This window comes from Bubalus kerabau, chromosome 1, assembly GCF_029407905.1.
Source record: "Bubalus kerabau isolate K-KA32 ecotype Philippines breed swamp buffalo chromosome 1, PCC_UOA_SB_1v2, whole genome shotgun sequence".
Lineage (NCBI taxonomy): Eukaryota > Metazoa > Chordata > Mammalia > Artiodactyla > Bovidae > Bubalus > Bubalus kerabau.
In genome coordinates, this window is record NC_073624.1 from 228,441,991 (window position 1) to 228,586,169 (window position 144,179).

General features: G+C 38.2%; 5 protein-coding genes and 1 long non-coding RNA gene across 12 annotated transcripts; 4 read left to right on the forward strand and 2 right to left on the reverse strand.

Annotated features, from left to right (window-relative positions):
* Window positions 1–13,814: 13,814 nt before the first annotated feature.
* Window positions 13,815–17,677, forward strand: LOC129642241 (sperm-associated acrosin inhibitor-like). Of its 2 annotated transcripts, XM_055566794.1 has the most exons (4): window positions 13,822–13,888; window positions 14,822–14,859; window positions 15,814–15,929; window positions 17,370–17,677. In XM_055566794.1, the coding sequence occupies exons 1-4, from the start codon at window positions 13,822–13,824 to the stop codon at window positions 17,416–17,418; spliced, it is 270 nt and encodes an 89-aa protein (XP_055422769.1). In that variant the 3' UTR covers window positions 17,419–17,677. The 2 variants fall into 2 exon arrangements, 1 of the variants encoding a protein (XP_055422769.1); XR_008709570.1 differs by lacking the exons at window positions 14,822–14,859; window positions 15,814–15,929 and having other exon boundaries at window positions 13,815–13,888.
* An 8,823-nt stretch (window positions 17,678–26,500) lies between these two features.
* LOC129642242 (sperm-associated acrosin inhibitor-like) lies at window positions 26,501–29,813 on the forward strand. 2 transcript variants are annotated; one of them, XR_008709571.1, is made up of 4 exons: window positions 26,501–26,553; window positions 27,878–27,912; window positions 28,206–28,321; window positions 29,333–29,779. XR_008709571.1 is itself a non-coding variant. In XM_055566795.1 (4 exons), the coding sequence occupies exons 1-4, from the start codon at window positions 26,831–26,833 to the stop codon at window positions 29,376–29,378; spliced, it is 264 nt and encodes an 87-aa protein (XP_055422770.1). In that variant the 5' UTR covers window positions 26,781–26,830; the 3' UTR covers window positions 29,379–29,813. The 2 variants fall into 2 exon arrangements, 1 of the variants encoding a protein (XP_055422770.1); XM_055566795.1 differs by lacking the exon at window positions 26,501–26,553 and adding an exon at window positions 26,781–26,897 and having other exon boundaries at window positions 29,333–29,813.
* Window positions 26,518–60,344, reverse strand: LOC129642243 (uncharacterized). Its single transcript, XR_008709572.1, has 3 exons — window positions 60,265–60,344; window positions 59,667–59,755; window positions 26,518–26,638 (listed from the first exon to the last, which is right to left on the reverse strand). It is a non-coding gene; the product is annotated as an uncharacterized LOC129642243 (long non-coding RNA).
* A 14,924-nt stretch (window positions 60,345–75,268) lies between these two features.
* On the reverse strand, window positions 75,269–79,110 carry LOC129642244 (sperm-associated acrosin inhibitor-like). Of its 5 annotated transcripts, none has more exons than XM_055566800.1 (5): window positions 79,034–79,110; window positions 78,545–78,621; window positions 77,571–77,617; window positions 76,475–76,590; window positions 75,269–75,547 (listed from the first exon to the last, which is right to left on the reverse strand). In XM_055566800.1, exons 2-5 carry the CDS (start codon window positions 78,609–78,611, stop codon window positions 75,505–75,507), a joined length of 273 nt encoding a protein of 90 aa, XP_055422775.1. In that variant the 5' UTR covers window positions 78,612–78,621; window positions 79,034–79,110; the 3' UTR covers window positions 75,269–75,504. The 5 variants fall into 5 exon arrangements, with proteins under 5 accessions (XP_055422775.1, XP_055422773.1, XP_055422774.1 ...); XM_055566798.1 differs by lacking the exon at window positions 79,034–79,110 and adding an exon at window positions 78,970–79,031; XM_055566799.1 differs by lacking the exon at window positions 79,034–79,110 and adding an exon at window positions 78,718–78,868.
* A 33,422-nt stretch (window positions 79,111–112,532) lies between these two features.
* Window positions 112,533–126,378, forward strand: SPINK13 (serine peptidase inhibitor Kazal type 13). Its single transcript, XM_055566802.1, has 4 exons — window positions 112,533–112,752; window positions 114,796–114,833; window positions 115,682–115,809; window positions 126,145–126,378. The coding sequence occupies exons 1-4, from the start codon at window positions 112,683–112,685 to the stop codon at window positions 126,191–126,193; spliced, it is 285 nt and encodes a 94-aa protein (XP_055422777.1). The 5' UTR covers window positions 112,533–112,682; the 3' UTR covers window positions 126,194–126,378.
* Window positions 126,379–133,341: 6,963 nt separating this feature from the next.
* On the forward strand, window positions 133,342–137,499 carry SPINK7 (serine peptidase inhibitor Kazal type 7). Its single transcript, XM_055566803.1, has 4 exons — window positions 133,342–133,495; window positions 134,867–134,892; window positions 135,667–135,791; window positions 137,248–137,499. The coding sequence occupies exons 1-4, from the start codon at window positions 133,375–133,377 to the stop codon at window positions 137,291–137,293; spliced, it is 318 nt and encodes a 105-aa protein (XP_055422778.1). The 5' UTR covers window positions 133,342–133,374; the 3' UTR covers window positions 137,294–137,499.
* The last annotated feature ends 6,680 nt before the right edge of the window (window positions 137,500–144,179 follow it).

Below are 144,179 nucleotides of genomic sequence, written 5' to 3' on the forward strand. Positions count from 1 at the left end.
CAACAGTGCCCCTTTTTTTCCACACCCTCTCCAGCATTTATTATTTGTAGACATTTTGATGATTGCCATTCTGACTGCTGTGAAGTGGTACCTCATTGTAGTTTTGATTCACATTTCTCTAATAATTATTGATGTTGAGTAACTTTTCATTTCCTGTTGGCCATCTGTATGGCTTCTCTGGAGAAATTTCTAGCTGGGGCATCTGCCAATTTTTTGATTGAGTTGTTTTTGATATTAAGCTGCAAGAGCTATTTATATATTTTGGAAATTAATCGCCTCTTGGTCACGTGGTTTGCAATATTTTCTGTCATTCTGTAGGTTTTATGTTTTATTTATGGTTTCCTTTGCTGTGCAAAGTCTTTGAAGTTTAATTAGGTTCCATTTGTTTATTTTTGTTTTTATTTCCATTACTCTATAAGATGGATCCAAAAAGATACTTTCGGGATTTACATTGAAGAGTGTTCTGCCTACTTTTCCTTCTAGGAGTTTTATAGTATCCTATCTTACATGAAAAGATGCTTACTCCTTGGAAGGAAAGTTATGACCAACCTAGACAGCATATTCAAAAGCAGAGACATTACTTTGCCAACAGAGGTCCTTCTAGTCAAGGCTATGGTTTTTCCAGTGGTCATGTAAGGATGTGAGAGTTGGACTGTGAAGAAAGCTGAGCGCCAAAGAATTGATGCTTTTGAACTGTGGTGTTGGAGAAGACTCTTGAGAGTCCCTTGGACTGCAAGGAGATCCAACCAGTCCATCCTAAAGGAGATCAGTCCTGGGTGTTCATTGGAAGGACTGATGTTGAAGCTGAAACGCCAATACTTTGGCCACCTCATGCGAAGAGTTGACTCATTGGAAAAGACCCTGATGCTGGGAGGGATTGGGGGCAGGAGGAGAAGGGGACGACAGAGGACGGGATGGCTGGATGGCATCACGGACTCAATGGACATGAATTTGGGTAAACTCCAGGTGTTGGTGATGGACAGGGAGGCCTGGCAGGCTGCGATTCATGGGGTCACAAAGAGTCAGACATGACTGAGTGACTGAACTGAACTGATCTTACAATTAGGTCTTTAATCCATTTTGATTTTAGTTTTGTATATGGAGTTAGAGAATGTTCTTATTTTATTCTTTTACATGTTGCTGTCCAGTTTTCCAAGAATCACTTATAGAAGAGACTGTCTTTTCTCCATTGTATGATCTTGCCTCCTTTGTTATAGATTAATTAACCATAGGTGTGTGGATTTATTTCTGGGATTCTATCCTGTTTCATTGAGCTGTATTTCTGTTTTTGTTCTAGTACCAGACTGTTTTGATTACCATAGCTTTGTAGTATAGTCTGAAGTCAGGAAGTCTGATTCTTCCAGCTCTATTTTTCTTTCTCACTATTGCTTTGGCTATTCAGGACTTCAAAGGAAAATGCTCCGGAGATTTCTTCTACCAATGTCAGACCCCCATCTAGGAAATCTGCAGTGGGGCTCAGAACTTTCTCTCTGTAGAAGAACTGTGATATAATACTTCTCCACTTTGTAGGTGGCCTACTGCTGGGTATGAGATTTGATTATACCATGAGTGTGCTCCTTCTACCACCTAGTGGTGGTTTCTTCTTTATGTCTTTGGATGTAGAGTATCTGCAGATATTTGTATCTCCTCCTGCAGGTGTATACTTGGGAAAATGAAACTCTGCAAATCATCTAAGTATGTGTGTGTTTTTTTGTCCTAAAAGGCATAGCTGGCGTGTTTGTTCTTGGAGCTCCAAGGCATTTGGGGGGCACAGGGGAGGAACTAAAACAGATTTAGTCAACCTTCTGCAGCAGCTTCCCTCTCGTTTCAGACACTGGGCTCTTTTTACTTGAGAGCAGAAAACGATGATGACTCAGCTTTCTTTGACTTCTTCTTCTTCTTCTTCTTTTTTTTTTTTTTATAATTGCAGAGTCTTTTGGACTACACTTTTGTCCAAGATCAAGGGAAGTGTTTTATCTATAAAGTGAAAAGACACAGGCCACCCTGTGTTCACCCAAAGTAAATGCAGCACTATTTACAACAGCCATGGAAGCAACTAAATGTCCATTGAAAGATGAATGGATAAAGAAGATGTAGTATATATCTAGAGCTTCCCTGGTAGCTCAGATGGTGGAGAGTTTGCCTGCAAGGTGGGAGATCTGGGTGCAATCCCTGGGTTGGGAAGAACCCCTGGAGAAGGAAAAGTACTCTTCAGTACTCTTGCCTGAAAAATCCCATGGGCAGAGGAACCTGGCAGGCTATAGTCTATGGGGTTACAAAGAGTTGGATGATTGAGTGACTAACACTGATGCTATCTGTTTTGGTAGGTTCCAGTCTTTTTTACTGATGGTTGTTCAACAGTTAGTTGTGATTTCAGTGTGCCTATGACAGGGATTGCACTCAAGGTTCCACTCTACCATCTTGCCTCCCATTTCCCTATAAGTATTGTAATTATTTTTTTTCTTTTTGCTTTTATTCAATATATTATTAACAAGAAACCCTACTATGTGTCATGCCCTGTATAATGATGGGGAAAAGGTGGTAAGCAAAAGCAAATAATGTAACTGTTCTCTAGGAAGGTTTAGTGTATTGATGGAAATTAGTATCCATAAGTGAATGGAAATTCTACCAGATTGCATGACTGTTTTCCACACAAGCTTTGTGAATCAGCTTCTCACATTCCACATCATATGGAGGTCTTCAAAGATCATGTTGGATAGACATCAGATCCATAGTTAATCCATAATGTAAGTAAGACACTAGAAATTTAACAATATCTAAAATCTAACATTTGGTAAAGAAAACAGAGCTTTTGAAATTGAGATAAAATTCATAAAATTTTAACTGTCCCATTTTAAAGTAAATTATATGTTTTCTAAATATATGTTTATTCACAATTCTGTGCAACTATCACCACTATATGATTACAGAACATTTCCATCATCTCACTCATTCCAAGTAAAAACAAACAAATCAACTGAGGAAATTTCCCAACACCCCATCTATAATTCCTGGCAACCACTAATCTACATCTGGTCTCTCTGTCTATTTTGAACATTACATATCAATGGAATCACACAACATGTGTGATTTTCATATAAATGGAATGTATAGGTCTATATCTATATAGCAATACCTTATTTTATTGCATTTTGCTTTATTGTGCTTCACGGATACTGTTTTTAACAGATTGAAGGTCTGTGGCAACCCCGTGTGAACAAGTATATCAGTGCCATTTTTCCAACAGCTTTGCTCACTTTATGTCCCTGTGTCACATTTCGGTAATTCTTGCAATGATTCACACTTTTTCATTATTGTTATATTTGCTATACTGATCTGCGATAAGTGGTCTTTGATGTTACTATGATGACTCTTTGAAGAATCAGATGATAGCTAGCATTTTTAAGCAATAAAGAATTTGTAAATTAAGGAATGTACATTTTTTAAGACACGATGCTATTCCACATTTAGCAACATTACAATGTAACATAACTTTTATATGAACTGGGAAAGCAAAAAATTAATGTCAGTCACTTTATTGAAATATTTTTTTCATTGGTGGTCTGGAATCAAACCAACAATATCTTCAAAATATGCCAGTATATCTATACATATATAAGGTAGATTGTCTTTTGTGAATACATCCTTTCAATTAGCATAAGATTTTCAAGGTTCATCCATGTTGTAGCATGCTATCACATTTCTTTGATTTTTATGACTAAATATTCCATCTTGCAGATACATCAAATTTACTTTATCCACTTATCTGTGGATTGTATCTCCTTGTTGACTATAATGAAGAATGCAGCTATTAACATTCTTATACAAGTATTGGTGTGATCATATGTTTTCACATCTCTATACATACACAAGAGTAGAATTTCATATAATAACTCAATCTTTAATGTTTTTGGAGGAAATGGTCAAAATTTTGCATACTGAATGCATCATTTACATTCCCACTAGGGCTGTATGAGGGTTCAATTTCTCCATACTCTCACACAAATTCACAAATATGCTTTAGTTTTTATAAATTACATTTATCCTAGTAGTATGTTAGCTGCTCAGTCGTGTCTGACTCTTTGCAACCCCATGGACTGGGGCCTGCCAGGCTCCTCTGTCCATGGAATTATCTAGGCAAGAATACTGGAGTGGGTTGCCATTTCCTTCTCCAGGAGATCTTCCTGACCCAGGGATCAAACCCAGATCTCTCATGTTGCCAGCAGATTCTTTACCATTTGAGCTACCAGGGAAGCCCTACGTCTATCCTAGTGGGTGTAAACTAGTATTTCATTGTGGCTTGATTTACATTTCCCTTATGAGTAACTATTAACATTTTTTTCAGGTCCTTAGTAACCATAAGGACCTAGTCACCTAGGTCCTTTGTTGTTGTTCTTTAGTCTCTAAGTCATGTCCAACTCTTTGAGACCCCATGGATTGCAGCATGCCAGGCTTCCCTGTCCTTCACTGTCTCCCAGAGTTTGCTCAAACTCACATCCATTGAGTTGGTGATGCCATCCAACCATCTCATCCTCTGTTTTCCCCTTCTCCTCTTGCTCTCAGTCTTTCCCAATGTCAAGGTGCTTTCCAATGAGTCATCTGTTCACATCAGGTGGCCAAAGTATAGCTTCAGCATCAGTCCTTCCAATGATATTCAGGGTTGATTTCCTGAGGATTGACTGGTATTTGATCCCCTGCTGTCCAAGGAACTCTCAAGAGTCTTATCCAGCACCACAGTTCAAAAACATCAATTCTTTGGAGCTCACCCTTCTTTATGGTCCAACTCTCACATCCATACTGGAAAAACCATAGCTTTGACTTTACAGACCTTTGTAGGCAAAGTGATTTCTCTGCTTTTGAATATGCTCTCTAGGTTTGTCATAGCTTTTCTTCCAAGCATCAAGTGTCTTTTAATTTCCTGGCTTTAGTCATCATCTGAAGTGATTTTGGAGCCCAAGAAAATCAAATCTGTAACTGTTTCTACTTTTTCCCCTTCTATTTGCTGTGAAGTGATGTCATGATCTTAGTTTTTTAGATATTTAACTTGCAAATATTTTCTTCCATGATTGGGTTGTCTTTTGTTCTTTATAGCATCCTTTGATGCAATTTTTAAAAAACTTTAGTGATTTTCAATTTGCTTCTTTTGTTTCTGTTGCTACCTGTGTTTTTCATATTATACATAAGAAATTACTTCCTAATCCAAGATTATGAAGATTTATCCTACATTTTCTTCTAAGAGTATCGTAGTATTAGTATCTACACTTATATCTTTGATCCATTCTAAGTTAATTTTTGTATATGCTGAGAATTATGGGCACAATGTTCTACTTTTGCATGTGACAATCCAGCTGTCACAGGACAATAAGTTGAAAAGAATACTGCTTTGCATTTTAATTTTCTGAGAAAAAAATTAGTCAGAAATCAGGAAAAAAAATCTGTCAAAAATCAATTGATTAATCAAGAGAGTGCAGTACTAGAAAAGAAATAGAGAAATGAAACATAATGGAGAGCCCAGAAATAGCCCTCCATAAATAAAGTTGACTGGTCTTGGCCAGAGAAGCAAAGGCCATGCAATAGGGCAAAGATAGGTCTCTCAACAAATGGTGCTGGAACAACTGAACGTCTACGTGCAAAAACATTAATCTAGACACAGACCTTACACCCTTTCAAAAAATGAACTCAAAATGGATCACAGATCTAAGTGTAAAATGTAAAACTGTAAAACTTCTAAAAAATAACATAAGAAAAAACAATAATGACCCTGGGTATGGTGATGGCTTTTTAGATAAAATACCAAAGACTTGACCCATGAAAGAAATAACTGACAAATTGGACTTCATTAAAAGTTCAATTCTGTGAAAGATAATATCAAGAGAATGAAAACACAAGCCATAGACTTGGAGAAAGATTTGCAAAAGATCCATCTGATAAAGGACTGTTATCCAAGATATACAAAGAACATTTAAATCTCAGTGATAAGAAAACAAACAACCCTAAAGCAGCCATACTACCCAAAACAATCTACATAGTTAATGTAATCCCTATCAAATTACCCATGACTTTTTTCACAGAACTAGCACAAATCATCCAAAAATTTATATGGAACCATAAAAGAAAGAGAATTGCTAAAGTAATTCTGAGGAAAAAGACTAAAGATGAAAGCATAACCCTCCCAGACTTCAGACAATACTACAAAGTTCGAGTAATCAAAACAGCATGGTATTGGCACAAGCACAGACATGTAGATCAGTGGAGCAGAATAGAGAGCCCAGGAGTAAACTCAAACACTTATGGTCTTCCCTGGTGGCTCAGAGGGTAAAGCATCTGCCCGCAATACAGGAGACCTGGGTTCGATCCCTGGGTCAGGAAAATCCCCTGGAGAAGGAAATGGCAACCCACTCCAGTATTCTTGCCTGGAAAATCCCATGGAAAGAGAAACCTGGTAGGCTACAGTCCATGGGGTCGCAAAGAGTCGGACACGACTGAGCGACTTCACTTTCTTTCACTTCATGACAAAAGAGGCAAGAATAGACAATGGAAAGAAGACAGTCTCTTCCCCAAGTGGTCCTAGGAAAGCAGGATGGCCATATATCAATCAATGAATTAGAACACTCCCTCACACCAGATGGAAAAATAAACTCAAAATGCTTTAAAGACTAAATCTAGGACATGCCACCGTAAAACTCCTAGAAGAGAACATAGGCAAAACATTCTATGATGCAAATCAGCAAAACCCATGTGCCGTGTGTATGAAATGGAAAGTCAAGAGTGAAAGTCGCTCACCTGTGTCTGACTCTTTGTGACCCCATGAAATTCTCCAGGCCAGAATACTGGAGTGGGATCTTCTCCAGGGGATCTTCCCAACCCAGGGATCAAACCCAGGTATCCCACACTGCAGGCAAATTCTTTACCAGCTGAGCCCACAGGAAGCCCAAGAATACTGGAGTGGGTAGCCTATCCCTACTCAAGCGGATTTTCCCGGCCCAGGAGTCAAACTGGGGTCTCCTGCATTGCAGGTGGATTCTTTACCAACTGAGCTATCAGGGAAGGGGGAAGATATTTGTAAATGATGTAAATGATAAGGGCTTATTTTCCAAAATATGCAAACAGTGTATATAACTCAATATTTAAAAAAAGAAAAAGAAAAACCTAATCAAAAGTAGGTAGAAGACTTGAATAGACATTTATCCAAAGAAGACATACAGATGGCTAACAGGCACATGAAAAGATGCTTCACATCACTAATTATTAGAGAAATGCAATTCAAAGCCCCTGGTATCATATCATACTGGAAAGAATGGCCATCGTCAAAAATTCTGCAATAATAAAAGTTAGAGTGGGTATGGAGAATAAGGAAACTTCATACACTGTTGGTAGGTGTGTAAACTGGTGCAGGCTTTATGGAAAAAAGTATGTAGGTTCCTTCTAAAAATACAGCTACCATATGATCCAGGAATCCCACTCTTGGGCATAAATTTGGAAAATATGAAAAGTCTAACCTGAAAAGATGCACGCACCCCAGTGTTGACAGTAGTGCTGTTGACAACAGCCAAAACATGCAAGCAACCTAAGGGTCTATCAACAAATGAATGAACGTAGGCAAGTATACACACATGCGTGCATATATACATATATACATACACACAAATATACAAACAGAATACCAAACATAAAAAAGAATGAAATACCGCCATTTGCAGCAACATGGATGGACCTGGGGTTATTATACTGAGTTCACTCAGACAGAAATAAATACTATATGACATCATTTATATGTGAAATAAAATAATAATAATAATTAACTTATTTACAATACAGAAACAGGCTTACAGACATAGAAATCGGACTTATGGTTACCAAAGAGGAAAGGAGTGGGGAGGGATAAACTAGAAGACTGGGGTTGACAGATACACATTACTATATATAAAATAGATAAGCAACAAGCATTTACTCTATAACACAGAGAGAACTATTTTAGTACCTTGTGATAACCTATAATGGAATACTCTGAAAAAGAAAATATATATATATGTATCTGAATCATTTTGCTATACACCTAAAACTAATAGTGGAAATCAATTATACTTCAATAAAAAAGAAAACGAACAATCTGATTGAAAAATGGGCCAAAGGCCTTAACACTTCATCAAAGAGGAGATACAGATGGCAAGTAAGCACATGAAAAGATGCTTTACATCATATATGTCATCAGAGAAATTCAAATTAAAAAAAAATAAAGAATGAGATACCACTGCACAGCTAAGACAATGGCTAAGATCTGGAACATAGAGAACACTAAATGCTGTCCAGGATGTGTAATATTTGGAAAGGCTCCAAAATGTGTAGCACTATTTTGGAAGACAGTTTGGTAGTTTCTTACAAAACTAAACCTATGCATACCATATGATCCAACAATTGTGATCCTTGGTATTTAATAAGGCATTGAAAATTCATGACCAGATAAAAACCTTTATTAGTTCAGTCACTTTGTTCATAATTGTTGTCACCTACAAACTGGCATTTGCCATCTGCCTATATAATGATCAAACTATGAGCTGCTGTAGCTGCTGACCTTCTAACACTCTCTGAAAGGAATTCAGGGTGGAGATCAGGAATGAAGCAATCGGTGCTCTGGGAAAAACTAGCAGAACAGGTTTTCAGATAGAAATTTTCAGGAGGTGATTTTATGAGCCTGATTCTTGCATCTCCTCATACCTAGAAAAGTATTAAAATTCTTCATGGGAAGTCTTCTCCTCATGACTAGCAGTAACCTTCATGAGGACAGCAGAAACCCTCTGTAAAAAAATGTGCTTGACTGCATGTACTCCCCTTTCACCCAAATCACATATATACTGACTTTCTCTCCTACCTCTCTGGAGCAATTTCTCAGAGCTATCTGAAATGCTGTCTCCTGGTCTATAGTTCTCATTTTTCCTCAAATAAAACTTAACTCATAACTCTCACCTTGTGCATTTTTCTTTTTTCAGTTAACACTGTCAAAACTTGAAAACAACCCAGATATCTCTCAGTACATGGTTGGATAAATGAACTTCTGTACATACAAACAAAGGAATACTATTCAACAATAAAAATAATAAGCTATTAAGCCATGACAACATAGAGGAAATATAAACGCATATTACTAAGTGAAAGAAGCCAATCTGAATAACCTATATATTGTAGGATTCTAACGACATGGCCTTCCAGAAAAGGCAAAACTACTTATACAATAAAAATATCAGTGGTTGCCAGAGTCTGAGTTGGAGCAAAGGGAGAGACATGAATAGACAGAACACAGGGATTTTTAGGGTGGTCAAATTACTTTGTATAATACTATAATGGTGGATCAGTTCAGTTCAGTTGTTCAGTCATGGCCGACTCTTTGCAACCCCATGGACTACAGCATGCCAGGCCTCCCTGTCCATCACCAACTCCTGGAGTTTACTCAAACTCATGTCCATTGAGTTGGTGATGCCATCCAATCATCTCATCCTCCGTCGTCCCCTTCTCCTACTGCCCTCAATCTTTCCCAGCATCAGTGTCTTTTCAAATGAGTCAGCTCTTAGCATCAGGTGACCAAAGTATCGGAGTTTCAGCTTCAACATCAGTCCTTCCACTGAACACCCAGGACTGATCTCCTTTAGGATGGACTGGTTGGATCTCCTTGCAGTCCAAGGGACTCTCAAGAGCCTTCTCCAACACCACAATTCAAAAGCATCAATTCTTTGGCACTCAGCTTTCTTTATAGTCCACTTCTCACATCCATATGTGACTACTGGAAAAACCATAGCCTTGACAAGATGGTGGATATATTTCATTAAATTTTTGTACATAGACATAGAATGTACAACACCAAGAATGACCCCTAAAGTAAACTATGAACTTTGGGTGAGTCAGTGTAAGTTTGTCCTTGATTAAAAAAAAAGAAAGAAAAGATAACATCTGGTGAATGATGTTAGTAAGTAGGAAGCTTTGCATGTATGGAGCAGGGAGTATGTGGGAAATCTCTATACTTCCCCCTCAATTTTAAGGTAAACCTATAATTGCTGTAAAAAACAGTTTTAAAAATCAATGCAGTATGCATGTATGACTTATTTTAAGTCACTATTCTGTACCATTTTTCTATGTTTGTTCTTATGTTTTTAGCACAGTTTTCTTGTTTTTTGCCTAATCAGTACAACTTTATAGTAGGCGTCAAATCTGCATATGTGGATCCCCAACCTTTCTCAAGATTTTTTTGGCTACACAAGGTCCCTTGAATGCCAACATGAATTTTAGTATCAGGTTGTCAATTTCAGCAAAAAGGGCAGTGGGAACTCTTGTTTCCAGTGAATTTTAAGGTTCTTTCTTCCTCGTGAAGAAATCTGGAGATGACACAGGGAGATTAAGAAAGTGGGAATTTATTTAAACAAGAATACACTCTCAGAGGGAGAGCAGGCAGGCAGGTGAGACGCTGCTGCCCTGGGTTTCTTTAGCAAGCCAGTTATGAGAGGCATACAAATGAACGGGTGGAACATTAACTTGGGAAGGAGGAGTTTGGGAGTCTTGGTCCCTGACTTTGATCCCAGCTCCATTTCCATTTCCCTCAGGGAATAGGCTTTTTGTCCTTTTATAGCTTAGATCATAAGTGTCATAGTGTTGGTGCATGATGAGTCTGTCTTGTCTGTAAGGCTAATTTTATTGAAATGAGAGCACAATGAGCAACAGGTTACATTCTCAAGCAGGAGATGCCTACCTTTCTTAGTCTGCTTTCAGGACACGTCCACCTAAAATGTGTGATTTTCTGTCAATGTGAAGGTTCCTTCTTTTCTTTGTCTGCCCATGAACCCCTTCTGTTTATAAGATGCAAAATTTCCTGCTATGCTGTCCCTGCCCACACTTCTCTGGTCATACCTAGCTACCTGCCTGCTGTAACACCCAACATTTTTGCAGTGAATATACAGATTGCTTTAGCCATTACTGCTCTCTGAAAAATGGTAAGTTTTCCAAACTATGAACATGGGCTTTGTTTACATTACTTTAGGTCTTCTGTAATTTCTTTCAGCAATATTTTTGGATACATTGGACAGGTGTTTCATTTCCTTGTTTTTTCCTTGTGAAGCAATACTAAATAATTTAGCCATCTAACATTACCTTCACTGATTAAAAACACTTGAAGCCTGTTGAGATTCCTAGGCAGTCTCTCCTGCTCTTAATCTTTGCCAACAAATATACATTAAATGGGTATAAAGAGCTACCCCACGACTTTACCTCTAGGCTTCAAGCAGCAAAATGTCCTGTCCTGGAAGCACAGGTCTGCCACAGGCTTCACTGATGGTATCTTTGTGCAGAATTCAAAGAGGAAGTATAAGCACAATATCCATTTCACTATAGTAAAGGAACACTTTCTGTACATGTCAAATGTGGGCTTTTCACATTGAAACGGAGAAGGCAATGGAGCCTGGTGGGCTGCCGTCTATGGGGTCGCACAGAGTCGGACACGACTGAAGTGACTTAGCAGTCACATTGAAAAATAAAATATCCCCTACCATATCAGTAAGCAAAGGAAGTCACAGTCATTGGTGATTACAGCCACCACTGATGGTGAGCTGGTGAGCCCTGAGGAAACTCAGGAAGGAAACAAAGAATATCTGCCATCTAGCAGCCATTAGACCACAGCCACTCCCATGCGTGAGTCCTGAAGAACTCTGTGGAAGCACAGGATACTGGCCCCAGACTGCTGGCATGTATACCAAAGGAATGATTTCAGTGAGCCCAGACTCTGCATCTTCCCATACATAGAAAAGTGTTAAATTCCTTACACTGAGATATCTAAATTTCTTTTATTAACAGAACACTTTTGTTCCTATTAACTTCCCTTGGTTGCAAAACTCTTACATATTCTAGCTCCCCCTGCACCTCGTTGGAGCTGTTTTCTCATTGCTACTTGAGATGCTGCCTCCTGGGCTTGAAGTCATCAGTACATCCATCGAATAAAACATAACCCTCAACTTTTACATTGTGCATAATTTTTAATTCAACAAATTGAACTGGCATGAAAATTACCTGTCTCAAAATTTCTTTTTAAAAACCCTAGATTTCTTCACTGCAAAAGTAGCGGATTCATTTTGATATTTGGCAAAACTAATACAGTTATGTAAAGTTTAAAAATAAAATAAAATTTAAGAAAAAAAAAAAGTAGCAGGAAGAATTCAGGTGGTAATAACCACCCAATGCAAAACAAGTGCAGAGGGTTTAAATGTTTTATCCTCATTTATCACAAATATATAAGATAGATACTATAATTCTCATATTTACAATAAGAAAACTGTAGATTATGCAGTTTGAATATTGAGTGTAGGTGACTCTCTGATAGATGGGGTTTGTACTTGGATCCTTCTACTGCCAATGCTCTTTCTACTAAGTCAGACTATAGGAGCTGATAAAGAAACATAACAATGAAAAATTCTCTGCATAAAAAACAACAACAACAACAACAAAGCCTCCAATACCTCAAAAATATCCCCAAACATCTCTGATGTAAAATCAATTTTTACCATGCAATTTAAAGCATTGTTTCCTTTAGTCTCAACTTCACTCCCCACCTTTCACTGTCTTCTGCTCCAAAAAGTAAGTTCTGTACATCTAATGCACAGTGTAGTGATTATAGTCAGCAGTACTCTGTTATGAACTTCATTGCTCTTACTACAAAGAAAAAAATAGAATTAATTACCATGACAAAGGTATTATGTAAGACTACACTGGTAATCATAACAAAATAGATTATCAAATCAACACACTGTACATTCTAAATTTATGCCATGTTGTATGTCAGTTATCTCAATTTAAAATACTGTTCCACTATCCAGGTATACTCTTCTAGTAATTGATTCACAATTCTGATTGCAAGATGGTGAATGCATTATTTTTACCATTTCCTAGGTAACTGTAATATGCCAACAGTTTTGAAAACTTTTGAGAGCTTATGCCCTTAATTATCTAATTACCATCCCCAGATTCTTCTTTCCTGCTTGATTCTGTTTACTTTGTTCAACTCATGCTTGGAAAGCTTTTGCCTCTCTTCTCTATCTTAAGATCTCTAACCCTTCCCATATTTCTGGGTACATGAGATCAAGTTGTTCCCAAGCCTCCTACTGAGGGAAGATTAATGGAGGGTTACTTGTGAAGCATCTCTCCTGACCTACTTTACAGCTTCCACTGAGGACACAGAATAGCTCTGTGTCTTATCTGTCCTGGGCCATCAATCTTACCCCATCAAACTCCTCACCAGAGGAACAATAAAAGAGAATGAGCTGGAAGGAGATGGCTGAGGAGGCAGGTGAGCAAGACAGCCACAGTCTCCAGAGCCGCTGACATCAGTCCCCATTATCTCACTGTCAGGTAGGCCAGGTGGGGACTCTAGGAAGATGTGGGTACCCTGGCATGTACCCCAGGAGGACTGCTCCAGGTTAGTCTTTCCAGAAATAACTGTTTCTATTTCCTGAGGAAAAGAACTGAGACCCAAATGTGCATTGGTACTACAGGCAACCAGGCTGGCTGACAGAAAAGCTGAGAGAGTACTCAGTTCTTTCCACTTTGTCAACAGTGTTATTTTCCTGGGCTCTCTTAAACGTCTCTGGGGGACGCCTTCCAACAATGACACTTTATTTTATTGAATTGTAGGTTCGAGGGAAAGGTAAAATAAAAAGTTATCTAGGAGGTGGGAGTCATTGCTTTAGAAACAAGAAGCTTTCTAGAACCTGGTTCTGGAGTCTATCTACCTATGTGTCATGTACCATTGTTGCAAATACTCTTTAAGGTATCTTCCACAGACTTGATAACATGTCCTTCTTCTCATCATGGATCAAAGCTATTTTAATCATTGGCTTGGCATTTCCTCTTTATTGTGGTGAGTAAATTTTTCAATCCTAGATGAATCCATTCACACATCATAGAAAATGCAGGAAACAACTACCATCATTTAGGAAGGGAGGCGCTTGATGTCCTGGGTGTGTAATACTTAAACTGGCAAAATGAAATGGGATATGTTACAAATATCTTTTTAAAAATTACATCAGATTGGTTTTGATTTCCCACTTTAGAAAGGTGGAGACAGAGAGGGTGTTTAGAATGAGCAGTAGAATTTAGTGGTTTGTTCATTTAAGACTAAAGATATCTATCTAATTTCCCCTCTTTTGGAAGTCAGATTTCATGGTTGCTAAACGCAGAGTGTGGGGAGTAATACTGTCCTCTAGACCCAGTATCCCTCGACAATCCAACTCCTTGTTTGCCGGCTCCAAGTGTATTAAGGACAAGGTTTTGTGTAAGGAGAGAACTAATTGATCCCTCTGCTGACAACTTATCTTTCTTAAAGCAAAGACAGCCCATCAATTTCAGAGTAGAGTAGCTTAAAGTTATTAAAGTGATCCATGAACCTCAAGCTGAGTACAAAGGAATTGAATAGTCATTTACTTCTTCATATTAAGTGACTTCATAGAAGCATATTACATGGCACTAAGCAAGATGTTGTTTTCTCTGACTAGAATGTCTCACATATAAATACAGGGCAAAAGGGATCTCCACAGAAGGGTTTGGTGATTATTAAGCCATACTTCATTTTTCACAGAGTGAGATGAATTTAGAATTGTTTCCAGACTTCAAGTTATTTTGTGAAATTATTTTGATATTGCCACAAAAGCCTCACTTCATTATGGGAGGGGTTTGGAGTAGGCAACTTGCATAGTATTTTGCTATTAAAAGATGTGGGTACTTCCCAACAAAGACAGTGTTTTTCTCCCTTCATCTTCTTCTTTTTAATTTTCTTTTTTTGTGTTGGTTGCAGAAACTGCTTTTGTACCTTCTGGAGAAATTCGCAAAAGGGCAAGTTCATAGTACTTTAATTTGGAAATTGAAATTTTTTAAATTATTTTTATATTTTAAACTTTAACAGAAAATTTCACCAGAAAAAGTAAAACATAACCCTTCAAAAAGTAACATAAAGTGTCATTATTACACTAAGTTCAAAAAACAGAACCTTACCAGACATATTAAACCATTTGTTTTTTTACAAGGTAAAATTACCACATCATTCAACATTTTATTATTAGGCAGACAGGCATCTGAAAAGGACGTTTAAAGTAAGAATTTTTTCCCTCACAAATAAGAAGCTTAAGAAAAATAATTTCACTGAAAGGAATGTAAACTAATCATTTTTACACAGAGTCAAATATTACGTAGAGGTGAAGAAAATCAATTATACTTCTAAACATCTAAATAAATAAAGGTAATTAAAGATGTTAAAAGAGCATGTCATCTAAGAATACACACATTATTGCTTAATTATGTATACTGACTACAGAGTCATCACTCACCAAATTACATATATACATATATGGTTAAACACACATATACAAACAGTCATATATATCAATACATACATATATGGTGACAATCTGAAACTATAAAATGATCTAGTAATGAAACTATTGAGAAAAACAGTAGACTCACAATACATTCACTTTTATCATTTCTTGTGCTATGAGATAATGAGGAAAATCTCACTCAGGTATGAGAAGAAATAGGGGCAGAGTGGCTAAATTATTAAAATGTATCCAGCTATTTGAATGTTTTTAAAACATAACACTGGGGTTGTAAAAACATATCAGTATATTTTTATGTCTAAATTGGTTGTTGATACTTCATGTTTATACTTAATCTCAATATAGAAAACATTTATTCTATTTTGATGCATACAATGTTGTATGAAGAATAAGGAATATTTTATTCAAAAAGTTCATTATCTGAAAAATTTGATGTTGTCTCTTTGTTTATCAGCCAGAATGTAACGTGTATAAGGATCAATTACACTTTTGCACAAAAGAAAAAGATCCAATCTGTGCAACGAATGGCCAAACATACTCCAATAAATGCTATTTCTGCAGTAAAAAGCTGTAAGAACACATGACTAAATATTGGTTCTCCCAACATAATGAAGAAACAACCAGAAAATAATAGGAACATCCATGTTTCTGCTAGCCAAGGCTCAGTCTACACGGAAAGTAACTGTTTTTTCTCTGTGAAAGCCATAGAAACATGCCGGTACCTTTCCCTGAAGTCATATTCCTAAAAGTAGTTTTATTTGACCTCAAAGTATATCCCTGCTGGATATTACCCACATGCATAAATCATTACATTAACTGGATTTTATTGCTATGACTTACTACTGGCAATCTGCTTACCAATACAATGTAATTCTTAACTCGAGAGGCTGAATGATAACCTCATAATGTAGCTCCAAACTACAGGGAGCATAACTGAGCAAGAAACTCTACTGACTTCATCAGTTCTAATGAGGTGGATGAACCTAGAACCGATTATACAGAGTGAAGTGAATCAGAAAGAGAAGATAAATACTGTATTCTAACACAAATATACAGAATCTAGAAAAACGGTACTGAAGAATTTATTTACAGGGCAACAGTGGAGAAACAGACATATAGAATAGACTTATGGACATGGGGAGAGGGGAGGAGAGGGTGAGATGTATGGAAAGAATAATATGGAAACTTACATTACCATATGCAAAATAGATAACCAACGGGGAATTTGCTGTATGGCTCAGGAAACTCAAGCAGGGGCTCTGTATCAACCAGGAGGGGTGGGGTGGGGAGGGAGATGGGAGGTAGTTCCTAAAGGGAGGGCATATATGTGTATCTATGGCTGATTCATGTTGAGGTTTGACAGAAAACAGCAAAATTCTGTAAAGCAATTATCCTTCAATAAAAAATAAATAGATTAAAAAAAAAAGAAAGAAACTCTACTGACTTCAGAAATTTGAATCCATCACAATTTATGTCAGAAAGGAATTCTCATTATGTCAGAAAGAACCATCCAGGGGATGGTCCATTTTGTCCCCTGAACTCCATGACAGGACTCCAAATTTTCTTCAGAGAGCAGGGCAGTCTAGGACACTTCCACCCAATGTCACTTCCTGCCTCCTTCCCCCTGATGGAGTTTTCAGTCTGAGGGTTCAGCCAGCCTTCCTACCTCCTGCCTTATTTTCTCTTACTGGTGTTTCCTCTCACTGAATCCCCAGGTGGGCTTCTACTTTTAGAGAACCAGGAAAACAATCTCTACTCCTCCTCCTGAGGTCTGGGAGGGTTCCCAAGTTGAGTCAGGAGGGAGCATGTAGGAAGAGTCAAGTTGCCCCAGGGGATCAGGAGGACCTGTGCAGGGTAGGGGCGGTGGGAGGGGCCCCACTGCTTGTGGAAGGGAGCATAGCCCTCCTGGCTCTCTCACAGTCAAAAATCCTCATGGAGAAGCATTTAGTGCAATACTCAGACAATTTTAAATACTTAAATTTTTTTTTTCCTCTTTTTCTTTCTTTACAGAGAAAACAGAGGAAAATTTGATTTCAGTCATTGGGGTCGTTGTTGCTGACTCTGCCTCAACCGCACATTCCTATGGCTTTTATTGCAATCCTATTTTGCCATGGATTCTACAACCAATCAGTCATCTCAATCAGGGCTTTAAATTCCTAGACGAGCAGACTAACCCTTCAGTAGTACACAAGATGTAGTACAGATTGTTGGAGAATTTTTCAACTCTAAGAGCCTGCCAGTGAAAGATTTCTGTTTTCTATTTTCGATTATACAATGATGGTTGAAAAACCTATCTTATTTGTGTGTTCAATAATAGAAAACCTAATGCAATTTGTAATCATGAATATTCCAGTCAATAAAATGTTAAATACTATTATCTCTATTAAAATACCCTTTCTTTTTTGTGGTTGGATTGGATTCAGTTCAGTTCAGTCACTCAGTCGTGTCTGACTCTGCGACTCCATGGACTGCAGCACTCCAGGCCTCTCTGTCCATCACCAACTGCCGGAGTCCATCCCAAACTCATGTCCACTTAGTCGGTGATGCCATCCAACCATCTCATCCTCTGTCGTCCCCTTCTCCTCCTGCCCTCAATCTTTCCAAGCCTCAGGGTCTTTTCAAATGAGTCAGCTCTTCGCATCAGGTAGCCAAAGTATTGGAATTTCAGCTTCAACATCAGTCCTTCCAATGAACACCCAGGACTGATCTCCTTTAGGATGGACTGGTTGGATCTCCTTGCAGTCCAAGGGACTCTCACGAGTCTTCTCCAACATCACAGTTCAAAAGCATCAATTCTTTGGCACTCAGCTTTCTTCACAGTCCAACTCTCACACCAATACATGACTACTGGAAAAACCATAGCCTTGACTAGATGGACCTTTGTGGACAAAGTAATGTCTCTGCTTTTTAATATGCTGTTTAGGTTGGTCATAACTTTCCTTCCAAGGAGTAAGCGTCTTTTAATTTCATGGCTGTAATCATCATCTGCAGTGATTTTGGACCCCCCCAAAAATAAAGTCAGCCACTGTTTCCCCATCTATTTCCCATGAAGGGATGGGACTAGATGCCATGATCTTAGTTTTCTGAATGTTGAGCTTTAAGCCAACTTTCTCACTCTCCTCTTTCACTTTCATCAAGAGGCTCTTTAGTTCTTCTTCACTTTCTGCCATAAGGGTGGTGTCATCTGCATATCTGAGGTTATTGATATTTCTCCCAGCAATCTTGATTCCAGCTTGTGCTTCATCCAGACACACAAATATTTCTGGTAACTATAATTATAGAAATAGTCTCAAAGGTCAATAAATAATCCATTACTTGAAAGTTTATTAAAAAGTACAGACAACTGCACTTCTCTCTATCGTAAAGCTTCAAAAGCTCTAGAATAAGAATCTGAGAACTTGAATTCTCACAAATACTCCATGTCAATTTTCTGATCAAAAATGTTAGCCAAGACAGACTTAAATTCTAAGACATAGGACATACCTGAAACTTAATGAATTGCAGAGACTATTCAAAATATTGCATGATTTCTGAAGTTTGGGAGAAAAAAAATTATGTTATTTTCTCTCTCATAAAGCATCAAGAGACAGTTCAGTGATCCTGGCAGTCCAGACAACTCTGCTTTTACCGATATAGGATATTCATTTGTAGTCCAAGTCTGATGCTCCATTTCTCTTTACCTCTGAGGCAACAAGAAATGGAATGAAATTTGATTGGTCAAAAACTCATTTAAAGTTTGGTTTTAATGGCAGAAATGCAGACTGCTGGAAAGCAAGAGCTGCTACATATGTGATATCAGATCTGCTCTTCCTTTCAGTAAATATTTTCACCTCTAAGAGATAATCTATATGGGAGTTACTTTCATTTACTTTCCTTAGTATTAATTCTTAATGAAAGTATCCATTAAAATGTACAAATATGGAGCCATATTATAAAAATGAATTCAACTACTTCCATGGTTTTTTTTTCATTACAGAATACATATATAAAAACATTATTCAGTGAATGCTGGTAAATTCATGTATGTATTCTTTTACTTGGACATGGGGTATCTCCATAAGCTGGTCCAGCGAAGTGCAGCTACCGCTCCTGACCTTGGACATGGGGTATCTCTTCAGGGCTGCTCCAGTGAAGCACAGGCACTGCTGTGACCTTGGACGTGGGGTATCTCCTCTCAGCAGGTTGCTGCTCCAGCGCCGTGTGGCCACCACTCCAAGGTCAGAAAAACCCGCGTAAGACGGTAGGCACTGGAGCGGCTGTGAGGAGATACCCCACGTCCAAGGGCAAAGGAGAAGCCCCAGCAAAACAGTAGGAGCAGCGAATTCACATTTAGAATCAAACCCTGTTCCTGCCAGAGATGCTCAGAGGGCTCAAACAAACTGTGTGTGCATCAGGACCCAGGGACCACACGGAGACTGAGAAAGAACTGTGTTGGAGTGTTTCCCGTGGAGGTACAGATCAGCAGTGGTCTGCCACAGGGATAGGGGCTCTGGGTGTGGGTATGACAGAAGTCCTCTTGGAGGATGTCACCATTAACCCCACAATAGAGCTGCCAGAACTTACCTAGGACTGAGAAATAGACTCTTGGAGGGCACAACAGAACCTGTGCACCAGGACCCAGGAAAAGGAACAATGACCCTACAGGAGACTTTCCTGTGGGTGTCCGGGAGTCTCCTGTGAAGGAGTGGGTCAGTGCTGGCCTGCTGCAGGGTTGGGGGCATGGACTGTAGCAGTACATGCCTGGGATCTTTTGAGGGAGGTTACTATTATCTTCATTACCTCCACCACAGTGTGGCCCCTGGAAAATAGCAGGGAGGGAACACAGCTCCACCCATCAAGAGAAAATCGGATTCAAGATTTACTGAGCATGGCCCCGCCCATCAGAACAAGACCCAGTATCCCCCTTAGTCAGCCTATCCCATCAGGAAGCTTTCATAAGCCTCTTATCCTTTTCCATCAGAGGGAAGACAGACTGAAAACCACAATCACAGAAAACTAACCAATCTGACCACATGGACCACAGCCTTATCTAACTCAATGAAACTATGACACATGCTGTGTAGGGCCACCCAAGACGGACGGGTCACGGTGGAGAGTTCTGACAAAATGTGGTCCACTAAAAAAGGCAATGGCAAACCACTTCAGTATTCCTGCCTTGAGAAGCCCTGAACACTATGAAAAGGCAAGAAGATAGGACACTGAAAGATGAACTCTCCAGGTCAGTAGGTGCCCAATATGCTACTGGAGATCAGTGGAGAAATAACTCCAGAAAGAAAGAAGAGATGGAGCCAAAGCAAAAACAACACCCAGTTGTGGATGCTACTGGTGATGGAAGCAAGGTCTGATGCTGTAATGAGCAATATTGCATAGGAACCTGGAATGTTAGGTCCATGAATCAAGGCAAATTGGAAGTGCTCAAACAGGAGATGGTATGACTGAATGTCGACATTTTAGGAAACAGTGAACTAAAATGGACTGGAATGGGTGAATTTAACTCAGATGACCATTATATCTACTACTGTGGGAAAGATTCCCTGAGAAGAAATGGAGTAGCCATCATAGTCAACAAAAGAGTCTGAAATGCAGTACTTGGATGCAATCTCAAAAATGACAGAATGATCTCTGTTCATTTCCAAGGCAAACCATTCAGTATCACAGTAATCCAAGTCACATCCCAACCAGTAACACTGAAGAAGCTGAAGTTGAACGGTTCTATGAAGATCTACAAGAATTTTTGGAAATAACAACCAAAAAAGATGCCTATTATAGGAGACTGGATTGCAAATGTAGAAAGTTAAGAAACACCTGGAGTAATAGGCAAATTTGGCCTTGGAGTACAGAATGAAGCAGGGCAAAGGCTAATAGAGTTCTGCCAAGATAATGTACTGGTCATAGCAAACACCCTCTTCCAACAACACAAGAGAAGACTCTACACATGGACATAACCAAATGGTCAATACTGAAATCAGATTGATTATGGATCAATCAGATGGACAAGCTCTATACAATCAGCAAAAACAAGACTGGGAGCTGACTGTGGCTCAGATCATAAACTCCTTATTGCCAAATTCAGACTTAAATTGAAGAAAGTAGGGAAAACCATTATACCATGCAGGTATGACCTAAATCAAATCCCTAACAATTATACAGTGGAAGTGAGAAATAGATTTAACGGACTAGATCTGATAGATAGAGTGCCTGATGAACTATGGACAGAGGTTCATTACATTGTGCAGGAGACAGTGAGCAAGATCATTCCCCAAGAAAAAGAAATGCAAAACAGCAAAATGGCTGTCTGAGGAGGCCTTACAAATAGTTTTGAAAAGAAGAGAAGCAAAAAGCAAAGGAGAAAAGGAAAGATATACCCATTTGAATGCAGAGTTCCAAAGAATAGCAAGGAGAGATAAGAAAGCCTTCCTCAGTGATCAATGCAGAGAAATAGAGGAAAACAATAGAGTGGGAAAGACCAGAGATCTCTTGAAGAAAATTAGAGATACCGAGGGAACATTTCATGCAAAGATGGGCTCGATAACGGACAGAAATGGTATGGACCTAACAGAAGCAGAAGATATTAAGAAGAGGTGGCAAGAATACACAGAAGAACTGTACAAGAAAGATCTTCAAGACCAAGATAATCACAAAGGTGTGATCACTCACCGAGAGCCATACATCCTGGAATGTGAAGTCAAGTGGGCCTTAGGAAGTATTACTACAATGTAAGCTAGTGGAGGTGATGGAATTCCAGTTGAGCTATTTCAAATCCTGAAAGATGCTGTGAAAGTGCTGCACTCAATATGCCAGAAAACTTGGAAAATTCAGCCATGGCCATAGGACTGGAAAAGGTCAGTTTTCATTCCAATCCCAAAGAAAGGCAATGCCAAAGAATGCTCAAACTACCATACAATTGCAGTCATCTCACACATTAGCAAAGTAATGCTCAAAATTCTCCAAGCCAGGCTTCAGCAATATGTGAACCATGAACTTCCAGATGTTCAAGTTGGTTTTAGAAAAGGCAGAGGAACCAGAGATCAAATTGCCAACATCTGTTGGATCATCAAAAAAGCAAGAGAGTTCCAGAAAAACATCTATTTCTGCTTTATTCACTATGCCAAAGCCTTTGACTGTGTGGATCACAACAAACTGTGGAAAATTCTGAAAGAGATGGGAATACCAGACCACCTGACCAGCCTCTTGAGAAATCTGTATGCAGGTCAGGAAGCAACAGTTATAACAGGACATGGAACAACGGACTGGTTCTAAATAGGAAAAGGAGTACTTCAAGGCTGTATATTGTTACCCTGCTTATTTAACTTATATGTAGAGTACATCATGAGGAACACTGGGCTGGAGGAAGCACAAGCTGGAATCAAGATTTCTGGGAGAAATATCAATAACCTAAGATATGCAGATGACACCACCCTTATGGCAGAAAGTGAAGAGGAACTAAAAAGCCTCTTGATGAAAGTGAAAGAGGAGAGTGAAAAGTTGGCTTAAAACTCAACATTCAGAAAACTAAGATCATGGCATCTAGTCCCATCACTTCATGGCAAATAGATGAGGAAACAGTGGCTGACTTTATTTTCTTGGGCTCCAAAATCACTGCAGATGGTGACTGCAGTCATGAAATTAAAAGACTCTTACTCCTTGGAAGGAAAGTTATGACCAACCTAGATAGCATATTAAAAAGCAGAGACATTACTTTGTCCACAAAGGTCCATCTAGTCAAGGCTATGGTTTTTCCAGTGGTCATGTATGGATGTGAGAGTTGGACTGTGAAGAAAGCTGAGCGCCGAAGAATTGATGCTTTTGAACTGTGGTGTTGGAGAAGACTCTTGAGAGTCCCTTGGACTGCACGGAGATCCAACCAGTCCATCCTAAAGGAGATCAGTCCTGGGTGTTCATTGGAAGGACTGATGTTGAATCTGAAATTCCAATACTTCGGCCACTTGATGCGGAGAGCTGACTCATTTGAAAAGACCCTGATGCTAGGAAAGACTGAGGGCAGGAGGAGAAGGGGACGACAGAGGATGAGATGGTTGGATGGCATCACTGACTCAATGGACATGGGTTTGGGTGGACTCCGGCAGTTGGTGATGGACAAGGAGGCCTGACATGCAGTGTTCATGGCATTGCAGAGTCGGGTACGGCTGAGCAACTGAACTGAACTGAACTGAGTATAGTTCCCTGTGCTATATGGTAGGACCTTGTTGTTTATCTATAGTAGTGTGCATGCATTACAATAACCCATAATGGAAAAAAATCTGAAAAAGTATATATTAATATATACACACACATATATGTGTTTGTATAACAATCACTTTGCTGTACACCTGAGACTGACACAACATTGTAAATCAACAATATTTCAATAAACATTTTTTAAAAAGCATCACTCTCTAACCTCCAAACACATGTTTCATGAAGAACTGCCCATTTCCAATCCAACTCTTTTGTCTACTGGTCTTAACTGTTATCAAATCCCTTTGGGCTCTGAGATATGAAGCTCATTAGAAGAATCCAATCACTTTTGAACATTTAGTATATATGCCTTGAATAATTCAGTTTTTAAATGTATGTGGTCTCAAAAAAAAAAAAAAACAAAAGCAAAAAACAAACCTGTACTATACAGTTACCTGGAGGAGGGTCCAGTATTAGGCAAAGCTAGTGTTTTACATATGTAAATTAAATCCATGTAGCTCATCTCTAGTATTGCCTAGAGTGGTGAGTTTCTTTGCCTCCTATTTACAGTAATAATGACTTGGGAAAGATGGAAATTGCTCTATGTTCCTATTCTCTCTCTCTTAAAATATCTATCTTCTCAACTCAAGTGTTTTCTTTCTCACCACCATCCCTGCCACAATTTGAAGAAAATGTACATTTTTTTGTTGTTGTTGTTGTGAAGTTAATATTAAAAAATCCTCAAGTCTAACATTTCCTTTTCTGGTGAATTTCAAAATTTTATAGCCTGCTGTGAGTCCCACATTGTCTCTCCTCCTCTTAATCTCTGTTGATAAATAAATTGAAGTGCCTGGTATATAAAGAGTTTCTCTATAACTTCCCCTTTAAGTTTCAGTTTACTTTTCCCTAAAATATCCTGCAGTATATGATTTGGTCCATCATAGGCATCTCTGACAGAAAAGGCAATGGCACTCCACTCCAGTACTTTTGCCTGGGAAATCCCATGGACAGAGGAGCCTGGTAGGCTAAGTCCATGGGATCTCGAAGAGTCGGACGCAACTGAGCGACTTCACTTTGACTTTTCACTTTCCTGCATTGGAGAAGGAAATGGCAACCCACTCCAGTGTTCTTGCCTGGAGAATCCCAGGGACGGGGGAGCCTGGTGGGCTGCCGTCTATGGGGTCGCACGGAGTCAGACACGACTGACGTGACTTTGCAGCAGCAGGCATCTCTGATGGTGTCTAAATAATTAAATCCAAGAGCTACTCTAAGCATAATAGACTTTACTATATGTGCGTCCTTCAATTAAGTTGGCCTAATAAATTAATAATCTTAAATGTTTCTTTCTAAACCCTGGGTCTCTTCACTCTGAAAAGGCACAGTAAGAGAATGACAAATATCTCCCAAATACACAACTTAAATGAAAATAGTTTAAGTATTTTACATGTAACATTTAAGACGAACAAAGGCATGTGGATGTATTACTCTCACATTTAAAATAAGAAAAGTTGCACTGCTGCTGCTGCTGCTGCTAAGTCGCTTCAGTCGTGTCTGACTCTGTGCGACCCCATAGTCGGCAGCCCACCAGGCTCCCCCGTCTCTGGGATTCTCCAGGCAAGAACACTGGAGTGGGTTGCCATTTCCTTCTCCAATGCATGAAAGTGAAAAAATAAAGTGAAGTCACTCAGTCGTGTCTGACTCCTAGCGACCCCATGGACTGCAGCCCACCAGGCCCCTCCGTTCATGGGATTTTCCAGGCAAGAGTACTGGAGTGGGTTGCCATTGCCTTCTCCAAAATAAGAAAAGTTGCACTAGAAAGTCTAAATACTGAGTCAAAGTTAATCAAGTATAGACTGAATTTGTACCCTGATCTTTGAACTGCCAAAGCCCTTTCCAATGACTCAGACTATGAGGCAGATTAGTTAATAAGGAAAAGATAAGTCTGATCAAATCTCTCATTTACTTGAAATGCCTTCAGTGTCTTTCATTACCTATGCTGTGAAGATGAAATTATTGAACAAAAATTCAGGGCATCGCTTCATGTGTTCTCAGCTTAACTTCCCAGCCTTCTCTCTCTTCTATCCCAGAAATTCACATCCTGTGCCCTGACCCAGGCTTGCCCAAAGCTGGCTGGTCCTGAGAGGTATCTGAGAACCTTAAAAATAGACCATTGCCAAGGCCTCGCCTACACACACTTGTTCCACATTCTTGGTCGTGGACTCCTAAAAAGGTTTCTAGCTAACGTCAAGTACTAGTTGTAAAATTGCATAATAGTTTTACATGATGTAACCATTAGGGGAAACTGGTCAAACTGGATTTCTCTTATTATTTCTCACAATTGTAAATCTACAATTATCTCAAAGTAAAAAATAAAAAATAAAATAAAATAAAAAATATTTTCCAATTGAGTATAATTCAATTCTGTTATTGAAAGATATGAAGGGTCAAAGGGATATATGTAATTATAGTTCACAAAACTCTTCTTGCTTAAATCCTCTTGTTCCTCTCCAGCTCAACTGCTTAGAAACCTTTCACATATCCTCTCTATCTTAAAATCTATAATATATATATTTATATTTTTACTGGCTCTCTTCCCCATATATCTGGATTCATCAGATCAAGTTGTCCCCACGCCTCCTGCTGAGGGAAGATCTGTTGAGGGGTGTTTGTGAAGCATCTCTTAAGAACGACTTGACAGCCCCTGTGAAGGCAAAGAATATCTCTGTGTTTTATCTGTCCTGGGGCTTCTTTTTCCCACTGAGCTCCTTTCTGCATCAAGAAGAACAACTTAGCTGGGGAGACTAAGGAGAGACTTGAGGAGAAAAGGTGAAGAAGGTAGTTTCAAAGGCTGCTGGCCTCACTGTGCATGATCTGTCCGTGCCGGGCAGTTCAGGCGCGGAACCACGGGCCGTTAGCCCTGGTGCGCTTCGCTGCTGGGAGGGCGGCTGCAAGCGCGCATGTTTCCCTACATGTAGCCAGGTTCCTCATGAGCGGACGTACAGAGCTGGGAAGGAAGGTAAGCGGCCCCTTTTCCATGCAAACAAGACTTTGTCCCATGCTTTTCTCAGGTATCTATGCAGCCTGCAGGTTATGTCTTGAATCTGAAGGTTGGAAGAAGAAAAAAGGAAATGGTTCACCTAAATTAGTAATCTAGGGGACTGGAATGGTTCCTTTACCAAAGATTATATGTGTGGACTATAGATTCTGTTTATCTATTTATAGGAAAAATCAGGATTTTTCTCTGTTCATGAGCTATCAACCATTATAAAGTTTTCATCTACTGACTTGATAAAATGTCTTTCTTCTCGTCATGGATCAAAGCTATTTTCATCATTTTCTTTGCATTTCTTCTTTGCTCTGGTGAGTAAATTTTCCAGCCCTGAGTTAAACAGACCCTAGAAAATTCAGTAAACAACTGCTATAAACCAATTTTATTGAGTTTGTAATACTTAAACTGGTAAAGTGAAACTGAACATGTGACAAATGTCTTATTTTAAACTGCAGCAATGGCTGCTTTTCTTCATTTCCCACATTAGACAAGTGAATACAGAGTAGTGGGTTTGAATGAACAGTAGGTTTTATATTTTTGTTCATTTGTAACTCAAGAACTTTAAAGTCTTCCTTTCAGGGGTCAATTCCATTGTTGTTATATGCAAAGTTATATGCAAAGTGTGAGGAGAAACGATTTCTTCTAGATCTGGTATTTCTTGACAATCGGATTTGCTGTTTGCCAGCTGATTCCTCTTTTTCAAGGCCTTGTGTAAGAAGGGAACTCATTGTTGACCTGGTCACTGTGTTACCTTCCTTAAAGCTTATGGTGGCTAAATAAATTTCAGAATTTATACAGTAAGGTTACCTTAGAACAAATAACTGATTAATGAAGTACTGATTAATTTCTTCATAATTAAGTGACTTCAAAAGCATTGTTTTCTTTGATGAGGATCTCAACTACAAAGATGAAAAGACAATGGTATCTCTAAAGCAAGGTGATGGGAAGAGTTAAAATAATACAGGAAATTCCCTGGCAGTCCAGTGGTTAGGACTCCCATGATCCCACTGCACGGAGGGATGAGTTCAGTCACTGGTTGGAGAACTAAGATTCTATATTCCTCAAGGCATGGCAAAAAAAAGAAAAAGGACATTACTTTTCACACTGTGCGATTAATCTGGGAATTAAAAAGTGTTTTTTGATTTTGTTCTGTTTTCTGAACTTGCTGTTTTGCTGTCAGATTTGCATTGTTAGTATAGGCAATTTTCGTTTCTGCTACTAAGATGTGTCACTTACTACCAGAGACTATGCCTGTTTTCATCCTGTATCATTTTTCTCTCTTTTTTCCCAGAAGCTTTCCTCCGATATAAAGTAAAAATGGATAAGGTAAGATAACACTTAAATCTTTAGGAAGTTAAAAATGATAAATTAATAACATTTTTAATGTTGTAAATTTTAACAACAAAATTGTGTGGTCTTTTTGTAAAGTATAATAAACATAAAAAATATTGACAATATTTTACATTTTAAGTGGGTAGTGGTTCTATTGAGGTTTGTTCTTAAACGTATATACAGAATATATTTATCCCATTTATATGTGTGGCATTTCATATTAGACTTGAACATTTTTTACTCTGTGTTATTTGATAAGTTTCATGTTTTTGTTTAATATTTTGCAGACAAACTGTATGTCATTCATGCTTTCAGCATATACTTGTACTGGAGAACATGAGCCAGTCTGTGCAACCAATGGTCATACTTACCGTAATATATGCACTCTCTGCAGTGAAAAGATGTAAGAATATGACAGTAAATATTTTCTCTTCAAAAGTAATCAGGAAGTCATTTCAACAGAATAGGAAAATTCATAGTGCCAATAACCTAAACACAGCATATGCACAAAATAACTGTCATAACCATACATAAAAGATGTCCTTTACACACCTGTACTTTTCCTTAAAGTTCTAATTTCTAAAAAGGAGTACTGCTTTAGAGCTCTCTACATAACCATGCAGAATTTTCTGAAAATCAATTATTATCTACTGCTGCTGCTGCTAAGTCACTTCAGTCGTGTCCGACTCTGTGCGACCCCATAGACGGCAGCCCACCAGGCTCCCCCGTCCCTGGGATTCTCCAGGCAAGAACACTGGAGTGGGTTGCCACTTACTTCTCCAATACATAAAAGTGAAAAGTGAAAGTGAAGTCGCTCAGTCGTGTCCGACTCTTCATGACCCCATGGACTGCAGCCTACCAGACTCCTCCATCTACTAACAGCAGACTAATGTATGGTAATTCAGAAGCCCTGAGGCTGCACAGTAAATATCGGTATTGCCATGACCAGATCTTCAGCGTCAGCAACTATTAACTGACACAGGACCCTATGGGTGTAGTCTGAAATTAATCACAATGCACCATTCCTTCTAGAAAGGGATTCTTCTGATGGTCCCCTAAACCCCCAAGACAACCTTTCAAACCTTTCTCAGACTGCAGGGTAGTATATGACACTTCTACCAAACTTTGTCGTCTCCTTCTCAAGGACCACAAACACATTCCCTAATCCTCCACTTTCTTGGGTACAGCAGATTCAAAGTATGAGCCAGAACCAGCATGCAGGAGTTTCTATAACAGCAGAAACTCAGGGTCAGGAACCAGATGCAGCCCAGTTCCTTACAGAACAGGAGCACAGCCACTCCATCCTGTCCCAAGTTCAGACTCCTTCTCATTAGGAAACCCTTGATACACTTATCATGAAGTTTAAAATACTATCTTGCTAATTTGTTTTTCTTTCTCTTTCTTTTCTCTATAGGCGTCTTCGTAAAAATTTTGAAGTTGCTCATTTTGGTGTTTGTTGAATTTTGATGAAGATATACACCCTTATAGCTCTAATGTGATCTAATTTTGCAGTCAGTTCTACAATTAGAATTTGATTTCTCTCAACTGGGTCCTTAAATTCACAGATGATCAGATAAATCCTCTTATGGAACATGAGATGGAAAATAGAATTTCAAAGTTATTGCCAGTTCAAAGATTTTTTATTTCAGGACTTTGATTCTCCATGTTTGGTTATTTAGTGACAGTTTGAAAAATATCTTAAATATATGTTTGATATCATAAAACCTAATACAACTTAAAATCTTAAATATTTCATTCAAAAAAGTTAATGATTTAGTCTTTTTAAAAATCTTTCTTCTTTATAATAAAGGGAATATTGCTCATTAGAATATAGAAATACATTCACTTAGTTGTACAATTTTTTTTTTTACAGATGCTTCTAAAATAATTCTTCAGTAAACATGGTATATTGATACATGTGTTCTTTAATTTTTATTCAATAAATTAAATAAAAGCCTACTGAGAGCTTACAGTGAACGATGTCAGTTTGGATTCATGATCTCTGAAGAAGACGATTTAGCTTTGGAACCAGGGACCAAGCTTGTTCACTCAAGAGCTTTTGGGTGGCAGAGTTTTATTAAAGTATCGAAAGGGACAGAGAAACCTTCTGACATAGACATCAGAAGAGGGTCAGAGAGTGCCCCCTACTCACAAGTCTTATCAAGGTCTTATATGCTTTTACCAGACCCACTCCCACAACAGACATCTTAAATTAACAAGATTCAGTTCCGTTGCTCAGTCGTGTCTGACTCTTTGCTACCCCATGAACTGCAGCAACAGGTCTCCCTGTCCATCACCAACTCCCGGAGTTTACTCAAACTCATGTCCATCGAGTCGGTGATGCCATCCAGCCATCTCATCCTCTGTCATCCCCTTCTCCTCCTGCCCCCAATCCCTCCCAGCATCAGAGTCTTTTCCAATGAGTCAACTCTTCGCATGAGGTGGCCAAAGTACTGGAGTTTCAGCTTTAGCATCATTCCTTCCAAAGAACACCCAGGACTGATCTCCTTTAAAATGGACTGGTTGGTTCTCCTTGCAGTCCAAGGAACTCTCAAGAGTCTTCTCCAGCACCACAGTTCAAAAGCATCAATTCTTTGATGCTCAGTTTTCTTCACAGTCCAACTCTCACATCCATACATGACTACTGGAAAAACCATAGCCTTGAGTAGATGGACCTTTGTTGGCAAAGTAATGTCTCTGCTTTTGAATATGCTATCTAGGTTGGTCATAACTTTCCTTCCAAGGAATAAGTGTCTATTAATTTCATGGCTGCAATCACCATCTGCAGTGATTTTGGAGCCCCCCAAAAATAAAGTCTGACAATGTTTCCACTGTTTCCCCATCTATTTCCCATGAAGTGATGGGACCAGATGCCATGATCTTCATTCTCTGAATGTTGAGTTTTAAGCCAACTTTTTCACTCTCCTCTTTCATCAAGAGGCTTTTTAGTTCCTCTTCACTTTCTGCCATAAGGGTGGTGTCATCTGCATATCTGAGGTTATTGATATTTCTCCCAGCAATCTTGATTCCAGCTTGTGCTTCTTCCAGTCCAGCGTTTCTCATGATGTACTCTGCATAAAAGTTAAATAAGCAGGGTGATAATATACAGCCTTGACGTACTCCTTTTCCTATTTGGAACCAGTCTGTTGCTCCATGTCCAATTCTAACTGTTGCTTCCTGACCTGCATACAGGTTTCTCAAGAGGCAGGTCAGGTGCTCTGGTATTCCCATCTCTTTCAGAATTTTCCACAGTTTGTTGTGATCCACACAGTCAAAGGCTTTGGCATAGTCAATAAAGCAGAAATCAATGTTTTTCTGGAACTCTCTTGCTTTTTTGATGATCCAGTGGATGTTGGCAATTTGATCTCTGGTTCCTCTGCCTTTTCTAAAACCAGCTTGGACATCAGGAAGTTCATGGTTGACATATTGCTGAAGCCTGGCTTGGAGAATTTTGAGCATTACTTTACTAGCATGTGAGATGAATGCAATTGTGTGGTAGTTTGAGCATTCTTTGGCATTGCCTTTCTTTGGGATTGGAATGAAAACTGACCTTTTCCAGTCCTGTGGTCACTGCTGAGTTTTCCAAATTGGCTGACATACTGAGTGCAGCACTTTCACAGCATCATCTATTGGGATTTGAAATAGCTCAACTGGAATGCCATCACCTCCACTAGCTTTGTTCATAGTGATTCTTTCTAAGGCCCACTTGACTTCACATTCCAGGATGTCTGGCTCTAGGTGAATGATCACACCATCATGATTATCTTGATCATGAAGATTTTTTTGTACAGTTCTTCCGTGTATTCTTGCCACCTCTTCTTAATATCTTCTGCTTCTGTTAGGTCCATACCATTTCTGTTCTTTATCAACCCATCTTTTTATGAAATGTTCCCTTGGTATCTCTAATTTTCTTGAAGAGATCTCTAGTCTTTCCCATTATGTTGTTTTCCTCTATTTCTTTGCATTGATTGCTGAGGAAGGCTTTCTTATCTCTTCTTGCTATTCTTTGGAACTCTGCATTCAGATGCTTATATCTTTCCTTTTCTCCTGTGCTTTTCACTTCTCTTCTTTTCACAGCTATTTGTAAGGCCTCCCCAGACAGCCATTTTGCTTTTTTGCATTTCTTTTCCATGGGGATGGTCTTGATCCCTGTCTCCTGTACAATGTCACGAACCTCAGTCCATAGTTCATCAGGCATTCTGTCTATCAGATCTAGTCCCTTAAATCTATTTCTCACTTCCACTGTATAATCATAAGGGATTTGATTTAGGTTATACCTGAATGGTCGAGTGGTTTTTCCTTCTTTCTTCAATTTAAGTCTGAATTTGGCAATAAGGAGTTCATGATCTGAGCCACAGTCAGGTCCCGGTCTTGTTTTTGCTGACTGTATAGAGCTTCTCCATATTTGGCTGCAAAGAATATAATTAATCTGATTTCGGTGTTGACCATCTGGTGATGTCCATGTGGCTGCACGGGCGCAGGAGGGCCGAGAGGAGCCACTCCACGTTCAAGGTCAGGAGGGGTTGCGGTGAGGATATACCCCTCATCCAAGGTAAGGAGCAGTGGCTGTGCTTTGCTGGAGCAGCCTTGAAGAAATACCCCACGTCCAAGGTAAGAGAAACCCAAGTAAGACGGCAAGTGTTGCGAGAGGGCATCAGAGGGCAGACACACTGAAAACATAATCACAGAAAACTAGTCAATCTAATCACAGGGATCACAGCCTTGTCTAACTCAATGAAACTAAGCCATGCCCTGTGGGGCCACCCAAGATGGGCGGGTCATGGTGGAGAGGTCTGACAGAATGTGGTCCACTGGAGAAGGGAATGGCAAACCACTTCAGTATTCTTGCTGTGAGAACCCCAGGAACAGTATGAAAAGGCAAAATGATAGGATACTGAAAGAGGAACTCCCCAGGTACAAGTATTTGTGTGGACAAATGTTTTTCTGTTTCTTTTTCTCTTGAGTGAATACCAGGAATGAAATGGATGATTCATATGTTAGGTATGCTGAATTTTTAAGAACCACTTTGTAAGAACCTGTTATCTAAAGTGTGTGCAAACGTGCTCAGTTGCTTCAGTCGTGTCCGACTCTATGTAACCGCATGGACTGTAGCCCACCAGGCTCCTCTGTCCAGGGGATTCTCCAGGCAAGAATACTGGAGTGGGTTGCTATGCCCTTCTCCAGGGGATCTTCCTGACCCAAGGACTGAATCCACATCTCCTGTGTCTTCTGCATTGCAGGTGGATTCTTTACCGCTGAGCCACCAGGGAGGCCCATTATCCAAAGTGGCTTCTTATAGTTCCACCAACAATGCATGACGTTACAGTTTCACCACATCCTTATGAACACTGTTTATTATTTTTCTGTTTTGATTATATTCATTGTGGCATTTATCATTTGTATAATTGTAAAACCACGTGGTGGTGGTTTAGTTGCTAAGTTGTTTACAACTCTTGCAACCCCATGGACTGTAGCCTACCAGGCTCCTCTGTCCAAGGAATTTCCCAGGCAGTAACACTGAAGTGGGTGGCCATTTCCTCCTGGGGTGGGTGGAGGATGGATCTTCCTGATCCAGGGATCAAAACCTGGTCTTCTGCATCGCAGGTAGATTCTTTACCAACTGAGCTACCAGGGAAACCCCATGTAGTAAACGACAAATTAAAGCAACGTTGAAAATCAACTCTACCTCAGTTAAAAAAAAATAAAATTAATCAGTTATTTAATTAAAACCATTTAAATCAGTTTATGAAATCTGTATATATACTATGTCATCATCATTAAGAAATAAAGGTCAAGTCTTAATAGAAAATAACATACCAAATACTAAACTCGGTTGTTTCTTAGCGATAGTTTCTTTCTTCACCCCTTCCTTTATTTAGTAATGAAGATATATTTACTGGGCTTCCCTGATGGCTCAGATGGTAAAGAATCCACTTGCAATGTAGGAGACTTGGGGTTCTATCCTGGGTTGCGAAGATCTCCTGGAGAAGGCAGGGCAACCCACTCTAGTATTCTTGCCTGGAAAATTCCATGGACAGAAGAGCCTGGCAGGGTACAGTCCTCGTGGTCACAAAGAGTCAGACACAACTGAGCGACTAACACACTTTCACACTATATATTTCTTATCATCGGGGAAAACAACTTCAAAAAGCCAAAAAAGTATGTCCATGTGTTTTACTGCTAATATGACCAAAGTTTACCCAACTTAACGTTCCCCAATAGTTATATTAGATACTGAAGTTTCTCCTCCAGTTTCCATAATAACAAGCAAGTAACCATTCATTTAATTAGGCTCCAGGGAAGAACTGGGCCTCCCTGATACCTCAGTTGGTAAAAAATCCACCTGCAATGCAGGAGACCCTGGTTCAATTCCTAGGTTGGAAAAATCTGTTGGAGAAGGGATAGGCAACCCTCTCCAGTATTCTTGGGCTTCCCTGGTGGCTCAGCTGGTAAAGAATCCACCTGCAATGTGGGAGACCTTGGTCCAATCCTTGGGTTGGGAAAATCCCTTGGAGAAGGGAAAGGCTACCCACTCCAGTATTCTGGCCTGGAGAATTCCATGGACTGTATTGTCCATGGGCTCGCAAAGAGTTGGATACGACTGAGCACATTTCACTTTCAGGGAAGAACTAAAGACAATCTTGGGAACCCTCTTAAACCAGCAGGATATCAGGACACACAACCATTAATGCCATCTGCTATGGACTGAATGTCTGTGTCCTCCCCAAAAGGTATACTTTGAAATTCTAACTCTCAAGATGATGTTACAGTGAGGAGGGTATTTGAGAAGATGATTAGGGCATTAGAGGGCAGAGCCCTCATGACTAGAATTGGTGCTTCTTTATAAAAGAGACTCCAGAGAGCTCGCTTGCCCCTTCTGCCATGTAAGTTTAAAATAAAAATGCTTTCAACCAAAACCAAATGTGCAATCATCTTGATCTTTGACTTCTCAGCCTCCAGAATTGTGAAAAATAAATGCTTGTTGTTTACAGACTACTCTATTCATGGTATTTATGTGTTATGTGACTTTCTTAATAATTATCTTTACATTCTAGAAATAAACTTCACTCAGCCATTTTAAAAATATATTATTCTAATATTTAATAAAATATTTGATTACTATGCCAAAGTCATTAGTTCTGTAATATTAGTATTATGTTTAAGCTTAAGTGTTATAGTTGTTTCAGAAAAATAGGAAGATTTCCTTCATTATTCTCTGTCTGGAACTATTTTTATATCATTGGGCTTTTCTGATTTTGTCAATTTAGTAGAATTCTTTTTTGAAACAATTTGAGCTGAGTAATTTCATCGGCTCAATTGACATGAGTTTGATGAAACTCTGGGAGATAGTGAAGGACAGGGAAGCCTGGTGTGCTGCAGTCCATGGGGTCACAAAGAGTTGGACACAACTTAATGACTTAACAACAACTATTTTTTTTCATGGGATTTCTTCATTAATGTTTATATCTTTTAATGGTCTCTTTAAGCTTTTCCTTACTCATCTGTTTTCCTAAAATATGAATATACTTCTTTAAATGCAAATTTATTTGAAAAGTGGTATGCAATGTGGTCTTTATAATTTATACTAATTTCTTCTCTTTCAGTGGTTCTTCCCCCCTTGTATTTTCATATATTATCCACATTTGCTGTGTTTCTATTCTGTTTTTATTTTTCTTATTATCTTCCTAATATTAAAGGTTGAATTGGTTTTTGTTCTTTTGCTAGCTTTATACATTGAAGGTTTAATTCATTTTTTCATTTTCATAAACAGTATTATTCTTTGTCCACCTGACTAGTCATATACTGAGAGTGATGCCATATATGTTCCCATTATTAAGTTTCTATTCTTTTTTTCCTGTCCTCTCCATTGTTTCTCTTGAGCATACGTGCTTTCTCAGTTACTTATAACATTTAATGATATCTGGCTTTAACTCTGCTTTGTCACAAGAGGCAATACAGTCAATGCTTTCTAAGTACTTTTTTAATTCCTATATATCTTTGCTTTTCTCTCTATTATCAGATGATGAATCACTTTGTTTATGTAAGTATCTCCTAGATGCAGCATATGGTTGAATCTTACTTTGAAAGCCATATTAAATTTTTATTTAAAAATTTTAATTATTGAGTTAAAAGTCTATTTCCATAAATCAATATGACTAATACTAGTCTCAAAATGCAGTAAATTTTTGGTTAAAATTATTTTTATTATATTTCCTACTCATCTTTTTATTCATAATTTATTTTGCTTTTACGCTTAAAAATATTTTTAACATTTAAGATATATCTTTTCTTCTAACAACTACCTTTATATTATACTTTCTTAGAAAATTTTCTGTTCCTTGATTTCTTATTTAACTGATTAGTATCTGATCTGTAAGATTTTCATGCTATCATTTGATTCTCACTTTTTTCTAATGAACTCACTGTACTCTTCTCTTTCCTTTCTCTTTATGAAATTTACTATCTTTTTGTCGTAGCATGTAACATAACATTTTTACATAAAATTTTCACTTTATGTCAACATTTTAGTATAAAATGTTTTAAAATACATTAAATGCTCATAATCAGCCCCTTACCAAACTTCTCCATTAGTCACTTGGTTGAATCAAGTCCATCCATTAGAAAACTGCTCGAGAAGGGCCCACAAATACAAGTAAAGCTTAAGTTATTTTGCACTTAAAGACCCTTTTTCTCTTGGCTTTGCCCTAGAATAATATCTGACTAGATACCAAATTCTGGATTCCCTTATATTTCTTTGAGATTTTTGACAATGCTTTCTATATTTATCTTGCTTTGCATGTTCCTATTGAGCTATTTGAAACAGACAAGTATCTGTTTCCTGTCTTGTTAATTATTTGGAGTTTTTGCCAGAAGGTCTTGAAAATTTTTCTTTATGGCACTTGGAAATTTATCTTTCATCTGATAAGATGACTTGCTTTAAGGCAAGTATAGCCTTGTGCCTAGTTGAAATGACAAAATACTGCTTACAATATAAATGAATCTGATTTTCAGATATGTATTCAGATTTGCAATTTAGATAATGTCATATATCTTCCAACATGAGATGTTCTAAGCATGTCTGTCTTTGACTTCTTTAGGGACAGGATCCATTTGTTGGCCCACATTCTTCCACTTATACACAGGAAATATGATAACAAGCCTACATCCAGTTTTGGCTTCTTTGATTTTCCAGATCATTGAAATCACCTGCCTACACTGAATAACATGGTCAGTTTTTATGCTTTTATTGTCCCCCATAAATTTGACTCTTTGTCTTCAATTTCTAAAACACTTTCCTAAGCATCACAGATTTCAGAGTATTGGAGATGCTATCTTAATGATCATTTACTCCACTGTTTTCAAGCCAGCATTTAGAGACTTCTATATTGAAGTAATAGGCTGGGTGTGAAAGGTTCCCTCTTCACCTCTTGAAACAAGCTCTTTCATCTTCTGTCTCTCTTCCTTGATTCCACATAATATTAAACTTGAAAAGGTAGGTTTTATGTTACCACATTTTATAAATCACCTTTTACTCCAAAGTTTTCATTTTGCAGAAGTCTTATGAATTAATTTAATAAGACAGCAATAACTTCTTCATATTGAGAACTTGAAAGAACTAGAGAGATACACTATATTTTTAGATGGAAAAACTTAAAAGCACAAAAGACAGAAAATGTGCATCTATTAACTTGTTTGAGCAACTGTATTTTGACTAGTAATGGATAAATCTTATAACTAAACAAAATTGCTCTAAGGTGACATAAAAAATATGACAATTTCCTAGAGTTTTGATCATAGAAACAGCATGATTCTATGTAGGATTTACATTATTATAGAGTACAAATCTATAAACACTTTAAAAACTTCATTTAAATAGATAATTATCTGATAAAATAAGGTTAAAATGTAAAAGCCAAATAATAGTCTGATGTGCTTCTAGTACAGACAACTTCCAAGGCGTCATGCCTGTATTTAATTATCACTACCCAAATGCTTCCTTTTCTTGCTTTAATTTTCTCACTCCTTTCTAGGCCACTTGCTTACAAAACTTGTTCATCTTAAAATCTGTAGCCACACATTACCTTTTCCCCTCCCCATATTTCTTGGTGTATTAGACCAAATTGTCCTCAAACTGTCTCCAACCTCGCATGAATGACTTTAAAACCTTTAGGTGGAACACAGAATGACTTTGTGTCTTATTTGCCCTAGGCCATCTGTTTTACCCGCATCAAATTTCTCACTCATAAATTAAAAAATGCAGTCTGATCTATGTGACCAAGGAGAAAAGTCAAACAAGATAATCAATCTCCAGTGCTGTTAATCTTTGTCTTCTCTACTTCCTTTGTGTAAGGTAGGTCATGTGGGAAATCTAGGGAGGTAGCCCTGGTGCATAGTATTCTTTCCAGAAATAATAGTCCCTATTTTCCTGAGGAAAACATTGAGATTCAAAAGTATGTTTTCTTTAAATGTAGCAACACTTTTTGTAGGCTTACCAAAGCACTGGAAGAGTAAGCAGCTCCTTTTAATGTGTGGACAAGGGACGTTATACCTGTACTTTCTCTCACATATTTAAGCCTTCTGTTCATATGCTGTGTTTTATTGATTTTAGGGTTGGGTAAGAAAAAGAGATTTGTTGGCCTTAATTACAATTCTAGGTGGTTGAAACAGTACTTCTGCAAGTAGTGAACTTTAGAAAAGTGGATCCAGATTCTGTCCACTGAAAATACATAGTACATTCACATCTATTTCCCTGCTCTGTCAGCTGAAAGACTCTAGAAACAATGATACTCCTATAACAAAGAGCATACCTAACACTTAGATTTTGGTTTCTAATCATATTCTCTAATAAGAGGAAGTAGAAGTCCTTGGAGAAATGACTGATTTTAGGAGCAGGGCAGTGAATAAACAAGTTGAGCCTAGGGTATCTTGTGGTGCCAGAAAGTAAGGAAGTGCTTAGATAACAAAACAATGATGCTATGTCAGAGACCTTGTTGCCAAATGAAAGAGATCCCAGTAGCCAAAGCTGGGGGGGGGGGGGAAGTGTGCTTATGAGGAAAAACATACATTTTAGGATAGAGACAGTGTCCAAATAAACAATATGAGTTCAAATAGACTTTTTGGAATAATATCTATGGAATGAGTGCAAGTTGCCTTAGGCAAATGATCTTATCTGCTTTGCCTACCATTCTATCCTTACTGTTTTTATCACCTAGGCCGATATATAATAGGCATTTAATTGTATACACTGAATTTTTAAAAAGAGATTTAATGCAGACATTAACAAATATTAGTTCTTGCCCATATACACCTAAAGCAAAAAAAAAAAAAAAAATACTGCACAGCTTAATGGTAGAATTTTTAGAAGCACTGGAAACATTTTGGTCACACTGTTTTGAACTGCCTACCTTAAGGACAGGGTAGATGAATAGAAGGATGCCAATACGTCTTTGTTTCATTTATGTATACATTCATTGAACAACCTCAATAACTAATCTTGCTAATAACTGTCTTCCCAATACCAGATGTCTCACAGAATATCTATTTAGATACCACACTTAATCCAATAAAAACACACATACTATGTTCTGAAGTTCCCTGATCATGAGGTTTATGCAGTAGGTTTGTTAAGCCACTGTAATTTAGTGACCCTTTCCTGGAAATTCTAACCTACTTTAATGGTGTGATCCCAGGAATCTATTATGTAAAAGCACCCATATTATTCTTGTGACTGTGCATATTTGAAATACACTTCCATATGTGAAATCTTTTTTTGTGTTAAGCATCTTCCTGGCTTCCATTTCAAAACTGAAAACTAAGAACATTCTCTAATACCATACAGAAAAATAAACTCAAAATGGATCAAAGATCTAAACATAAGGTCAGACACTTTTAAACTCTTAGAGGAAAACATAGGCAGAACACTCTGACATAAATCACAACAATATCTTTTTGGATCCATCTCCTAGTGTAATGAAAACAAAGACAAAATAAACAAATGAAGCCTAATTAAACTTAAAAGTTTCTGCACAGCAAAGGAAACCATAAACAAAATGAAAAGACAACCCACAGAATAAGAGAAAATATCCGCAAACAAAGCAACCAACAAGGGATTAATCTCCAAAATAAACAAATAGCTCATGCAGCTCTATGTAAACAAATAAGTCCAATCAAAAAACAGGCAGAAGATCTAAACAGACATTTCTCCAAAGAAGACATACAGAAGGCCAAAAAGCACATGAAAAAGATGCTCAATATCACTGATGGTCAGAGAAATGCAAATCAAAACTACAATGAGGTATCACCTCACACTGGTCAGAATGGCTATCATCAAGAAATTTAAAGACAATAAATGCTGGAGAGGGTGTGGAGAAAAAGGAATGCTCCTACACTGTTGGTGGGAATATAAATTGGTACAACCACTATGGAGAACAGTATGGAGGGTCCCTAAAAAACTCAACATAGAACTACCATATGATTGAGCAATCCCTCTCCTGGGAATATATCTGGAGAAAACCACAATTTGAAAAGCTATATGTACCCCAATGTTTACTGCAGCACTGCTGACAACAGCCAAGACATGGAGGCAACCTAAATACCCACTGACAGAGAATGGTATAGACGAGGTGCTGTTTATACATGTAACATGGAATATTAGTCACAGAAAAGAATGAAATAACACCATTTGCAGCAACATGGACAAACCAAGACATTATCATACTAAGTGAAGCCAGAGAACGACAAATATCATATCATTCATATATGAAACATAACTTTAAAAAATGATACAAGTTAAGTTATTTACAACCCATACAATATTGTAAAGTAATTAGCCTCTAATTAAAATAGATAAATTTAATCTAAAATAAAAACAAAATAGAAAGAGACTTACAAATATTGAAAACAGTATAATGAGCAAATCTAAGTAGACCCTCCACTTTCTCTAAAGAGAAAACTTTGCATTCAGCTTTAACACACTGGTTTTTATCAAAACAAACTCTTTCTCTGAAAATTAGACTTAAAAATACATATTATCAGATCAGATCAGATCAGTCACTCAGTCGTGTCCGACTCTCTGTGACCCCATGAATCGCAGCACGCCAGGCCTCCCTGTCCATCACCAACTCCCGGAGTTCACTGAGACTCACGTCCATCGAGTCAGCGATGCCATCCAGCCATCTCATCCTCTGTCGTCCCCTTCTCCTCCTGCCCCCAATCCCTCCCAGCATCAGAGTCTTTTCCAGTGAGTCAACTCTTCGCATGATGTGGCCAAAGTACTGGAGTTTCAGCTTTAGCATCATTACTACATAAAATTATATAATATACACACACATATGTGTGTGTGTGTGTATGTATATTTTCTGATATTATCTGAAAATGACCAAAGAAGCCAGAATCCTAGATAACGGAGGAATATATTGAAATCACTCCGGCATTCTATGTGACTTTCATCCTCGAGATACTAGCCTGTATGTAACAGGCAAGGGGTCTAGAGACTGAGAAGATAAGTGGGAATTTGACAACTTCAGAGAAAGGGGAATTAAATAATAACAAAAAATAATTCAAAGTTACAAAGGGATGATGAAAGATATGAATTACTTTTATCCTATTGTAAGTTAAGTCTACCTGCCACAGTTTCTCTTTCAAAACCAGTAAGAGCTAAAATTCTGAAATACCCTACAGTGATATACATGATATGACCACCAACGGCCATTCTAACTTCTACTACTATTCTCAGTTCACTCCAGTTCAGTCGCTCAGTCGTGTCTGACTCTTTAGGACCCCATGGACTGCAGCATGCCAGGCCTCCCTGTCCATCACCAACTCCCGGAGTTTACCCAAACTAATGTCCATTGAGTCGGTGATGCCATCCAACCATCTCATTCTCTGTCATCCCCTTCTCCTCCTGCATTCAATGTTTCCCAGTATCGGGTCTTTTCAAATGAATAAGTTCTTTTCATCAGGTGGCCAAAGTACTGGAGTTTCAGCTTCAACATCACCCTTCCAATGAATATTCAGGACTGATCTCCTTTAGGATGGACTGGTTGGATCTCCTTGCAGTGCAAGGGACTCTTAAGAGTCTTCTTCAATACCACGGTTCAAAAGCATCAATTCTTCAGCACTCACCTTTCTTTATAGTCCAACTCTCACATCCACACATGACTACTGGAAAAACAATAGCCTTGACTAGATGGACCTTTCTGGCAAAGTAATGTCTCTGCTTTTTAACATGCTATCTAGGTTGGTCAGAACTTTTCTTCCAAGAAGCAACTGTCTTTTACTTTCATGGCTGCAGTCACCATCTGCAGTGATTCTGGAGCCCAAGAAAATAAAGTCTGTTACTATTTCCACTGTTTCCCCATTTATTTGCCATGAAGTGATGGGACCAGATGCCATGATCTTAGTTTTCTGAATGGTGAGCTTTAAGCCAACTTCTTCACTCTCCTCTTTTACTTTCATCAAGAAGCTCTGTAGTTCTTCTTCACTTTCTGCCATAAGGGTGGTGTCATCTGCATATCTGAGGTTATTGATATTTCTCCCGGCAATCTTGATTCCAGCTTGTGTTTCATCCAGCCCAGTGTTTTCATGATGTACTCTGCATATAAGTGAAATATGCAGGATGACAATATACAGCCTTGATGTACTCCTTTCCCTATTTGGAACCAATCTGTTGTTCCATGTCCAGTTCTAACTGTTGCTTCCTAATCTGCATACAGATTTCTCAAAAGGCAGGTCAGGTGGTCTGGTATTCCCACCTCTTTCAGAATTGTCCATAGTTTACTGTGATCCACACAGTCAAAGGCTTTGGCATAGTCAATAAAAAGCAGAAGTAGATGTTTTTCTGGAACTCTCTTGCTTTTTCAATAATCCAACAAATGTGGGCAATTTGATCTCTGGTTCCTCTGCCTTTTCTAATTCCAACTTGAACATCTGGAAGTTCACAGTTCATGTACTGCTGAAGCCTGACTTGGAGAATTTTGAGCATTACTTTACTAGTGTGGGAGATGACTGCAATTGTGCAATAGTTTGAGCATTCTTTGACACTGCCTTTTTTGGGGACTGGAATGAGAACTGATCTTTTCCAGTCCTGTGGCCACTGCTGAGTTTTCCAAATTTGCTGGTATATTGAGTACAGCACTTTCGCAGCATCATCTTTTAAGATTTGAAATAGCCCAACTGGGATTCCATCACCTCCACTAGCTTTGTTTGTAGTGATGCTTCCTAAGGCCCATGTGACTTTGCATTCCAGGATGTCTGGCTCTAAGTGAGTGATCATACCATCATGATTATTTGGGTCATGAAGAACTTTTTTTGTATAGATCTTCTGTGTATTCTTGCACCTCTTCTCAATTATCTTCTGCGTCTGTTAGGTCCATGCCCTTTCTGTCCTTTATTGTATCCATCTTTGCATGAAATGTTCCTTTGGTATCTCTTATTTTCTTCAAGAGATCTCTAGTCTTTCCCATTCTATTGTTTTCCTCTATTTCTTTGCACTGGTCACTTAGGAAGGCTTTCTTATCTCTCCTTGCTATTCTTTGGAACTCTGCATTCAAATGGATATATCTTTCCTTCTCTCCTTTGCCTTTCACTTCTTTTCACAGCTGTTTGTAAGGCCTCCTCAGACAGCCATTTTGATTTTTTTTGCATTTCTTTTTCTTGTAGATGGTCTTGATCCCTGTCTTCTGTACAGTGTCACAGATCTCAGCCCATAGTTTTTCAGGCACTCTATCAGATCTAATCCCTTGAATCTATTTCTCACTTCCACTGTATAATTGTAAGGGATTTTATTTAGGTCATACCTGAATGGTCTAGTGATTTTCCTTACTTTCTTCAATTTAAGTCTAAATTTTCATAAGGAATTCATGATCTGATCCACAGTCAGCTCCCGGTCTTATTTTTGCTGACTGTATAGATCTTGTCCATCTTTGGCTGCAAAGAATACAAACAATCTGACTCTGGTATTGACCATCTGGTGATGTCCATGTGTAGAGTCTTCTCTTGTGTTATTGGAAGAGGGTGTTTGCTATGACCAGTGTGTTCTCTTGGCAAAACTCTATTAGCCTTTGCCCTGCTTCATTCTGTACTCTGAGGCCAAATTTTCCTGTTACTCCAGGTGTTTCTTGACTTCCTACTTTTACATTCCAGTCCCCTATAATGAAAAGGACATTTTTGGGGGGTGTTAGTTCTAGAAGGTCTTGTAGGTCTTCGTAGAACCGTTCAACTTCAGTTCCTTCAGTATTACTGGTCGGGTCATAGATTTGGATTACTGTGATATTGAATGGTTTGCCTTGGAAATGAACAGAGATCATTCTGTCATTTTTGAGATTGCATCCAAGTACTGCATTTCAGACTCCTTTGTTAACCATGATGGCTACTCCATTTCTTCTAAAGGATTCTTGCCCTCAGTAGTAGATATAATGATCATCTGAGCTAAATTCAACCATCCCAGTCCATTTTAGTTTGCTTCTTCCTAAAATGTCGATGTTCATTCTTGCCATCTCTTGTTTGACCACTTCCAATTTGCCTTGATTCATGGACCTAACAGTCCATGTTCTTATGCAACATTGTTCTTTCCAGCATTGGACTTTGCTTCTATCATCAGTCATATCCACAACTGGGTATCGTTTTTGCTTTGGCTCCATCTCTTCCTTCTTTCTGAAGTTATTTCTCCACTGATCTCCAGTAGCATATTGGGTACCTACTGACCTGGGGTCATCTTTCAGTGTTCTATATTTTTGCCTTTTCATACTCTTCATGGGGTTCTCAGGGCAAGAATACTGAAGTGGTTTGCCATTCCCTTCTCCAGTGGACCACATTCTGTCAGAACTCTCATCCATGACCCATCCATCTTGGGTGGCCCTACATGGCATGGCTCATAGTTTCACTGAGTTATACAAGGCTGTGGTCCATATGATCAGATTAGTTAGATTTCTGTGATTGTGGTTTTCAGTCTGTCTGCTCTCTAATGCAGAAGGATAAGAGGTTTATGGAAATTCTAGAATGGAGAAACTGAACAAGGGAGCAACTGGGTCTTGTTCTGATGGGCGGGGCTATGCTCAGTAAATCTTTAATACAATTTTCTATTGATGGGTGGAGCTTTGTTCCCTCCTTGTTATTTGAACGTGAATGTGAAGTTGCTCAGTCGTGTCCGACTCCGTGAGACCCCAATAGATGGCCTCCTACCAGGTTCCTCTGTCCATGGGATTTTCCAGGCAATAGTACTGGAGTGGATTGCCATTTCCTTCTCCAAGGGATCTTCCCAACCCAGGGATCGATTCCGGGTCTCCTGCATCATAGACAGATGCTTTACCGTCTGAGCCACCAGGTAAGTGTATTGTTATTTACCAGGGGCCAAACTATGGCGGAGGTAATGAAGATAATGGCAACCTCCTTCAAAAGGTCCCATGTATGCATAGCTACACTCAGAGTTCCCAATTGAGAGAGTCAGTTCCTAGGCAGATTGATAAGAAGTCCATGGTCCCCAAGGACAGAAAGGTTTGGGGCTCTCAAAGTGGAGATGCTGCTACTGCTGCTAAATCGCTTTAGTCGTGTCCGACTCTGTGCGACCCCATAGACGGCAGCCCACCAGGCTTCCCCGTCCCTGGGATTCTCCAGGCAAGAACACTGGAGTGGGTTGCCATTTCCTTCTCCAATGTGCGAAAGTGAAAAGTGAAAGTGAAGTCGCTCAGTCATGTCCGACTCCTAGCGACCCCATGGACTGCAGCCTACCAGGCTCCTCCGTCCATGGGATTTTCCAGGCAAAAGTACTGGAGTGGGTTGCCATTGCCTTCTCCGCAAAGTGGAGATAGGAGTATGGAATTCTCAAGGAGGAGAAAAGGACAAACATTTTTATTTTCCTCTACGTTCCTTAGTCTTAGTCAATTACACAACTCAGTTTAAACTCTGTACTAGTGATTATACAAGAACAATGTATCCTGCTGGAGAACAGTTTCTCCTTCCTGAAAACCTGACTAATCCTGATATCTTAGAATGTATATTATGGGAGTAGGTCTGGTAGGATCTTTCTATTGTTAAATTCTAAACTTGTTATCCTAAAATGTAAATTGTGGGAGTGGGTCTGGTAAAATTTTCACAAACTTGAGACATTCTTTTGATTCATTGTAATAACTAATTAAAAGGTATATAACTCCATTGCTAACACCAGTAAGGGGGTACTCTTTCTCCCCCCTTCTGATGTCTATGTCAGAAGCTTTCTCTATCTCTTTTATACTTTAATAAAACTCTATTGCACAAAAGCTCTGAGCAATCAAGCCTCGTCTTTGGACCTGGATTTAATTCTTCTCCTGCGGAGGTCAAGAATCCTGGTGTCTTTTGTGGCTCTGGGCTGACGTCTATGGGGTTGCACAGAGTTGGACATGACTGAAGTGACTTAGCAGCAGCAGCAGCATCCTTTCACAACCCTGCAGCAGGCCACCACTGACCCATGCCTCCACCACAGACTCCTGGACAGTCCTGGGCAAGTCTGGGTCAGTCTCTTGTGGGGTTACTGATCCTTTCTTCTGGGTCCTGGTGTACACAAGGTTATGTTTGTGTCCTCCAAGAGTCTATTTCCCCAGTCCTGTGTAAGTTCTGGCAGCTCTATGGTGGGGTTAATGGCGACCTCCTCCAAGAGGGCTTATGCCATCCACAAGTCTGCTGCACCCAGCCATACCCAAATCTGCTGCACCCAGAGCCCCTGCCCCTGTGGTAGTCTACTGCTCACCCGTACCTCCACAGGAGACACTCAGACATAGTTCTATCTCAGTCTCTGTGGGGTCTCTGGGTCCCGGTGCACACAAGGTTTGTTTCAGCCCTCTGAGCATCTCTGGTAGGAATAGGGTTTGAGTCTAAACATGAATTCGCCCCTTCTACAGTTCTGCTGGGGCTTCTCCTTTGCCCTTGGACGTGGGCTATCTCCTCAAAGTCGCTCCAGCTCCACGCAGCTGCTGCTCAAGTGCCTACCGTCCTGCTGGGGCTTCTCTGTCCTTGGACGTGGGGCATCTCCTCACAGCCCCTCCAGAACCGCACAGCTGCCTCTCCTTCAGCCAATCTAATACGCAAGTCTCTTTGCTGTTACTTAATCACGCCATGCACTAGATCCCAGCCTAAGGACTTTTACTCTAGCTCTTCCCTTTGCTTAGAATCCTCTTCTAGCAGGTAAATGTCTGGCTAAATCCCTTATCTCTTTTAGGTCTTTGTTCAAATGCAAGGTCCTCAGATTATCCTGATTATCTTATTTGTTACTACACACATTCCTGTTTCAACACTCCATTTAAGCTTACTTTTTTAGAAATTATTATTTTCTAATATTCTATTAAATTTACTTCCTTATTAGGCCTTTACCTACTATGTGTTTCTTCTAGTGACATGTAAGTTTTACAAGGACAGGGATCATTGCTTAAATATAGATTATAGTCCCCTTGAATAGGGTTAAATGCATAAGTAGGCATTTAAAGTATTGCTGAGTAAACTGCATTATGTCAATTTATGTGCAGAGTGGAGAAATTACTTGCTCAAGACACAAATATTTTGAACATAAAAAACAGGAAATAAATTCATAACTTCTTGATCCAATTCCCCTTCTCTTTGCACTATTACATATTTGATTTCTGTTAACAATCATGGACAATGATTTGGGTTTCCCTGGTGGTTCAGATGTGAAGAATCCACCTGCAATGCAGGGCACCTGGGTTCGATCCCTGGGTTGGGAAGATCCCCTGGAGAAGGCAACAGCTACTCACTCCAGCATTCTGGCCTGGAGAATTCCATGGACTGTATAGTTCATGGGCTCACAAAGAGTCGGACACGACTGAGCAACTTTCAGGTTGTTTGTCACTAGGGACATCAGAGTTGCACTGAGGTTTTTCTAACATAGTCTTTCCTGGACTGGAGTTGGTTTGCATTAGAGAGTCAATGATGACCAGAACTGAGGAGATCAAAGAGTTCAGCTTTACCACATGAAACCCAATTCTGAAAAGGAACACAGGCACATTCTGTCTGGATAAAAGACATGCATCCTTTTCATACTTTTCACATATTCACAACAGAGAGAAGATTGGATTTCATTTTATCGGTCAACTTCTTCAAGGAGCCTGCAATGAAGCTGTCAATTTACCTCAAACTCTCTCCTTCCACCCCACAAATACTCAAGAAAAATAAAACATTGATGGAAATAAAGAAATAAAACCTTCTCTCATAATTACTAGAAGAGAAACTGGAACATGACATTTGTATTCGCTTTTTAAGGTGTAATCACCTTCCTAGATACACAGTCACTCCTGATGGACTGTGGATTGACTTACTGCCTTACACACCACATGTCCTCTGCTCTGTCTTATCACAAAAGCACATTTTTTTAAAGACTGGAAAGTAATAACCCATGAAATATCACCTTAGAAGAAGGTGAGCATAGAGAAATAATAAATCTCCAAGTGGAGGCACTTTTCTAAGTGCACTTTGTGAGAAGGATTGGTGCAGTGTGACCCTGGAAAATGAATCACACTGACTCCATCAAAGCAAATTCCACAGGCAACAGAGCAAAGGGAAAACACAGCCCCTGAGGGCAGAGATGGGGAACACTGTGTCCAAGAAAGAGGACAGTGGGAAGAACATTAAAAGCGGGGAAATCATAGGAAGGATACATGGTGATCTGCCAGGTTGTTCCTGGAGCTTTTAGAATACTGAATATTGTGTTTCTGTTTTTTTCATAGTGTCCTGGTACAACAACTTAGCATTTAGAAGGTTTATGGCAGTTGAACTTCTTGAATGAGTAGTAAAATTGCAGCCTAGCACAATTACATATCTAGCAGACATGTACATAGAACAATGATAGGCTCTGAACATATCATTCTATCTGAACATAGAACAATGTGGCGTATACTTCTCCCCCATCAGGAGAGGGAGATTTTTATAAAGCAATAAAGAAATGAGAATCAATCACAGCCTACTTAGACAATAAATATCCCTTAGATTTTATGGGACAAGAATCATTTAGGTAAAACATAAAGGTTTTTTTAAGTCTGTATCAGTCAGGTGTACTAGCGCATAGAAAAGTGCTAAGTCTCTCACACACAATTCCCTTTATTAGAGAGAAGGGAGAGTTTGGCAGGCTTAAGAATTCTATAGTGCTTATATAAATACAAAGAAAGTATGTTTCCACCAATGATTTCATAATGAGCAAATTTTTCATAGCATTTTAAATATTGTACTTTGTTTTGTAACCAGAGGTCCCCAGAAAATGTAGGCCATGGAAAATCAGAGATTACAGAATAAAATCAGTTGATTTATATAGCTACTGACATAAAAGCTGTGGAGCAAATACGAATCACTTCAACGAGTACTCCACTAATGATCAACAGGGTAGTATCATGTCCTATGTATTTCTTTAAATTGAGGTATGACTGACATATTAGTTCCAGAGGTACAACATAAAGACTCAATATTTATACATATTGAGAAATGATTACTACAATAAGTCTAGTTAACATCAGACACCATACATAATTATTTTATTTTCATGTGATGAGCATTTTAAGATCCATTCTTTTAGTAAATTTCAAATATGCAATACAGCATTATCAACTACAGTCACCATGCTGTACATTACATTTTATTTTATTCATAAATCAAAGTTTATACCTTTTGACCCTTTCACCCATTTTTCCCACCCCCAGCTGAACTCTTTTTGTTTGTTTTTAGATTCCATATATAAATGATATCATAAAGTATTTGTTATTCTGAGTCTGACATTTCACATAGTGTCATGCCATCAAAGTCCATCCATGTTGCATCAAACAATAGGAGTTCCTTCTTTTTTATAGCTAAATAACATTCCACTTATATAAACATCTTCTTTACCCATTCACCCATTGATGAGTACTTACACTGTTTCCAAATCTCGGCTACTGTGAATAATTCCACAATGAACAAGGGAATGCAGAGGTCTTCAAGATATTGCTCTCATTTCTTTTAGATACATACAGAAATGGGACTGCTGGATCCTATGGTAGTTATATTTTTAAAGATACCTCCATTATATTTTCCATAGTGGCTGTGACAATTCACCACCAGCAGTGCACAAGAGTTCCCATTTCTCCACTTCTTGACCAACACTTGTTAGTTTTTGCCTTCCTATTGATAGCCATTGTAACAAGTGTGAGGTGACTGTGAGGTGGCATCTCACTGTGGTTTTGATTTGCAGTTCCCTGATGATTAATGATGTTGAGCACCTTCTCAAGTACCTATTGGTCATTTTATGTCTTCTTTGGAAAAAACATCTATTCAGATGCTCTGTCCATTTTTTAATTGGATTGTTTGTTATTTCTGTTGTGAAGCTGAATGAGTATACAAATATACATACACAGGATATTAACTCCTAATCAGATACATGATTTGCAAACATTTCCTCCCCTTCTATAAGCTGCCCTTTCATTTGTTGGTTTCCTTTGCTATGCAGAAACTAGTTTGATGTAATCTCATTTATTTTTCCTTTTGTTGCTTTCGCTTTTGATGTCAAATCCAAAAAAGTCATCACCAACAGTTTAATTCTAGCAGTTTTATAGTTTCAGTTCTTATGTTCAACTCTTTAATCAATTTTGACTTAATGATGTCCTTAATGATGTTTTTATATTTGAGCACTTCCAAACCCATACCACATCCTATATTTAAAATTATTTTTAATAATTTGGAATACTTATTGAGGTGTCTTGAATTAATATTTATTTTAAATCAGCAAATGCCCATTTAGTTTTCTTACCTTACATTATAGTGACTGGTTTTTATTCTTCAAATACTTTAAATAATTTTTCAGGGCAGGAATGTTTAGAACTCTGTATTATCTTACTGTTTCTGATAAACGTAAGTGCTTGATTGGGGGGAAAGTTGAATTATTTTATGATGTTTGATGAAAATTTCTATGTTTGATAAAACATAATGATGGTTCAAAGAATGATAGGTTTTATGCACAACCAATTTTTTTCTCTATGTTTTTGTCTCTTTGAGCAAGTACATTTGAAAGAATCCTTGTGTCCGTATAATAGCTATTTGTAGGAGTCCAAACAAATAAACATTCTTCATATTACATTTAGAAGAGACCCACTTTGGGGAAACAAAAATGTGTAGATCGTTTTGTGATATTTTGAAAAATATAGTAATGTTTGAGCCTTAGGGCAAATCAATCCAGATGTATATTGACTCTTAAAGTTAAAAACTAATAAATCTAGACTATTTGGCTATAGTCAGTTCAGTTCAGACCTCAGTTGCATCTAACTCTTTGTGACCCCATGGACTTCAGCACACCAGGCTTCCCTGTCCATCACCAACTCCCAGAGCTTGCTCAAACTCATATCCATTGAGTCAGGGATGCCATCCAAGCATCTCATCCTCTGTCATTCCTTTTTCCTCCTGCCTTCAATCTTTCACAGCACCAGGGTCTTTTCCAATGAGTCAGTTCTTCACATCAGGTGGCCAAAGTATTAGACTTTCAGCTTCAGCATCAGTCCTTCCAGTGAATATTCAGGACTGATTTCCTTTAAGATGGACTGGTTGGATCTCCATGATGTCCAAGGGACTCTCAAGAGTCTTCAACACCACAGTTCAACAGCATCAATTCTTCAGTGCTCAGCTACCTTATGGTCCAACTCTCACATCCATACATAACAACTGGAAATACCATAGCTTTGACTAGATGGAACGTTGTTGGCAAAGTAATGTCTCTGCTTGATAATATGCTATCTAGATTGATCATAGCTTTTCTTTCAAGGAGCATCTTTTAATTTCATGGCTGCATTCACAATCTGCAGCGATTTTAGAGCCCCCCAAAATAAAGTTTATCACTGTTTCCCCATCTATTTGCCATGAAGTGATGGGACCAGATGCCATGATCTTAGTTTGTTGAATGTCGAGTTTTAAGCCAGCTTTTTCACTCTCCTCTTACTTTCATCAAAAGGCTCTTCAGTTCCTCTTCGCTTTTTGCCATAAGGGTGGTGTCATCTGCATATCTGAGGTTATTGATATTTCTCCCAGCAATCTTGATTCCAGGTTGTGCTTCATCCAACCTGGGATTTCGCATGATGTACTCTGCATATAAGTTAAATAAGCAAGATGAAAATATACAGCCTTGACATACTCCTTTCTCCATTTGGAACCATTCTCTTGTTCCATGTCCGGTTCTAACTGTTGCTTCTTGATCTGCATACAGATTTCTCAGGAAGCAGGTAAGGTGGTCTGGTATTCCCCTCTCTTTAAGAATTTTCCACAGTTTGTTGTTTTCCACATAGTCAAAGGCTTTAGTATAGTCAATAAAGCACAAATAAATGTTTTTCTGGAACTCTCTTGCTTTCTCTATGATCCTAAGATGTTGGCAATTTGGTCTCTGGTTATTCTGCCTTTTCTAAATCCATATTAAACATCTGGAAGTTCTCGGTTCATGTACTGGGGAAGCCTAGCTTGGAGAATTTTCAGCATTACTTTGCTAAGATATGAGATGACTGCAATTGTGTGGTAGTTTGAACACTCTTTGTCATTGCCTTTCTTTGTGACTGGAATGAAAACTGACCTTTTCCAGACCTGTGGCCATTGCAGAGATTTCCAAATTTGCTGGCATACTGAGTGCAGAACTTTTACAGCATTATCTTTTAGGATATGAAATAGCTCAACTGGAATTCCATCACCTTCACTAACTTTGTTCGTAGTGATGCTTCCTAAGGTCCATTTGACTTCACACTCCAGGATGTCTGGCTCTAGGTGAGTGATCACACTCTCATGGTTATCTGGGTCATTAAGATTTTTTTGGTATAGTTCTTCTATGTATTCTTGCCACAGCTTCTTAATATCTTCTGCTTCTGTTAGGTCCATACCATTTCTGTAATTTACTGTGTCCATCTTTGCATGAAATGTTCCCTTGGCATCTCTAATTTTCTTCAAGAGATCTCTAGTCTTTCCCATTCTATTGTTTTCCTCTATTTCTTTTTTTTTTTTTTTTCCTTTTTTTTTTTTTTTTTTAATTTTATTTTAGGAAGGCTTTCTTAACTCTCCTTGCTATTCTTTGGAACTCTGCATTCAGATAGTATATCTTTCTGCTTCTCCTTTGCCTTGCTTCTCTTCTTTTCTCAGCTATTTGTAAGGCCTCCTCAGACAACCATTTTGCCTTTTTGCATTTCTTCTTCTTGGGGATGGTTTTGATCACCATCTCTTGTACAACGTTACAAACCTCTGTCCATAGTTCTTCAGGCACTCTACCAGATCTAATCCCTTGAATCTATTTGTCATTTCCATTGTATAATTGTAAGGCATTTGATTTAGGTCATATCTGAATTGCCTAGTGGTTTTCCCTTCTTTCTCCAATTTAACTCTGAATTTGGCAATAAGAAGTTCATGATTTGAGCCACAGTCAGCTCCCAGTCTTGTTTTTGCTGACTTTATAGAGCTTCTCCGTCTACGGCTGCAAAGAATATAATCAATCTGATTTCAGTATTGACCATCTGGTGATGTCCATGTGTAGAGTCGTCTTTTGTGTTGTTGGGAGAGGGTGTTTGCAATGACCAGTGCATTCTCTTGGCAAAACTCTATTAGCCTTTGCCCTGCTTCATTCCATACTCCAAGGCCAAACTTGCCTATTATTTCAGGTATCTCTTGACTTCCTACTTTTGCATTCCAGTCCCCTATAATGAAAATGACATCTTCTTTTGATGTTAGTTCTAGAAGGTCTTGTAGGTCTTCATAGAACCGTTAAACTTCAGCTTTTTCAGCATTAGTGGTTGGGGCATAGATTTGGGTTACTGTGATAACTCAATGCTTTGCCTTGGTAATGAACAGAGATCATTCTGACATTTTGGAGATTGCACCCAACTACTGCATTTCAGACTCTTTTATTGACTCTGAGGTTAAGGGATTCTTGCCCACATTAGATAGAATGGTCATCTGAATTAAATTTGCCTGTTCCTATATTAGTCATCCAAAATGAGACAGAGCAGAGTTTCACTTCTGTGTAAGGGAACTTTCTGAAATATTTGAGGCTGGTCTGGTGGCAGGATTAGAAACAAAAGGGAAGACATATATTACAAATGTACTAATTTCCCTTAGATTCTGATTGAGTCAGTCCATACATATGGCTATATGACTGGGCCTTTAAATTGCCTAAAGAAAATACAAAAAGCTTGAACTTAGTTTATAGATGTCAGGGAAAGTTGGAAGTGAAAGACAGCTGCATTACAGCCATACTAAGATGCAGCCGTAAAAATGTTCAGTGGACAGAATCTACTGTCAGCCTTGTATGAAAGAAGTAGCTTATAATGAGAAGCAAAAAAGTATAAGTATATGTGCAGACCTTGGAAAAGAATGGAAAGACTGGAGTAGAGGCATACGGATGAACACAATGGAGTATGCATGAGTATGAAGATCTTTAAATCACATATTAATGTCAAACAGAAAGTATCCATCATGAAAGAGGCAGTGAATAATACATACATGTGACAGACACTGACCAAATGTCTTATCCATTTGATGTCTGCTTTGCCTTCAGACACAGCAGTGCAGATACAATAGGATCATTAATAAAGTAGCCTCTGTGGCAGCGATGGGGGCTATGCATGGGTCTCAACATGAGTCTCATTTACTAAAGACTATCTAGTGACTTCTATCTCCAAATGTCCATCCAGTCAGAAATAAAGATCTGTAACATGTCCTGGATAGGCATGTGGTGTGGTTTAGTCACAAAGTTGTGTCCAACTCTTGTGACCCGATGGACCATAGCCCACCAGGCTTCTCTGTCCATGGGATTTCCCAGGCAAGAATATTGGAGTGGGTTGCCATTTCCTTCTCCAAGAAAGTGAAAGTGAAAGCCACTCAGTTGTGTCCAACTCTTTGTGACCCCAAGGACTTCTCCATGGAATTCTCCAGGCCAGAATACTGGAGTGGGTAGCTGTTCCCTTCTTCAAGGGATCTTCCTAACCCAGGGATCAAACCCACATCTTCCGCATTGCAGGCAGATTCTTTACCAGCTGAGCCACAAGGGAAACCCTGAATAGGCATATTGAGATCCAGTTATCAACCAATTGTCAACTTGATGACAATTTGACTACATTAAATTTCTTCTAGTCCCCCACTCTTGAGAGGTTAGTGGTTAATTCTCACAGAAATAGATATTTACTTCAGATGTGGTTTTATAATTACAGCTTGCAAAACCTCAATCAAAACTACTATCCAGGAGCTTACAGGGTACCAGGTTCACAATCTTGGGACTCTACACAACATATTAGCCACTCACATTCACAGCAAATGTGTCACTGGAATGGGTTCATGACTATGGGTTACAATTGCAGTATCACAAACAGTACCAACCAGAAGCTGCTGACCTTCTTGAGCACTAGAATAACCTGCTGAAAGCACAGCCTAAGCACCAGGTTGTAGGCAATGGATCCTTCAGAATATAGCATATGCTGAATTAAGAGACCACTATACATTACTGCATCCTCAATAAAAAGAATACATCAATCTTCTGATAGTTGTCCCACAAATCATCTCTCCCAATGAACCACTGGGGACTTTATACTTCTCAGTCCTTGTAACTCTGGACCCTGTCCTTACAAGAGGTACTGGCCTACAAACAAAGCACATTCTCACAGAGTCCCATTGAACAAAAAACTAAAATTATCACTTGAAACAAAGGACTCTGTGTGTCCAAGAAACAGTAATCAATAAGAACAGTCATTTATTTTGGTTGCAGTAATTGACCCTAATCAACTGGAAGATGTGTACATTTACAAAAAACAGGGACAAGAAATATGTATGAATCTCAGTTAATTCACATGGATGTCACTTGCTACTACCTCTCCCAATTGTGACTGTAAGTGGTAAGTTTGAATCTCCAGCTTGGAAAATCTATGTTTACCAGAAGCTCCAATACCTTAGGAATAATGGCTTGACTTATGCCAGCAAATAAGCCATTGAGACCATCAAAACTGGTCATAGCATAGCTGAGATAAGTGGAATTAATATGGATTATAAAAAAAGGTGACACTGACCTATGTAACAGAAACAGGGAATCATGACAGCCAAAGTTGTATACACAATTTGGATCTTCCTTTAAGAGAGAACTTGGATCAGCTGAGGAGTGCCCATACTTGGCGGTAATCAGATTCAATGACTTTCAGATCCACCACAGGGGCTGGTTTGAAACAATGCTCTTCCATGTTTCACTGAGGCTTTCTTAGAGGTGCACTGAAGTCTAGGGTCTCTTTACCCTATATTTCTCACTTTGCCATCTCCTTTCATATATGTCAGATGTCCATCAGAGCATAGCATCTTTCCTTAGCTACTTGTACTCACTCTTCATTTTATCTTTCAAGGCTGCCCACCAGCAAATAACTTGCACTTTTAATCTCTGTCTTGATGCCTGCTTCTCTAAGTACCCAACCCATACATTAATTATTAAGTTACAAGATCAACATATATAGAAAATTCAACTTATCTTTATAGGGAAAAAAACTAATACATAAAAATAAAAATCTAATATGAAACCATATCCAACAACACAATAAACAAAAATATTTACAAATAAGTTTCTCAAAACATAGGAAATATTTCTCTATTGAAAGCTATAAAATGGTTTTAAACAAAATTAAAGAAAATCTAAATAAAGATCAGGAATATTCCAAATTCATGATTGGAAGACACTGTTATGAAGACATTAGTTCTCTTCAAATAGATCTATGAACTGAATGCAATCCCAATCAAAATCTCTGGAATTTCTTTTCTTGGGTGTTTATAATGGATTCTAAATTTTATATAGAAATTTGAAGGACTTATAAAGTGAGAACTTTACAACAGTGTATTTTTATTCCCCCAACCCCAGTCATTCTTTGTGCTCTTGTCAGAAACCTTACTTGCATGTATTATAAGAATTATTGATAAAGTGTTAAGGTGCATACATGCGAGGGGAGAAACAAAAAAATACAGTGTCACATGGTACTGGATGAGAGCTGGTGATATTAGCAGATATTCAAGTTTTATATATATATATATAGAGAGAGAGAGAGAAAGAGAGAGACAGACAGAGACAGAGAGACAGGAAGACAGAGAGAGAGTGTTCTATCCTCACAAAAACTTATAATCCCATGTAATTAGAAAAACACTGCTGTTGCTGCTGCTAAGTCGCTTCAGTCGTGTCCGACTCTGTACGACCCCATAGATGGCAGCCCACCAGGCTTCCCCGTCCCTGGGATTCGCCAGGCAAGAACACTGGAGTGGGTTGCCATTTCCTTCTCCAATGCATGAAAGTGAAGTTGCTTAGTCGTGTCCGACTCTTAGCGACCCCATGGACTGCAGCCTACCAGGCTCCTTCGTCCATGGGAGACATATCCAAATTGAAGAGATGAAATATAAGATGGTCATCTCAATAGATGCAGAAAAAGCATATGACAAAATTCAACATTCATTCCTAATTAAAATGCTCAAAAAACTGGGTACCGAGGTACTTTATTACTTACTTCCACATAATAAAGGCCATATACGACAAGCCCACAGCTAATATCATGCTCAATGGTGAAACTGAACATTTTTTCTTTAATACTGGTAACAAAGTTACATACTTTTACCACTTTTACTCAAAACAGTATTGGCAGTCCTAGCCAGAGCAATTAGGCCAGAAAAAGAAATAAAAATCATCCAAACCAGAAAGGAAGAAGTAGAACTGTTTCTATTTGCAGATGGCATGTTTTTATATATTGAAAAACTTAAAGAACACACCAAAACAAAAACTGTTAAAATTAATAAATTTATTTAGTAAAATTTCAGGAAAAACTATGAATATACAAAAATCAGTTGCATTTCTATACTCTTAACAACAAACTATCAGAATGAGAAATTAAAAAAAAAGAAATCCCAATACAATTGCATAAAAAGAAAAAATCTAGGAATAAATGTAACCAAGGAGGTGAAAGACTTCTACACTAGACACAATAAAATACTGATGGAAAAAAAACTGAAGACACAAATAAATGAAAAGATATTTCATGTTCTTGGAAAGGAAGACTTAATATTGTTAAAATGTCCATATTACCCAAAGGAAGCCCTACATATTCTACATATTCAATGAAATCCCTCTCAAAATTCCAATGGCATTTTTAAGATACAAAAAAAAAAAAAAAACCCTAAAGTTCATATGCAACCGCCAAAGACTCTAACGAGTCAGAGCAATCTTGAGAAAGAACAAAGTTGGAAGCATCACACTTCCTGATTTCAACCTATCAATATATTCCAGAGCTATAGTAATCAAAACAGTATGGTATGGGCATAAAAAAGACACATAGACTAATTAACAGAATAGAGAGGTCAGAAATAAACTCATTCATACATGGTCAATTAATTTATGACAAAGGAGCCAAGAATACTTGGGTCTGTCTCCTAGTGACAACTGTCATATCTGTGGGTTTTTACAGAGTCATATCCTTCATCAGAGTCATCATGTAATTTACTCTTGATATTGGATGACATGGAATTTATAACCAATAAATCAGATTATCAGGGTTTAACTCAGCTAAGAAAGATCACTCAGTCTAGCTATAAAAGTTTATAAACTAAAAAAAATTTCAAAGTCATAAAATGAAAGAAAAGTCAGTCAAATTGCTTAATTACAGAAATGTAAAGAGTACCCATATCTCTAGCCTCTACATACAATGGTGTTTTCAAGTCTCATGCTGTAAGTAATGAGGAAGACTCAAATATCCTGGGGTGAGAAAGGTCATTACAATCAGGCACTATAAAAAAGTTAGAAAACTCAGGGATCACAAAGTTGACAAAAAAAAAAAATTCTGAAATGGAGCAGGACCCTATGGTCCTTGCCCACCCCAACCCCCCCATTCCTCTGTCTGTCTTGTGTCTGTGGAAAACTTTAGTCAAAGAATAAGTTTAATCAGAGCAATGAAAAATGCAGAAACAAAGGAAACAGTCAAAGGAGACCAAATAATAATAATGTAGTCATTAAGCATAGTCAAGGACCATTAGTTATTTTTCAAGGGCTATAGATAACATGCTGAGCCACCTCTGTGAGCTGTCTTGTAGACACTAAAACATCAGGGTGAAGAAATTAACTACATGATGACCAGACTGTACCCACAACATAAGCAGCCATAATTCTGAGAACTGGCCTCAAAGAAATGGGCACAAACAGACCCTGGAACTGAAGATCAACTGTACCTAAAATAACCCCAAGATGATGTTGCTCAGATCATCAGTGACCAATTTGAAGATGACTGTCAGAGCTGACTGTGCTATTTCTGCATGTAACCCCCTCCAAACTGTCTATAAAAGCTTCTGCCCACTGGTTGCAGTGATGGGGGTGGTGGGGGCGGGGGGGGGACGCAGGGAGGCAGTTGGCCTTTGGACAGACATCTGCCCTCCCCTGCAGTTGCCAGCATCTGAAATAAAGCAAATTTTCCTTTCCACCAATTTGGCCTGTTTATTGGCTGTAGAGCAGCAAGCAGCCCAACCTCACTTATCTTTCAGTAACAATTCTACTGATTAATTTCACTGTTTTCAACATCCTCTGGTAACTCAAAGGATTAACACAAGGTCCAGTAAAACTATTTACCACAGAAACTGGAAAATGAAAAGTAAAAAGGACATATTTATCATTAATGAGATGCCATCATTGACTGTTGAGAAATAAAACAAAAATATCAAGGACATCCAATTCTACCAATAACACTTCAGTCATTCCCTAGCAGATGAATCAACAGAGATCCAGGAATTACCTTCTTTAAAGAGTCCCATCTTCAGCAGATTGACTTCCAGCTCCACCTGACACATCTGGAAGGCCTAGTCTTCTTGACCTCATTAATCCCTCAAAAACAGCAGGAATCAATTTAGAAATAACAGGACTAGAGAGTTTAACAGACGAGTTCCCAGTAACTGAAGCATGGCCCTCAGAAAAAGACTCAGTGCACAGTACTTCAGCAAAATGACAGCTAGGAATTATGCCCCCTGCCACTCAGCAGCCTCAGCCAAGAAATGTCAATTTTAACAACAATCCGCACATAAAAAATAACCCTCCCAAGAGTTTAGAATTCCAGGCGAGGGATGACCAGCACTTTGGTGAAGCACAGTGATAAGAAAGGACGCACTGAGGAGAGTAAGAAAGACAAATTCGTAGTAGCCCCATACTCTTCTCTCAAGCCCATGCAGCTCATGGGAGAAGTGAGCACTGGAATCCACTAAGGACTCCAGAGCTGGCTCGCCCCAGCATCTGATCCACTCCTGAAGCCTTATGTGTCTCCCCGCTAGTGCCAGAACTCAAGCCCTTCCAAACTTATGCCAGCGCCCCAGGCAGCTTCTGCAGCCTCAAAGGCATACCTTGTCACCAGTTTGCCAGTGGGTTCCCTGTGAACCAAAAAAGCCAGTTGACTCACCACTTCCCTACTCCGGGTCCTCCCCCTGACCCACCACCTGTTACCAACCTCCTCTAGCAGCCCAAGGAGTCCTCCTCAGCACCAAGTTCCCAGAAGCCTCCACAACTTGAAACCCACTCATCGGGAAGTCAGCCTTTTCCAGCGACCCAGGCCCCGCCCGTGGCTGCGCCCCTAGAGGTTCATGGGAATACAGGTCCCTGTTGCACCCAAGCTCCAAGCACATGGGCTCCTGTGAACACAGGTCGTAAGTTACCTTCGTGTCCAGTGGCTCCAGTGACTGCAGGTGGCATCCTTGGCACCAGGCACCTGGAAAGCTGCACTGAATTCAGGCCCTAGGTTCACCCAGCCACCTGCTGGCTCCAGTTCCCCATCCTTCCTCCCACAGCTCTCAAGGTCCAGGCAGCTTCCTCAGCTTGCAGAGGGCTGTATGAACTCAGGTTTCTGGCCCACTCTGATGGCTGTGGTCACTGATGGCTTCTTGGCTCCAGGAAGCTCCCATGAACTCAGGTTCTACATCCACTCCAGGAACTTCAGGCTTCCAAAATCTCAGCCAGTTCCAGCAACTCCAGGCTTTTGGCCCACCCTGTGGCTCTCACATGGGAACAGACCCCTAGAGGACCCCTGTGAATCCACATCCTAGCTTGACTCAGCACTGCCTAGCTCATGTGACACTGGTCAGCTCCCAGTGGGTTCCAGCAAATTCAGGCTCCTGGCATTTCCCATGGTTCTGAGGTCTCAGGCTCCCAGACAACAAACACCAGGGAACTCAAGTTGGGAGGCAAGGTGAGGGTGGGGGGGAGGAACCTGAGGAACACAAAATGAAAACCCACAAAATGAATGAAAAGGCAATCTGTGTAATGCGAGAAAATATTTGCAGACCATATGTCAGATAAGGGGTTAGTTTCCAAAATATGTAAAAATCAATAAACCTAATAACAACAATAAATAATGAAACAACTTGATTAACAAATGTGCAGAGGAACTGAATAGACAGCTTTCCAAAGATACCAATGGCCAACAGGTACATGAAAAGGTGCTCAATATCACTAATCATCAGAGAAATGCAAATCAAAGCCACAATTAGATACCACCTGACGCCTGTGAGAATGGCTATCAATAAAAATACGAGAGATAACAAGCATTGGTAAGGATGTAAAAAAGGGTAAACTTGTGCACTGTTGGTGGGAATGTAAATTGGAGCAGCCACTATGGAAAACAGGATGGAAATTCCTCAAAAAATTAAAAATAAAACTACCATGTATGTGTGTACTTATTTGCTCAGTTGTGTTCGACTCTTGGCTACACCATGGATTATAGCCTGCCAGGCTCCTCCATCCATGAGATTCTCCAGGCAAGAATACTGTCCTGGGCAGCCATTTCCTTCATCAGGACTTCTTCCCAACTCAGGGTTCGAATCCAGGTCTCCTGCATTGCAGGCAGATTCTTTACCATCTGAGCCACCAGGGAAGCCCCAAACTACCACATGAGCCAGCAGTCTCTCTTCTGGGTATAAACCCAAAAGAAATGAAGAGATAAATGAACCACCTTGTTCTTTGCAGCATTAGTCACAATATTCAAGTTTTGGAAACAATGTATTATATGTGAATACATTGAATATACATATATTTGAATGTTATTCAGCTATAAAAAGAAGAAAATTCTGTTATTTGCTATTTGATATAACATGGATGGATTTTGTAGGTGTTACACTAAGTGAAATGAGTCAGACACAGAAAAACAAATACTATTTGACATCATTTATGTGTGGATCCTAAAAAAAGTTGAACTGGAAGAAACAGAATAGAATGGCAGTTTCCAGGAACTGGGAGGTTTGGGAAATAAAGAGATACGTGTCAAAGGATACAAACTTCTAGTTATTAAGATGAATCCGTTCTGGAGATCAAATGTATAGCATGGCAAGCATAGTTTACAATACTATATCATATATTTGAAAGTTGCTAAGAGTGTAGATCTTAAATGTTTTCATCACAAAAATGAAATGGTAATTGTACTAAGTGACGAATGTATTGATGAACCCTATGGTGATAGTTTTTTTTACAATATATAAATGTATTGAGTCACCATATCATATACCTACAAAATAGTACATGTCAATTATATTTCAAAAAAGCTGGAAATTTTTTTTAAATAAAGAAGAAATGCATGAATTCCTTAAATAACATGCAATACCAAGGTTTTTTCACAAATAGACAACCTGAAGAGTCCTTATACCTACTAAATGAATTGACTTTCTTTTCTAAGAAAATTAGTTACCTAGAAAACTTTATTAGAAAATTTTACCTAACTTATAACAAAGAAATAGTATCAATTCAAAACAAAATCATGCAGAATACTGAAATGGGAGGAATGTTTTCCATATCTTTCTGTGAAGCCAGTTAGATTATAATCTAACTACACAGATATTACAAGAAAAGAAAACTACATGCTGATATGCTTTATGATCATTGATTACAAAATTTAAACAAAATTTTGAAAAACTGAAGTTAAGAATATATAAAGTGACACAGTGAAGTTTGTAAATACAAATTGTATTTAACATTTGAAAATCAGTTATTCAACATAGTAACAAACATCAAACTAACCCAAAAAAAAGTATGATTATCTCAGAAGATGAAAAAAAAATTGGACAAAATTCAAAAGCTATTCTTGATTTTAATGAGAAAAAACAGAAAACTAGGGGTAGATGGGAATTTCCTCAACCTGAGAAACAGCTACAAAAAATGTACAACTTTACATTTACTAGTAAAATTCAAAATGTTCCCTCAAAATATTAAAAAGAAAAAAAGATAACAGATGTTCAGATGTTCTACTTTTTATTCAACATTGTTATGAAAGATCTAGCCAGTAATCCAGCAAGAAAAAAAGATAAAGTTTATCCAGATTGAAAGGAAAATGCAGTTTGGCCATTATTCAAGTATAACACAACTATCTATAGAAAATACAATAAAATGTACAAAAAAACCCACCATATGATGGTTGAACATCTGGATATTCATATACAAAAAAGTGAACTTCAATTCACACTCCATACCATATATAAAATTCACATGAAAAGCTTCTTAGATCTAGATGTAAGACAGAAAACTAAGTTTTAATGAGGAAAAAGATTTTTGATTTTTTACTTAAGAAAAAATGTCTTAGCTATGACATCAAAAGCATGATACAGGAAAGTAAATTGATTTATTGGACTTCATTAAAATAAAAACTTCTTTATAAAAAGTTTTATAGTTTCTTAAAAAACAAACCATAGACCCATTATATGATTCAACTATCCAATTCCCAGTTAATTACTCGAGGGAAAAATATAAATGTCATACACAGCTATGTACAGAATGTTATAGCACCTTGGTTTATAATAGCCACAAACTGGAAACAACTCAAATAGGGTTAAGCCCACTTTGGTAAGTGATTGGATAAGCATGCTATGGTAAATTCATTAAAGAATGGGATAGTATTCTGTGATTTAAAAAATAATTTCCTATCCATACATGTAACAACATACATGAATCTCAAAAATAATGATTGTAAATGAATGAAGTCAGAATGAAGAATATATTCTAATCTACAATGACAAAGAGCAGAGCAGTGATTGATTGATGGTATCTTTCCATCCTCCTTTTATACCGTTTTTTAAAAGTAGCTACATATATACTCCTGCTTTTTGATAAATGGTTATGTTGTATGAAAAATTTTCAGTAAAGTATTTTTATTCTTCCTGAAGTGTTCATGAAGATTGAGCCAAATGACCTTTCTAATTGGGAGTGTAGGGATGGAAAAAGAGCAGAGGTATTTTTTTGAAGTGAGGATCCTTCAAGGAAGTAACCTTTGCCATTCTCCTTCAACTGAATACAATCACCAAGATATGTATCTTTTCAAACTACTATTTGAACTCATTTCTTTTACCAGAGCCTCACTGCCAGTTCACTGAAAAGACAAAATGGCTTACTTTCAAATGATAAGGTCTATTTCATTCTTCATTTTGGCATCTTCCATTTTCTCTGGTGAGTAATTTTTCTCTTAGTGAGAAACTTTTAATTATTCAGTATTTGTCAAAACTTGGGCCAACTATGGATAGAGACCTCACTGATGAGACTGATAATTTTTTTTTTTATACACCAATGCTCAATGGATGATATAGGAGGTGCTTTTAAAGCATACTAGCCTGATGGGCTACAGTCCATGGGGTCGCTAAGAGTCGGACACGATTGAGCGACTTCACTTTCACTTTTCACTTTCATGCATTGGAGAAGGAAATGGCAACCCACTCCAGTGTTCTTGCCTGGAGAATCCCAGGGACAGGGGAGCCTGGTGGGCTGCTGTCTATGGGGTCGCACAGAGTCGGAGGCGACTGAAGCGACTTAGCAGCAGCAGACTAAGATTGGTCTTCCGTGGTGGCTTAGGCGGTAAACAGTCTGCCTGCAATGCAGGAAATCCAGGTTTGATCCCTGGGTCAGGAATATCCCCTACAGAAGGGAATGGCTACCCACTGTAGTATTCTTGACTGGAGAATTCCATGGACAGAGGAGTCTGGCAGGCTAGATGAGATATAATGAATTTGTTTGCAGATCCTAATCCTTGAATATGGAATGCTTTCATGTAAGTTCAGGCTCTTACTATATTTCAAGGTTCTCATCTACAAAGTGGGGTACTACCTATTTTTGACAGAGTTACTGTTAGCTGGAGTTATATAAACTACTATGTAAGAGTATGTGCAATGTAGTCAGATTCAAAGCAGACATAAATTAATGCATATTGACTGAGATTTAATTTTTGGATTTTTCTTGTATTCTAGTATCTAATCTCAGAAACAGAAAGATATCATCAGAAATATATATTGAGTTTTTGAGTTGTTTGTTTTTTTTTTAACAAACAATAATATTCTTTATTCTGTTTTTAGATAATAACTTGTCAAAGAACATCAAAGAGTGACATATTATTAATCTATGCTCTGGTTGCAGGTATTCCCTTTGGAATTTCAACAAGTTTTGAAATACATCTGGTAAACTATCATTTGGATCTTTAAATTAAAACTTAGTGCTTATTATACCGCCATCAATATTTAGTTTCATAGGCAATTAAGGATTTGAATGTTGATCCTAAGAAAAGTGGGCATTGTTTTTAGCAAAGATACAAGGATTCAATACAAATATTTGGGAACTTTAAAAGTGGCTGTAGTCAACTACAGTCACTCAGACAGACAGACAATACAATTGACCTGAAGGAGGTGATGGTAGCTCAGAATAGGAGAGTGGAAAAGAAAATAGATATGAATAGAATATGCCCTATTTTCACATATTCAAAACCATCACAGAGCTTGTTCCATGTGCCAAGAAATATTCTAGTATTACAATTACAGTATTTAAGTTTGAATTCAAATTGAATATTCAAATATTAAGTCAAGAAAGAACTAAGTTTTGGACATCAGTAGGCTCACAGTGTGTGGAAGATGCTATTCATATTGTTATTGTAGCCAGTATTAATATCTATCTTTTATAGCCTGACTGTGACAAATTTGAAGATACGATGGGTTGCACCAATGAATACTTTCCTGTCTGTGCATCAGATGGCAACACATATAGCAATGCATGTGCCTTCTGCAATAAAGTTAGGTAAGAAACAAAATTTGTATGTTTATCTTCATACTAATGCTTATTTTTAATACTAATGCCTCTTTTAAGAACTCTAGGACAGAGACTTACCTGGGTAGCTCAGTGATGAAGAGTTTGCTGCCAGTGCAGGGGATACAGGTTCTACCCCTGGTCCAGGAGGATCCCACATGCTGCGGAGCAACTGGGCCTGTGTGCCATAGCTACTGAGCATTAGCTCAGAGTCCGTGCTCCACAACAAGGGAAGCCATGAAATGAGAAGCCGGTGCACTCTCCACAACTAGAGAAAAGCCCACGCAGCAACAAAGACTCAGCTCAGCCAAAAATAAATAAATAAATAAAATTATAAAAGAAAAAGAACTCTAGTCAGTACTGGCATTAATTCAAATACACTAAGGCACAATTGCTATACCTTTGAATTTATCATTTCTAAGAATTTTGTTGTGGGGTTATCTTTATAATTACTCTCATTTGCAGTGCAACACCCAAATTAATTAAATGAATGAAATATAATTAAACAATTAAAATGTTAACAACAGTAGAAATAAATGAATTACTTCACCTAAAACAATTTTTAACTTTTACTTTAATGACTGAAATAATATATTCATTATAAAGATATATTTTCATTATCTGCATTGTACAGATTTTTTAACTTTTCCCTACACTTTAGTTCATTTATAATTACAAACCATGCAGGAACAACGAAGTGACCCTTTATAGAATGAAACAGTATAAAGGGACTGTATTTTAAATACTGTTCTTTGAACTAAATTTCAAAAATTCTGTTATTCACTTAACTTTTAATTAGGCTAGATTTTCATGCACTTACTTGATCACAATGTAAGTATTTGATTATGTCTTAAAGAGAAAAGCTACTAAACAATCAAGCAATAGAAAACAATAGAAGAAAACACAAATTTTCCTTCCTATGAAGATAGATCAGAATAGTGTGGCTTTCAGAGGTTGGGTCAATATGCTTTTGTTGCTCAGGGATGGAGAGATGGGTAAGAAGGAAGACAACACTAGAGAGAAGCCTCAGGAAAGTTAAGTTCAGCAGGAGGATTATCACAACTGGAGAAGCATCAGTAGACAAACAGTCAGCCTAGCAAGCAGTATGTCCATCCTCCTTTTCCACAGGAGGGAGAAGAGGCAAGAGGGACATCTACATAGGGAATTGAGGGTCAGAAAATATTCAAAACCTGGTTAGATGATAAGCCAGCCTCTGAGATGTGCCTCAATAGGATCTGCCCCAAGGTGCAGTTTTTCAGTGCAAATTGTTCAGGATGGGGAACACATGTATACCTGTGGCGGATTCATTTTGATATTTGGCAAAACTAATACAATTATGTAAAGTTTAAAAAAAAAAAAAAAGCCATTGGAATCTGCACAGAGAGCCAGGCCAGTCCATAAGAGAAAACTCTCATTCTCTTCAGAAATTAAACAGGCAATGATGTCAATTTATTCTGAAGCAGAGAAGGCTGATTCTCATTCTTAAAACACTCTTTGCATACTTTTATAGAGCAAGTAAGCATGGTTTCACTGGCATAGAGAAGACAAAGGATGGCTACAGAGTTTGGCTATGGTCACTAGACAGCTCCTGGCCCTTCAGAAAATAGATTCTACCAATGCTGAGTCCTTTAGTCAAAAATCCTAACTCAGGGGAAACACAATGAGTCTCATACAGAATTTATAACGTAATTATGTTTTCTTTTTCTTTTTAGGAAACATGGTGATCAACTTAAATTTATTAGTTATCTTCAATGCTGATTCCTTGATGTAACTTTCTATATGAAATGATTCCTCTTATCCTTTCTGTTTTACTGAAGGGTATTTCCATGGTTTTTACAAAGAGTAAGGAAACTCAGGACATATTCTATATGATTGATCTATACATTCTTTTTCATAATAAAGTTTGAAAATTCTTGAATTCAGTATTTCTGACTCTATATGATTTTAATGACTTTCCTGTTTTAGAAAACATAAGGCATACATAATTTCCTATGAAAATCATGATTGCCTAAATAAAAAAGATTAACCATGCAAAAAATATAACATCTTTTTTGGGTTCTTGTTCTCTGTCACTCTCATATCCCTAAGTGGTTGAAAGAACACAGTGGATACTTAAAAGATTTATTCACAATTAAATGAGAAACAATCCCATGTAAATCTCTTTTGAGAAAACTGGTATTAGAAAATTACTTCTATTTCTAGAAACATAACAGTGGTTCAGAAAGTTATATAATTGAGTTTGTAGTATCGATCTACTCCTGTGGACTATTAAAGTTCCATCTTATTCCAAATCATTGAAATAAATGCCACAGAGTCACTATCTCAATCTACTGAAGCCTTACCTTTGTTCTATTCTGTGTGCTTGCTTTAAAAAAGTTGATAGAAAAAAATAGTTTGAAATGCTCTTGAAGTTTGTGTGTGTGTGTGTGTTTATTTAACCAAGGAAGGAATTTGATACTAATAGAGATGTTCTATTATCAAAACTGTGGTAAGGCTTCACAGACTTACTTGCTTTAGTCCTCACAGATACATGGTTCAAGTGTGGTGGGAGTTGCTCCGTCGTGTCCGACTCTTTGAGAACCCATGGACCGTAGCCCGTCAGGCTTCTCTGTCCATGGAATTCTCCAGGCAAGAATACCTGAATAGGTTGCCATTCCCTTCTCCAGAGATAGGTGTAATTAATTATCTAAAATTATAGATTATTGAAGTTCTGTCTTAAATCATGCAAGGAAAGCCCATGAACCATCTTATCTCAGCTTATTTAAACATTACCTTTGTTGTTGCCTTATATATTTTGCTTTCAGGTAGGGGCAGTATAAAAAAGGATTGTTGACATTTCATTAAAGATTTTTTTTAACAGAAGATGAGAAATTCTCATTTATTTGGTATTTCAAGAAGTATGTTAAGGCTCTGCACATTTCTTAGTCTTCATGGAAAAGTGAGTTAGCTGTAACGAAGTCCATTTTTTGACAATAAGGAACTAAGATGTATGATTTTAAATATACTAAAATATGCTATTATGGTAATAAAGATAAATTTTACTAAACTGCATTACTCTTTTATTAAGTCAGGAAGAGGTTGCCCCAGATGAGTTTCTGTGATGATGAGTTGAATACCTTTGCCTAAATAGGGAGATATGAATCAGTGTACATACAACCTCAATGTCCAGTTGGATAGAAGAATCAGAAATAGCCCTGCAGGGTCTCATGAATAAGTAGTTCTATTGAAATCATTTTGAATTTTCATTATTTGGATAAATGCATCAACGATTTCTTCCTCTTTATGGCCATAGCCATGGCAAGGTTCATTTATATCTGTCCTATCTTAACCTGGCAAGGGATTTTTTTCTTCAGAATGCTGACAGTTCCATACATACCAGAAGCATAATCACCAAACCTGCCTTTAGATGTCACATATACTGACTCTAACTTTTCAGGAAGTGTTCTTATCTTCCTTCCTTAGGCCAACAGATGGCCTTGTTGGATTCCTGAGTTTCATCCTCCTTTGCTGTACCTTTTAGGGAGTAATATAGCAAAAAATTTTTACTGTATTAAAGAGTTACAGAGAGAAAAGAAAAGTTATAGATATTTAGTCTATTACTTTTCCTATCTTATATGGTAGAAATATTATAGAGATGATCTGAGTATGTGTGTACAGAGATGGCAAGCGAGAGACTGAAGCTTCCTTAGTACAAATTCACTGTACATTTTTTTTTTAACACTGATCATGTTGTGTGGTTTCTAAAGTTGGATGCCTGGAGATGTTCCAATATGAATTTTTACGTTCTTTTTAATTTCTGTTTTTGGTTATGTTCTATATTGATTAAAAGACATTCCTGTCAATGTATGTAAGAATATGAAAAAGAATAAATATATATGTATAACTGAGTCACTTTCTGTACAGTAGAAATATAAGTATAAGTCAACTATACTTTAATATAATTTAAAAAAATACATTATAGTAATGACATATATAATTAAAATAAATATATATTATAAAACATTTTACCTATGAGGGTATAATATCAAAAATGCTTGCAGACAACTAATCCCTGCTTTAATCCAATGTCTTATTGTATAAGCAAGGTTAAATGAAAGCCAGAGAGAAGAACTTGCCTGAATGACAGGTACAACAGAATAAGATCTAGATAAACATCCTAATATTCAGGATTATCAGTTTTCCACCTTTCTCTTACTTCAAATGATTTTTTATATATTTATATCTGGTATAAAGCCTAAATTAAGATACCATATTGGACTTTCCTGGTGGTACAGTGGATGAGAATCCACCTGCCTATGCAGGAGACACGGGTTTGATCCCTGGCCCAGGAAGATTCCACAAAGCCCATGCGCCACAGCTACTGAGCCCATGTGCTACAACTACTGAAGACTGTGCTTCGCAAGAAGAGAAGCCACTGCAATGAGAAGCCCACGCACCACAGCAAAGAAGCCCATGCCGTGGCTTGCCCGAAGGCCTGCGCCAAGCAACAAAGACCCAGTACAACCAAATAAATAAATAAACTTTAAAAAAGAATCTAGAAACAAAAAAGATGTCATTAAAAAATATATATATTAAGTCCTGCCTTGATATCTGAGCCTTGTGTGTGCTTAGTTGCTCAGTCGTGTTCAACTCTTTGAGACCCCATGAACTATAACAGCCCACCAGGCTCCTCTGTCCATGGGATTCTCCAAGAAAAAAATACTGGAGTGCATTGCCTTTCCCTTCTCCAGAGGATCTTCCAGAGCCTCAAATGCCTAACCATGAGTTTCCATGCTCTCACCAGGGACAAATCCCAATGAATGACAATGGCTGCCCACAGGATAGTACCTCTATCAGCAGGATCAACTATATTCCAGTTGGTCTTCAACCTGATGGGTTTCACTTCCATGCCAGTCTGAAAATCATTGAAACAAGCAAGTGACATCATTCCATAGCAAAGAGAGGTCACTGTATTTCTTGTTACTACAAAACATGCTTCACTTGTTCGACCTAATTATTCAATTGAATGATTTTGTTGGATGGGGCATCTTTGTAAATACATTATACAAAGTAAAAGAAGTCAAAGGAGTAGACACAAGGGACAACATAGTGTTTCATTGTATTTATATAAAACTTCCAGAAAAGGCAAAGCAATCAAATAAAATGTAGATTGGTGGTTGCCTGGTGCTGAGGGTTGGAAGTGGGAGTGACATCTAAAATATAAGAAAGATAATACTGGATGATCTGAAAGGAAAGGAAAGTGAAGTGGCTCAGTCGTGTCCGACTCTTTGCAACCCCATGGACTGTAGCCTACCACGCTTCTCCATCCATGGGATTTTCCAGGCAAGACTACTGGAGTAGGTTGCCATTTCCTTCTCCAGGGGATATTCCTGACCCAGGGATCGAACCCAGGTCTCCCACATTGTAGGCAGACGCTTTACCATCTGTGGCTCAGACTGAAGTCAGTGGATGCTGTAAATGTTCTTAAATTGTTGTGATGGTTATATATCTAGGTATATTTACAATAATCATTGCATTATACCTAAAAATGACTATGTTTTTGGCATATAAATATAAAAATAAACATGTTTAAAATAAAATACAAGTTGCATATTAAAAGTGCCTTTTATTACCAAAGTGTCAAGTTTTAACTATTATTAAATACCAAGTTTTTTATTTTCATTATTGAGTAAAATATAAGATTCTTGTAGGAACTAAGTTAGATTACATATGGGAAGCTGCTTCATAGAGCTTTGGTAGACAATAGTGACTCAATAAGAAATGGTTTCCACTCTTAGCGGACAATAATTTTAAATAGTATACTGAAAGTTCCAAGAAAATAGTATTATATCTATTTTTGCTTAACAGCTTTTCCCTATCATCTTACTTAGGGCTTGATACATAATAGGTTTTTATACAATATTTTTAATAAAAATAAAAAGAATACATATATGAATACATCAGGGTTCACGGAATAACTTTCAGAATTTTAATTGTGGTAAAATACATATAAATTTTATTGTCTTAACAATTTCTAAGCATACAGTTTATTAGCATTAAATATATTGACACTGTTGAACAATCAATCTTTAAAATTCTTTTCATCTCACAGAACTAAAAATCTCTACACTTTAAACAACTACCCAATTACCCATCTCCCTCTCCCTGAGCCCAGGAAACCACCATTCTACTTTATGTGTCTATGGCTTTGCTACTACTCTAGTAGTACTTCATATAAGTGGAATCATAGAGTATTTGCCTTTTGCTATAATATGTGTCAGAATTTTTTCTTTCAATGCTGAATAATATCCTATTGTATGTATATACTGTATTTTGCTTATCTGTTTATTTGTTGATGGTCATAGGTGTTACTTCCATTTCTTGGCTACTCTGCTGTTAGGAATATTGGCATAGAAATATCTCTTCAAGATCTTGGTTTCAAGTCTTTTGAGTATATGTCCAGGAGTAGAATTACTGGATTATATGGTAATTCTATTTTTAAATTTTAAAGGAATTGCCAAACTGTTTTCTATAGTAGCTGTACCATTTTACACTCTTCCAACAGTGCACAAGAATTCCAATTTTTCTGCATCTTTGCCAACATCTGGGTTTTTTTCTGCTTTTTTAATAGCAGACTTCCTAATGGGTGTGAGGTAGTACCTCACTTTGATTTTGGTTTACTCTTTGAAGAGTTATTTTTTACACAACCTATGTTGGGAAAAAGGTCATGAAACAAGCTGATTTTTTTTTTTAACAATGTGACTCCAAAAATCTACACTGCATTAAACAATTTCATTAAGAATTAATATTGGAGAATTTAAACAAAGAAAATCCACCATGTAGATCACAAAAATGAAATCACAAAATTTCAATAAAAATGTGAAGATTTTTACCAAAAAAGGAGCATGCCTTTTTAATGGAAAATTGTACTTGTCTTTCAGTATATATGAAATTCTACTCCTAGGTATATATCTACAGACATGAAAATATATGGTCACACAAAAACCTGTACAGGACTGTTAACAGCTACAGTGTCATTATACACATCAAGGAGATTCAGTCTACTGATAAATGGATAAAGAAAATGTGTTCTATCTATAAGATGGATTATTATTTTGTCATAAAAAGCAAAGAAGTATGATAGCATGCTACAACAGGGATGAACCTTGAAAACATTTTGCTAAGTAAAAGAAACTAGAAACAAGATACCTTCCATATATACTGATAATAAAGGCATACCTTGGAGATTTTGTGGGTTTGGTTCCAGACCACCAATTAAGTAAATATTTCAATAGTGAGTCACATGAATTTTTTGCTTTCCCAGTGCACAGAAAAGCAATGTTAGAATATACTGCAGACTATTAAGCATGCAATAGCACTATGTCTAAAGCAACCATGTATACATCCCTTGATTTTAAAATGCTTTATTGCTAAAGAAATGCTGACCATCAAATGATTCTTAATGAGTCATGGTAGAAAATATCAAAGATTACTTATCACAAATCACTATAGCAAATATAACAATAATGAAAAAGTGTGAACCATTGCAAGAATTACCAAAAAGTGACACAGGGACTCAAAGTGAGCAAATGCTGTTGGAAGAACGGCACTGACACACTTGCTTTATATGAGGTTGCCACATACCTTCAATCAGTAAAGAGTGTAATGTCCAGGAAGTGCAATAAAGCAAAATGCAATAAAACAAAGTATTACTGTAGATATAGACCTATATATTCCATTTACAAGAAAATCTCACATGTTATATGATTCCATTGATGTGAAATGTCCCGAAGAGGCAGAGAGACCAGAAGCAGTTTAGTGGTTGCCGAGAATTATAGGTGGGGTATTGGGAAGTACCTGGGTTTATCTGTTTGGTTTTTTCTTGGAATGGGTGAGATGATGTAAATGTTCTGTAAGAAGATAGTGGTGATGGTTGCACAACATTGTGAATATATACTTTAAAAAGTTTGTTTTAAAATGGGACATGTTAAGTTTTATGATACTGTAAATCAAGTGTTCTTCAATTAATTTTTAACATTTTTTATAATGGAAAAGAATACACACATAAATTTACCAGCAATTCACTGAATAATATTTCTTATACATGTCTTTTACAATGAAAAGGGCCATTGAAGTGGTTGAATGCATTTTAATAATGTGACTCTAAATTTATGTATTTTAATGGATACTTTCATTAGGAATTACTATGAAAGAATGTAAATGAATAAGTAACTCCCATATAGATTATCTTTTAGAGGTAAAAATGTTTACTGAAAAACCAAGCAGGTCTGATATTACATATATAGCAGCTTGAAACTTGTTTCTAGTAGTCAGTCTACAATTCTGTCTGGACCAAGCTTTAAATAAAAACTGACCACTCAAATAAAGCCATTTCTTGCTGGTTGGGAGATAAATAGAGAAGCATCAGATATGGAGCACAAATGAATATTCTAAATCAATAAAGGCAAATTTGGCTGGTCTGCTACTGAACCACGTGGCTAGCATTTGTGATCAGAAGATTGATGTGTAATATTTGTTAGAATTCAAGTTCCCATATTCCTCTTCTAGAGGTTTTGACTCTTTAGAATAAAGAGAAGCCCAACTGTCTGCCCTTTTAATAAACTTCCAAGTTATGGATTATTCACCTTTGAGATTATTTCTTTAATTATAGTTACCAAAAGTATTTAGGTGTTTTAACCCACTAATCAAAAGCAGAGACATTACTTTGCCAACAAAGGTCCGTCTAGTCAAGGCTATGGTTTTTCCTGTGGTCATGTATGGATGTGAGAGTTGGACTGTGAAGAAGGCTGAGCGCCAAAGAATTGATGCTTTTGAACTGTGGTGTTGGAGAAGACTCTTGAGAGTCCCGTGGACTGCAAGGAGATCCAACCAGTCCATCCTAAAGGAGATCAGCCCTGGGATTTCTTTGGAAGGAATGATGCTAAAGCTGAAACTCCAGTACCTTGGCCACCTCATGCGAAGAGTTGATTCATTGGAAAAGACTCTGATGCTGGGAGGGATTGAGGGCAAGAGGAGAAGGGGACGACAGAGATCAGATGGCTGGACGGCATCACTGACTCGATGGACGTGAGTCTGGGTGAACTCCAGGAGTTGGTGATGGACAGGGAGGCCTGGTGTGCTGCGATTCATGGGGTCGCAAAGAGTCAGACACGACTGAGCGACTGAACTGCCTGACCGACTGAACCCACTAATCAACCAAAAACAGAAAGGGTATTTTAATAAAGATAATATTACTTAACATTTTATTGACTGAAATATTCATGATTACAAACCGTATTAGGTTTTCTATTATGGAACACACAATTAAGGTAGGTTTTCAATTGTCAATGTTTAATTGAAGAAAGAAAAAAGGAATCTTTTTCATTGGTGGGTTCTTAGAGTTGGAAAAATTCTCCAACAATCTACCTTCTGTCTTGTGTACTACTGAAGGCTTAGTCTGGTCATCTAGGAATTTAAAGCCCTGTTTTAGAAGACTAACTGGTTGTAGAATACATAGAAAAATAGGATTGCAATAAAAGCCATAGGAATTTGTGGCTGAGGCAGAGTCAGCAACGACCCCAATGACTAAAATCAAATCTTCCATCTTCTCTGTAAAGAAAGAAAGAGAAAGAAAAATTATTTTAAAAAGTATTTAAAATTGCCTGACTATTGCACTAAGTGCTTCTCCATGAGGAGACTCTGACTGTGACAGAGCTAGGAGGGCTGTGCTCCAGAAGCAGCAGGGCCCCTTCCAGGCCCCCTACTCTGCACAGGTCCTCCTGACCCCCTGGGGCTACTTGACTCTTCCTACATGTTCCCTCCTGACTCAGCCTTGGAACCCCCCCAGACCTCAGGAAGAGGATTAGAGATTGTATTCCTGGTTCTCTAAAAGTAGAAGCCCATCTGGGGATTCAGTGAGTGGAAATACCAGTGAGAGAAACTGAGGCAGGAAGTAGGATGGCTGGCTGAACCTTTAGACTGGGAATACCTGCAGAGGGAAGGAGGCAGGAAGGGAGGTTAGGTTGAGTGTCCTAGACTGCCCTGCTCTCTGAGGAAAGTTTGGAGTCTTGTCATGGAGTTCAGGGGACAAAGTGAACCATCAGAGGAGTTCCTTTCTGACATAAATTGTAATGGATTTAAATTTCTAAAGGCAGTAGAGTTTCCTGCTCAGTTATGCTCCCTGTAGCTTGGAGCTACATCATAGAGGTTATTATTCAACCTCTGGAGTTAACAATTACATTATACTGGCCACCAGACTGCCAGTATTAAGTCAAGCAATTAAATCAAGTAAATGTAGTTGGTTTATACATGTAGGAAACATCCAGCAGGAATATACTTCAAAGTCAAATAAAAACTATTTTTATGAATGAGACTTCAGGCAAAGATACCAGTGTGTTTCTGTGGCTTTTACAGGAAAGAACAGTTATTTTCCATGTTTTACTGTGCCTTGGCTATCAGAAACATGGATGTTCCTATTATTTTCTGATTTTGTCTTCATTGTTTTTGAAGAGGCAATAGTGAGTTTTTTGTTCTTACATTTTTTCACTGCAGAAAACACATTTATTGGAGTACGTTTTGCCATTTGTTGCACAGACTGGATCCATTTCTCTGCTACAAAAATGTAATTGACGAATATATATACTACACTCTGGCTGTTAAACATAAACAGACAACATAATATTTTTCAGATAATGAATTTCTTGAATAAAATGTTCTTTGTTCTTAATACATCATGGTATATATCAAAATGAAATATATTCTATATTGAAGTTTAAAAATAGACACAAGTTACTCACATATAAAAAATGCTGTACAGTAGAAACCAACACAACACTGGAACGCAACTATCCCAACTATAAAAAAGTGAATTTGTTATAATTCTCCTGTTTTTCTCAATAGTTTCACTATTAAATAATCTGATACTCCCAGATTACTACCGTATATGTATTCTTTCATATATATTAGTGTTTATAAATGTGTACTTAACCATATACATATATATTATATATATAATTTGGTTAGTAATGGTAGTGTTGGCAATTTACATAAATAAATAGAAGTGTGTGTATACTGACATAACCTGCTTTTTTTTTTTTTAATATATAATACCTAAATTCTTATTGGAACATAGGCATGCTCATTCACTTACTTACTGCTATATGAGCTGATTTTTAGACATGTTTAAATATATTCATCTGTTTAGTTGCTCAGAAATGTAGTTGATTTTCTTCACCTCTGTATAATATTTCACTCTGAGGTTTTATGAAAATTATTATTTTATATTCCTCCTAGAAGTGGGAATTTTTTTTTAGCTACTTTAATTTTAGCCTTTCTCTTTTCTAGGGTAAACAACTCTACTTTAAACACCACTTAACTGCTTTCAGATGATGGCATATAACAAACTTTATGCCCAATAATAAAATTTTGAGTAAGGGATATTTTTACCTTGTCTGAAATGACAGATGGTTTGACTGGCTGGCAAGATTCTATTTCTTGAACTAAGCGTAATAAGGACACTTTATCTTACTTTCTGAAGAATTATGTGGTATTTTTTTTTTGTAAAATTACCTTTTAAACTAAATAACGAAAAGTTTACCTTTTTCAATTCCCACATTAATCAATATAAACTTACAGCTTCACGCATTTCACGCATTTTTCTTGAAGATGCAAAAGAAGTTTCTGCAATCAACATACAAAAGGAAGATTAAAAGCAAGATGATGAAGAGGGAAAAACAGTCTTTGATAGGATATACCCACAGCTACACACATCACCTACACAAACACAGCAAGAAATGAGGTGAGGCTACTGTGGCAGTATCAGAATAATAATTTCACAAAATAACTCCGAACCTGGAAACAGAATTCTAAATTCACCTCTCTGTGAAAAAATAACTTTAAGTATGGTTTAATAATCACCAAAACTTCCTATGGAGATACCTTTTTTCCTCATTTTTATAAATAAGATATTCTAGTCAGAGAAAAAACACCTTGCTTAGTGCAACTTAATATGCTTGTATGAAGTCACTTAATATGAATAAGTTACTTACTACTTAATTTCTTCAAACTCAGCTCGAGTATCATGAATCACTTTAATACCTCACAGCTACTCTACTCTGAAATTCATGGGCCACCTTGTGCTTTATGAAAGATAAGTGGTCAGCAGAGGGATCCATCAGTTCTCTCCTAACACAAATTTTGACTTTGGTGCACTCAGAGCTGGCAAGCAATGAGTAGGATTGTTGAGGAATACCAGATCTAGAGGACAGTATTACTCCCCACACTCTGCATTTAGCAGCCATGAAATCCAACCTCCAAAAATGGGGAAAATTATATAAATATCTTTAGTCCTAAATGAACAAACATCTAAATTCTACTGTTCATTCTAACCACGCTTTCTATCTCTACCTTTCTAAGCAGGGAAATGAGAAACCAATCAACTGACGCAATTTGTGAAAAGATATTTGTAACATATCCCGTTTCATTTTGCCAGTTTAAGTATTACACACCCAGGACATCAAGTGCCTCCCTTCCTAAATGATGGTAGTTGTTTCCTGCATTTTCTATGATGTGTGAATGGCTTCATCTAGGATTGAAAAATTTACTCACCACAATAAAGAGGAAATGCCAAGCCAACGATTAAAATAGCTTTGATCCATGATGAGAAGAAAGACATTTTACCAAGTCTGTAGAAGAAATGCATAGGAATGCTCATAACACACCGGCACAGGAACAAATTGCCCATTTCCAAATGAAAGTTTCTTACTTCTAAAGGAACTGACCCACTCTCCTAGATTTGTATTTATGGTGGGAATCTTGCTGCAATCCACGGGACATACAGGTGAACAGAAGGCCTCGTAGAGGCTTGAGAGAAACACTAGGACAGGTCCTCTTTGCCCACTTTAAGAAGGAGAAGTTCACCCTCCAAACCCTTGGCTCAGCCCACAAGGAGCCTGGCTGCATTTAAAGAAATATGCACTTTGGACGTTTAGTTTTTCCTCAGAAAATAAATAGTTGTTTCAGAAAGGACTGACCTGGAGCAGTCTTCTCCAGTGTGACATGCCAGGGCTGCCTCCATAGCATCCCCACCTAACCTACCTGACACAGAGAAGGTGGCAGAGTGTGAGGGCTGCAGCTCCAGGGACTGCACCTGTAGGATCTCCTCTCAACTTCCCCCAGCTGAGGAGTCTCCTTTAATGGACTGTAGGTGAGGAGCCTGGTGCAGGGACACAGATGACCCCGAGCAGACAAGACCCTGAGGTTTTTTGTGTTCTTCCTCGTAAAGATCTTACACAGATCATCTCTCAGCAGGAGTTTGGGGCGATTTTAATCTGATGAGCATGTATGAGGAAGGGAGAAGGTGACAACAATGCTTTGAAACCCTAAGGTATAGAGGAGATGGGACAGCTTTCCAAGCTCCTGAGTTGAAAACAAAGGCTCATCAAACCACAAAGAGAAGAATGAGTTTCGGGAACTATAATTAGATACATACCTATACCCTTAGTATTTTGAAGGACACTAGAAGCCCATTAGACTCAATTGGAGATTTGATTTTCATTATACTTTTTTTTTGTAGTTAAATGGAAATTTTCATAAAGCTGTAAGCACTAACATAGAGAGGTACTGTGTTCCTTTAATCAATTTTCCCCAATGAGAACATCTTGTAGGATTATAGTACAAATTCACAACCAAGAATGTTCAAAAAGCTCCCAGGTGACAGCCAGAGTAGCCAGCTTTGGGAAGCTGAGCTGGAGGACAGCATGTGAATATCAAGGACAGCAAGAAGGCATGGGAATACAATTGAGATCACAAGGGACAACACCCTAAACTATATGATGAATATAGTTTATAATCTTTAGTCAAGTCGGAAACCACACCGAGTCTGAAGTAGTAGGAAAAGATGTAGTATAAACTATGAAATCTGCTTCACAGCCTGAAAGTCCAGAATTCAAATGCTGTCTACCACTCAGCAACCTCGAGATAATATTGAGACTTTCTAATTTACTATTTGCTAATTTTAAATGTGAGAATAATAATTTCTGTCTCAAAGATTTGTCATAAATATTAGTGATAAAATATTAAAACAGGATGAACTTAAAGTTGTGTTAGGCTTACATTTGTCACCCTAATCTAACCTGACTTTTTTTCAGTGAAGAAAGCTAAGATTTAGAAAAGAACCTTTGAATACCACTATTCAAAACCCACTTAATGGGTTTTGAACAAAACCTTCTAAGTACAAAAATCTGCTAAGTACAAAAATTTTTCCTTTATTATAGTGAAGTTATGACAATGCTTCCACTACATTTTTAAAATATTACAGAGATACCATCAGAAACGTCTATGCAGATAATCCTGGCACATGACATTAGAGGAGAAATCCTGGCACATGACATTAAAGGAGAAATTAAACAAGTTTAGACTTGAAGTGAATGTAAAGGCCTTGTACTGGCTTTTTTTCTCTATGTCCATTTGTTATTGGAGATTAAGAGCTGGAGACACTGCCTGTGAAACAGAACACGTCACAAGTTTTCTACATTATCCACTAAAGGAGAGTTAGATATGTGGGTTATTTGACGCATATCTTTTCTGAAAATGCTTACATACATAAATGTATTTATATGCATAAAGGTACAGGTGGCACCCCACTCCAGTACTCTTGCCTGGAAAATCCCATGGATGGAGGAGCCTGGTGGGCTGCAGTCCACGGGGTCGCGAAGAGTCGGACACGACTGAGCGACTTCACTTTCACTTTTCACTTTCATGCACTGGAGAAGGAAATGGCAACCCACTCCAGTGTTCTTGCCTGGAGAATCCCAGGGACGGGGGAGCCTGGTGGGCTGCCGTCTATGGAGTCGCACAGAGTCGGACACGACTGAAGCGACTTAGTAGCGGCAGCAGCATACTAAAATCACACATAAATATATGCATGTGTATATATGGATATATTCATAAATGTATATATAGTTCTCTATATATCTATATATGTACAAATATACTAACATATACATATAATAAAACATATATGTAATAACATTATCATTAGATACAGAGACATCTATATACACATAGTATATAAATATACACATATATACACACACATATATACATAAACCTAAGTTATCTAAGTGAGCCCTAAATGTCATCACAAGTATTCTTAAAAAAGGGAGACTGAAGGAAATTTGATGCAGACTCACTAAAAAGGTCAAAATGAAGATGGAACTAAGAGAAATTTGAAGATGCTGGCCTTAAATATGATTGATGATAGATAAGAATAGAGACAGAAAAATAAAATCAAGATACTTCCTTGTAACTAGTTTTTTTTTATTTGAAAATCAATAGTATATCTTCACATAACCATATACAAATACAAATTCCTTTTAAGTTATTCTTGTTAAATACTTGTAAGTTGTATTGTAATCTTGCAATCTTGTAAGTTGTGCAAGTCACCACATGTTCATTCACCTAATTCTATATTTTAGTAGTTGCATTGTTGAGTCGAATAATCTGTGCAGTTTAAATTTTAAAGATAAGACCTATTTACTCTTCAGAAGTCTTACATCATCTTTCTATGGAAAAGACAGACTACAAGCATGCCTGTTTCTCTGTACCTCATTAAATGAGTGCCATCTGAAGTATTTATGTTTTCACATACACATTTAAACATATATACAAGTATAAAATGTTCATATTTGGAAGATTTTGTTTAGGAACAAAATTTCTCCATTTGGGAATAAATTAAATTTGTTTACTAATTAAGTTAATGAAGTAATAATTTCCATTTTTTTATTTTTAAGAATTTTCATCTACAAACATGGTTTAACTTCCTATTTATTTAAGTCCAGAGTATGTAAAGAAATTAATTATTCCTCTCTAATTAACACAATTCACATCTATGATCTGCAAAATGAGAAATTTGGAGATCTTTGGTGAAATCATGTTATATATAACATACAGAAATGTATCAGCTTATGTGAAATGGTGATGGGTGAACTTTGGATACCTGACTGTTTTGTATATTTAGAATTAGCTCTAGCTGGAGAATGCTGAAATATGTGCTTCTTCTCTAATATGCCACAGTTTATGGTGCTTAAGAGATCCTGTTAGACGTTCACTGAATACAAGATAATTCAGTCTGTCTACATGGTCATAAGATCCCCCCATTCCCGCTAGAAGAAATATATATATGCATATATTCCAGGTTTATTAAAATGACAAAACAGACTACTTTGGAGATATGGCAGAATTTGGTTCCAGACTATTGCATGAAGTAAATATTGCAATGAAGTAAGTAACACAAATTTACTGGCTTCCCAATGCATGTAAAAGTTATGTTTACAGAGCCTGGCAGGCAACAGCTAAAGAGCTGGACACAACTGAAGGGACTTAGCACACACATATACATGTAACCTATAAAGTATACAGTAGCATTATGTCTTAAAAACAATGTACACACCTTAATTTGAAAATACTTTATTGCTAAAAAATGCTAATCATCAACTGACAACACAGGGCTGCAACAAACCTTCAATTATCAAAAAAACACAGTATTGCAAAGTACAATAAAGTAAAGCTTGGCAAAGCACTAATGAACATAGATGAAACAGTCCCCAGCAAAATATTAGTGTACATAATTCAGCAGTATGTTAAAAGGATCATACAACATGATCAAGTGAGATTCATCCCAGAGATACAAGGATGATGCAATTTCTACAAATCAACCAATGTGATACACTAGGGCCTCTCTGGTAGCTTAGTTGGTAAAGAATCCACCTGCAATATAAGAGACCTCAGTTTGATTCCTGGGCTGGGAAGAGCCACTGGAGAAGGGATACGCTACCCACTCCAGTATTCTTCAGCTTCCCTGATGGCTCAGCTGGTAAAGAATCTGTCTGCAATGTGGGAGACCTGGGTTTGATCCCTGGGTTGGGAAGATCCCCTGGAGAAGGAGAAGGTTACCCACTCCAGTATTCTGGCCTGGAGAATTCCATGAAATATATATTCAATTTCCACAAATCAATCAATATGATACACTACAGTAAGAAATCAAGAAACAAAAGTGATAAATGATGTTCTCAATAGATGAAGAAAAAGCTTTTGACAACATTCAACATTCATTTATGATTTAAAAAAAAAAACTCTCAAAAGTGACTATACAGGGAACACAATCAACATAATAAAATCAATCTATCACAGTTCAGTTCAGTTCAGTTCAGTCCCTTAGTGGTATCCAACTCTTTGCGACACAATGAATCACAGCACTCCAGGCCTCCCTATCCATCACCAACCCATGTCCATCGAGTTGGTGATGCCATCCAACCATCTCATTCTCTGTTGTCCCCTTCTCCTCGTGCCCTCAATCTTTCCCAACATCAGGGTCTTTTCAAATGAGTCAGCTCTTCGCATCAGGTGGCCAAAGTATTGGAGTTTCAGATTCAACATCAGTCTTTCCAATGAACACCCAGGACTGATCTCCTTTAGGATGCACTGGTTGGATCTCCTTGCAGTCCAAGGGACTATCAAGAGTCTTCCCCAAAACCACAGTTCAAAAGCATCAATTCTTCAGCACTCAGCCTTCTTTATAGTCCAACTCTCACATACATACATGACTACTGGAAAAACCATAGCCTTGACTAGACGGACCTTTGTTGACAAAGTAATGTCTCTGCTTTTTAATATGCTGTCTAGGTTGGTCATAACTTTCCTTCCAAGGAGTAAGTGTCTTTTCATTTCATTGCTGCAATCATCATCTGCAGTGATTTTGGAGCCCAGAAAAATATAGTCTGACACTGTTTCCACTATTTCCCCAGCTATTTCCCATGAAGTGATGGGACCGAATGCCATGATCTTCGTTTTCTGAATGTTGAGCTTTAAGCCAACTTTTTCACTCTCCTCTTTCACTTTCATCAAGAGGCTGTTTAGTTCTTCTTCACTTTCTGCCATAAGGGTGGTGTCATCTGCATATCTGAGGTTATTGATATTTTTCCTGGCAATCTTGATTCCAGCTAGTGCTTCCTCCAGCCCAGCATTTCTCATTATGTACTCTGCATATAAGTTAAATAAGCAGGCTGACAATATACAGCTTGATGTACTCCTTTTCCTATTTGGAACCAGTCTGTTGTTCCATGTCCAGTTCTAACTGTTGCTTCCTGACCTGCATACAGGTTTCTCAAGAGGCAGGTCAGGTGGTCTGGTATTCCCATCTCTTTCAGAATTTTCCACAGTTTGTTGTGATCCACACAGTCAAAGGCTTTGGCATAGTCAATAAAGCAGAAATAGATGTTTTTCTGGAACTCTCTTGCTTTTTTGATGATCCTGCAGATGTTCTGGTTCCTCTGCTTTTTCTAAAACCAGCTTGAACATCTGGAAGTTCACGGTTCACTTATTGCTGAAGCGTGGCTTGGAGAATTTTAAGCATTACTTTACTAGCATGTGAGATGAGTGCAATTGTGCGGTAGCTTGAACATTCTTTGGCATTGCCTTCTTAGGGATTGGAATGAAAACTGACCTTTTCCAGTCTTGTGGCCACTGCTGAGTTTTCCAAATTTGCTGGCATATTGAGTACAGCACTTTCACAGCATCATCTTTTAGGATTTGAAATAGTTCAACTGGAATTCCATCACCTCTACTAGCTTTGTTCATAGTGATGCTTCCTAAGGCCGACTATGACAAGTCCTCAGCTAATATACTCAATGATCAAAAGTAAAAAGCATTTCCTCCAAGATGAGGGAAAGTCAAAGATGCCTACTCTTGTTGTAACAGAGCAGGATGAGCATAGCCCTTAGCAGGCAGCCATTGGTGTGTCTCATTATTCCATATGCTCTTACTAGGCAATGGATCTTGCTCAGCCATTGGTCAGTGCCTCAGTGGGTCCCACCCACAAGCAACCAACTGTCAATGAGTGACCATTAGTTATCCTGCTCAGCTGTGGTGGGCCCTACCCAGTAGTAACTGCCAATGAGCGACCATTAGGGAAGTGATTCAGCCAGGGGTGAGTGGTGTGGTAGTCATCAGGTGGAGAATGAGATAAGAGGCAGATTCAGGCCTTCTCCTAGAGGCCCACTAACTCACCCAGCCTTGATCCAGTGGATGAGCTGAGGACCCAGGGAACAGACTGGGGACTACATCCTGCAGGCTCCAGAGGCCTTAGTAAGGCCCTCTACTAGCCTTGGCCCAGGCCTTGAGGCAGCGGTGAGCCTCTCCTCCATCCCCATCTCTGTGACCTCACAGCAGTAGTCATCTGCCTGGGTCGCGTCTGTAAGACCTGGTCTCCCCGATGTGCACAGCCTGAGGAGACTGAGGGCCAGTTGGGTTGGGTCCCTGGCTCCCTCAGGGATCACAGCTGAGCAGGATGTAGGAACCTGGCCCTGAAGGAGCTGCCAACTGAGATCTGCCTCCTCTTAGCCAGGACTGGGACCTTTGAGGGAGAAAGTTGTGCCTTTGGATCTTGCCCTTTCTTGTCAGGACAGAGAATAACATTCATTTGGTAGAGTTTTACAGGAATATCATTAACTATGACCTGACCTCAAGAACAAAGGATCTGACACCAAGAAGTTTGCAACAACTAACCACACCCCTCCCTCACCTTTTGCCTTTAAAGGGGCTTGCTGAAAGCTCTCAATCATTTTGGGGTTCTTAGGGCATGAGCCACCCATCTCCTTGTATGAACCTGTAGTAAACCTTTCTCTGTTCTAAATCTAATGTTTTAGTACTGATTGACCTCACTGTGTGTTGGGCACACAGACTTGTAATTCAGTAACACTGCCACTTTTATTCCACATATTATTGGAAGTCTAGCCCCAGCCATCAGAAAATAAATAATAGGAATCAAAATTGGAAAGGAAGAAGTAAAACTGTCACTAATTGTAGATGACAGGATATTATACATAGAATACTTTAAAGATGCCACCAAAAAAACTACTAGAGCTCATCAATGAATTCAGCAAAGGGTGTAGGATACAAAATTAATATACAGAAATCAATAAATTTCTATATACTAGCAATGAACTATCAGAAAAGGAAATTAAGAAATGAATATCATTAAGAAACTAAAAAACTTTTCATCAAAAGCAATAAAATACCCAAGAATAAAAAGACATGTACTCAGAAAATATAAGGCACTGGATGAAAAAAGTTGAACATTACAAAAAGAGATGGAAAGATTTCCCATGACAGAAAGATTAACCATGCTCATGGATTGGAAGAATTAATGTTATATCAAAATACCAATGGCATTTTTTCACAGAACTAGAATAATCCTAGAATTTGTATGGAAACACAAAAGACCTCTAATAACAAAACAGTCTTGAGAAAAAGGAACAGGCTTGGAGGTATCACACTCCATGATTTCAAACTATACTACAAAGCCATCATGATCAAAATAGTATGGTTCTGACACAAAAACTGACATGTAGATTAGTGGAGCACAATAAATGCCCAGAAATGAACCTACACTTACATGGGCAAATTAATCTGCCATAAAAGAGGCAAGAATATACAATGCAGAAAAGATAGCTTTTTCAATAAATGTTAGGAAAGGTGGACACCTACACACATAAGGAACTGTTCTCATACACCAGGCACAAAAATAAATTCAAAATAGATTTTTTTACATGTAATAGACTTACATGTAAGGCCTGAAACCATAAACCTTTCAGAAGAAAACTAAAAGACAGTACACTCTGTGACATCAGTGTCAGCATTTTTTTAAATATGTCTCTCAGGCAAGGAAAACACAATTAAAAAAAAAAAAAACCCAAATGGGACTGTATCAAACTAAAAAGCTGTTGGAGAATGAAGGAAACTATCAACACATCTCAAAGGATGTGTACTGAATGTGGGAAGACACCTGACAAGGGATTAAAGTCCAAAATACACAAAGAAATCATAGAACTCAATATGAACAAAAAAAAAGAGGGCAGAGGATCTGAAGAGACATGTTTCCAAAGAAGACATACAGACAGTTAATAGGCATGCGAAAAGATGCTTCGCATTGCTATTTATCAGGTAAATACAAATCAAAACCACAATAATAAACTACTTCTCATTCGTCAAAATGGCTACTATCAAAAAGACAACAAATAACGAATGTTAGCAAGGATGTGCACAAATGAGGACCCTCATGCACTGTTGCTGAGAATGTAAATTGGTAAAGGCTCAATGGAAAACTTTATGGAGATTCCTCAAAATTAAAAATAGAACTAACATATGATCCATGAATTCTACATCTGGGTATTTATCAAAGAAAAAATCCACTAAGTCAAAAAGATATATTCACTCCTATGTTCACTAAACATTATTTACAGTAACCAATATACAGAAAGAATTTAAGTGCCCAGTCAACAGATGAATGATAAAGAAGATGTGATATTGATAAAAATATTTACATACAAAATATACACACATACATAATGAAATATTGCTTAGCAATATCAAAGAATGAAATCTTGCCTTTTGTGGCAACATGGATAAACTAAGAGGGTATTACGCTAATTGAAATAAATCAGACGGATAGAGAAATACTATATTATTTCACATATGGGGAATCTGAGAAGCAAAAACAAATGATGATAAACACAATATAAAGAGAAAGAGAGTCACAGGTACAGAGAACACTTAGGTAGTTGTCAGTTGTCAGAGGGGAGTGGGCTAGGGGCTGAAGAGAAATAAGGTGAGGGAGCTTAAGAGGTATAAACTTTCAGTTACAAAATAAAATGATCACAGGTATGAAATGTACACTGTGGAGAATATAGTCAATAATCATGCAATATCTTTGTATGGTGACAGGTAACAGCTAGATTTATCATGGTTATCATTTTAAAATATATAGAAATATTCAATCACTATGGTTTCACCAGGAACCAACATACTGTTTGTTGTAGTCATTTATATTTCAAAAACAAAGTCATAGAAAGAGAGATCAGATTTGCAGTTATCAGGGAGAGGTGGGTTCATGAGCATCGTTGAAAGGTAAAACTTCCAATTATAAGATAAATAATTGTACTATGGTTGTAATGAACAACATGTTAAATATTATTAACACATAGATGTGAAAATTTTTCAGAGAGTAAATTCTATAGAAGTTCTCATCAGAAGGAAAAACTTTTTTCTGTTTCTCTAAGTTTGTATTCTATAGGATGATAGATGTTCAGTAAACTTATTGTAAATATTTCATGATATATGTAAGTCAGATCACAGTGCTGTATGTAAATTATATCTCAGGGAAACTAGAAAAGAAAAAAGAGATATTCAATAACAATTGCTGGTGAGGATATGGAGGAAATGGATCCTCATTCATTCCTGGTGGAACTGTAAGAAAATACAACCACTTTGAAAAATACAGGGTTAAGTTCTTGAAAAGTGCAAGATAACTACCACAGGAGGTATCCATTCCACTATTAGGTGTTTAACCAAGAAGAAAAAGACTTGTACAGTAATGGTCATAGCACCACTTTTCTTAATAACCCCAAAATGGTAACAATTCCAGAGTCCATAAACATGTTAACAAAACAAAGCATGGTATATGACTACAAAATGGAAGACTATTAAACATTAAAAAGTAATGAACTACTGATGTATCTGCTATAGTGTGAATGAACCACAAAAATATGCTAAGTGAAAGAAGCATAAATAAAACCACATATTGTTTCATTCTCTTTACATAAAATGTCTAGAAAAGGCAAAAAAGAGAAATACAATGTAGATGAGTAGTTGCCTTGGTTTGGGGGTAGTAAGAAGGCATGACCTCCAAAGGATGAGAGAATTTTGTGGGAGTGATGTAAACACTTTAACGTTGAATTGTGGTGATGGTTGCTTATCTTTCTCTTTCTCTGTCCCTGTCTCTCTCTCTCTATATATATATACACACACATATACACACACACATACACACACACACACATATATATGCTTTTTCTTCTGTAGAAGGACATGGCAACCCACTCCGGTATTCTTGCTTAGAGAATCCCATTAACAGAGTGCCTGGTGGGCTACAATCCACAGTGCCACAAAGAGTTGGACATGATTAAAGTGACTTAACATGTATGCATGCATATAAGTATTTTAACTATACCATCATGTCTAAAAATGATCAATTTAGGGTATATAAAAGCAACAAGAACTGGTTATTAAAAAGGATAAAATTTCAAGTTTTGTATTCAAATTCTCTTTCATTATCAAAATATTAGGTTTATAATATTGCTGCTGCTACTGCTAAGTCACTTCAGTCGTGTCCAACTCTGTACGACCCCATAGACGGCAGCCCACCAGGCTCCCCCGTCCCTGGGATTCTCCAGGCAAGAACACTGGAGTGGGTTGCCATTTCCTTCTCCAATGCATGAAAGTGAAAAGTGAAAGTGAAGTCGCTCAGTCGTGTCTGACTCTTAGCAACCCCATGGACTGCAGCCTACTAGGTTCCTCCATCCATGGGATTTTTTTCCTCTATCTCATTTTCATTATGTGCAAAATATAGAACTGATATGTACATAACATGATTTTTCAAAGACCTAAATTGGATAAATGTGGAAAACTGTTTCACAGAACTTTTGAGAACAGTTACACAAAAAAGATGCATTTCCATTCCTTCAGTTCAGTTCAGTTTAGTCACTCAGTAGTGTCCGACTCTTTGCGACCCCATGAATCACAGCACGCCAGGCCTCCCTGTCCATCACCAACTCCCAGAGTTCACTCAAACTCATGTCCATCGAATTGGTGATGCGATCCAGCCATTTCATCATCTGTCATCCCCTTCTCCTCCTGCCTCCAATCCCTCCCAGCAACAGGGTCTTTTCCAATGAGTCAACTCCTTGCATGAGGGGACCCAAGTATTGGAGTTTCAGCTTTAGCATCACTCCTTCCAATGCATATCCAGGACTGATCTCCTTTAGAATGGATTGGTCGGATCTCCTTGCAGTCCAAGGGACTCTCAAGAGTCTTCTCCCACACCACAGTTCAAAAGCATCAATTCTTCAGTGCTCAGCTTTCTTCACAGTCCAACTCTCACATCCATACATGATGACTGGAAAAACCATAGCCTTGACTAGACAGACCTTTGTTAGCAAAGTAATGTCCCTGCTTTTTAATATGCTATCTAGGTTGATCATAACTTTCTTTCCAAGGAGTAAGCATCTTTTAATTTCATGGCTGCAATCACCATCTGCAGTGATTTTGGAGACCAAAAAAATAAAGTCAGCCACTGTTTCCACTGTTTTCCCATCTATTTGCCATGAAGTGATGGGACCAGATGCCATGATCTTCATTTTCTGAATGTTGAGCTTTAAGCCAACTTTTTCACATTCCTCTTTCACTTTCATCAAGAGGCTCTTTGGTTCCTCTTCACTTTCTGCCATAAGGGTGGTGTCATTTGCATATCTGAGGTTGTTGCTATGTCTCCCGGCAATCTTGATTCCAGCTAGTGCTTCCTCCAGCCCAGCGTTTCTCATGATGTACTCTGAATAGAAGTTAAATAAGCAGGGTGACAATATACAGCCTTGACGTACTCCTTTTCCTATTTGGAACCAGTCTGTTCCATGTCCAGTTCTAACTGTTGCTTCCTGACCTGCATACAGGTTTCTCAAGAGGGAGGTCAGGTGGTCTGGTATTCCCATCTCTTTCAGAATTTTCCACAGTTTATTGTGATCCACACAGTCAAAGATTTTGGTGTAGTCAATAAGCAGAAATAATGTTTTTCTGGAACTCTCTTCCTTTTTCCATGATCCAGTGGATGTTGGCAATTTGATCTCTGGTTCCTCTGCCTTTTCTAAAACCAACTTGAACATCTGGAAGTTCATGGTTCACGTATTGCTGAAGCCTGGCTTGGAGAATTCTGAGCATTTCTTTATTAGTGTGTGAGATGAGTGTAATTGTGTGGTAGTTTGAGCATTCTTTGGCATTGCCTTTCTTTGGGATTGGAATGAAAACTGACCTTTTCCAGTCCTGCGGCCACTGCTGAGTTTTCCAAATTTGCTGGCATATTGAGTGCAGCACTTTCACAGCATCATCTTTCAGGATTGGAAGAGCTCAACTGGAATTCCATCACCTCCACTAGCTTTGTTCATAGTGATGCTTTCTAAGGCCCACTTGACTTCACATTCCAGGATGTCTGGCTCTAGGTGAGTGATCACACCATCGTGATTATCTGCATTGTGAAGATCTTTTTTGTACAGTTCTTCTGTGTATTCTTGCCACCTCTTCTTAATATCTTCTGCTTCTCTTAGGTCCATACCATTTCTGTCCTTTATCGAGCCCATCTTTGCATGAAATGTTCCCTTGGTATATCTAATTTTCTTCAAGAAATCTCTAGTCTTTCCTATTCTGTTGTTTTTCCTCTATTTCTTTGCACTGATCACTGAGGAAGGCTTTCTTATCTCTCCTTGCTATTCTTTGGAACTCTGCATTCAGATGCTTTTCTCTTTCCTTTTCCCCTCTGCTTTTCGCTTCTCTTCTTTTCACAGCTATAATAACTTTAATCAATATATTTAAATATCTACATAATAATCATCATCTGTGCCTTTGCTTATTATCTTATTTCTCACATCTGACATAACTTTATATATATGGAATTAAAAAATACATAAATGAAACATACATGTTTCCTAAATAATTTTTTCACAAAGTCTTCTACAAAGAAAAAGTGATGCAACTGCTGAAAACATTTTTATAATGTTGCTCTACAAAGTAATATTCTAATGTATACTTTCCTTAAGAGGGATATTATAGATTTAAATGATCTAATAGCTCCCACAGTAATTACTCTGAAATTTAAAAGTATCCATTGAGAAGAAAGAAGACCAAAATGCCTAGTATAGCATATTATACTATACTAGTATATATATCGGAGAAGGCAATGGCACCCCACTCCAGTACTCGTGCCTTGAAAATCCCATGGACGGAGGAGCCTGGTAGGCTGCAGTCCATGGGGTCGCTAAGAGTCGGACACGACTGAGCGACTTCACTTTTACTTTTCACTTTCATGCACTGGAGAAGGAAATGGCAACCCACTCCAGTGTTCTTGCCTGGAGAATCCCAGGGACGGGGGAGCCTGGTGGGCTGCCGTCTATGGGGTCACACAGAGTTGGACATGACTGAAGTGACTTAGCAGCAGCAGTATATATATAGATTTCTAGTTGTCATTCGTATATATAGATTTCTAGTTGTCATTCAACAGTCAATCTACATTTCTGCCATTACACTCGAGGTATGAATAATCCTTTTCTCACACAGCTAAAGCCTGCTTCTTGTGGCTGAAGATGGAGACAAATGGAGAAACATCTGACTGAGACCTAATATAGCAAGTACTAAGTCAATAAAGGCCATATTACCTCCCATGTCAGGAGCACCCACTTACCTCTCAACTGACTTGTGGGACCAAGAATGAAAAACATGATAAATTTTTCCCAAGCATCATTAATCTTTTATTATCTCTTTATAGATTTTGAAATTCATTCAGTTATAGCCATAATGTAGGTCTTAGAGTCAGTATTAACTAAGATCCATGACCACATTGTTAATCTGGGTTGCTTCTTAGGTTTCAATTCAGACACCTCTCCTAGAAGTTCCAAGTCTTTAGTACAGAGAGAATCCATGTTATCTGTACATTTTATAAACACCCTTAGGACTTCCCCGGTGGCTCAGATGGTAAAGCGTCTGTCTACAATGCAGGAGACCTGGGTTCGATCCCTGCATCGGGAAGATTCCCTGGAGAAGGAAATGGCAACCCACTCCAGTACTCTTGCCTAGAAAATCCCATGGACGGAGGAGCCTGGTGCAGGCTACTGCCCATGAGGTCGCAAAGAGTTGGACACAATTAAGTGACTTCACTTTCACTTTCAATCTAATATTTGGTCATCTTTGGAAAATACCTTTCTGACTACAGGTGTGAAAAATATGTTTGTCTTAACTAATTAGCCAACCAAATAAACAAGGGGCATGTTAAAATATATATATAACACCATTCAACATTTTATGGAGCAAACATTTAATATTTTAAATTGCATGAGGTTGTACATTATCAAACATATGACCAAGATACTACTTTTTCAAACTCTCATTGAAGAACTGAACATAGTAACAATGATGAAACCAAAGGATCTTAAAGTTAGAAAGAACTTGGAATATCCTACATTCCACCTTGAATTCTGCAGGGTTCACCTGATCATCTAAGAATGGAAGACACTGAGTGTGCAACTCTAAATGTCTGTAGAATCCACTGCAAAATGGAATCACAGTAAAAGATGTAGGAACGTATACCTCCAGCAAAATGTCAACATTTACCATAATGAGCAACATAAATTTGCCATGACTTTTTTTTATAAAAAGAATCAGAGAGGAAGGGGAAAAAATGATTAAAGAACTCAGAAAATTAAACTCTCTGGCAATACATAAAATGTTCCTAAATGAGGAGATTTGAACTATGAGACATGACAGAAAGGCTGTGTTCTACTTCCATAAGGAGCAGGACCCCTGTTGCTCCTGTCTTACACTGTTCTGTCCCTACCATGGGACTTTTTAATCCTTCCTATTTGCTTGATCTCACAGAAAACTAAGATCAATCTGATCACATGGACCACAGCCTTGTCTAATTCAGTGAAACTATGAGCCATGCCATGTAGGGCCACCCAAGATGGATGGGTCATGTTGAAGAGTTCTGACAAAAGGTGGTCCACTGGTGAAGGGAATGGTAAGCCACTTCAGCATTCGTGCCCTGAGAACCCCATGAAGAGTATGAAAAGCCCAAAAGATAGGACACTGAAAGATGAACTCCCCAGGTTGGTAGGTACCCAATATGCTACTGGAGATCAGTGGAGAAATAATTCCAGAAAGAATGAAGAGACGGAGTCAAAGCAAAAACAACACCCAGTTGTGGATGTGACTGATGATAGAAGCAAAGTCCGATGCTGTAAAGAGCAATATTGCGTAGGAACCTGGAATGTTAGGTCCATGAATCAAGGCAAATTGGAAGTGGTCAAACAGGAGATGGTAAGAGTGAATGTCGACATTTTAGGAATCAGCGAACTAAAATGGACTGGAATGGGTGAATTTAGCTCAGATGACCATTATACCTACTATTGTGTGGAAGAATCCCTTAGAAGAAATGGAGTAGCCATCATAGTCAACAAAAGAGTCCAAAATGCAGTACTTGGATGCAATCTCAAAATGACAATATGATCTCTGTTCATTTCCAAGGCAAACCATTCAATATCACAGTAATCCAAATCTATGCTCCGACCAGTAATGCTGAAGGAGTTGAAGTTGAATGGTTCTATGAAGACCTACAAGATCTTCTATAACTAACACCCAAAAAAGATGTCCTTTTCATTATAGAGGACTGGAATGTAAAAGTAGGAAGTCAAGAAATACCTGGAGTAACAGGCAAGATTGGCCTTGGAGTACAGAATGGAGCAGGACAAAGGCTAATAGAGTTTTGTCAAGAGAACGCACTTGTCATAGCAAACACCCTCTTCCAACAACACAAGAGAAGACTCTACACATGGACATCACCAGATGGTCAATACCAAAATCAGATTGATTATATTCTTCGCAGCCAAAGATGGGCAAGCTCTATAGAGTCAGCAAAGAACAAGACTGGGAGATGACTGTGGCTCAGATCATGAACTTCTTATTGACAAAATCAGACTTAAATTGGAGAAAGTAGGGAAAATCACTAGACCATTCAGGTATGACCTAAATCAAATCCCTTACAATTATACAGTGGAAGTGAGAAATGGATTCAAAGGATTAGATCTGATACACAGAGTGCCTGTAGAACTGTGGACAGAGGTTCGTGAAATTGTACAGGAGGCAGGGATCAAGACCATACCCAAGAAAAAGAAATGCAAAAAGGCAAAATGGTTGTCTGAGGAGGTCTTACAAATAGCTGAGAAAAGAAGACAAGTGAAAGGCAAAGGAGAAAAGGGAAGATACACCCATATGAATGCAGAGTTCCAAAGAATAGCAAGGAGAGATAAGAAAGCCTTCCTCAGTGATCAGTGCAAAGAAATAGTAGAAAACAACAGAATGGAGAAGGACTAGAGATCTCTTGAAGAAAATTAGAGATACCAAGGGAACATTTCATGCAATGGGTACAATAAAGGACAGAAATGGTATGGACCTAACAGAAACACAAGATATTAAGAACAGGTGCAAGAATACACAGAACAACTATATAACATAGATCATCACAACCCAGATAATCACAATGGTATGATCACTCACTTAAAGCCAGGCATCCTGGAGTCCCAAATTCAAATGGGCCTTAGGAAGCATCACTACAAACAAAGCTAGTGGAGGCAAAGAATTCCAGTTGAGCTATTTCAAATCCTAAAAGATGATGCTGTGAAAGTGCTGCACTCAATATGCTAGCAAATTTGGAAAACTCAGCAGTGGCCACAGGACGGGAAATATCAGTTTTCATTTCAATCCCAAAGAAAGGCAATGCCAACGAATGTTTAAACTACCACACAATTGCACTCATCTCACACGCTAGTAAAGTAATGCTCAAAATTCTCCAAGCCAGGCTTCAACATTACATGAACTGTGAACTTCCATATGTTTAATATGGATTTAGAAATGGCAGAGGAATCAGAGATTAAATTGCCAACATCTGTTAGAGTTTGAAAAAACAAGATGTTCCAGAAAAATATCTATTTCTGCTTTATTGACTATGCCAAAGCCTTTGACTGTGTAGATCACAACAAACTGTGGAAAATTCTGAAAAAGATGGGAATACCAGACCACCTGACCTTCCTCTTGAGAAACCTATATGCAGGTCAGGAAGCAACAGTTAGAACTGGACATGGAACAACAGACTGGTTCCAAATAGGAAAAGGGGTACGTCAAGGCTGCATATTGTCACCCTGCTTATTTAACTTATATGCAGAGTACATCATGAGAAACGCTGGGCTGGAAGAAGTACTAGCTGGAATCAAGATTGCCAAGAGAAATATCAATAATTTCAGGTATGCAGATGACACCACCCTTATGGCAGAAAGTGAAGAGAAGCTAAAGAGCCTCTTGATGAAAGTGAAAGAGAAGAGTGAAAAGGTTGGCTTAAAGCTCAACATTCAGAAAACTAAGATCATGGCATCTGGTCCCATCACTTCATGGGAAGTAGATGGGGAAATAGTGGAAATAGTGGCTGACTTTATTTTGGGGGGCTCCAAAATCACTGCAGATGGCGATTGCAGCCATGAAATTAAAAGACTTACTCCTTGGAAGGAAAGTTATGACCAATCTAGACAGCATATTAAAAAGCAGAGACGTTACTTTGCCAACAAAGGTCCGTCTAGTCAAGACTATGGTTTTTCCGGTGGTCATGTATGGATTGAGAGTTGGACTGTGAAGAAAGCTGAGTGCCAAAGAATTGATGTGTTTGAACTCTGGTGTTGGAGAAGACTCTTGAGAGTCCCTTGGACTGCAAGGAGATCCAATCAGTGCATCCTGAAGGAGATCAGTCCTGGGTGTTCATTGGAAGGACTGATGCTAAAGCTGAAACTCCAATACTTTGGCCACCTCATGTGAAGAGTTGACTCGTTGGAAAAGACTCTGATGCTGGGAAGGATTGGGGGCAGGAGGAGAAGGGGACGACAGAGGATGAGATGGCTGGATGGCATCACTGACTCGATGGACGTGAGTCTGAGTGGACTCCAGGAATTGGTGATGGACAGGGAGGCCTGGCGTGCTGCGATTCATGGGGTTGCAAAGAGTCGGACATGACTGAGTGACTGAATGAACTGAACTGAAGAGACATTCACAGGAGAAAATCAAATTTAATTATGTAACTATGTAATTTCTCATGGGAAATCCAAACATGAGAAATTCCAAAGACGGACAAGATGATACACACACACACACACACACACACACACACACACACCCCAATTCACAGAGAGATATTTGCTAGGTTCTGAGCTGTCTAACACACCATGTTTATATTATATACTCTAGGTATCTCTGGTGAAACTCCCTTCCTAGAACAGGTCCTGAATCTAGATTCTTTTAGGCAATTGGGGGAAGGTCAAAGGTTCTTCCTGAGTCTTTTGTGTGTTATATACAATCAAGCTAAAATAATCCTTATGCCAAAGAGATCCCTTTAGAAGTGGCAAATTCTGCTTCCCTACAAAAGCAAGTCTATTAGAGGCTCACTTAATGTTGTTCAGTAAATTTTCATTCTAATGAATACATAAAATAAAAACAGACACTTGAGATGTTAAGTAAAAAGTAATTATGCTATCACCCTTTCATTTGCAAAAATATTTATAAAGTCATTACCCTGAACCTGACATTATATTGATGGTATATTATTGTTTTCAAATATTAATTCTATGGTTCATTAGAAAACATAAATTTTAAATGAGCATGTGGCCTTACAGTTATGCATAACTCTTATCAGTCCAGAGGTGGATAAAAATGGATCACCATCTGTCACCTACCCCAAATTGCAAGACTTTGGTTGTGTATGTTAGGGTCTCCTCCAGTCCAGATCTACCCATCAACTTTGGAACCATAACATGGAAAGAAAAAAAGTCATGAATGAGGATGCTAACTCTTTTATGGCTGCTATATTAGTTTAGCCTATATCCTAACAAATACGGTGAACTTCAACCAACCTTTTGTATGGAGCTGCGTATCTTTGAATATTAAGCGTATTTAATATGTCAGTCTCAATCTAATGATGCAGATGACTATTGCTAGGAATGACTAGGAATACCTGAGGCTTGAAGTACTGTGGCAGCCCCATTTTTCCCAGTGAGCCAGTGTTGTATGGGTCAGGCCCTTGTGGTTCTTATTATGACTGACGGACACAATTTAGGAATGCAAAGTGGATAATATTGTCAGTTATGCTCCAGACATACATAGGCCACGTGCGATTTTATGTGGTCTCTAAAGTAATCTGTGTTTGGGGGTAGGGGAAAGATGGATGAGGAGATCTGACTTAACTAGGTGTCACTTTCTAATAGGGATCAGGAAATCGTCTTAATCTTAATATTAGTGCCTTTTTTCCACCTGGCAAAACTAAAACTATGCTAGTACACAAAGTATCACTTAGGTTCTTGAGAACAAAGGAAAAGGAGCCCAAGAGAAGCAACAGGCAATTAGAAGGGAAAGACCTCTGAATCTTTAATAGACAAAACTCTTTTTAGTTGGAAGGTGCAGGCAGCTTTCTTTTCTTATGTAAATTTAATTTCTAAAGTGCCTCTAATGACACTGAAAAGGTGGACAATAGTGCTGAGCATATTTAAAGACTTTCAAACTTCTCTACCTTTCTTTTTACTCTTTCTTGTGACCCATACCTGAATTCAATCTCCATCTCCTGACCCAGAAGCCACAGGTCCAAACATACTTTTTGTCTTATCAGGTAGACTGGCTCATGGATATTCATGAACAAGATTATTTCAGTTACACAAAATAAAATCTTATACTTCTTCATATTCAAGTTTTACTATAAATAATAACCTCATAATACAAACAATGAAGAGTCAATGGAAGACTTCAGTAAGGAAATAAGAATAGATTTGTATTTTAGAAATAGTATTCTTGAAATCTATCTGAAAGGATAGATAAATTTCCCTGCAAGTCAAAAATAAGGCATATCACATTCATTTATGAAAAGACTATATTAGAGAGGGTACATCAGCATATCCAACCTGTGGCTGCTCTGGGAATTTTTGCTACTCAATGTACAAAGGCTCTGCTCGACCTTTCAACTGTTATTTTAAACTTCCCAGAACTTGATATGGGAAATTCCTTCACTTAAGAAGAAGAATAAATAGGAAGACTGGCTGCAAACCCATGAAATTATTGATAATGAAACTAATTAGGAGAAATTTAAAAATGTATACAAATATGAATTTATACAACTAAGTGGAGAAACTGACATTAAAACTCAGCTCTACAGCCCCATCCATCAGCAGACAGGGTGCCTAAAGCCATACTGAGCTCACAGCCACCCCTAAACATATACCTTGACATGGTCCTGCTCATCAGTGGGACAAGACCCAGCACTACCCACCATTGGGCAGGCATCACTTCCTCTTACTGGGAAAACTGCATAAGACTTAGGACCAAACTTACCCACCAGATGACAAAAACCAAAAGCAACAGGAGCTATGATCCTCCAGCCAACAGAAAAGAGACCACAAACACAAAAAGGCAGACAAAATGAAAGTGCAGAGAAAAATGTTCTGGATGAAGGAAAAAGTAAAAACCCACAAAAACAACTAAGTGAAGTGAAGATAGGGAACCTATCTGAAAATAACTTTACAGTAATGATAGTAAAGATGATCCAAGATCTCATAAAAAGAATGGAGACACAGACTAAGAAGTTACAAGAAATGTTTAATGAAGAGTTAGAAGATTTAAAGAACAAAAGAGCAGAGATAAACAACACAATAGATGGAATGAAAAATACACTAGAAGGAACTGATAGCAAAATAACTGAAGTAGAAGAACAAATACATGAACTGGAAGACAGAATCATGGAAATCACCAATGTGGAACAGAATAAAGAAAAAAGAATGAAAAGAAATGGGGACGGTCTCAGAGACCTCTGTTGCTGTTGTTCAGTTGCTAAGTCATGTCCAATTCATTGGGGCATAATTCAATGCATAAACATTCACATGATAGTGGTCCCAAAAGGATAAGAAACAGAGGAAGATCCTGAAAAAAATATCTGAACAGATTGTAGCTAAAAATTCCCTAACATGAGAAAGGAAACACTCAAGTAGAGGAAGCACAAAAATCCTACACAAGATAAACCTAAGGAGGAACACACCGAGACACATATAAATCAACGTGACAAGAATTAAAGACAAATAAAAATATTAAAAGCAACAAGGAAAAAAAAAAAAGCAACAAGGGAAAGCAACAAACAACATGCAAAGGAATCTGCATTATGTTAAGAGCTGATTTTTCAGCAGAATTCTGTAGGCCAGAAGAGAGTGGCAAAATATATTTACAGTGATGAAAGGGGAAACCCTGCAACAAGAATACTCTGCTCAGCAAGGTTCTCATTCAGATTCAAAGGTGAAATCAAAAGTTTTGCAGACAAGCAAAAACTAAGAAAATTCAGCACCATCAAACCAGCCTTATAACAAATCCTAAGGGAACTTCTCTATGCAGAAAAAGAAAAGGCTACAACTAGAATCAAGAAAATTATGAATAGGAAAGCTCACTGATAAAGGCAAACATAAAGTAAATGTAGGAAATCATCTACACCCAAATGTGATATAAAAACCAGCAATCACGAGAAGACGACAGTACTAGTGCATGATAATTGAAAAGGCACTGGAAATTAAGAGACCAGCAACTTAAAACAATCTTGTACATATCAAAACCACATGAGAAACCACAAACCAAAAATCTACAGCAGATACACAAAAAAAGAAAAGTAATCCACACACAACACTAACAATAGACATTGATAACAAGAGAACACAAAAGTAAGGGAAAATAAAAGACCTTCCCAAAAGTCCAAAACAATTAGAAAAATGGCAATAAAACATGCATATTGATAATACTCATATAAAACAAAATAGACTTTAAAATAAAGAATGTTACAGGAGTGAAAGAAGGGCACTACACAATGATCAAGGAATTAATCCAAGAAGATATAACAATTATAAATACACTTGCAACACAGGTACACCTCAATATATAAGGCAAATGCTAATACCCATAAAAGGAGAAGTCTACACTAGCACAATAATACTAGGGCACTTAAATCAGTGGATAGATCATCCAGATGATCAATAATGTAAAACAGGCCTTAAATGACACATTAGACCAAATGAATTTGATATTTCCATCTGAAAGCAGCAGAAATCACTTTTTCTCAAGTGCACATGGAACATTCTCCAGAATGGATCACATCTTGGGCCACAAATCAAGCCTTGGTAAATTTAACAAAATGGAAAGCATATCAAACATCTTTTCCAACTACAATATTATGAAATTATAAATCAATTACAGGAAAAAACTGTAAAAAAAATGCAAACACACAGAGGCTAAACTATGCTGCTAAACAATGAATCACTGAAGAAATCAAAGAGGAAATAAATAAATATCTAGGCCAAATGACACTAAAAAACATTGATCCAAAACCTACGGGATGTAGCAAAAGCAATTTTAAGAGAGAAGATTGTACCAATACAAACTTACCTCAGGATACAAACAAAATCTCAATAAATAGTCTAACCTTACATCTAAAGCAACTAGAGAAAGAAGAACAAACAAATCCTGAAGTTAGTAGAAGGAATAAAATCAGAAAAACCAGAGCAGAAATAAATGAGAGATGAGGAAAACAACAGAAAAAAAATCAATGAAAGTAAAAGCTGATTCTTTGAAAAGATAAACAAAATTGATAAACTCTTAGCCAGATTCAACAAGAAGAAAAAGAGAGAGGACTCAAAAAAAAAAATTAGAAATAGAAAAGGAAAAGTTTAAACTGACACCACAGAAATATAAAGAATCATAAGACTACTACAAACAATTATATGCTAATGAAATGAACAATCTAGAAATAAATGGATAAATTCTTAGAAATATACAACCTTCCCAGACTTAACTATGAATAAATAGAAAATATGAACAGACCAATCACAAGTACTGGAATTTAAAGAGTTTAAAAACTTCCAAAAAATTAAAGTCCAGGACCAGATGGCTTCATGGGCAAATTCTATCAAACACTTAGAGAAGAGTTAATAATATCCTTCTGAAACTCCTTCAAAAAATTACAGAGTAATGAACACTCCCAAGCCCATTCTATGAGGCCATCATAACCCTGATAAGAAAATCAGACGAAGCTACCACAAAAAATGAAAATTATAGGCCAATATTACTAATGATATGGGCTTCCCTGGTGACTCAGATGGTAAAGAATCCATCTGCAATGTAGGAGATCTGGGTTCGATCCCTGGGTTGGGAAAATCCCCCTGGAGGAGGGCATGGCAACCTACTCCAGTATTCTTGCCTGGAGAATTCCATGGACAGAGGAGTCTGGCGGGCTACAGTCCATGGGGTCACAAAGAGTTGGACATGACTGAGCAACTAAGCACAGCACATCAATGATGAACAGAGGCAAAATAATTCTCAACAAAAAAATTAACAAACTGAATCCACAATGCATTAAAAGGACCAAGTAGAATTTATCCCAGGGGTGCAAGAATTTTTTAATACCTGCAGATCAACCAGTGTGATATAACACATTAACAAATTGAAGAATAAAAACCATATGACCACCTCAATATATACAGAAAAAGCTTTTGATAAAATTCAACATTCACATATGAAAAAAACCCTCCAGAAAGTGGAAACAGAGGGAATTTACCTCAACACAATAAAGGCCATATATGACAAACCCACAGTTATTATCATTCTCAAAGGTGAAAAGAAAGCTGAAAGCATTCTAAGACCAGGAAAAAGGCAATAGTATTCACTGTCATCAATTTTACTCAACACAGTTTTGGAAGTCCTCACCATGGCAATCACAGAAGAAAAGAAATAAAAAGAATCCAAACTGGAAAAGAAGTAAAACTGTCCCTGTTTGTAGATGACATGATAGTACACATAGGAAACCCTAAAGATGCTACAGAAAACTACCAGAGCTCATCAATGAGTTCAGTCAAGTTGCACTATGCAAAATTAATGTACAAGAATCTTTTATAGTCCTATACACTAACAACAAAATACTGGAAAGAGAAATTAACGAAATAATCCCATCAAAATACTAGAAAGAGAAATTAAGGAAATAAGTCCATTTGCTGTTGTAGTAAAAAGAATAAAATACCTAGGAATAGACCTGCTTAAGGAGACAAAAGACTGGTACTCTGAAAACAATTCAATGCTCATGAAAGAAATCTAAGGTGACTCAACAGATGGAATGATATACCATGTTCCTGGATTAAAAGAATCAATATTGTCAAAATGATTATACTACCTAAGTCAATCTATAGATTCAGTGCAATCTCTATCAAACTACCAATGACATTTTTCAGTGAACTAAGACAAAAAAACTAAAATTTGTATGGAGACACAAGACTCTGACTTCCTGGCTTCAGAATATACTACAAAGCTACAGTAATAAAACAGCATGGTACTGGCACACAAACAGAAATATAGATCAGTGGGACAGGACAGGAAGCCCAGAAACAAATCCATGCACTTATGGTCAATTAATCTATGACAAAGGAGGCAAGAATATACAACATATAAAAAACAGTCTCTTCAATAAGGGGTGCTGGGAAAACTGGACAGCTACATGTAAAAGAATGAAACTAGAAAATTTTCTAACACCATTCACAAAAATAAACTCAAAAAGAATGACAGACCAAAATGTAAGATCAGATGCTATAAAACTCTTAGAGAAAAACATAGGCAGAACACTCTTATTTTTAAATTTATTTTTTTATTGAAGGATAATTGCTTTACAGAATTTTGCTGTTTTCTGACAAACCTCAACATGAATCAGCCATAGGTATACATATATCCCCTCGCTTTTGAAACTCCATCTTCCCTTTTGAACCTCCCTCCCATCTCCCTCCCCATCCACCCCTCTAGGTTGATACAGGGTCCCTGTTTGAGTTTCCTGAGCCATACAGCAAATTCCCATTGGCTATTTATTTTACATATGGTATTCTTTGATATAAATCTTAGCAATATCTTTTTTGATCTACCTCCTAGATTAATGAAAATAAAAACAAAAATTAACAAAGGAGATCAAATTAAACCTAAAAGCTTCTGCACAGCAAATGAAACCATACAGAAGTGCAAAGACAATCACAGAATGGGAGAAAATATTTGCAAATGAAACAAGTAACAAGGGATTAATGTCCAAAATATACAAACAGCTTATGTAGCTCAATATCTCCCCTTCCAAAAAAAATTTTTTAATGGGCAGAAGGTCTAAACAGACATTTCTCCAAAGAAGACATATAAATGGCCAAAATAAGACATGGAAAAAAAAAAGCTAAACATCACTAATTATCAGAGAAATGCAAATCAAAACTAGAATGAGGTATCACTTCACACCAATCAGAATGACCATCATCAAAAAGTCTACAAACAACAAATGCACGGTTGGTGGGAACGTGAATCGGTACAATCACTGTGGAGAACAAATGGAGGCCACTTAAAAACCTAAAAATAGAACTCCAAATTCTCCAGCAATCTTACTCCTGGGCATATATCTGGAGAAAACCTTAATTTGAAAAGATAAATGTACCCTGAGATGTTCAAGATGTTCATTGCAGCACTATTTACAATAGCCAAGACATGGAAACAACCTAAATATCCATCAACAGAGTAATGAATAAAGTCCAGTACATATGACAAAGTTACACTTAGGCAGGTTGGTAGGGAGTCCAGGGACCCACAAGAAGGAAGAGGAGGCAAACACTTTTCTTCATTACTTTTGTCTTAGTCACCTAGGCCCTGTAATTGCTCAGTTTAGTTCAGTCGCTCAGTCGTGTCCAAATCTTTGCGACCCCATGAACCTCAGCACGCCAGGCCTCCCTGTCCATCATCAACTCCTGGAGTTTACCCAAACTCATGTCCATTGAGTCTGTGATGCCATCCAACCATCTCATCCTCTGTCATCCCCCTCTCTTCCTGCCTTCAATCTTTCCCAACATCAGGGTCTTTTCAAATGAGTCAGCTCTTCTCATCAGGTGGCCAAAATATTGGAGTTTCAGCTTCAACATCAGTCCTTCCAATGACACCCAGGACAGATCTCCTTTAGGATGGACTGGTTGGATCTCTTTGTTGTCCAAGGAATTCTCAAGAGTCTTCTCCAACACCACAGTTCAAAAGCATCAATTCTTTTGTGCTCAGCTTTCTTTACAGTCCAACTCTCACATCTACACATGAATATTGGAAAAACCATAGCCTTGACTAGATGGACCTTTGTGGACAAAGTAATGTCTCTGCTTTTTAATATGCTGTCTAGGTTAGTCATAACTTTCCTTCCAAGGAGTTCAGTTCAGTCGCTCAGGTGTGCCCGACTCTTTGTGACCCCATGAACCTAAGCACGCCAGGCCTCCCTGTCCATCATCAACTCCTGGAGTTTACCCAAACTCATGTCCATTGAGTTGGTGATGCCATCCAACCATCTCATTCTCTGTCGTTCCCTTCTCCCCCTGCCCTCAATCTGACGCAGCATCAGGGTCTTTTCAAATGAGTCAGACCTTCGCATCAGGTGGCCAAAGTATTGGAGTTTTAGCTTCAACATCACTCCTACCAATGAACACCCAGGACTGATCTCCTTTAGGATGCACTGGTTAGATCTCCTTGCAGTCCAAGGGACTCTCAAGAGTCTTCTCCAACACCACAGTTCAAAAGCATCAATACTTCTGTGCTCAGCTTTCTTTATAGTCAAACTCTCACATCTATGCATGGCCACTGGAAAAACCATAGCCTTGACTAGACGGACCTTTGTTGGCAAAGTAATGTCTCCATTTTTCAATATGCTGTCTAGGTTGGTCATAACTTTCCTTTCAAGGAGTAAGCATCTTTTAATTTCATGGCTGCAGTCACCATCTGCAGTGATTTTGGAGCCCAGAAAAATAAAACAGCCACTGTTTCTACTGTTTCTCCATCTATTTGCCATGAAGTGATGGGACCGGATGCCATGATTTTAGTTTTCTGAATGTTGAGTTTTAAGCCAACTTTTTCACTCTCCTCTTTCACTTTCATCAAGAGGCTCTTAGTTCTTCACTTTCCGCCATAAGCTTGGTGTTTATCTGCATATCTGAGGTTATTGATATTTCTCCTGGCAATCTTGATTCCAGCTTGTGCTTCTTCCGGCCCAGCGTTTTTCAAGATGTACTCTGCATATAAGTTAAATAAGCAGGGTGACAATATACAGCCTTGATGTGCTCCTTTTCCTATTTGGAACCAGTCTGTTGTTCCATGTTAGGTTCTAACTGTTGCTTCCTGACCTGCATACAGGTTTCTCAAGAGGCACATCAGGTGGTCTGGTACTCCCATCTCTTGAAGAATTTTCTACAGTTTATTGTGATCCACACAGTCAAAGGCTTTGGCATAGTCAATAAAGCAGAAATGGATGTTTTTCTGGAACTCTCTTGCTCAGATCAGATCAGATCAGTCACTCAGTCATGTCCGACTCTTTGCGACACCATGAATCGCAGCACGCCAGGCCTCCCTGTCCATCACCAAGTGCCGGACTTCATTCAGACTCACGTCCATCGAGTCAGTGATGCCATCCAGCCATCTCATCCTCTGTCATCCCCTTCTCCTCCTGCCCCCAATCCTTCACAGCATCAGAGTCTTTTCCAATGAGTCAACTCTTCGCATGAGGTGGTCAAAGTACTGGAGTTTCAGCTTTAGCATCATTCCTTCCAAAGAAATCCCAGGGCTGATCTCCTTCAGAATGGACTGGTTGGATCTCCTTGCAGTCCAAGGGACTCTCAAGAGTCTTTTCCAACACCACAGTTTAAAAGCATCAATTCTTCGGCGCTCAGCCTTCTTCACAGTCCAACTCTCACATCCATACATGACCACAGGAAAAACCATAGCCTTGACTAGATGAACCTTTGTTGGCAAAGTAATGTCTCTGCTTTTGAACATGCTATCTAGGTTGGTCATAACTTTCCTTCCAAGGAGTAAGCGTCTTTTAATTTCATGGCTGCAGTCACCATCTGCAGTGATTTTGGAGCCCAGAAAAATAAAGTTTGACACTGTTTCCACTGTTTCCCCATCTATTTCCCATGAAGTGGTGGGACAGGATGCCATGATCTTCATTTTCTGAATGTTGAGCTTTAAACCAACTTTTTCACTCTCTACTTTAACTTTAATCAAGAGGCTTTTGAGTTCCTCTTCACATGCTTATTTAAAAAAATAAAAAGCTCTGTGTAAATTTTGCAACAATATATTTCATTTGAAAACTGGCCTTTCTTTAAGTATAATATACCTTGCTTGTGGGAATGCTTTTTTTAGACTCTATGTCTCTATGTTAATGATTATAATTGTATCAAATCTTGCCTGGGAATCTGTTTCTCAAGACTCTACCCCTAATTACACAGCAACAGTACATCTTGTCCAGAGAAGTTGCCTGGAACCTGTTATCCCTGGCTAATATGTGTCAAAGTTATCTCAGTATGTATGCCTTGGGAAAGGGTCTAGTGGAACTTTAACAGCCTTGAGGCATTCTTTTTATCTGTCCTCAGCAGCCAGTTGAAAAGCACATAATGCCCTGTTTAAACTAGTGAGGTAGGTACTCTCTTACCCACTGCCAGTGTATTTTGCTGGAGGCTTTCTCTATACTTTTCACTCTACTACTGCTACTGCTAAGTCACTTCAGTCGTGTCCGACTCTGTGTGACCCCATAGACGGCAGCCCACCAGGCTCCCCCGTCCCTGGGATTCTCCAGACAAGAACCCTAGAGTGGGCTGCCATTTCCTTCTCCAATGCATGAAAGTGAAAAGTGAAAATGAAGTCGCTCAGTCGTGTTCGACTCTTAGCGACCCCATGGACTGCAGCCTACCAGGCTCCTCCACCCATGGGATTTTCCAGGCAAGAGTACTGGAGTGGGGTGCCACTGCCTTCTCCGACTTTTCACTCTAATAAAAGCTTATTACACAAAGCTCTGAGTTACTGAGACCACATATTTTGGATACTGGAGTGAAATTTTCTCCTTCAGAGACCACAGATACTGGCACCATTCACTGTAAGCTAAGCTATTACATATATACTATGGAGTATTACTCAGTCATAAAAAAGAATGAACTAATGCCATTTGCAGCAACATGGATGCACCAACATACTATTAGCTAAATGAATGGCAGAAAGTGAAGAGGAACCGAAAAGCCTCTTGACGAAAGTGAAAGAAGAGAGTGAAAAAGTTGGCTTAAAGCTCATCATTCAGAAAACTAAGATCATGGCATCTGGTCCCATCACTTCATGGCAAATAGATGTGGAAACAGTGGAAACAGTGTCAGACTTTATTTTTCTGGGCTCCAAAATCACTGCAGATGGTGATTGCAGCCATGAAATTAAAAGATGCTTACTCCTTGGAAGAAAAGTTATAACCAACCTAGCTAAGTCACTTTAGTCGTGTCTGACTCTGTGCAACCCCATAGACGACAGCCCACCAGGCTCCCCCGTCCCTGGGATTCTCCAGGCAAGAACACTGGAGTGGGTTGCCATTTCCTTCTCCAATGCATGAAACTGAAAAGTGAAAGTGAAGTCACTCAGTCATGTCCAACTCCTAGCGACCCCATGCACCACAAGCCCACCAGGCTTCTCCGTCCATGGGACTTTCCAGGCAAGAGTACTGGAGTGGGGTGCCATTGCCTTCTCCAAACCAACCTAGAGAGCATATTAAAAAGCAGAGACATTACTTTGCCAAAAAGATCCGTCTAGTCAAGGCTATGGTTTTTCCAGTCGTCATGTATGGATGTGAGAGTTGGACTGTGAAGAAAGCTGAGTGCTGAAGAATTGATGTTTTTGAACTGTGGTGTTGGAGAAGACTCTTGAGAGTCCCTTGGACTGCAAGGAGATCCAACCAGTCCATTCTAAATGAGATCAGTCCTGGGTGTTCATTGGAAGGACTGATACTAAAGCTGAAACTCCAATACTCTGGCCACCTCATGCGAAGGGTTGACTCATTGGAAAAGACTCTGATGCTGGGAGGGATTGGGGGCAGGAGGAGAAGGGGACGACAGAGGATCAGATGGCTGGATGTCATCACCGACTCGATGGACGTGAGTTTGAGTGAACTCCAGGAGATGGTGATGGACAGGGAGGCCTGGCGTGCTGCGATTCATGGTGTCGCAAAGAGTCGGACAGGTGAGTGACTGAAAACTGAAAGACATATCGCTCACATGTGAAATCTAATTTTTAAAGAATCATACAAATGAACTTCTTTACAAACCAGAAAGACTCACAAATTACAAAACAGACTTATCTCTACCAGAGGGGCAACATGGATGGAGTGGAATAAATTAGGATGTTGGGATTAACACATACAGACTACTATATATAAGATGGATAACCAACAGGGACTTACTGTATAGCACAGTGAACTCTACTCAGTAGTCTGTAAAAAGCCTATATAAGAAAATAATTTGGAAAAGAATAAATATATGTATATGTATAACTGAATCACTTTGTTATGCATCTGAAACTTAACACAACATTGTAAATCAACTAAAATCCAATAATTTTTTTAAAATTTTAGTTCTGCTCATCCGAGAAAAATAAAGCTTATGTTCACCCCAATAAATTCCCTACCTTATTCATCTTGTTCAAGAAAGGCATTTACAAGTAGAAAACTGACAATTCAGAAGTGTATTTTGATACAGAGGAAGAGTTAAAAAATATCACAAGGAAGCTAAGAGGCTAATGCAAAATGTGTGGCTATGAAAATAACTGACCCAGTTCAAACAAGTCAAGGGCACAGAGAAACAATAAGAAGAGAAGGAAACTGCTCTGCATTAAGAGTTGTAAAGGACAAGTGTCAAGTAGACCTGCTTTGGATTTTTACTCAAACTCTAAACAAGTTTGAGGTAATAGGGCAATTTGATTACAAAAAGCCATTATTTCAGATGATATGAAAGAATTACTCAATGTAAAATTGTTAAATGTGTGAATCTCAGTAAGATTATTTGAGAAAATAATTCTCTGTATGAGAGATGCCAGTTGAAGTTGTAGGGAAGAAATGACAAAGCCTGGAACACTTTATAATGTTTTAGAATTTTTCTAAAAAATGGAATAGGTAAACAAAAGTGCCGATCTTGATAATTACTGAATCTATATGATAGGTATATATGAGCTCATTATGTTATTTTCTATATTTTTGTGTCTGTTTGAACCTTTTGTAATAAAACATATTAGTGTAAAAAAAATTATTATAAAGATGTTACTTTTACCAAATTTATGTGATTAATAAAAATTCCAGTAAGATTATGTCTTTGTGGACTAGATACAGTGTGTCTAAAATATATCTGTGATGATACTCCCAAGAATATCCAAGAACACAGTTTAAAAAAATGGATGGACTTCTTTCTTCCTTCCTTCTGTACATATTACTGTATATTTATTAATTGATTTAAAAAACAAAACCCTGCAATATACTGCAGTTACAAGGTAAAAATTGGGTAAAGATAGAATTTTTCCATCCCAGAGCATGCAAACTAATTACTTGGGGAGGGTGGTGTGGGGGACGGATAGTATTGTGGAGAGATTAAGAATACTGACTGTGGAAAGAGGGAGTTAGAAGCAAAGATACTGCCAAGAAAGGCACAGGGTGTCACACAAGATGTTCATGGTACTGGTCTCAGTAAATTAAAGGGGAAATTCATTCTCTAAAATGAAAGAAAACTTAAAAGCAGTGGAATATGGACTTTGGAGTCAAAGGTACCTGTGCTTGAATCCCATCTCTGTCCATTCGTGACTTTGTTAGTAGTTAGTTTCAGCACATGAATTTAGTCCTTTCAGCCTCAGTTTCCTTTTCCCTTATAAGTTGCAGAACTATGTAAACCTCATGTGATTATTGTGAGGAATAAATATGATGGGAAATGTAAAACACATAGCCAGGTACTGGCAAAAAGAAAGGAATGGATGAATGTGTAAGTCCCTAGCTAAGCTGATGTGGAGAGAAGGATAAATACAGAAATGTAGATGATAAATTACCAGAATTATAAGGCAGGGGCTGGGGTTGGGGGTAGGGGGAAGTGGAGCTAGTTCATCCTGCGTTTTCCCTATTCTGTAAAGAAGAGGTGAAATTTACTATTCAAAGTAATGTGGAGGTGTGTTTTGCTGAAAAAAAATTAGATAACAAAAGGAAATCGTATGGATATGGGTGGCATAGGTAGCAATCTGACATTAAGTAAGAGGCCTCTTTAGGAGTTTAGAGGGCCTAGATGAGCAGTAATGATAGCAGGATTGTAGAGTTCATTGTATGGAATTTTTTCTACTTGCTCCACAGCCAAGGTCTGGGACAGGAAAACAGGATGCTGAATTTATCCCAGCTTGGAAAAAGGAGGGAAATATCAAGAGTAGGATGTCAAGAAAATATGGTCATGCCAAGGGGCTAATATAAATGTCAGTTTATGGGACTCAGGCTGAGAAGGGAAGACAAACAGCAGAAGGTACACTGACTACTCTAGGAGAGCTTAAAGTGTGCGAGAGAGAAATTTTCCACATAATGGCAAATTTTCACGCTTGCCAACATTAAGGTGGAGTGGAGGGAAACAAATGAAAACATCAGAAGACTAAGGTTTTGCAGAGATTATTAATTGTGATGCTGGACCTTCCCTGGCTGATGTCAGAAATCTTGTCCTAGAAAGAACAAAACAGATAAACCTTCTGAGAAGCAGGATGGGCTAAGCGACCTCTAGAGGCAGACATCAGGAAAAAGAACCAGCCTTGTATCTAGTAAAATGTAAACCAGATTGTCTGGAATGAGGTAGGTAATTAATCTGCTTTGCAAATGCCATCTTGTCCTCATGATCCACAATCAAAAACCACAAGTACAGAACATCCTTGTGTGTCCCTGCCTGCTGGAGCATGAAACATCAGAGGAGGTGGTTCTTGCCAAACAATTGGTTGCTCAACTGAGCAGGGAGCCAGCCTCTTCTGCTCAACATGCCCCTGGCCATAGACTCAGTAACTTTGCTCAAGGCTAGCTGTAACCTCAGGGTAACTACAGTAGACTTTTGCAGCAAGCCCATTCAGGTAAACAGCTCTTCAGATTCTTAATCTAAGTCAGTGATGGTATCTCTCTCTCTTCTCTGTCATTGTTTGTTTTCCTCCAGCACCTGCTTTTGTTTCCTCTGTAAGGCTAATATAGATCTCCCTTACTTCCCTACATGCCCACCAACTGCAATTTGGAGAAGAGACAGAATGAATAGAATAGGGCATAAGGAAGTTGAGTGTAAATAAGTTGGAAATTATCTTCTCTCTGGGCTAAATATGTCCATTCTTACAAAAGAAACTCCATTTATATTGATACTAGTATCAGTTGATATTCTCAATATCCTATGATGTTCACACTTTTTCTGAGGCTCACACTTCTAAAAACTGTTGAAGCTAGAATTTGAACTTGGATTTCACTGATAGACAGATGTCATCAAAATCATGTGTACCTATATATGAATCAAAAAAAATGATAATATCAACTATCTTAATTCATCTATCAGGAAAGGTATACTCAATTTTTATGATCCCCAGACCAACAATTCCATTTTCAATCTATTCTTTGTATTTGAGCACATGTAAATGGCCTGGATGAAGAAACTTAGCTAGGAAACGGAGCATTTCAGTGCGGGAGAAACTGGAGGGAATCAAACAATGTGCATTATAAAGTGACATAGTCCTGATTGTACAAGATAATCCTCAGATCATACCTCTTTTCTCAGAATTCTTAAAGTATCCATATTCATTAACCTTACTTTATGTTGTAGGATAAATCCGTTTATATGTAACATGCCTGGGGTCAGTCCTGGTGATAGCCTTGAGGCTAATTTCTCTTCCGAGTCAAAACAGATTATAATAACACAATGCTTGCTGGCTGGGGGGGGAAAGTTATTTTAATGGTTTTCTTTCCCTCTTCAGGGCAGAAGAGCCTTCTTAGGTCTGAATCTCTAGAGACTAGGCCAGTTTGATACCACCACGACCAAGTTCAATTCAGAGTAGTGGGTTATCTTAGGTTTGGAAAGACAGCTGTGCAAGAAATGATGAATAAACTATCTTGAGCATTTCCACAGGCCTCTCCAAGGAGGGCATTAGATGAGATCAAATGACTGCCTTTCCCTGTATGACCATATTTTTCCTGGAATCCTCTACTTTGGCACATATTGTTTTTTCAGGTAAGCAAACTTAGAAGAGAAACACCTGTTTTTTTCTTTTCATTGTAATAAAGAAAAAGAGTCATTTGTGACTGGATAGGAAAAGTTTTGCTGAAACATAGGCCTTTAGGCTTGATAATACAAATTGGGTATCAATTGGGTATCACTATTGGAAAGGGGGGCTTCCCTGGTGGCTCAGACAGTAAAGACTCCACCTGCAATATGGGAGACCTGGGTTCGATTCCTAGGTTGGAAAGATCCCCTGGAGAAGGGCATGGCAACCCATTTCAGTATTCTTGCTTGGAGAATCCTTATGGACAGAGGAGCCTGGCAGGCTAAAGTCCATGGGGCCACACAGAATCAGACATGATTGAGTGACTCAGCACAGCACTATGGAAAGGGAGAGCTTCCCTGGTGGCTCAGCAGTAAAAGAATCTGCTGCCAATGCAGGAGATGCAGGAGACACAGGTTCAATCCCTGTGTTGGGAAGATCCTCTAAAGGAGGAAATGGCAATTCCAGTATTCTTACCTGGATGATCCCATGAACAGAGGAGACTGACAGGCTACAGTCCATGGTGGTCACAAAGAGTCAGACATGACTGAGTGACTGAGCACACACACACACATTAGAAAAGGAGTTACTATGGAAAATCTTCCATTATTTTGAAATCAAATAAATAACACATTTCTATATAACCCATGGGTCAAGAAAAATCAAAATGTAATTTAAAATTATTTTGAACATGACAAAAATGAAACAAAATGAACAAAAGTTTAGATTCAAAGAGTGTCATTACCTTCAAACCCTTCAGCTTCTACTGAAATTCCATCCTTATCCTTTATGTAACCAATCTTATTAGTCTCTAGTTTATTTTTTCTGTGTTTCTTTTTGCTCAAATAAACATACATATGTATGTTTTGTCATTCTTCCTACTTTCTTAAATAAAAGATGATATAGTATAGGTACCTACTTGCATCCTGCTTTTCCCAGTTTAAGAATGTCTTGAAAACCAGTGCATATCAGTTTACAGGGATTTCCTCATTCTTTCATGCAACTGCATAAAACTTTATTGGATGAATATACCAAGGTTTATTCAGTCAGTCTTTAGGTGTACGGGCATTAGTTTGTGTCTGATATTTTGCAATAAAAACAATGCTGCAATAATCTTATGCATATATATTTTTCTATTGTTGGAAGGTTATCTTCAGGGTAAATTCCCTGAATCGTGATCAGATATGAATGCAAAGTAGTTTTGTTCAACATTGCCAAATTTCACTTCATAAAAGTTGTGCCAATCTTCATTCCCACCAGTAATAGATGGTATTTCAATGTAATTTTATAGCATTTTTCTTATCATACTGCATTTGAATATCTTTTACAAATTTAAGTGTCATTTTCCTATCTTCAGGGTTTGTGTGTATATACGAACCCTTTATGATAGGTGTTGCAAATATTTTTTCCAGTTTATCAGAATTTTTTAGTTTATATGTTGTTATGAAAAAATTATTTTACAACATATAAACTAAAAAATTCTGATAAACTGGAAAAAATATTTGCAACACCTATCATAAAGGGTTCGTATATACACACAAACCCTGAAGATAGGGAAATTATATGTTGTCATGAAAAAATTATTTTTATTTGAATGTCATAAAGTGTATCAGTTCTTTCTGTTATTGGACAGAGATCAATGAACCATTACCAGAAAGTCTTTCCTATGTTAAGATTAAAGAGCAATTCAGTTGTGTTATATTTTGATCTTTGAATAGTTTTATTTTTTATGTTCAGATCATATAACCCCCAATAGTTTTTACTCTTTCTTCAATGACATAGCACATTTATAAATGAAGTCAGGACTGTGAAAAAGAAGTAGAGAATAAATAAATGGATGAAGTAATTAACAAAGGCAGACCACCTACAAATTTTATTGCCATAAATTATTTTGTACACTTTGTGCAAATAAGTAATTACATTACATTTCTTTATTCTATCAGTAACTTCAGTGAGTGAAATCAAATTCCATGGAGAACTATTAACCTATTGTGTCTGTTCTTTATTTGCAGAATTCTTCAAACCACATGATTACTCTGAATGGCCTACGGTAAATTTAAATTTCTATCAGTTTTGAATTTTGATTTTAATCTGATCACTCTCTTGGAGGGATCTCAAACTTCATAGTGGTAAAGTAGAATGGAAGTTTTCTGTGTGACTTTGGGCATGTATCTTAACCTCATCAGGCTTAAATTTACCCCCATGTAGCATAAGCATTATAATAATAAAATGCATCTCTGAATATTAAATGAAATAATCCCTGTCACTTAACCAAGGCCAAAAAGTTTAACAGTGGTACAATAGCTCAGTGGGTCAAGAATCTACTTGCAATGCAGGAGACAAAGGAGATGCGGTTTGATCCTTGAATTGGGAAGATCCCCTGGAGAATGAAATGGTAACCCTCTCCAATATTCTTGTCTGGGAAATCCCATGGACAGAAGAATCTGGCTGGCTACAGTACAAAGGGTCGCAAAGAATTGGATACAACTAAGAAGCTAAGCACACGTTCAGAATTTAATCCCAGTCTCAATACAGAACCCTCACTCTTAAGAACTACATTTAAACCCCTGTATTCTAGGAGCTCACATACCTATCTCTACTCACAAACTTCTGAGTTATTGGCATGGGGACTTCAAGTTTAAAGGAAAACTTTTCATTTGGGGTTTAAACTGAGTTATTACACTGTTTATGGCTTCAACAGATGATGGATGGGTGAGGACTTTGTAGTCAGAAAAGAAACTTGCCTAACGAAAGCCCTAAGGAGACGAAATCTTGAAAAAGATCCATTAACTAGTAACATCTGATATTACTTTTATGTGGGGCAGAAGTGACAGGCCAGAAATAGATGAGGTAAAACCGATCAGTTGTTATTCATATGATATTTTATGATGTTTGCAGCCCCCGTGTAAAATATATTACCCACTGGATCCTCTTTATGATGCAGACTGTCCTGAAGTGACAGCATATGTTTGTGGGACAAATGGCCTCACTTACAAGAATGAGTGTTTCCTTTGTGTTGATCAGTGGTAAGTTCAAAATAAGATACCATTATTTTTTCTCTATATTTCTTCACAGAAATTTCCAATAATTTTAGCAAGGAACTGGATTTGCTGATTCATGGATTTTTTCTTTTTTAATAGCCTCCATTGGTTCACAAAAGACTGGAAGACTTGAGATAGACTATACATATAGTAAAAAGAAAAGTCTTTTTAAAAAAATGTAGTTAGCATTCAAAGTTGACTCATTTAAAAACAAAAGATAAAAAGCTTACACAATATTTTGGCAGAATTGTACAGAGATCATATTAGTAGATAGTCTACAGATCATACAAGCATAAATAGAAATTCACTTTTAAAAAATCAAATTTTCTTTAACAACTTATAGTGACATACCTATGAATAGCACCCATACCTTAGCTTGGAAGAAATAAATACAGGTACTGATACAGACATAGATACAGACATAGACAAAAACACAGGTGTAGATATACACATGAGTAACAAAGTGGTTATGTGGTCTTACATGGATAAAAATTGACAGTCAACTTTTAATACTTTTTTTGCCTTTCAAATAAATTCAATGGGAAATTTAGATTAAAAATAATATTCCTTGTAATATTTTTTAGCTCTATTTGAAATTGTTTTTACAAATCAGTCTTGTTGTGTCTTGTAAGTAACTCTTTCATGACCTATGAGATCCTCTCTGTTGGGAGTTTCCAAGAGTACTCTCAAGTTTGATGGTTCCCTAGTAGGACTCATAGAAGTCAGAAAAGCCGTTATTTGCATGGTAACAGTTTATTACAATGAAAGGATATGGAATAAAATCAGCAAAGACAGAAAACTCATTGGGTAGAGTCTGGGAGATCAAGCACCATCTTCTAGTTGTCCTCTACCAGGGGAGTCACAAAGGTAGTGCTTAAATTCTCCCAGCTATGATGTGTCATAACTTGTACAAAGTAATGCCAACCTAGAAAACCCACAAACGCTTTGGTGTCTAGGCTTTTTAATGGGGACAGGCAGCACCTACCTGACTGACAACTACCAGTCTCCAGCCCCCTCCCCTCAGGAGTTAAACAAATACAGAGTGACTTAGCACCACAGGTAAACAAAAACATTCACCTGAGGGTAAACTATCTGGCATGGCCTATGGCCCTGGGTTACAAAGTTATTCTTAGGCAGAATATCCCAAGGGTTTATAGGACTTCCTGGTGGCTCAGACAGCAAAGCATCTGCCTATAGCGTGGGAGACCTGGGTTCAATCCCTGGGTTGGGAAGATCCTCTGGAGAAGGAAATGGCAACCCACTCCAGTATTCTTGCCTAGAAAATCCCATGGACAGAAAAGCCTGGTGGGCTACAGTCCGTGGGGGTCACAAAGAGTCGGACATGACTGAGTGACTTCACTTTCCTTTGAATTGATTTGAGCATCTTGAGTCTGCTGAGCTAACTTCTTTATCCCTATCTTTCTTTGAGAAGAAACTTCATGGATTTCTGGCATCATGTTACCATGCCAAGAGAATTATTTCTGAGCACTGAAGGAAACAAAGTGTAGAAATTAGTCCAGTAACAGTAATACTGGCTCATCTTCACAGCAAGTAGTAGCCTCAGAGGATGACTTTAAAGGAAAGAATTGGAAACTGAAAAATGTGAATTAAACAAGTATCTACCATTGATTTCTAAGAAAGAAGAATGAGAGTTCATGAATATTATCGGACTATGTAGAAGATTAAATTACATAATGTGGTGGTTGTCACTTTCTCAGGCAGGGCTAATTAGGCAAGAAACTTGGAAATGTCTTCTTAGTTCTTACACGTAAGCTTTTTTCATACTGTCTGGTATTTGGGTGCACATCACTACAATGACCAGCACAAATAAGAAGGACCTACCCAGAATGGCCTGGGCTTTTGGAAATTAGAATAGGTTGACGCAGAATTACATTGTGGGCTTGATTCTCCAGTATGCTACAACCTAATGACTTCTCAAAGATGGTTCTGAGATTTTATTCAGCCTCAACTAGGAGACTTGAGAAAGTTTTAGAAGTTCTAAGATCATGCCTCTGATCTATTTTGGCTCTTTCTCTCTCCTTTCTTTCCTCCCTTCTTTCATTCTTTCCTTCCCCCTCTCTTTTTCATTTTTCTTTCTTTTCCATTTTATAAGTGTGCCAGAGAATATTGATGCCAATGGCAGGGATGGTACAGGAGACTGTGTATTTGTTTTAATTCTCACTGTGACTTGCATGTATAAACTTGGCCTTTATGCCATTTCTGTATTCAGGGCAAAAAGAACAGTCCTGATGTTCTTTGAGTGAGGGAGGCAGTCAAAACACTAAGGCTGTCTTTGCCCTTAGCTAGTGTTTTGAAGAAAAATTCTGATAAATTGGAATCATAATCCTGAGAGATATCCACCATTTATGAACAATGTAAATCCCTCAGAAAAAGAAAAGAAAAAAGAAAACTGGAGAATACAAGCCTACTCAGTGTAGGGCCCTAATAATACTACCAAGAAAACACAATTGTATGAAACATATCCACAACTGTTCATAAATTTGTGATCTTATATGCCAAGAAGAAAATATTGCATAAGAAAATTCATGGCAATAGAAAACAGTATTGCTTCTGTTTAACCAGAACAGTATATCACTAAATTTTTATGGTTGACAGTATTTTTAAAAATCAGATTTTACCTAAAAATACAGATTTCTAATTTATTTTAAAAAATACAAAGAGAAGCTAGGACTTCACTTGCAAGAAAAGCAACAGTTATCTAGTAGCTACTCTTCATCCAAATGGAGTCCAGGCATCTCAGAAAGCCACAGTCCCACCTCTCTCTATTGTGGGAAGGTGGCCCAATTCACTTGCTTATATTGCCAGCTTGGCTCCTACAAACAATTGTTTGCAACCCCTGAACCAAGAGAGAAAATCAAATATATATCAAATGTAAGCCTAATATGGAGATTAGGATGGAGAGTCATTTGATGGAAGAGGCAGATACAGGATAGAATTTCTTTTTTTTTTTCCACAATTTTTCTCCCCTCCTTTCTTTCTCTGCTCCCTCCAACTCCACATATGTGTGTGTGTGTGTGTTTTCAGATTCTTTTCTATTATGTGAAAGTGAAAGCCACTCAGTCATGTCCAGCTCTATGCGACCCCATGGACTATACAGTCCATGGAATTCTCTAGGCCAGATACTGTGTATAGTTACCAGTGCTAAACAGTAGGTCCTTGTTTATCCATTTTCTGTATCAGTTCAATTCAGTCGCTCAGTTGTGTCTGACTCTTTGTGATCTCATGGACTGCAGCACACCTGGCTTCCCTGTCCATCACCAAGTCTCGGAGCTTGCTCAAACTCGTGTCCATTGAGTCAGTGATGCCATCCAACCATCTCATCCTCTGCCATACCCTTCTCCTCCTGCCTTCTATCTTTCCCAGCATCAGGGTCTTTTCTAGTGAGTCAGTTCTCCACATCAGCCCAAAGTACTGGAGTTTCAGCTTCAACACCAGTTCTTCCAATTAATATTCAGGACTGATTTCCTTTAGGATGGACTGGTTGGATCTCCTTGCAGTCCAAGGGACTCTCAAGAGTCTTCTTCAACACCACAGTTCAAAAGCATCAATTCTTCACTGCTCAGCTTTCTGTATAGTTCAACTCACATCCATACATGACTACTGGAAAAACCATAGCTTTGACTAGACAAACCACTGTTGGAAAAATAATGTCTCTGCTTTTCAATATGCTGTCTAGATTGGTCATAGCTCTTCTTCCAAGGAGCAAGTATCTTTTAATTTCATGGCTGTAGTCATCATCTGCAGTGATTTTGGAGATCAAGAAAATAGTCTGTCACTGTTTTTATTGTTTCCCCATCTATTTGCCACGGAGTGATGGAACCGGATGCCATGATCTTAGTTTTTTGGATGTTGAGTTTTAAGCCAGCTTTTTCACTCTCCTCTTTCACTTTCATCAAGAGGCTCTTTAGTCCCTCTTCACTTTCTGCCATAAGGATGGTGTCATCTGCATACCTGAGGTTATTGTATTTCTCCCGGTAATCTTGATTTCAGCTTGTGCTTCATCCAGCCCAGCATTTCGCATGAGGTAATCAGCATATAAGTTAAATAAGTAGGGTGACCATATACAGCCTTGATGTACTCCTTTCCCAATTTGGAACCAATCCAAAATTAATAATAACTATTATTATTATACAATTATATACTATAATAAATATTATTAAAAGTATTATAAAATAATAATAATATATATATATATTAGTATGTATATGTTAATCCTAAACTCCTATTCCCCAAACCTCCTATCCATTTTGGTAACCCTAAGCCTCTTCTATGTCTATGAATCTATTTCTGTTTTGTAAATAAATTTATTTGTATTATTTTTAAGATTCCACATATCAGTTCAGTCGCTCAGTCACATCCAACCCATGAACCGCAGCACACCAGGCCTCCCTGTCCATCACCAACTCCCGGAGTTCACCCAAACCCATATCCATCGAGTCGATGATGCCATCCAACCATCTCATCTTCTGTCATCCCCTTCTCCTCCTGCCCTCAATCTTTTCCAGCATCAGGGTCTTTTCAAGTGAGTCAGCTCTTCACATGAGGTGGCTAAAGTATTGGAGTTTCAGCTTCAACATCACTCCTTCCAATGAAAACCCAGTCTGATCTTTAGGATGGACTGGATGGATCTCCTTGCAGTCCAAGGGACTCTTAAGAGTCTTCTCCAACACCACAGTTCAAAAGCATCAATTCTTCTTCTATGAGTCTATTTCTGTTTTGTAAATAAGTTTATTTGTATCATTTTTAAGATTCCACATATAAGTGATATCATATGATATTTGTCTTTTTCCGACTTACTTAATATGATCATCTCCAGGTCCATCCATGTTGCTACAAATGGCATTATTTCATTCTTTGCTATGGTTGAGTAATAGTCCCGTTGTGTGTGTGTGTGTGTGTGTGTACATATACACATGACATCTTCTTTATCCACTTATCTGTTGATAGACATTTAGGTTACCTCCATGTCCTGGCTACTGTAAATAGTGCTGCAGTGAAACTTGGGGTATTTGGGTCTCTTCAAATTAGAGTTATATCCAGATATATGTCCAGGAGTAGGAATGTAGGATCATATGGTAACTCTATTTTTAGTTTTTTAAGGAACCTCTATATTAGTCTCCATAGAGGTTCTACCAATTTACTTTCCTACCAATGGTGTAGAATGGTTTCTTTTTATCCACAGCCTCTCTAGCATTTATTATTTGTAGATTTTTAATGATGGCCATTCTATCTGATGCAAGGTGATAACTCGTAGTTTTGATTTGTATTTCTATTTTAACTAGCAATGTTGAATATTTTTTCTTATGTATATAGACTATCTGCATGTCTTCTTTGGAGAAATATCTATTTAGATCTTCTGCCCAGATTGGGTTGCTTGTTTGTTTTTATATTAAGCTGATGAGCTGTTTGTATATTTTGGAAATTAATCCCTTGTTGGTCTCAATGTTTGCAAATATTTTCTCCCAGCCTTTAGGTTGCCTTTTTGTTTTCATTATGGTTTCCTTTGCTGTGTAAAACCTTTTAAGTTTAATTAGGTCCCATTTGTTTGTTTTTGTTTTTCTTTCCATTACAAGACAGATCCAAAAACATACTGGTACGATTTATGTCACTGACTGTCCTGCCTATATTTTGCTCTAGAAGCTTTGTAGTTTTATGGTATCTGGGCTTACATTTAGGTCTTTAATCCATTTTTGAATATAGTATTAGAGAATGTTCTAATTTCATTCTTTTACATGTAGCTGTCCAGTTTTTCCAGCACCATTTATTGAAGAGGCTATCTTTGCCCCACTTATATTCTTGCCTCCTTTGTCAAAAATAAGGTACCTATGTGTGCATGGGTTTATTTCTTGTTTATATCTTGTTCCATTGGTCTATATTTCTGTTTTTGTGCCAGGACCATACTGTCTTGATGACTGTAGCTTTGCAGTATAATTTGAAGTCAGGAAGGTTGATTCTTCCAGCTCCATTCATCTTTTTCAAGACTGCTTTGGCTATTCAGGGTATTTTGTGTTTCCATATGAATTGTGAAATTTTTTGTTCTAGTTCTGTGAAAAATGCCTATGGTAATTTGATAGGGATTGCATTGAATCTGTAGATGGCAATTGATAGTACAGTCATTTTCACAGTATTGATTCTTCTTACCCAGGAACATGGAATATCTCTCCATCTGTTTATGTCATCTTTGATTTCTTTCATTATTATCTTATAATTTTCTGTGTACAGTTCTTTTGTCTCCTGAGGTAAGTTTATTCCTAGATATTTTATTCTTTTGGTTGCAATGGTGAATGGGGTTGATTCCTTAATTTCTCTTTCTGCTTTTTCATTGTTATTATATAGAAATGCAAGTGATTTCTGTGTATTGATTTTGTATCCTGCAACTTTGCTAAATTCACTGATGAGCTCTAGTAATTTTCTGATACTATCTTTAGGGTTTTCTATGCACAGTATCATGTTATCTGCAAACAGTGAGAGTTTTACTTATTTTCCAATCTGGATTCCATTTATTTCTTTTTATTCTCTGATTGCTGTAGCTAGGACTTCCAGAACTACATTGAATAACAGTGGTGAAAGTGGACACCCTTGTCTTGTTCCTGATCTTAGGGGGAATGCTTTCAGTTTTTCACCATTGAGAATAATGTTTGCTGTAGGCTTATCTTATATGGCCTTTACTATGTTGAGGTAGGTTCCTTCTATGCCCATTTTTTGAAGAGTTTCAATCGTAAATGGGTGCTGAATTTTGTCAAAGGCTTTTTCTGCATCTATTAAGATGATCATATGGTATTTATCTTTCAATTTGTTAATATGGTGTATCTCATTGATTGATTTGCATATATTGAAGAATCCTTGCATCCATGGAATAAACCCAACTTGATCATGATGTATGAGCTTTTTGACATGTTGCTGAATTCCGTTTGCTAAAATTTTGTCGAAGATTTTTGTATCTATGTTCATCAGTGATATTGGCCTGTACTTTTCTTTTTTGTATGTTGTTTTTGTCTATTTTTGGTATGAGGGTGATGAGTTTGGAAGTGTTCCTTCCTCTGCAATTTTTTGAAAGAGTTTTAGAAGGATAGGCAAGAGCTCTGCATTGTCTGTTGTAACCTCTCCTTTTTAATTTCTAATTTTGTTGATTTGATTCTTCTCTCTCTTTTTTTGGATGAGTCTGGCTAAAGGTTTGTCAATTTTATCTTCTCAAAGAACCAGCTTTTAGTTTTATTAATCTTTACTAGTTTCTTTCTTTTTCATTTATTTCTGCTCTGATTTTTATGAATTCTTCCCTCCTACTAATTTTTTGGGTTTTTGTTGTTGTTGTTCTTTTTCTAGTTGTTTTAGGTGTAAAGTTAGGTCGTCTATTTGATGTTTTTCTTGTTTCTTGAGGTAGGATTGTATTGCTATAAACTTCCCTCTGGGACTGCTTTTGCTGCATCCCATAGGTTTCGAGTTGTCATGTTTTCATTGTCATTTGTTTCTAGAAATTTTTTTTATTTCCCTTTTGATTTCTTCAGTAATCTGTTAGTTATTCAGAAACATATTGTTTAATCTCCATGTGTTTGTGTTTCTTAGAGTTTTTTTTTTTTTCTTGTAATTGATATCTAGTCTCAGCATTGTGGTCAGAGAAGATGCTTGATACGATTTCAATTTTCTTACATTTACTGAAGTTTGATTTGTGACCCAAGATGTGGTCTATCCTGGAGAATGTTCCATGTGAACTTGAGAAGAAGGTGTATTCTTCTGCATTTGGATGGAATGTCTTGAAGATATCAATGAGATCCATCTCATCTAATGTATCATTTAAGACTTGTGCTTCCTTATTAATATTCTGTTTTGATGATCTGTCCATTGGTGTGAGTGGAGTGTTAAAATCTCCTACCATTATCGTGTTATTGTCAATTTCTCCTTTTATGTCTGTTAATGTTTCCCTTATGTATTAAGGTGCTCCTATATTGGGTGCATAGATATTTACAATTGTTATGTTTTCCTCTTGGATTTATTCCTTGATCATTATGTAGTGTCCTTCCTTATCTCTTGTAATCTTTACTTTAAGATCTATTGTGTCTGATATGAGGATTGCTACTCCAGCTTTCTTTTGCTTCCCATTTGCATGGGATATATTTTTCCATCCTCTCACTTTCAGTCTATATGTGTCTTTAGGTCTGTAGTGGGTTTCTTGTAGATAGCATATATATGGGTCTTCTTTTTGTATCCATTCAGCCAGTCTGTGTCTTTTGGTTGGGCATTTAATCCACTTATATTTAGAGTAATTATTGATATATATGTTCCTATTGTCATTTTCTTAATTGTTTGGGGTTATTTTGTAGATCTTTTTCTTCTCTTGTATTTCTTGAATATTTAAGTCCCTTTAACATTTGCTGTAAAGCTGGTTTGGTGGTACCGACTTCTCTTAACTTTAGCTTGTCTGAAAAGCTTTCTATTCCTCCATCAATTTTGAATGAGATCCTTGCCAGGTACAGTAATCTTGGTTGTAGATTTTTCCCTTTCAGTATTTTAAATATATCCTGCCATTCCCTTCTGGCCTGCAGAGTTTCTGCTGAAAGATCAGCTGTTAAACATATGGGGTTTTCCTTGTATGTTACTTGTTGCTTTTCCCTTGCTGCTTTTAATATTCTTTCTTTGTGTTTAGTCATTGTTAGTTTGATTAGTAGGTGTCTTGGTGTGCTTCTCCTTCGGTTTATCCTGTATGGGACTCTCTGCACCTCTTGGACTTGATTGACCATTTCTTTTTCCATGTTGGGGAAATTTTCAACTATAACTTCCTCAAAAATTTTTTCACACCCTTTCTTTTTCTCCCCTTCTTCTGGAACCCCTATAATTCGAATGCTGGTGTGTTTGATATTGTCCCAGAGGTCTCTGAGACTATCCTCAGTTCTTTTCATTCTTTTTACTTTATTCTGCTCTTCAGAAGTTATTTCCACCATCTTATCTTCCAGCTCACTGATTTGTTCTTCTGCTTCAGATATTCTGCTTTTGATTCCTTCTAGAGTATTTTTAATTTCAGCAATTGTGTTGTTTGTCTCTGTATGTTTATTCTTTAATTCTTCTAGGTCTTTGTTAATTAATTCTTGCATTTTCTCCGTTCTGTTTTCAAGGTTTTTGATCATCTTTACTATCATTATTCTGAATTCTTTTTCAGGTAGTTTACCTATTTCCTCTTCGTTTATGTGGACTTCTGTGTTTCTAGTTTGTTCCTTCATTTGTGTAGTATTTCTCTGCCTTTTCTTTTTTTTTTTTTTTAAGTGATTGTGTTTGAGGTCTCCTTTTCCCAGGATTCAAGGTAGAATTCTTTCTTCCTTTTGGTTTCTGCCCTCCTAAGCTTTGTCCAATGGTTTGTGCAAGCTTCATATAGGGTGAGATTTGTGCTGGTTTTTGTTTGTTTGTTTGTTTGTTTTTCCTCTGATGGGCAAGGCTGAGTGAGGTGGTAATCCTGTCTGCTGATGACTGGATTTGGAGAAGGCAATGGCACCCCACTCCAGTACTATTGCCTGGAAAATCCCATGGATGGAGGAGCCTGGTAGGCTGCAGTCCATGGGGTCGCTAAGAGTCAGACACGACTGAGCGACTTCACTTTCACTTTCCACTTTCATGCATTGGAGAGGGAAATGGCAACCCACTCCAGTGTTCTTGCCTGGAGAATCCCATGGACGGAGAAGCCTGGTAGGCTGCAGTCCATGGGGTCTCACAGAGTCGGACACGACTGAAGCGACTTAGCAGCAGATGACTGGATTTGTATTTTTATTTTGTTTGTTGTTTAGATGAGGCATTATGCACAGGGTGCTACTGGTGGTTGGGTGATGCTGGGTCTTTTATTCAAGTCGTTTCCTTTGTGTGAGTTCTCACTATTTGATCCTCCCTAGGGTTAGTTCTCTGGTAGTCTAGGGTCTTGGAATCAGTGGTCTCACTCCAAAGGCTCAGGGCTTGATCTTGAGTTTTGCATGGTTCTATATATTCGTTTCCACTGGTCAGGTACTCCTGTCCACTCTCAGCTTGTGTTCTGCATACACTACTGTGTCTGAAGGTTTATTGCTGATGTATCCATGGGGAGAGATGTACTCCACATCCACCTACTCCTCCATCATCTTCAGAACATTTTTTGAATAATTAAGACATGGGTGGGGAATGTGCCTATTGTGGTGGTCATGAACAGAAATGGAAAAGAGATGGGGTAAAGGGAATTATAGAAGCAGCTTTCCTTCTCAGGACTTGATTTGGAAGAGAAAGGAATGTGAAGCAAAGCCCTCTTTCTTTATGATACTAATCTTTATTTTTTTCTCTTTTCTTTAGGGAATTTGGTCCTCATATTAAATTTGAAAAGTATGGAAAATGTGATTAATGGATAACCGCGTGTTATACTTGCTTATTCTTTTCATGACTTCTGAAAATTATTTCTTTTGAAATTTGAAGATGTATATTAAATAATTAACACAACTATATGCTTCATCCAAATTTGGAACAAAATTGGAAACAAAAGAAAACTAATGGAGAACTGAGTATCACATTTATTACAAATAAACACAATACTGAAAAGGGAAGTATTCAACTCTGGGTACTGATTGTTTCAAGTCACCTTTCATTTTGCTTGGGTCTGTTATCAAATATGCTTATGAACACTCCCCTGAGTCAATTTATCCAAAATTGCTGGTTTATCTGCAAGGTCAGTCCCTGTCCTGCTAATCTCACTTAAAGACATGAACAAAACAGAAAATATTCCCCCTACACTTGAATACAATTGTTTAAGAATTTCTACCTCAAATTCATGAATGAAGCCCACCTTCAGTAGTGTAGAAAAGAAGGTAATATTAATAGAAGGAAAGAAGAAGAGTTAAGAGCTTTGGGGAACAAGCATGTTTTTGACAGAAAGGGAGAGAGTGCTTATCATTTGACCCTCAATTCAAGCATGCCTAATTCTCACTCCATCCCATCATTCATATTACACCGGTCAATAAATTCTCTTTTCTTTTTTTACTTAACCTGGTCTATCTTAGTAAAACTAAGATTTTTACTTAATCTGTCACTTACAGCTGAAAGATCTCAAGTAATACAGAGAGATGAAATCACTATATTGAATCTGGAGAAATGAAAAATGAGGAGCTCTCTCCTTAGGCTTTTGTGCTCTGTTCTTAGTACCTGTTGCTGCCACTAGATGCCAGCCTCACTGTTCTAACTCACTCTGAGGAACTGAGTCAGCTAAGTTCAGAAAAGAGCACACAAGTCTCTTCATCACCGCTTCAGTATATACACAGTCTGTCTCTACTAATAGGCGAGACCTTTATCCTCTTATACCTTTCTCCCTCCTGTCTCCAGTGACCTGGTCAGTAGGGTCCATCTGGGTGGCTCTCTGGAGCTGGGGTGATAAAGTTTCAGCTCTCTTGGGCCCCTCAAAGTGAAGAGGCTCTTAAAATACTGACCTTTTCTTATTAATTTTTATCATCTTTTATAGTTGAAGACTACTGCATTATTTCATCTTTCCATCTCTACCTCACAAAAAATAATAAAAGCAGAATCTTTTCCCCAAAAAGGAGGTGAGAGGTACAACTTGTGCTGCTATAGAATAAAAAAGAGAGAACCAGAAAAATTCTTTAATTTTCCCCCTCTTCAAAAAAAGAGGGAGTCCACAATTATTCTAGTTTAGTAGGGAAATAAACAGGAATAGTTAGAAATCTCTGATTTATAAGTAGCTTCTCTGTAGTATGAAAATGCTGGGCTGACTAGGACATGAACAAACACATGGTACCTAAGCTCATATGAAAAGTAAACTGAGAATGGAAATACCCATCTGAAGCTTTAGATGAGAATACAAGTATTCCAGAAAAGGAAGGGGAATACTTACACCTTGGCCCAGCCTTATAAGCAGAGGTAAGTACTGACAATAACTAGCCCATGTTCAGTGAGGACATGCACCATGCCAAGTACTGTGTTTTATTTAGTCTCAGTGAATCCTCTCCACAGTCCTATGAGCCTGCTACCATTGTCATCCCCATTTTACAAATGAGGTAAACTTAGACAAGGTAAACTATGCAACCTTGTAGTTTACAAAGGAGGGTTGTAATTTAGACTCAATGACCCTGCTCCTAACCACAACCCTACGTTGTCTACAAACCCAGAAGGGACTAGAAATAACAGAGCCTAGAAGCATTCATGGACAAATAATGTATCAAAATAGAATTTTATTTGCAAAATTAGAAAACGATTCCTCAAATTGGAGCCAATTTTCCTGCTTATTTTTTTCAGATGTTTAAATTAGCTGATACTCACTTTGTATCAACCTTTTAGATATAATCTGGCAATTCTCTGTTTTCTGATCTCCAGATCTACTTATTGTCTATATAACAGTAAGATTTTTTTTTCAGAGCACAGGCAAATAAAACCTATTGATTTGTATGATACTGATATCTGACACATACACACAGACATACACCAGAGATTTTACATGTATATATATAGACTATATGTATGCATATATATATGTGTATAATTGCATTTCACACTCAAAACCACTCTGAGGTAAATATTGTTTCTATGTTACAGATGAGGAAACTAAATATCCAGAACTTAATCTACTCACTCAAAGTCACACAACCAATATTTATTAGAAACAAAAGATCCATGGGACTCAATGCATATGTTCTGTTTTAAAATTTAAAAAAAATTTTTTTTTTAGGCTGCACTGTGCAATATGTGGGATCTTAGTCCCTTGACCAGGGATCAAACCTGTGTCCCATGTAATGGGAGTATGGAGCCTTAGCCACTAGACCACCAGGGAAGTCCCAAAGCACATATTCTTAACTAAGATTATATGGCTTCCCAAACAAATATGAGTCAATATTTGGAGAGGCATGCAATGTCATTTATTATTATCTTTTGTAAGTGCTATGCTTTGGAATGGACTACAATAAACCTGAAAGCAAAGCACTGGTGGAACAGTCTACTGCCTTCCCCCAGGTTTTCATACCTATGTCCCCAGGCCCAAAAGACGAAAACAATGGCCATTTGGACAATTGTACTTGGACAATACAGTTTACAATCTAATGTCAGCAACCCTAGCAGATACTCTTGGCCTGTCAATAATAATAAGACTCATAGCAACAATTACATGCACTGCACTTTAGAATAGACTTTCATGTAAAAGACTTCAATTATGTGAACTCTACTGGGGCTAGTAACATGTCCCACTTGACATGACATGAAACTAATGCTCGGGGAGGGGGGTGCTCTGCATCATTTGCCAATTATTTCTAGTTCTCCCCATTCTGGTTTTCAAGAGACAAGGTAACACTGTATTCCATAATCTCTATGGTTCAGATCAGATCAGTCGCTCAGTCGTGTCCGACTATTTGTGACCCCATGAATCGCAGCACGCCAGGCCTATAGTTGCACAAGGGTCAATGATGGTGAGGCAAAGTGACATAGGTGCCAGTTCTGAGCTGACATATTCAATTGCTGTAAATGGAAATCCTTAGGAATACATCTTTACTTCACTTCACCTTGACTGTTAACAACATTCCAAATGGTGACTATCCTGTCTACCTAGAACCCACTGAAGCAATGGCACACCATCAGCTGACCACCATAGATGTATAGCTTGTATGTATGAATAAAAATAAACATGTATTGCTTTAAGTCACAGAAATCTTGGGGTTGTATGTTCAGTCAGTCAGTTCAATCGCTCAGTCGTGTCCGACTCTTCGAGACCCCATGAATCTCAGCACATCAGGCCTCCCTGTCCATCACCAACTCCCGGAGTTCACTCAGACTCACGTCCAATGAGTCAGTGATGCCATACAGCCATCTCATCCTCTGTCGTCCCTTCTCCTCCTGCCCCCAATCCCTCCCAGCATCAGAGTCTCTTCCAATGAGTCAACTCTTCGCATGAGGTGGCCAAAGTACTGGAGTTTCAGCTTTAGCATCATTCCTTCCAAAGAAATCCCAGGGCTGATCTTCACAATGGACTGGTTGGAACTCCTTACAGTCCAAGAGACTCTCAAGAGTCTTCTCCAACACCACAGTTCAAAAGCATCAATTCTTCCGTGCTCAGCCTTCTTTACAGTCCAACTCTCACATCCATACATGACCACAGGAAAAACCATAGCCTTGACTAGACGGACCTTTGTTGGCAAAGTAATGTCTCTGCTTTTGAATATGCTGTCTAGGTTGGTCATAACTTTCCTTCCAAGGAGTAAGCTTCTTTTAATTTCATGGCTGCAGTCACCATCTGCAGTGATTTTGGAGCCCAGAAAAATAAAGTCTGAAACTGTTTCCACTGTTTCCCCATCTATTTCCCATGAAGTGATGGGACTGGATGCCATGATCTTAGTTATCTGAATGTTGAGCTATAAGCCAACTTTTTCACTCTCCACTTTCACTTTCATCATGAGGCTTTTTAGTTCCTCTTCACTTTCTGCAATAAGGGTGGTGTCATCTGCATATCTGACGGTATTGATATTTCTCCCAGCAATCTTGATTCCAGCTTGTGCTTCTTCCAGTCCAGCGTTTCTCATGATGTACTCTGCATAGAAGTTAAATAAGCAGGGTGACAATATACAGCCTTGACATACTCCTTTTCCTATTTGGAACAAGTCTGTTATTCCATGTCCAGTTCTAACTGTTGCTTCCTGACCTGCATACAAATTTCTCAAGAGGCAGGTCAGGTGGTCTGGCATTCCCATCTCTTTCAGAATTTTCCACAGTTTATTGTGATCCACACAGTCAAAGGCTTTGGCATAGTCAATAAAGCAGAAATAGATGCTTTTCTGGAACTCTCTTGCTTTTTCCATGATCCAGCGGATGTTGGCAATTTGATCTCTGGTTCCTCTGCCTTTTCTAAAACCAGCTTGAACATCAGGAAGTTCACGGTTCACATATTGCTGAAGCCTGGCTTGGAGAATTTTGAGCATTACTTTACTAGCGTGTGAGATGAGTGCAATTGTGCGGTAGTTTGAGCATTCTTTGGCATTGCCTTTCTTTGGGATTGGAATGAAAACTGATCTTTTCCAGTCCTGTGGTCACTGCTGAGTTTTCCAAATTTGCTGGAATATTGAATGCAGTACTTTCACAGCATTATCTTTCAGGATTTGAAATAGCTCAACTGGAATTCCATCACCTCCACTAGCTTTGTTCATAGAGATGCTTTCTAAGGCCCACTTGACTTCACATTCCAGGATGTCTGGCTCTAGGTCAGTGATCACACCATCGTGATTATCTTGGTCATTAAGATTTTTGTACAGTTCTGTGTATTCTTGCCATCTCTTCTTAATATCTTCTGCTTCTCTTAGGTCCATACCATTTCTGTCCTTTATTGAGCCCATCTTTGCATGAAATGTTCCCTTGGTATCTCTAATCTTCTTGAAGAGATCTCTTGTCTTTCCCATTCTGTTGTTTTCCTCTATTTCTTTGCATTGATCACTGAGGAAGGCTTTCTTATCTCTTCTTGCTATTCTTTGGAACTCTGCATTCAGATGCTTATATCTTTCTTTTTCTCCTTTGCTTTTCGCTTCTCTTCTTTTCACAGCTATTTGTAAGGCCTCCCCAGACAGCCATTTTGCTTTTTTGCATTTCTTTTCCATGGGGATGGTCTTGATCCCTGTCTCCTGTAATGTCACGAACCTCAGTCCATAGTCATCAGGCACTCTATCTATCAGATCTAGGCCCTTAAATCTATTTCTCACTTCCACTGTATAATCATAAGGGATTTGATTTAGGTCATACCTGAATGGTCTAGTGGTTTTCCCTACTTTTTCAATTTCAGTCTGAATTTGGCAATAAGGAATTCATGATCTGAGCCACAGTCAGCTCCTGGTCTTGTTTTTGTTGACTGTATAGAGCTTCTCCATCTTTGGCTGCAAAGAATATAATCAATCTGATTTCAGTGTTGACCATCTGGTGATGTCCATGTGTAGAGTCTTCTCTTGTGTTGTTGGAAGAGGGTGTTTGCTATGACCAGTGCATTCTCTTGGCAAAACTCTATTAGTCTTTGCCCTGCTTCATTTCATATTCCAAGGCCAAATTTGCCTGTTACTCCAGGTGTTTCTTGACTTCCTACTTTTGCATTCCAGTCCCCTATAATGAAAAGGACATCTTTTTGGGGTGTTAGTTCTAAAAGATCTTGTAGGTCTTCAAAGAACCGTTCAACTTCAGCTTCTTCAGCGTTACTGGTTGGGGCATAGACTTGGATTACTGTGATATTGATTGGTTTGCCTTGGAAACGAACAGAGATCATTCTGTCGTTTTTGAGATTGCATCCAAGTACTGCATTACAGACTCTTTTGTTGACTATGATGGCTACTCCATTTCTTCTGAGGGATTCCTGTCCACAGTAGTAGATATAATGGTCATTTGAGTTAATTTCACCCATTCCAGTCCATTTGAGTTCGCTGATTCCTAGAATGTAGACATTCACTCTTGCCATCTCCTGTTTGACCACTTCCAATTTGCCTTCATTCAAGGACCTGACATTCCAGGTTCCTATGCAATACTGCTCTTTACAGCATCAGACCTTGCTTCTATCAGCAGTCACATCCACAGCTGGGTATTGTTTTTGCTTTGGCTCCATACCTTCATTCTTTCTGGAGTTATTTCTCCAGTGATCTCCAGTAGCATACTGGGCACCTACTGACCTGGGGAGTTCCTCTTTCAGTATCCTATCATTTTGCCTTTTCATACTGTTCATGGGGTTCTCAAGGCAAGAATACTGAAGTTTGCCATTCCTTTCTCCACTGGACCACATTCTGTCAGAAAATGTCAATGCCTTTCTCCAAGCCTCAAAAGGGCTAAGGTCACTATTCCTTTCACTATTATTTTTCTTTGATTCATGGACTTTTTGCCTCGAAAGTAAAACAACATTTTCCCAGGAGCCAAAATATACACCTAAGTGTAACCTGTTGATTACTAGGTCAGGAAGATCCCCTGCAGAAGGGATAGGCTACCCACTCCAGTATTCTTGGGCTTTCTTGGTGGCTCAAATGTAAAGATTCCGCCTGCAATGCAGGAGACCTGGGTTTGATCCCTGGGTTGGGAAGATCCCCTGTAGGAGAGCATGGCAACCCACTCCAGTATTCTTGCCTGGTGAATCCCCATGGACAGAGGAGCCTGGCATGCTACAGCCCATGGGGTTGCAGAGTTGGACATGACTGAGCAACACAGCACAAGTACAAAGTGTAATCTGACTGATCTGAGTGTAATAGTCTCTATTTTGGTGAAATACAGAAAGTTTGATATTTTCATTTATTCTGTAACTGTGTCAAGTAGCCTAGACTTAATCTCTTCTACTCTGAATTTTAGAATTCAAAGGAACAACATTCCCCACCCCTAGAGCAGGCAGAAAAATACTTCTCACCTTGAATAATCAATTTGTTGATCAGACAGGAAGTAGCAATTAAGTGACAAGGACTGTAACACCACCCAGGGTGTGACATTGTGCTTTGAGAGCCTCTCAGAACCAACCCTGACTTTGGATGACCTCACAGGAAAGGCGGAGAAATCAAACATTGCCTTATAAACATGACCCTTTCCTAGAGTATGGCTGATGCAGTTGTTGTGACCATCCTGTGTAACCTCTGCATCACAGCGGTCTCCATCATGAAGACCACTGGGGGTCTCCTTCTGCTCTGTGTAGTGGCCCATCTCTGCTCCTGCTCAGGTGAGTTAAGGGTAGATAGTGCCCTTAATAGCCATAAGCTTGTTCTCTGACATAGCCCCTCCTAGGATATGAACATCTCAGAGAAATGTCTGGGCATGTGGATTTAAAGGATACTAGTTTGTAATAGCGGAGAAGGCAATGGCAAGCCACTCCAGTACTCTTATCTAGAAAATCCCATGGATGGAGGAGCCTGGTGGGCTGCAGTCCATGGGGTCGCTAAGAGTCGTACACGACTGAGTGACTTCACTTTCACTTTTCACTTTCACACAATGGAGAAGGCAATGGCAACCCACTCTAGTGTTCTTGCCTGGAGAATCCCAGGGATGGCAGAGCCTGGTGGGCTGCCGTCTATGGGGTCGCACAGAGTCGGACACGACTGAAGCGACTTAGCAGCAGCAGCAGCAGCAGTTTGTAATAGAAACAGCCCTGGCCTGGAAAGGGAGAATCTTAAGTCCCACTTGGAGTTGAAGGGTTTGAACCTAGAACATTACCTCTCAAGGATTTTTATTTCCATTCATGGGACCAAAACCAAAAACACACAAAAACACACACTCACTACTTTTTTCATAAGTCTACCATCTTATTGTGTGTGTTAGTCGCTTAGTCATATCTGACTCTTTGTGATCCTGTGGACTGTATCCCACCACATTCCTCTGACCATGTAATTCTCCAGGCAAGAATACTGGAGTGGGTTGCCATTCCCTTCTTCAGGGGATCTTCCCAACCCAGGGATTGAACCTGAGTCTCCTGCATTGCAGGCAGATTCTTTACCATGGGAGCCACTGGGGAAGCCCATTTTATTAGGACCTGGAAACTGCTGGTGTTATGAGATACTACTCCTCATCACAAAGATGCAGAAAAACTTGAATCTCTCTCCAAATTAATCCAGGAAAATAGAAAAAAAAATTATCCAAAACCCAGGAGTCAACAATTAAACTTTTATATAGTGAAAAATTACTTAAATAAAATTATAATATCTTAGAGATATTCTACTACTTTTCTTCATATCAATTAGGAGGGGGAGACTATCGAAGATGGTGCTTCAGGCTCTTAGAAATAGTGAGTGCAATACTTTTATTGCTATCTGATTTAAAACATTATCAGAGACACAATGAGCTCCAGAAAACATCCCGTGGTATATAAAGGGAGGAAATTTGGATAATTCTCTTACTTGAACCAAGGATTACCTAACACAGTGGCCATCTGGCTTCTTCAGAATACAGTTGGGTTTTGTGAAGGGACAGGGTAGGTGCTGAAACTAATTACCAGAGGAACCACCGAGTCTTATTTGACAGACTGACTTTACATTAATTAATGAGACCTCACAACTCTGCTTTATTTTTAATATTTCCAACTGAATCTCTCTTTCAGAAGCTGCTAGCCTGCCTTTGAAAACAGTGAGTATACTGAACCACAATTTAATTTGTTTAATTTCCTACTTAGTTTAATTTTCTATTTACCGTATTTACTCAACAAACACTTGAGAAATACATATGAAAGGTTAATTCAGTATGCTTGTGGTGGGGTGAGTGGCCAGGTGAAAGGCAAGGCAGCTGTAGGTAAGTTGCCTCTACTTTTCAGAAGGCAGCTGTAGAAATGTGATATACATATAAGCAAATAATCTAAGTGTAAAGAAAATGTTCCAGAATTTAAAAAAAGAGAGAGGGTACTTCTAGCTGAGAAGCTGGTGATGTCTCCATGGAAAGAGCAACATGTGAGAGGCAAAAGACAGTTACCTTGGTTAACAACACAGATTCTGGATTCAAATCCCAGCCCTACCACTAGCTAGCTTTTATATTATACAAATTCCCTCTTTTTTTAAGCCCAGATCTCTCTCATCTATAAATAGGGGTAATAGTAGAACCTATCCACTTCAGTTTTCTGAAGATTAAACAAACAAACAAAAAATCCATGTAAGATTTAAGTTTAATGCCTGGCAAGGAAATCTGCAGGAGCTGTTAACTGTGTGTACTAGTAGTAATAGAAGTGATACTGGTGGTACTAGCTTTTGTCAGTGTGGTCATAGTTTTATCAACAGAAGTAGCACATCAGTTTCAGAGTATAGAAGCTGGAACTTCCGGATGGTACTGTGCTTCCTGTCAGATAGAGGCCAGGGTAGCCTAGCTTAAGGACGAGGAGAAAAGCAGGACATTCTCTTGCGTATGTTGCAGGTGAACTGCAGCATTTACAAGAAGTACCCAGTGGTGGCCATCCCCTGCCCCATCACATACCTGCCTGTTTGTGGTTCTGACTACATCACCTATGGGAATGAATGCCACTTGTGTATTGAGAATTTGTGAGTATCTCATGGGAAGGAAAAAAAGCTAGGGCATCGTCCTTCACTGCAATCTTCTCCTCTTTCCACTAGAATGCTCAGCTCTCTAAAAACTGTACTTACCCACCAAGAGCGTCTGGGAGACAGAGAAAACTTGCTGCCTCACAGTCGGATTAAGGATGAGCCACCTGCTCTGCCAGCTTGGACTGGTCCCTCCATGACAGAGCCTTTAATTCCCATCTGTCAACTGAAAGTCTAACAAGACCAGAAGCCTTCAAATTACTGTCTCTAGAGCCCAGAGGTTCTGTAGAGGGAAGTTAGGAGTCACCCAAGAAATTACAGAGTTCATTTGGGGAGGTCTCCAATTCGAACCAGCTTTGGACTCTTTTAAGTAGTGGAGTTCCACATAATTTCTTATTGGAAGAAATGTTTCTGAATCCCACACTAAAAAATAATTGAAAACTACTATCCTATCATGTAGAATAGAAGCCTCTTATCCTACTTCTAAGAGACTTAATGGCCAATAGATGATTCTTAGATAAACTGTGACAGGAAGGTCTTTATCCTCCTCAATTTCCTGGTGGCTGTAAATATCCGTAGCCTGAGGCAGTAGGAAGGATAAGGCTACCACAAAGATTTTTTTCTTCAATCTGAAACAAGGAATACAATAAAGTCCAAGCTGTCAGGACTCGGGCTAGAATCCTCATGGACATGCTTTAACTATTTTGTTTGGCTTACTCAATGTTTTGGAAGGCAATATAATCAGGCAGAAGACACTTCTTTTGTGCAAAATAGGCAACTCAGGAGTGGTAACAACCAGTTGCCTTTGCTCACTGTTAACTCTCTTTTAGACCCCTGGGTTTTGGCCACTTAGCTCTTGTGTTTTTCTGGGTTTGTTTTTTTTTTTTTTTTTTAATCTTTGTGATTATCTTAACAAGTTAAAATATCACATTAGGGCCTGAGCCCAGAAGGATATGTCTACGCATTGATTCCTACTCAGGGGCTTTTATTTCACAGAAGGGAAGATTCTCTAATGTGCACAGACACTGGGCTCTCAACCTAGAAAACAGCTTGCGTCCAAGGACACTGAAGAGGACGCGTGGTGGACGTTCCCCTCACTAGTGCAGGGCCCAGCCTCACCACGGGCCCTGCGGACCAGGAAAGCCCGAGGGGCTGGCCACCTCAGCTTCCCTTGTCAGAGGTCCTCCTTCTTTGCTGGTTTAAGACACTGGGTGATTAGTCTGGGCTCTGGGATCAGTAGAGGGAGCAGTTGGGATGAAAATATCACTGGACTAGGGACATTCTGCTACTCGCTCTGTCAGAAACTGCCTGTAGCAAGGACACTCCTTTTTAAGGACTCATTTTCCTCATGTGTAAAATTAGGCTATGGCTGTAATCTCTGTAGTTCCTTTCAGCTCTAATATAACGTAAATTTTCCTCCTGTGTTAATGATCCTCTTAATTGTGTCTTCCCATAGGAAGAGTTATGGAAAAGTTCAGTTTCTTCATGAAGGAGTATGTTAACTTCCCTACAGACGTGGATACAGAGCAAGGATATCGTCATTGCCATCATCATCATTCCTGGTTCCAGGAGGGGGGCACTGGTAGGGAGGGGGCAGAGACAGACCCAGAGTCATCTTTGTTGGGTGGGGAAAGTTGTGCTCTCCTTCAGACTTCTGTCTCACTGACAAATACAAACATGTCAAAATAAACTAAAAAGTACAATGAAATTGTAACAGCTCATTGTTGAGTTCTAAGCATCAAAATAATTACGCTTATTAAAAACTTTGCAGAACTACTATCTACCTAGTAACTTCAATAGATCAAAAGATAAAAACCTACTTTAAATGGAACATAAGGAGCAAAATATGTGCAATGCCTACTGTGGTTGTTCAGTCACTGAGTCAAGTCCGAATCTTTGTGTCCCCATGGACTACACACCCCGCCAGTCTTCTCTGCCCATGGGGTTCCCCAGGCGAGAATACTGGAGTGGGCTGCCATTTCCTTCTCCAGGAGATCTTCCCAGACCAGGGATCAACCTCACATCCCTTGCACTGGCAGGTGGATTCTTTACCACTGAGCCACCAAGCAAGCCCTTTGTAATGCCTATAGCACAGTCATAAATATTTTCAGGAATGACATGGCTTCACAACTACAAATTTATTTCATAAACACATTTTATAGCAAAAATTATCAAAATAAGCCACTGAACTCTCTGACATAGCTTAAACAATCTAACTTATTCCTAAGGTTTTAAAAAAGTATATGTTTAAAACAAATTGACAAAAATTTTTAATTTGCAATAGTGACCCTATTTGGGCAATTAATTTCCTAATTGTTCTAATGAAACTCTAATTCCTAATTGAGTCTTCTTTACTTGACATACCAGTCTGTTTTAACAAGGATGCTGTGTGATTCTACTCAGGGAGGAGGGCACAATTGCAAATCCTACTTCAAATTTAACACAGCTCTGAACCATCTTTATCATTTTAATTATCAATCTAATTGTGCCACAAACATCAGCTATTCCATATTAATAAATCCTGACTCATGATTTTAGATTCTCAACCCCCTAATTCTAATGTTAAATGCCTAATTTATCCATAATCCTAGATAATTCATAGTGTTTAATTCAAATCTATGTTTAACACTAAAAGCTCACAATATGTTAATCACAGTAAGACACTCAGTAATCTAATATTTCTCAGTCTTTGATCTTCGTGACACACCTTCTCAACCAAGTTGTAAACATGAAGAACCAGTGTCTAAATGCACAAAAGAGAAGAAACACTGGTCCAGAAATGCTGAGTAGTGAATAAAAACAAAACCTCATCGTTTCTCCTTTCTTTTCATCTCCCTTTTCCTCTCTCAAATAGTGTTCCTTTTCTCTATACTATTTTTTTCTTTTTCTATATAGTCCTTCCCTGTTATTTCTTATTGCAAACTTTTCCTAACTTTTCCTTAAATTCATTACCTTTTCCTCACTTTCTATAGTCTCTATAAGCATCTTTTATTTATTCAAAGCCTTCCAGCCTCCATATCTCAAGGTCTGACTGTACATCCCTTTGTAGCAATGGTCAGATAAGCACATAGGCCCGTATAAACACTTGGGGAAATTTTAAGTTATTAGACATTTGTCTCAAAATGAAGAGACCTGGGGACTCACTTCCAAAATGTCTACCATGTATATTATTCTACAGTCAAATCCTTATCTAGGCTTATAGCCTAATTGATAGCTTACACCTCAACATTTAAAAATAAATTCTAATTTCATATAAACCCAAAATTCACCTTACATCTAAATCCCAATTTTTACCTTTCACAACTGCTCTATAGCATAAGGCTTAACCACTCCCTTCAAAGGCCAACTCTTTATTCTATCATTTAAATCAAAATTCAAAACAAATCTTTAACATTAATCAGCATGCAATTCATTTCATATAAATGAATCTGAGAACCAACAACGAACTCAGTCCTAAACTTTAAAAACTGCAATCCTAATGTTTTGCTGTCTCTGGGTCTTATTTCTATTCATAGATTGAATTGAAATGCCTATGTTTATACGCATATTGCACTCTGCATATGTGTGATTACGTCACTGGAAACTACAATCTCACTGTGGAAGTGAGAAATAGATTTAAGGGCCTAGATCTGATAGACAGAGTGCCTGATGAACTATGGACTGAGGTTCGTGACATTGTACAGGAGACAGGGATCAAGACCATTCCCATAGGAAAGAAATGCAAAAAAGCAAAATGGCTGTCTGGGGAGGCCTTACACATAGCTGTGAAAAGAAGAGAAGCGAAAAGCAAAGGAGAAAAGGAAAGATATAAACATCTGAATGCAGAGTTCCAAAGAATAGCAAGAAGAGATATGAAAGCCTTCCTCAGTGATCAATGCAAAGAAATAGAGGAAAACAACAGAATGGGAAAGACTAGGGATCTCTTCAAGAAAATCAGAGATACCAAAGGAACATTTCATGCAAAGATGAGCTCGATAAAGGACAGAAATGGTATGGACCTAACAGAAGCAGAAGATATTAAGAAAAGATTGCAAGAATACACAGAAGAACTGTACAAAAAAGATCTTCACGACCTAGATAATCACAATGGTGTGATCACTGACCTAGAGCCAGACATCCTGGAATGTGAAATCAAGAGGGCCTTAGCATCACTATGAACAAAGCTAGTGGAGGTGATGGAATTCCAGTTGAGCTATTCCAAATCCTGAAAGATGATGCTGTGAAAGAGCTGCACTCAATATGCCAACAAATTTGGAAAACTCAGCAGTGGCCACAAGACTGGAAAAGGTCAGTTTTCATTCCAATCCCTAAGAAAGGCAATGCCAAAGAATGCTCAAACTACCACACAATTGCACTCATCTCACACACAAGTAAAGTAATGCTCAAAATTCTCCAAGCCAGGCTTCAGCAATATGTCAACCGTGAACTTCCTGATGTTCAAGCTGGTTTTAGAAAAGGCAGAGGAACTAGAGATCAAATAGCCAGCATCTGCTGGATCATCGAAAAAGCAAGAGAGTTCCAGAAAAACATCTATTTCTGCTTTATTGACTATGCCAAAGCCTTTGACTGTGTGGATCACAATAAACTGTGGACAATTCTGAAGGAGATAGGAATACCAGACCACCTGACCTGCCTCTTGAGAAATTTGTATGCAGTTCAGGAAGCAACAGTTAGAACTGGACATGGAACAACAGACTGGTTCCAAATAGGAAAAGGAGTTCGTCAAGGCTGTATATTGTCACCCTGTTTATTTAACTTATATGCAGAGTACATCATAAGAAACACTGGACTGGAAGAAACACAAGCTGGAATCAAGATTGCTGGGAGAAATATCAATAACCTCAGATATGCAGATGACACCACCCTTATGGCAGAAAGTGAAGAGGAACTCAAAAGCCTCTTGATGAAAGTCAAAGTGGAGAGTGAAAAAGTTGGCTTAAAGCTCAACATTCAGAAAACGAAGATCATGGCATCCAGTCCCATCACTTCATGGGAAATAGATGGGGAAACAGTGTCAGACTTTATTTTTCTGGGCTCCAAAATCACTGCAGATGGTGACTGCAGCCATGAAATTAAAAGACGCTTACTCCTTGGAAGGAAAGTTATGACCAACCTAGATAGCATATTCAAAGGCAGAGACATTACTTTGCCAACAAAGATTCGTCTAGTCAAGGCTATGATTTTTCCTGTGGTCATGTATGGATGTGAGAGTTGGACTGTGAAGAAGGCTGAGCACCGAAGAATTGATGCTTTTGAACTGTGGTGTTGGAGAAGACTCTTGAGAGTCCCTTGGACTGCAAGGAGATCCAACCAGTCCATTCTGAAGGAGATCAGCCCTGGGATTTCTTTGGAAGGAATGATGCTAAAGCTGAAACTTCAGTACTTTGGCCACCTCATGTGAAGAGTTGACTCATTGGAAAAGACTCTGATGCTGGGAAGGATTGGGGGCAGGAGGAGAAGGGGACGACAGAGGATGAGATGGCTGGATGGCATCACTGACTCAATGGACGTGAGTCAGTGATCTCCAGGAGTTGGTGATGGACAGGGAGGCCTGGCATGCTGCGATCATGGGGTCAAAAAGAGTCGGACACGAATAAGCGACTGATCTGATCTGATCTAATGCTAGTAACTACATAGGTGTATGTTCACATGTGACTCTCTTTATAGATGACCAGGTCATGACTGGTGGCCCCAGTAACCTGACCTTAAGAATTGTGTTTGAAAGTCAATATGTACAAAAATATAATGAGTTAACTCATTTTCAGTTAATAAACATGTAGATTGTTTTATTTACTATCTTATTGTTGACTATTTACACTATGACAAATCAGTTCCTGTTGTTGGTTTTCCCAAGTAATGAAAGGCTAAAACTGAATTAAAGTAAAAAGCTAAACCACAAAATAACAGAAAAAATAAAACATGGCTAAGGAATTTATAATATTTGTTATAAATGTTTTGTCATAATCATTTATAACAAAATAATTTTTCAACCTGAACTGTTGTTTTGATCCAGTTGCTTTGAGTTAAATGATTTCAAACCAGTTCTGTGCCTCTGTGACAAGCTGCTTCTATTGAGGCTTAATTGAGTTTGCCTAATGGCACCCCACTCCAGTACTCTTGCCTGGAAAATCCCATGGACAGAGGAGCTTCGTGGGCTGTAGTCCAAGGGGTCACTACTAGTTGGACATGACTGAGTGACTTCACTTTCGCTTTTCACTTTCATGCATTGGAGAAGGAAATGGCAACCCACTCCAGTGTTCTTGCCTGGAGAATCCCAGGGATGGGGGAGTCTGGTGGGCTGCTGTCTATGGGATAGCACAGAGTTGGACACGACTGAAGCGACTTAGCAGCAGCAGCAACTCACTGCATGTCTCAGTCTGGGTCTCCTTCTGGTTATTAGTTTGTGGCTATAAAGCTGACAGAATTATCCTAACAATCTTATTTGTTTCCTACCATGTCTACAAGCAATCTCACAGTTTCCTGAGAGGTGGGGCAAGTGAATGGGTTCTTCATGTTCCACAGTTATTCTGCCTGTACCAGTGAAGACACGATGCACTTGACTTCCTTAAGCCAATGACCTGGACCTCTTTGTTCTTTGGAAACTTTGTAGAAGAATGGATCAGTCTTGCCCCCATACTTGGGGCTCTGGATTATCTCTGGTTCAGGAAAGCCAGACATTCAATCATAAATGTAAATGTCAAATCAGTTCAGTTCAGTCACTCAGTCGTGTCTGACTCTTTATGACCCCATGAACCGCAGCACGCCAGGCCTCCCTGTCCATCACCAACTGCCAGCATCTACCCAAACCCATGTCCATTGAGTTGGAGATGCCATCCAACCATCTCATCCTCTGTCATCCTCTTCCCCTCCTGCCCTCAATCCCTCCCAGCATCAGGGTCTTTTCAAATGAGTCAGCTCTTGCATCAGGTGGCCAAAGTACTGGAGTTTCAGCTTTAGCATCATTCCTTCCAAAGAAATCCCAGGGCTGATCTCCTTCAGGTTGGACTGGTTAGATCTCCTTGCAGTCCAAGGCACTCTCAAGAGTCTTCTCCAACACCACAGTTCAAAAGCATCAATTCTTCGGCACTCAGCTTTCTTTATAGTCCAACTCTCACATCCATACATGACCAGTGGAAAAACCACAGCCTTGCCTAGACGAACCTTTGTGGACAAAGTAATGTCTCTGCTTTTTAATATGCTGTCTAGGTTGGTCATAACTTTCCTTCCAAGGAGTAAGCGTCTTTTAATTTCATGGCTGCAATCACCATCTGCAGTGATTTTGGAGCCCCCCAAAATAAACTTTGTCACTGTTTCCATTGTTACCACATCTATTTGCCATGAAGTGATGGGACCAGATACCATGATCTTAGTTTTCTGAATGTTGAGCTTTAAACCAACTTTTTCACTCTCCTGTTTCATGTTCATCAAGAAGCTCATTAGTTCTTCTTCACTTTCTGCCATAAAGGTGGTGTCATCTGCATATCTGAGGTTATTGATATTTCTCCTGGCAATCTTGATTCCAGCTTGTGCTTCCTCCAGCCCAGCATTTCTCATGATGTAGTCTGCATATAAGTTAAGTAAGCAGGGTGACAATATAGAGCCTTGACATACTGCTTTTCCTATTTTAAATTTATTTAAAAATTTTTAAATTTCCAAGTTTAGGTCTTGGCAAAGACATGATTTTATTTAGTTTTACTCGCTTCTCTGTACTTGTCAACATTTGCATCACTGAGGTCTTTATCATCCTCATCATCACTGTCTTCATTATAAAACTCCAACAAGCAACTCAGGAGAGCACAAGGAAACTTTAAACAGAAGACTGTGTGTTTACCCCAACGTGAACTTTTACCAGGTGTGTAGCTGTGGGTAGGTACTCCAGGTGTGCAGTATCTTTTCCTTTACTGTTTAACATGTATATTGTGAGAATCAGATGAGATATGCATGTGAACATGTTTTGTAAATTATAAAGTCTTATAGAAGTGAAAATGGATGATTATAATGTATATCCCCATTCTTCTCCATCACTTACAAAGGCATAAAGATATATACTACATTCTTTTGGAATACGCTTGCCATGTTAAATACTCATGACCAGTAAATGCTCATGTATTTTTCTTGGTTTGAGAAATGGTAACATTTCTGTTCATTAGAAATTGATACTAGGAAGAGAAAAGGAGAATGTGTAGTTTAAACATGTAAGATTACACACATTTACTTATATAGTTTGCCCCATTTGAACATGGCTTCACTTAACACAACAGCATGAGCAAAACTGCAATAAAAATGATATTTGCATAATCTCAAGGAATATCACTACAAAATATTTATTAATTTTTAAAGTAAAAAGAGTAACTTAAAATTGGATAACCTGGAAGTTATTACCAGCTT

What these genes read in the sequence shown, in the direction of transcription:
- SPINK7 (XM_055566803.1), top strand. Translation starts at nt 133,375, where the DNA reads ATGGCTGATGCAGTTGTTGTGACCATCCTGTGTAACCTCTGCATCACA. An exon ending in CCATCTCTGCTCCTGCTCAG is followed by an intron (nt 133,496 to 134,866) that starts GTGAGTTAAGGG and finishes TCTCTCTTTCAG; the next exon opens with AAGCTGCTAGCCTGCCTTTG. An exon ending in CTAGCCTGCCTTTGAAAACA is followed by an intron (nt 134,893 to 135,666) that starts GTGAGTATACTG and finishes CGTATGTTGCAG; the next exon opens with GTGAACTGCAGCATTTACAA.
- LOC129642241 (XM_055566794.1), top strand. Translation starts at nt 13,822, where the DNA reads ATGTCCTTCTTCTCATCATGGATCAAAGCTATTTTAATCATTGGCTTG. An exon ending in GGCATTTCCTCTTTATTGTG is followed by an intron (nt 13,889 to 14,821) that starts GTGAGTAAATTT and finishes TGTTGGTTGCAG; the next exon opens with AAACTGCTTTTGTACCTTCT. An exon ending in CTGGAGAAATTCGCAAAAGG is followed by an intron (nt 14,860 to 15,813) that starts GCAAGTTCATAG and finishes TTTGTTTATCAG; the next exon opens with CCAGAATGTAACGTGTATAA.
- SPINK13 (XM_055566802.1), top strand. Translation starts at nt 112,683, where the DNA reads ATGACTGCCTTTCCCTGTATGACCATATTTTTCCTGGAATCCTCTACT. An exon ending in GGCACATATTGTTTTTTCAG is followed by an intron (nt 112,753 to 114,795) that starts GTAAGCAAACTT and finishes CTTTATTTGCAG; the next exon opens with AATTCTTCAAACCACATGAT. An exon ending in TTCCTTTGTGTTGATCAGTG is followed by an intron (nt 115,810 to 126,144) that starts GTAAGTTCAAAA and finishes TCTTTTCTTTAG; the next exon opens with GGAATTTGGTCCTCATATTA.
- LOC129642242 (XM_055566795.1), top strand. Translation starts at nt 26,831, where the DNA reads ATGTCTTTCTTCTCGTCATGGATCAAAGCTATTTTCATCATTTTCTTT. An exon ending in ATAAAGTAAAAATGGATAAG is followed by an intron (nt 27,913 to 28,205) that starts GTAAGATAACAC and finishes AATATTTTGCAG; the next exon opens with ACAAACTGTATGTCATTCAT. An exon ending in ACTCTCTGCAGTGAAAAGAT is followed by an intron (nt 28,322 to 29,332) that starts GTAAGAATATGA and finishes TTTTCTCTATAG; the next exon opens with GCGTCTTCGTAAAAATTTTG.
- LOC129642244 (XM_055566797.1), bottom strand. Translation starts at nt 78,680, where the DNA reads ATGGGCAATTTGTTCCTGTGCCGGTGTGTTATGAGCATTCCTATGCAT. An exon ending in GGCATTTCCTCTTTATTGTG is followed by an intron (nt 77,618 to 78,544) that starts GTGAGTAAATTT and finishes TGTTGATTGCAG; the next exon opens with AAACTTCTTTTGCATCTTCA. An exon ending in GTTTTCTGCAGTGAAAAAAT is followed by an intron (nt 75,548 to 76,474) that starts GTAAGAACAAAA and finishes CTTTCTTTACAG; the next exon opens with AGAAGATGGAAGATTTGATT.